This window comes from Dendrobates tinctorius, unplaced genomic scaffold (assembly GCF_039654945.1).
Source record: "Dendrobates tinctorius isolate UK_male_01 unplaced genomic scaffold, ASM3965494v1 ptg000025l, whole genome shotgun sequence".
In the NCBI taxonomy this organism is placed as follows: Eukaryota; Metazoa; Chordata; class Amphibia; order Anura; family Dendrobatidae; genus Dendrobates; species Dendrobates tinctorius.
In genome coordinates, this window is record NW_027361693.1 from 1,633,548 (window position 1) to 1,777,726 (window position 144,179).

Here is a 144,179-nt window from a genome sequence, read left to right on the forward strand (position 1 = left end):
CAAGCTCAATTCCAGCCAATTCTGCATTGAAAAAGTCAAACGGTGCTCCTTCCCTTCTGAGCTCTGCCGTGCGCCCAAACAATGGTTTACCCCCAGACAGTATATGGGGCATTGGCGCATTCAAGAAAAATTGCACAACAAATTTTGTGGTTCATTTTCTCTTTTTACCCTTGTGAAAATAAAAAAATTGGTTCTGAAGTAAAATGTTTGTAATTATATTTAAATGTTAATTTTTTCCTTCCACATTGCTTCAGTTCCTGTGAAGCACATAAAGGGTTAATAAACTTCTTGAATGTGGATTTGAGCACCTTGAGGGGTGCAGTTTTTCAAACGGTGTCACCTCTCAAAGTGACTTCAAATGTCATGTGGTCCCTAAAAAAATGGTTTTGTAAATTTTGTTGTAAAAATGAGAAATTGCTGGTCAACTTTTAACACTTACAACTTCCTAAGAAAAAAAAACGTGGTTCCAAAATTGTGCTGATGTAAAGCAGGCATGTGGAAAAAGTTATTTATTAAGTATTTATTGTGACATCTCTCTGATTTAAGGGCATAAAAATTAAAAGTTTGAAAATTGCAAAATTTTAAATATTTGCCATATTTCCGTTTTTTTCATAAATAAATGAAAGTCATATTGAAGAAATTTTACCACTAACATGAAGTAAAATATGTGACGAAAAAACAGTCTCAGAATCAGTGGGATCCGTTGAAGCGTTCCAAAGTTATAACCTCATAAAGTGACAGTGGTCAGAATTATAAAAATTGGCCTGGTAATTAGCTGAAAATTGGCTCCGTCACTAAGGGGTTAAGGGAGAAAGCTAGCAAGTATTCGTGTTGAAAGTGAGAATTTACCTTGTTATTAAACTCTTGAATACAGGGAGGGTTTGGGGACTTCAAATTCGCAGCAACACAAAATCTTGCAGATCTCTGAATATGTGAAAGAACCGACCCCATCCCGAACGGATAATTGTCCAGACCAAGATGCAGGACCGCCAGACTGGGTTCTGGGTGTATTCTCTGGCCTAAAATGTGCGCGCACAGATCAAGAACCCTAAGCCAGTCTCCTTAATAGAGCTGTGTGTGTGAAGCACTCCAGTCCTTAGTTACTCTGAAGTTCCTCCTGTCAAATGTTCCTAGAACTCTCCTTGCATGGCAGACAGCTGTAGCCTCTCTCTCTGGGACTCCTCTCGCTCTCTGAATCCCCGGCTCTCTATCCGTTTTGCTGTTGTGCCTCAAGTCTTCGATGGGAGCAGGGCATCTACAGCCTCCTACTCCTCGGGTATCTGTGGCAGGGCCGTTAGTACCCGTACCACCGTGGAGACCCGACTCCAGTTCTGTGTGCTCTCAAGCTGAGGGAGCTCGCCTGCTGCAGCTCAACCTCCAGCTTCCCATTCTCCGTCTGCACACTTCACCCTCCGCAGACTAACTGAACCTACTTCCTCCTGGCCCTCAGGGATCACTCCTCCCCTCAATCCTGGGTCAGAGCTCCCCCTGCTGGTCAGGAGGGGGAACTGTGTTGTATGCATGGATTGACTGTGAGAGAGTCCCATCATTGCCTCCAAGCCTGGCATTACCCTCCCCTGGAGGAAGGCAAAGCCAGTGTGGCGACAGTACTCCTGGGGGCACCACAGGAGCACCACCCAAGACTCTAACACTTGCACCCAACACACACCAGTTCAGTCAGGATATCTGGGTGTACCCTGCAGGAGGATAGCCTCATCCAAGGCTGAAAGGGTGTTGGTAGGTGAGTGGGGAAAGGTAGAGAAGGGGCGGAGCTTGGTGAATAGTGTGAGAGATGACAACCAATCAGTGACAGTTATTAGGAGGAGTTAGTGCTGAGGTGAGAAGATTGTTCTAGAAAGATTCAGTCAGTCGGTGGCGGAACAGCAGAGGGGCATGACTGATGTAGGAAGATCAGTGGTCCGAGAGTAGTGAGGAACATCTTAAAGAAGCTCCTAGACAGAGACAAGGGGTTCTTGGGGCACGGGAAGTGCAGAAGCCACCCATGGAGCCCGTATCCAGTGCTGGAGGAACCAGGTCACAGTGGGGGAGCCAGCCCCTAAGACTAGTGGAGAACTACAAGGATCATCGAGCAAGCTGGAGGCTGAGGTGACTTCAAGTACCTCAGCCACATCCACAACTATTCCTTTAAAAGATAGCCATAGAGGTTCCCAGTGTTGTGAATTCTCTTGCTCGGACTTCTGAGCCGAAGCTCCCTCTGGTGGTTGCTGAGAGTAGTGGAGATGGCCAGGTGGATGGAAGTTCCCCACCTGACGACGATAATTGGAAACCTGGGATTACTGGCTGGGAGCATATAATTGAGCTGGCTGCTCTTGGAGGTTGCTGGTGATTTCCTCAGTGTGCATTTGGAGCTCTTTTGTCCCCTGCCTGATCTGCATGGTTCAGCTAAGTGATTCTTTTGCTAATCCTTTGCATCTAATCTGGTTGTGTTTTTTTCTGCTTTCTGTTTTGCTGCTAGGGTTCAGTGTTCTCCCTGCTGGGGGCAGCACTGGGCCCTGCTTCATATGTTGCAGCTTGTTCAGTCCCCTATTATGTTAGTATCTTTTTGCTTGCTGCCAGTTTATATCAGTAGTGTTGGACTTTTTCAGGGTTTTGTGCGTGATTGCAGACAGTATCTTTTCTATCCTGTCCTGTCTAGACATCTTGGGCCCCACCGTTTGCTCAGTCTGTTCTCTGCCTGTGTTTGTGTCTCATCTTGTCTCACTGACAATATATGTTTGGGGGCTGTCTATTCCTTTGGGGATCTGCTCCGGGCTAGTTTAGATTTCATCTTTCTGTCTTTTGGCTTAGTTAGTCCTCCGGCTGTGACTAGGCGTCTAGGGCATCATAGCAACGCTCCATGGCTACTGCTAGTTGTGCGGATAGGATCAGGGGTCTGCAATCCGCTTAGTTACCAACCTCTCTGGTCTTCTGGTAGCTTAGCCTGTTCCTGCCATCCTCCTTGGTGACCCATTCATAACATCCCGGTGTCTGACCCACGTTGCCCGACAAGGTCCGCGACTGCTGGCTTAGGGACACTGGTTGTGAAGGGGCAAAGTAAAAGAAGTGACAATCAGCACAGTGAGATGGCAAGAGGAAAGGAAATACATAGAAGGGAGTCCTGAAAAGGTGTTTCCCAATCTGCCTGGGACTTGGCTGGACCTCTCACCCGAAGGACATGGCACCAAGCGGGCACGAGTGCGCACAAGTCAACTGTGAGTAAAACTCTGAAACTGCAACCAGCCATGTCCCTCATGTCATTTGCGTCTCGCCTGCCCTACACCGCACATACCATCGCAGTCACCGACTCGACCATTAATATATTGGCTGCCCCGGAACAAAATCTCTGCCTGTGGAGAGCTATAACAACTCAGCTGCATCATCATCAGTCCCGGAGGATCTGCTCTGCAGCGCTGGTCACCTCTGACCGGAAACCACAGGTGGCGTCACAACTTAATTTCTCTACAATTTCCCCATCATTTTCCCCATTATCATCATCCTTCATTTAACAAACATCTTTACTGTACGCCCAGGGCCACAGACCGGGTCACTGCCACCGTGACATCCCCTTTAAAGAACCTGACTGACCCAGTAACGAGTAACCTAAGACCCTGCGGGGTGCTCCAGATGTGAAGTCAGGATATCATTAAATGGAATTAAGCCAAAGTCATCTATAAAGTCTCCCAATGATTTAATACCCGCAGTCTCCCATCTTGACATACTTAGATAGGGTATATGTGGTTCTACTGACTTAATCGACAAATCAGACAGGGGGATATTCATCTGATTTATTACTTCTGGGTCTGCAGACTCCAACTATTGCCTCCATAGTTAAAAGGATTGGTTTATGTCCTTTGGTCTGATATATTCGATTTCAAGTGAACGTCTCATTGACCCACCCCTGGAAATAAATGACTCAATTTGCAGCCATTTATGGGGCGACTTAGACAGCCTCCAGTCCCTAATTGTTTCCAGAAGGGCAGCTTTATAATAGGCTTGTATGTTGGAGATACCCACACCACCCATCCTGTAGGGATATTGCAAAATTTTTGCTGCTACACGAGGGGGGTTGTTAGCCCATACAAATCTCCCCACCAAATTTTGAATTTTAGAAATATACTTGGGGGGTACATCACCAGCAGACACTTGAATAAGTAGATTATTTTTGGTAGAAAGACCATTTTAAAGGATTGAATCCTTGCAACCCATGAAAGGATCAATTTAGAGTATCTAATCAATTCTTTCTCGAGAGTGCTAAGTAAAGGGAGTATATTAGATTGAACCTGGAGATGGGAAACTGACAGATTTATCCCTAAATAAGAAATACTTTTCTTGGCCCAATGAAAAGGTAACGTAGCTGTTAATTTTTCCCTCAAGTCAATCGGGACTCCTATTGGAAGGATTAAAGACTTGGACAAGTTAAGTTTATAAGAGACTGAGAAATATTTTGTCAATGTGGACATTATAGCCAGAAGAGACTGCTCAATATTCGTGCAGGCGATAATAACATCGTCCACATATAGACCGAATACATGGATAGAGTCCCCCACCTTAATGCCTGTCACTTCCGGGTTACTCCTGATAGCCTCCGCCAGGGGTTCCAAAACCTGAGTAAAAATTACAGGTGAAAGAGGACACCACTGGCAGGTTCCTTCAGAAATATAGAACCCCTTCGATCTAAAGCTTGACGAAAAAATCTTAGCGTTTGGGTTTGAGTAGAGAGAAAGAATAGCTGAGGATAAAGGGCCCTTAATCCCAAACATACTCAACACCCCCTTCAGGTAGCCCCAATGCACCCTGTCAAACGCCTTCTCCGCATCTAGTGAAAGGAGGACACTGGGGGGACTTTGAAAGCTCTGCCATCCCCACAAGGTCCAACATTCGTGTAGCACCATCCCTAGCCTGGCGGCCGGGGACAAATCTCACCTGATCTGCAGAGATTAGCCCAGGTAAGACTGTGTGTAGTCTGATAGCTATCAATTTGTCATATAGTTTCAAATCGCAGTTCAGTAATGAAATGATCTGAAGTTGCCAGGGGTATCAGCCAGGCTTTGGGAGGTTCATTATTGTGGCCTCAAGATTGAAGGGAGAAATTGACTGAGCTCCCTGCCAGAAATTAAATGTCCTAAGCAACAAAGGGGCAAGCACCTGTGCCATGGTCCTATAATATTCGTTAGGTAGGCCATCAGGACCCGGTGCTAGTTAGATTTACTAAGACAAATTACCTGATGTATTTCTGCAATACTAAAGGGCAAATTAAGGTTATTAAGTTGTGAAGGGGAAACCCGGAGAAGGTTAACACTATCTAAGAATTCCTGAATATGTGAGGGGGAGGGTTGTGGTGTAGAGGGATCAACTTTTAAGTTATATAGCGTCTTTGTCACGGGGCAGTAGTGGGAAAACAGGGGATGAGGAACCTGGGCCCCTGAACTGCCCCTCAGGCTAAGGGGGTGCCCTGAGTTGCTCCTAGCAGCAGAGTAAGGCTCCAGAACTCAGCTTTCAGCAGAACCACCACTGCTCCTGATAAGCTGAACCACTACTGCACCAGGTAGCTCCAGTCTTCACCACAGTTGGTAATCAAAAGGAAGTGTGCTGCTGGGGTCTGGAGTTCTCGGGTGATCGGGCCGTATCGGGTATCGGCCGTACTCGACCCGGGGACTTACCAGCTGGAGTTACCCCCAGTTATACCCATACACAACTCGTTCCCCAGGTCGGCGCTCTGGAGACTTGTGGTGCCTCTGGAGCATATGTTGCCACTTCCATCTGCCCACGTTTGCCATAAACCTGAGAGTCAGGTGGTTGCTGAGGTGAACTCTGGTGGATCTAGGCATCCTCACTGTAGGTGGTTTTCCGGTGAGGTACAGTGTTGAGGATCCAGATGCCCCTTGCAAGGGGGGTACTGTCACGATCCATTTTTGGATATGTGTCAGTATGGGCTTCTCATATATAAACTTTATTCCTTTCTAGCCATCGGGGGTTAATGTCAGTTTTTGCCCCCGATGGTCGCTGGTGTTGCTACAGTACATGTTTTGTGAGTCTGTTATTGCTAGTGGTGACCACTCCCTCCTTCCTATATAAGGTCACCTGGTATACCAGCTGACTGTTGGTAATACATTTCCATTGGAAATGAACCGTTCTAAAGAGAGGAGTTATCTGGAGCAGTGATGTTAGCTGCTTATCTGGCGCAGTGGCCACACAGCTGAAAGCGGCGTTCGGGTGCCCTAGTGAGGGATAGGTGGAGGGCAAGTGAGTAGTGTTGAGGGATACCATCCGATATCGTGAAATATCGGATTGGATCGGACCAATACCCAAAAAGTATCGGATATCGCCGATTCCGACACCCGAAACCAATGCAAGTCAATGGGACAGAAATATCGGAACCCTTTCTTTCCTTGTAGGTTAATTCTACATGAAGAAAAACAACTAATAATAATGCAGAATGTATTGGGAGAGGTGGAGGAGACATTAAAGGCATAGAATTTTAGCCCAATCAAATGGAATAGCAGGAATAAATTTATTTTTTTAAAGACGTTCGGAGTTACAAAGATATTGACTATGTTAACCTTTTTATATTTTGTCAGATATGTATGTTTCATTACTTCCATGCTCTTCACCTTCTTTTTTGCTTCTCCCACACTTTCTCCTTCATGATCCTCAACTGCAGCATCTTTTTCATCAACTTCCTCTTCACCTTATTCATCTTCTTCTTCTTCACCTTTTTCGTATTATTCTTTTTTTTTACATTCTTCATATTCTTATTCAACTATTATTCTTCTTCATATTCTACTTCTTCATCTTCTTCCAATTCTTCTTCTTCATCATATTCTTATTTGTGACATTCATTCCTGTAGTTGTTATCTATAAAAGATTGATGATTACATCTTCCGTTCTGCCTGTCACAAAAGATTTACAACAGGATTTGTCCGCGTTCAGTTTGGCCTGCAGCAGCAGGCATTTTCCAGGGGCACCACGAGGAGGAACGGACTCATCCCCATACACTGCTTAGTCTTCTTCTGCTTATAATTTAGATAATATCTTTTGCTCTGATTTTTAGTCTTATGCTTAATGTTCTTCTGCTTTTTGTTCTTCTGCTTTTTGTTCTTCTGCTTCTTGGTCTTCTGCTTCTTGGTCTTCTGCATCTTGGTCTTCTGTCTCTTGTTGTTCTGTATCTTGGTGGTTGTCTTCATGTTCTTTGTCCTCTTGGTCATCTTCTTCAGGGTCATCTCTTTGGTCTTCTTCGGAGTGGTCTTCTGGGTCGTCGTCTTCAGGGTCATTGTTTTCGTGGTCGTCGTCTTCTTCAGGGTGGTCTTCAGGGTCGTCGTCTTCAGGGTCGTCGTCAGGGAGATCCAGAGTCATAACCAAAAGCGATTTCCAAAAGCTTGAACTTGGAAATGTAGCAGAAGGTACAAGAAGGCTGAGGAACTGCCGAGAACCAGCTGATGGTACTGGAACCCGAATGGATAGCAGAAGGAACAAGAGCCAATGGCATTACTGAGGACCAGCTGACGGTGCTGGAACCCGAGGGACAGCAGAAGGAACAAGAGCCAATGGCACTACCGAAGACCAGCTGACGGTGCTGGAACCTGGTTACTAAGCAGGAGGTACCTGTGCTAGAAAGCACTACCAAGGACCAGCAGATGTTGCTGGAACTCGGATATCGAGAAGAAGGCACCTAAGCCAAAGGCACTGCCGAGAACCAGCTGACGGTACTGGAACCTGGATGGGTAGCAGAAGGTACCCATGAAAAACAAAGTTGCAAGGCCGCGAGCCGGGCCGCAGTTACCGAAACCCACAGTCCTACAGGGGGTGCTTGTCCTATTGGCACTACGGAACCAGCCTTTGTTGCCAGATCCGCAGCCCACATAGGAAGCCCATAAACTGCAGGCACCATAGACTCGGCTAACCTGACCGCAACATGACAGGACAACATATTTGTGGCAAAGTGACGTTGGCACTACCCGGAAACAGCAGGCATGCTGGAACCAGGCTGGGCAGGAGGGAGTACCTGTGCCAAAGACAATGCCGGGAGACAGGTGGCGGTGCTGGAACCCAGGGAAAATACTACAAACAGAGTGGAGACAGAGGCCTAATTGGAGCAAGTTTAAAATCTGTAGTTGTGTGAGTGTGGAGAGAGCAGGAGAAATTGCTGGACACACAGCTGGGGATCAGACGACATTTCTGAACCCCAATAACACTGGAGCATATGTTAACTGTGCAGCAACTGGCGATGTTGGAGCCCAGGGTCAATCAGGGTGTAGGCTGAGGCCTAATTTCATCAAGTTTAATATCTGTTGTAGACTACTACTGATTTTAAATGTGCTCCAATTAGGCCTCTGGCTCCACTCTGTCTTTAGTATTTACCCTGGCCTCCAACACCGCCAGTTGCTGCTCAGAAGTGCCGTCTGCACAATCAACACTTGTTCCTGTGTTACTGGGGTTCAGTAATGTCTGCTGATCCCCTGACGTGTGTCCGGCAATGTCTCCTGCTCTGTCCACATTCCCACTACTAGAGACAGAGTGGAGCCAGAGGCCTAATTGGAGCAGTTTGAAATCAGTAGTAGTGTGAATGTGTAGGCAGCAGTAGACATTGCCGGACACACAGCAGGGGAGCAGCTGGCGTTACTGAACCCCACTAACACTGGAGCATGTGTTTTTCTCTGTGCAGACGGCACTTCTGAGCAGCAACTGGCAGTGTTGGAGCCCAGGTTCAATCAGGGTTTAGGCTGAGGCCTAATTGGAGCAAGTGTAAAATCTGATGTAGTTTGAATGTGGAAGGAGATGGAGATATTGCCGGACACACAGCATGGGAGCAGCGGGCGTTACTGAACCCCACTAACACTGGAGCATGTGTTTTTCTCTGTGCAGACGGCACTTCTGAGCAGCATCTGGCCGTGTTGGAGCTCATGGTCAATCATGGAGTAGGCTGAGGCCTACTTGGAGCAAGTGTAAAATCTGATTTAGTTTGAATGTGGAGGGAGCAGGAGATATTGCCGGACACACAGCAGGGGAGCAGCTGGCGTTACTGAACCCCACTAACACTGGAGCATGTGTTTTTCTCTGTGCAGACGGCACTTCTGAGCAGCAACTGACAGTGTTGGAGCCCAGGGTCAATCATGGAGTAGGCTGAGACCTACTTGGAGCAAGTTTTATATCTGATGTAGTTTGATTGTGGAGGCAGCAGGAGACTTTGCCGGACACACAGCAGGGGAGCAGCTGGCGTTACTGAACCCCACTAACACTGGAGCATGTGTTTTTCTCTGTGCAGACGGCACTTCAGAGCAGCAACTGGCGATGTTGGAGCCCAGGGTCAATCAGGGTTTAGGCTGAGGCCTACTTGGAGCAAGTGTAAAATCTGATGTAGTTTGAATGTGGAGGTAGCAGGAGACTTTGCCGGACACACAGCAGGGGAGCAGCTGGCGTTACTGAATCCCACTAACACAGGAGCTAGTGTTTTTCTCTGTGCAGATGGCACTTCTGAGCAACAACTGGTGGTGTTGGAGCCCAGGGATTACAGTTCAGGTGGTAGAAACATGAACACAACAGACCTGGATACTGTTGCCAACCAATTATTTATTCTGGAAGAGGACTGGCAAATTCCGAAGAGATCCAGGCCTTGTTCATTTTCAGAAAAGTAAGCTTGTCAACGTTATCAGAGGATAGTCGTGTGCGACGGTCTGTTAGTACACCACCTGTGGCACTAAAGACGCTTTCCGATAATACACTAGCAGCAGGGCAAGCCAGCACCTCCAATGCATACTGGCTAAGCTCTGGCCATGTATCCAGCTTAGAGGCCCAAAACTTGAAGGGGAAAGAGCCATCTGGGAGTACACTGACAGGGCAAGACATGTAGTCTGTCACCATCTGACGGAAGCGTTGCCTCCTGCTGACTGGAGCCGTCTGTGATGGTGTAGACATTTGTTGGGGGCATACAAAACTTTGCCACATTTGGGCCATACTGGTCTTGCCTTGTGCTGAGGCGCTGCCTCTGCTCGCTCTTTGTGCAGAGCTTCCTCCACTGCCTCGACGTACTAGCAGCACTGCTCTCAAGTGGAATGGAGAACATGATGGAATGCACCAGTGTGTCTTGGTACTCACGCATTTTACGCTCCCGGTTCAATGGTTTTATGAGGGTTTGTAAGTTGTCCCTGTAGCGAGGATCTAGGAGGGTGTACATCCAATAATCAGCCATGTTGAGAATGTGGACGATGCGGCGGTCGTTTCTCGGGCACTGCAGCATGAAATCAACCTTGTGCTGCAGACTCCCAACTGCCCAAGAAACGCTGTCCCCTGCTTGAGGCGTCATCTCTGCCTGCTCTGCATCACCCCACCCTCGCTCTACATACTGACTATGAGAGCATTGTGTACCTCCCTCTTCTGGAGAGATGTCTTCCTCCTCCATTGACTCCTCCTCATCCTCCTCACAAAGTGTCCCCTGCCTAGGCCTTTGTGAGGAACCATGTTGCGCAGACTGTCCAGAAGCAGAAGTGCGACTTGTTTGCGCCTGATGCAGCTGGTACTCCATTACTGCTGCCTGCTGCTCACACAACCGCTCCAACAAATGTACCGTTGAATTCCATCTGGTGGGTAGGTCACATATGATGCGATGTTCCGGAAGGCGGAATCGGCGCTGCAGAGCTGCAATGCGCGATCTTGCCATGCTGGAACGCCGCAATTGAGCGCACTCTATACGGACCTTCAGCAGCAGTGCATCAAGATCCGAATAGTCCCTCAGAAAGCTCTGCACGACCAAGTTGAGCACATGTGCCAGACATGGGATGTGAGTGAGGTTGCCTAGGCCCAGAGCTGCCACCAGATTTCGGCCATTGTCACACACTACCAAGCCTGGCTGGAGATTCGCTGGCAGAAACCACACGTCGCTCTCCTGCTTGATGGCATTCCAGAGCTCCTGCGCTGTGTGGCTTCGATTCCCTAAAGAAATTAATTTCAGTACCGCCTGTTGACGTTTGGCCACGGCTGTGCTCATATCGGTCATAACAGGCTCCTGCAGCGCTGATTCAGAGGAACTGGAGTATAAGGAGGAGTCAATGTGTACAGACTGGATTCCTGCAATCTTTGGAGTTGGCAGAATACGTACAGTGCCACTCTCAAGATCTATACCCGGCTCCACAACATTGACCCAATGGGCACTGAGGGAAAAGTATCATCCCTGTCCATGGTTACTGGTCCACGCATCAGTGGTCAGGTGGACCTTGCTACTGACGGCGTTTAGTAGCGCATGTTTAATTTTTCCCTCCACATGCTTTTGCAGGACAGGGACGGCTTGCCTGCCGAAATAAAAGCGGCTGGGCACGGTGTATTGTGGGACTACCAATGCCATGAAGTTACGGAAGGTGTCAGTCTCCACCAGCCTGAATGAGAGCATTTCAAGGGCCAGTAGTTTGGCAATGCCTGCATTCAGAGCCTGTGCTCGGGGATGGCTTGTCGAGTATGGCCGCCTTTACTCCCATGCCTGTGCTACCGATGGCTGTAGAGTGGCCTGGGAGTGTGAGGATGACAGGGAACGTGGTGCTGTGGGTGGAATGTCACTGGGTCTCTGGACAACAGTGCCAGAGGTTCTTCCATGGCGATTCTGTGAGGAAGTCGAACCAGCTGTGTGTGAGCTGGAGGAAGAGGCTACAACACGAGCTGAAGAGGTGGTAGGTGGTGCTGTAGGTTGGCCTACGTCTTCAGTGTGTCTTTGTAACTCCACCACATGCTTGGTCCGCACATGTTTCCACATATTTGTGGTTTTGAGGTTGCTGACACTTTTCCCTCTTTTGACTTTCTGATTACACAGCTTGCATTTGACAAAGCAAATGTCATCTGCAATTGTGTCAAAAAAGGACCACGCACTGCAAGTCCTGGGAGCGCCCATTTTGGGTTTTGGAAGAGGAATGCTCCTAACGGGTGCCGAAGTGGAGGCTACAGGCAACCAAGTCTGCCCCCTCCCTCTCCCTCCTGTTTTGGCCATTTGGGGAATCTCTTCCTCAGAGCTGCTCCCACCACCTTCCTGTTCCTTACGCCATGATGGGTCAAGGACCTCATCATCTACACTCCCCTCTTCAAACACCTGCTTCTCCTGGATAGTCTCGCCAGCACAGTACGCACCAGAAAGTGGCACCTGAGTCTCATCATCAGATGCGTACTGAGGTGTGCTGACCATAGGCACTGGCCCACCCGCCTCTTCAGATTCAGAGGGACAAAGCAGTTGCGCATCACTGCATAATCCCTCTTCTTCACATTCTAGAATGCTGCTTGGCTGGCCCCCTGTTTCCAAGCCAAGAGATTCAGAGAACAAAAGTAGAGATGGCTCCTGTCTAGGGCTCTCTGACTGCCTGGGAAATTTGGCAGGTGGTGAAGAGACAGATGGTTGCTCTTCAGTGCTCTGGCCCTGAGAGGATATGGAAGTCATTGATGTCGATGCGTTAGCTGCCATCCATCCGACAACGGCTTCAATTTGTTCGTCCCGCAGCAGTGGGGTACGGTGAGGTCCTACAAAGCTGCACATAAAGGACTGTTGCCTGGTAAAACTGGGGGATGCTGAGTCACTGGTGCCCGCAGCAGGCACAGAATTCCCACGTCCTCTCCCTGCTGAATCCCCACGTCCTCTCCCTGCTGCAACTACACGCCCACGACTACGTGCCTTACTCCCTGCCTTCTTCATCTTGGTAGACTGATAAAGATAGGCAGAAAAGTACAAAGGGGGGCTTAGTGTGCTTATTCCTGAACAGCTGCTAACAGGTATAACAAACACTAATTTTATAAAGTGTGTGGACTACACTTTAATATGATCTAATGTGGCCTACACAACTGTCAAGTGGAGTGTTTGGTGAACTTTATTTACGTGTTGTTTTTTTTTCAAAAAAACAAAAAGGATGTGACCAAAGATGTGAAAGCGATAGTATCACAAACTTTTTGGAGCTATTACAATGCAGGAAGGTAACCTACAATGCAATAGATGAGGCTCCAAAAAATAGGCTAATACTAATCTGGCTGCGGCTGCAGGGCACAAGCCAGAAAAAAGGCTCCTCTATCTACTCCTATATAGTGTTTGCAACCAACCAATGTAGATGGATACGGATGGAAGCACACTAATAGGAGAAAAAAAATCAGGAAAAATGAGCTGCAATAAAACAAAAAAAGGACTATGTATGAGGCAGTGACGCATGCTGAGCGGACTACAACCAGAGGTGGCTGCAGAACACACTACAACGTGAGCTGCACTCACACAGAGACCTCACAGACAGCCGTGAACAGTGCAGAGAACTGGTGGGCACTAGCACTGAAAGACTGCATAAAGGCTCCGCTGTCTACTCCTATAGTGTTTGCAAGCAATGTAGATGGATACGGCTGGATGCACACTAATAGGAGAATTAATGACAAATGAGCAGCAATTAAACAAAAATAAATATATATGAGGCAGTGACGCATGCTGAGCGGCCTACAACCAGAGGTGGCTGTAGGACACACTGCAGCATGAGCTGCTCTCACAGAGACCTTGCAGACAGCTGTGAACAGCGCTGCAAGGCAAAAGAAAGCTACAGTGATTAATAATGTAGCCTGGGTAAAGCACAATATTATATAGCAAATCCCTATCTCTAACTGTCCCTCAGAGTCTTGAACAGCAGCCTGTCCCTAACTGAATTCACAGCAGCGTGAACCCTAAATGGCGGTAGCGGCGGCTTTTATAGTGCATCATGACATCATTTCAGCAGCCAATTACAGCCATGCCATTAGTTAACATGCCTACATGCCTAACAGGATGTGCCCAAACTTCTGAGGATTCCTCATTGGCTGAATCAAATCAAACTGGCTCATAGCATTATGGGAACTTCCGATTCCGGTATTTGATATGCAAAAAGTATCGGAACTCAGTATTGGAATTCCGATACCGCGAATATCGGCCGATACCCGATATTTGCGGCATAGGAATGCTCAACACTACAAGTGAGTGCTGAGGTATCCTGGTCGGCGACGGTTTGAAAGAAGCCATATAGGGACGTCAGGATAGTCCAGGGCACAGCCTCAGGAGAGTGCAGGAGGTGTCCCTTTCCCCGTTCCCTATTGCAGGGCCCACAATTGTAATTGTGTCCCCGGTGTCCCCTTGTTTTATCTTGTTGTTTGGTGACCGACCGATACTAGGTTCATGTCACGCAGGGCCAGTCACATAGTGACAGTCTTATAAGAGTTAGCGAAGGAATTTGCAATTTCTATGGGGTTCCTGATGAGGGAATAATAATAATAATAATAAATTTTATTTTTATAGCGCCGACATATTCCGCAGCACTTTACATTTCAGAGGGGATTTGTACAGACAATAGACATTACAGCATAACAATAATCACATACAGTAGATTATAACAAATACCAAGAGGAGTGAGGGCCCTGCTCGCAAGCTTACAGTCTATGAGGAAAGAGGTAGACACGAAAGGTGGGTGGTAACAGTTGCCCTGATTGTATGGACCAGCCATAATGTTAAGTGTGTAACAGTACAGACACAGAGGGCTAATGGATGCATAAAGCATGTGGGAACATGATGCTGGGAACCTGGTTATGGTAAAACTTTTGGCTCTGCCACACAGGGATAGGTTAGGTTAATGTGTTGAGGCGATAGGCCAGTCTGAATAAATGTGTTTTCAGGACACGCTTAAAATTGTGGGGATTGGGGACTAATCGTATTGACCTGGGAAGTGCATTCCAAAGAATTGGCGCGGCACGTGTAAAGTCTTGGAGACGGGAGTGGGAGGTTCTGACTATTGAGGATACCAACCTCAGGTCATCAGCAGAACGGAGGGCGCGGGTAGGGTGGTATACTGAAACAAGGGAGGAGATGTAGGGTGGTGCTGAGCCATTGAGGGCTTTGTGGGTGAGGGTAATAAGTTTATACTGAATTCTGGAGTGGATGGGTAGCCAGTGTAATGACTGGCACAAGGTAGAGGCATCGGTGTAACGATTGGTGAGGAATATTATCCTGGCTGCAGCATTCAAGACAGATTGGAGAGGGGAGAGTTTGGTAAGAGGGAGACCGATTAGAAGAGAGTTACAATAGTCGAGACGAGAATGAATAAGAGAAACAGTAAGAGTTTTTGCAGAGTCAAAAGTAAGAAAAGGTCGAATTCTAGAAATGTTTTTGAGGTGCAGATGACAAGAGCGAGCCAGTGATCGAATGTGGGGGGCAAAGGAAAGCTCGGAATCAAGTATGACCCCAAGACAGCGGGCATGTTGCTGGGGAGTAATAGTGGAACCACACACGGAAATGGCAATGTCGGGTGTAGGTACATTAGTAGCGGGAGGAAACACAAGGAGTTCAGTCTTTGACAGGTTCAGTTTCAGATATAGTGAGGACATGATATTAGACACAGCGTTTAGACAATCGCCAGTGTTTTCTAGAAAGGCTGTCGTGATGTCAGGAGAAGAAGCGTATAATTGGGTGTCATCAGCATAGAGATGGTACTGGAAACCAAATCTACTGATTGTTTGACCAATAGGGGCAGTGTACAAGGAGAAGAGTAGGGGGCCTAGAACCGATCCTTGAGGAACCCCAACAGTAAGGGGAAGGTGAGAGGAGGAGGAACCGGCAAAAGAAACAGTAAAGGAGCGGTCGGAGAGATAGGAGGAGAACCAGGAGAGAACGGTGTCCTTGAGGCCAATGGAATGGAGCATAGTGAGGAGGAGCTGATGATCCACAGTGTCGAATGCTGCAGAGAGATCCAAGAGAATTAGCATGGAGTAATGACCATTTGATTTAGCTGTTAGCAGATCATTATTAGGGAATTATTGGGACCTTTCAGAAATTCTATTTTAGATTTAATTTGTTGCTTTTTTCACTTGTCTAGCTAAAAGTCTGTTAGCTCTGTCCCCCATCACATAGAAGGATAGTTTTGATTTTATAAGGTCATATTCATATTGGCCGATTAAATGGGATCAGAGTCTAAATCTAAGATAACAGATCTCGTTTGATATTTTGACTGTGGGGGACTTTTTATTTGCCTCCTCTAGTTTTTGACTTTGAGCGACAAGTTCAGACCACTGTTTATCTCTAATTTTTTTCTGATAGGAAGCTATTTTTATGAGTTGACCCCGAATCTCAGATTTGTGCACAGACCATAATATCTCCTTATTTACTTCACCATTGTCATTTTCCCATAAGTAATCTGATGGAGTTTTTGTAATCTCAGAGATGATCCCATAATTTAGTAAAAAGCCAGGGGTTTAGTCTCCAGCATCGGGAGCAATTCAGAAAGTACTGATCAGAAACCTCCAGGGAAATTGGGGCATGGTCAGACCAAGTAATTGGTCCTATGGATGCAGATATACAGTTAGCGACAGAGGGACTATTTATCAAAAACATGTCAATTCTGCTATACGAACCCAAGGCCATCCTACAGGCTGGCTTTTTAGAGGAGGTATCCATCTCTGATGAAGCCAGCATATTAGGGTACCGTTACACATAGCGATGCACCAGCGATCACGACAACGATATGGATCGCTGGTGCATCGCTAAGTGGTCGCTAGTGAGCTGCCACACAGGCAGATCTCACCAGCGAGATCGCAGGGGTCGGGGGTCGCTACTTACCTCTCAGACGCAGCGATCCTGACGTCCTCCCGCCCGGCTCCACGCGTCGCTCGTCGTCACAGCAGGAAGCGTCGCAGGAAGCTGACGACGAGAATTGATCCATGACCTTCCCGCGCGACCAGCGATAACCAGCGGGGGAGCCGGTCGGAGGTAAGTATCACATGTAGCAATATGGCTAGCAATATCACTGCTACGCCACAAAATCGGTGACTTTACAGCGATATTGCTAGCGATATCGCAGTGTGTAACGGGGGCTTTAAAGTCCCCGCAGATAATTTCAAAGCCCTGAGCTATCTCTTTGATTTTTAACAAAACACCACGAACGAAAGACAATTGACCATAATTTGGGCAGTATACAATGATTATTGTGTAGGGTGAACCTTTTAAGGTGCATACCACAAGGAAAAAACAACCGCCAGGGTCTTTATAAAGATTAAGGACCTTAAAAGTAACAGTGTTCTTTACTAGAGTTGAGCGAAACGGGTCAAAAAATTTCAAAAGTCGCCGACTTTTGGTAAATTCGGGTTTCATGAAACGAAACCCGACCCTAGGGTGAGGTCGGCCACGAGCTCAGCGACTTTAGCGCCAAAGTCGTGTTTCAAAAGTTTGTTTTCTGCCCTTTTTCAGCCAATCAGGATCCACGGACACTGTGGGCAACGTGATGACATAGGCAGGGGTCACCACCATCTTTGAGAAGGGCATGCAAGTGATTGGCTTGCTTTGGGGGGCATCACAGGGGGTATAAAAGGGCATGCACGCCGACCGCCATGTTACTCATGCTGATCTCAGAATAGGGAGAGCTGCTGCTGCTGATTCTGTAGGGAGAGCGTTAGGCAGGGAAGAAGACACCAAAAACTGCTTCCGCTGCTAGCGATTTTGCCTGTACAACACACCAGTCACTGTGTGTGCAGTGCAAGTGGAGGCTATATTTTGCTGGATCAGCTGTGTTGGTTGTTAGGCTGCCTTATAAGGCTTCCTGATAGCTGCATTGCTGTTTTCCCACTGCTCTGCAAACTGCTTTTTTAAAAGCAATCCAATTTTTTTTTTTTGTCCTGGTGAGGTACTGAGCGTGCATTTTTTCACACCATACAGCGGTGTACGCTCCTCACACAGTACCAAGTAACGGCTGTTATCACGGCCACAGTGAAGCTATCTGTGTGTGACTCTGTAAGGATAAGTCGAGGACATGTTCCGTTCTTACAGACCTCCACCTTCTAGTTTTGTTTGGTTTTCAAACAGTTAAGTATATTTGCTGTTTGATCACATTCAAAATTATAGAGAGACAGCGTGTGTCAGTCCGTATACTTAAAAAACACGGAGTTTGACAATTTTACGGACACCAGACAGCGGTGTACATGCACGCTCCTCTCTCAGTACCGTGTAATGGCTGTTATCACGGCCACAGTGAAGCTATCTGTGTGTGACTCTGTAAGGATAAGTCGAGGACCTGTTCCGTTCTTACAGACTTCCACCTTCTAGTTTTGTCTGGTTTTCAAACAGTTAAGTATATTTGCTGTTTGATCACATTCAAAACTATAGAGAGACAGAGTGTGTCAGTCCGTATACTTAAAAAACACGGAGCTTGACAATTTTACGGACACCGGACAGCGGTGTACGTGCACGCTCCTCTCTCAGTACTGTGTAACGGCTGTTATCACGGCCACAGTGAAGCTATCTGTGTGTGACTCTGTAAGGGTAAGTCGAGGACGTGTTCCGTTCTTACAGACCACCACCTTCTAGTTTTGTCTGGTTTTCATACAGTTAAGTATATTTGCTGTTTGATCACATTCAAAACTATAGAGAGACAGCGTGTGTCAGTCCATATACTTAAAAAACACGGAGCTTGACAATTTTACGGACACCGGACAGCGGTGTACGTGCATGCTCCTCTCTCAGTACCGTGTAACGGCTGTTATCACAGCCACAGTGAAGCTATCTGTGTGTGACTCTGTAAGGATAAGTCGAGGACTTGTTCTGTTCTTACAGATCTACACTCTAGGGAGATTCCTATTCTGCCCAATTCTTTATACACCTTGTGGTTTGTCATACACTAGCCAATTTCTGCCTGTGACATAGCGGTGTGATATTCACTGGGCCTCACACAATCCAACAGTGTCCACAAGTGTGTTCAGAAATTCTACATCTCCCCTGTCCTATAGTGACATTTTTCACACCTGCGACATTGAGCCTGTGACATAGCGGTGTGATATTCACTGGGCCTCACACAATCCAACAGTGTCCACAAGTGTGTTCAGAAATTCTACCTCTCCCCTGTCCTATAGTGACATTTTTCACACCTGCGACATGGAGCCTGTGACATAACGGTGTGATATTCACTGGGCCTCACACAATCCAACAGTGTCCACAAGTGTGTTCAGAAATTCTACATCTTCCCTGTTCTATAGTGACATTTTTCACACCTACGACATTGAGACTGTGACATAGCGGTGTGATATTCACTGGGCCTCACACAATCCAACAGTGTCCACAAGTGTGTTCAGAAATTCTACATCTCCCCTGTCCTATAGTGACATTTTTCACACCTGCGACATTGAGCCTGTGACATAGCGGTGTGATATTCACTGGGCCTCACACAATCCAACAGTGTCCACAAGTGTGTTCAGAAATTCTACCTCTCCCCTGTCCTATAGTGACATTTTTCACACCTGCGACATGGAGCCTGTGACATAACGGTGTGATATTCACTGGGCCTCACACAATCCAACAGTGTCCACAAGTGTGTTCAGAAATTCTACATCTTCCCTGTCCTATAGTGACATTTTTCACACCTACGACATTGAGACTGTGACATATCGGTGTGATATTCACTGGGCCTCACACAATCCAACAGTGTCCACAAGTGTTTTCAGAAATTCTACCTCTCCCCTGTCCTATAGTGACATTTTTCACATCTGCGACATTGAGCCTGTGACATAGCGATGTGATATTCACTAGGCCTCACACAATCCAACAGTGTCCACAAGTGTATTCAGAAATTCTACATCTCCACTGTCCTATAATGACATTTTTCACACCTGCGACATTGAGACTGTGACATAGCGGTGTGATATTCACTGGGCCTCACACAATCCAACAGTGTCCACAAGTGTGTTCAGAAATTCTACATCTCCCCTGTCCTATAGTGACATTTTTCACACCTACGACATTGAGCCTGTGACATAGCGGTGTGATATTCACTGTACCTCACACAATCCAACAGTGTCCACAAGTGTTTTCAGAAATTCTACATCTCCCCTGTCCTATAGTGACATTTTTCACACCTGCGACATTGAGCCTGTGACATAGCGGTGTGATATTCACTGGGCCTCACAATCCAACAGTGTCCACAAGTGTGTTCAGAAATTCTACATCTCCCCTGTCCTATAGTGACATTTTTCACACCTGCGACATTGAGACTGTGACATAGAGGTGTGATATTCACTGGGCCTCACACAATCCAACAGTGTCCACAAGTGTGTTCAGAAATTCTACATCTCCTCTGTCCTATATACACCTTGTACCTTGTTTTACATTACTATATAGTTTGTGGGATTTTGTGTACATTTTTACCAAAAATGAGGAAGGCTGGTGGAAGAGGCCGTGGAATTGGGCGGCGGTTGCCAGCTGGTAATGATGGTGTTGGTGGTGGATCTGATGGTAGTGGCAAAAGCAAAATAGGACCAAATGCTGGAGGTGTTGAGCCTACGTCATCGTCTGGCTTCACAAGGCCTCGAAGGCTTAGTTTTCTAGGAGTTGGCAAACCGCTTTTAAAGCCAGAGCTTCAGGAAAAAGTTTTCTCTTACATTGCTGACTCAGCCTCCAGCTCTATCACCTTCTCTTCTGAAGTTGTAAAAAATAAAAGCACTGAGTCGTCATTGGAGGCTCATGTTCATGAACCACACCTTTCCTTGTGTCCTTCACCCCAACCAAGATTGAAGGATGATGCAGGCCATACAACTGATTACTCCATGGAGCTGTTTTCACATACCATGCCTGGGTTATCAAGTGAAATGGTGAATTACCCAGTCCAAGATGAATCTGACATGGAGTGCACCGATGCACAGCCACTGATAGATGATTCTGCTGGTACATTCACTCAGAGCACTACATTGTCCTCGCAGTGTAGTGAGCCAGATTCTGACCCTGATGAGACTCAGGTGCCCCTTCCCGCATACTATACCACCATACACGGTGACACAGAGGAAGGTGCACATGACATTGAAGAGGAGGTGATGGATGACCCAGTTGTTGACCCAGATTGGCATCCTTTGGGGAAGAGGGTGCTGCTTCCAATAGCTCACATGAAGAGGAGGAGCATCCACAGCAGACATCGACATCGCAACAGCTGTTATCTGGCAGGCCCGGAGCACTCCAAAGACAGGTTCCAAAAATCAAAAGAGTTGCTGGACAGCTTGTCCAGACCGTCAAAATAGCACAGGGTGCTAGGCCGCAAAATGTCTTCCAAAGTAGGAAGAGTGCAGTGTGGCACTTTTTTGAACAAAATCCTCATGATCAGGCCAAGGTTATCTGTAAGAAGTGCGCAAAGACCTTTAGCCGAGGGAAAAATCTGAAAAATTTGAATACTAGTTGCATGTTTAGACATTTAACCAGCATGCACTTGCAAGCATGGACACAACACCAAACCTCAATTACCACATGTGCAACTGATCACAAAGAAGGTAATCAGCAGCGCTACATTGTTTCCCCCACTGTAAGCCCACCGGTTAGCACAGCAGCAAATGTTGTGGTTTTGTTGCAAGGCCAAAGCAGTCAGGGAATCCCACTGTTATATCAACGAAAGACTGAATCTAGGCCATCAGAAAGAACACCAACTCCATCACCATCATCAACCCTCTCTCATTCCGCCCTGTCCACCGCTACTTCCACCATATGCAGCTCTCAAGTCCAGCTCACCCTCCCAGACACTATGAGTAGGTCAAGAAAGTACTCAGTCTCTCATCCGCGTACACTGGGTTTGAACGCCCACATTGCCAAACTAATCTCATTAGAGATGATGCCCTATCGGTTGGTGGAAAGCGCAGCTTTCCGCGAACTCATGGCCTATGCAGTACCACGCTATTACCTACCCAGTCACCACTTCTTCTCTCGCAAATCCATCCCAGCCCTCCAACATCATGTGAAAGACCGCATTGTCCATGCACTCAAGCAGTCAGTGAGTGGAAAGGTGCACCTCACAACAGATGCATGGTCCAGTCGGCATGGCCAGGGCCGTTACGTGTCCATCACTGCGCACTGGGTTAATGTGGTGGATGCAGGGTCCACAGGACAGCGGTGGTGGGACAGTGCTGCCTAGCCCATGGTATAGGGAACAGTTGGCTGTAGGCGTTCGACCCTCCTCCTCCTCCAGAAGCGAAAGCTCGTCCACAGAGCGCAGTCGTACGAACACTCCATCTGCAGCTGCCACTGTTGCACACGAGGTGTCCCCCTATCGAGCAGCTAGTGGAAAGCGTCAGCAGGCTGTGTTGCAGATGATGTGTTTGGGCGACAGACACACCGCGGAGGTGCTGGCCGAGTACTTTCAGCGAAAAACTGAGTCATGGCTGGGCAGTATACATCTTGAGGCAGGCAAGGTAGTTAGTGATAACGGCCATAATTTTGAGGCAGCCATAGCCCTTTCAAAACTCAGCCAAATACCTTGCTTGGCTCACACCTTGAACCTGGTGGTGCAGTGCTTCCTCAACAATTATCCGGAGTTAACAGCCCTGCTCCAGAAGGTGCGAAGACTGTGCGCGCACATCCGCCGGTCGCCTGTACACTCCATTCGTATGCAGAAGCTGCAGCGATTGCTCCACCTTCTCAACCACCGCCTCATTATCGACATTGCAACAAGGTGGAACTCCACCCTGCACATGGTTGAGCGGCTGTGCGAACAGAGGCAGACCATAATGCATTTGTGGGAGGATACACGGCCAGGCACTTTGAGAGCAGACATGAAGTTGACAGGTGTGCAGTGGTCGAAGCTGAAAGACCTCTGTAAAGTCCTTCAGTGTTTTGAGGAATGCACACGGCTGGTAAGCGCAGACGACGCCATCCTAAGCATGAGCATCCCACTTATGCGTCTGCTCATGCAAACTTTGACGCACCTTAAGGAGCAGGCGTCTGCAGCCAATGTTGACGAGGAGGAAGAGGAGGAGGGAATCCTTGATGACATTCAGCTATTGTCTGCTCAGGGACCTCTCCTGGACGAGGTGGAGGAAGAAGAGGAGGAGGAGGAGGATGATGATGGGGATGATTACTTAGGGGAGGAGGATGCATCTCGTGGGGCAAGTGAAAATGTTGGCGTGGCAAGGTCTGGTACAGGGTTTGTGCGTGGCTGGAGGGATATGGATTTGCCAGAAAGTGCTCCTCCAACCAGCACTCGCAGTGCATCATTGACACCGGGAACATTGGCCCACATGTCAGATTATGCCTTGCAGATCCTAAAAAGGGACCCCCGCATTGCCAAAATGATGAACGATGACGACTACTGGTTGGCCAGCATCCTGGATCCACGCTATAAAGGCAAATTACAAAACATCATGCCACAGGAGAACCTTGACCTAATATTGGCTAATAAACAAGCAACTCGGTAAACCGGTTGGTTGAGGCATTCCCAGCTCACAGCAGCGGTGATGGTTCTCACACGAGCCGTACGGGCCGGGGGCAGCTTGGCAGAGGTGTTCGTGGTGCACACAGCAGAAGTGGCGTTGGAGACAGGGGTTTCATGACAATGTTGTGGACTGATTTTTCACGGACCGCTCACACAACTGGTAATACTGCATCGATGGAAAGTGACAGGAGACAGCAGTTGTCAACTATGGTTACAAACTACTTTTCCTCCCATATCGATGTTTTCCCTCACAGGTCATTCCCCTTTGACTATTGGGCCGCTAAACTGGACACCTGGCCTGAATTGGCACAATATGCCTTACAGGAGCTCGCTTGCCCAGCTGCAAGTGTGCTATCGGAAAGAGTCTTCAGTGCAGCTGGATCAATCCTGACAGAAAAAGGACCCATCTGTCAACCCAAAATGTGGATGATCTAACCTTCATTAAAATGAACCATGCATGGGTTTACAAGGATTTTGTCCCACCTTCCCTTGATGACACATAGGCTGCCAGAAAAATGGCTTGCTTTGGTCCTCCTCCGATTCCGCGAACTTGACCTATTTCGCCTTTTGCAGCAGCTGAATATCCCATATCAACATATGCCACTTTGTAAACCGCCCTAACTGGGCTGCGCCCCCCCATGGCCGGGGTCACCACCTAGCGCACGAAACCGTGCGAGTGCCGTTGCCCTGGACAGATGGGTAGGCCGACTCTTGGGCGCGGGCTCTGGCACAGGGCCCCTCATAGTGCAATCAAGTGTCTCTGACGGTGGTGGTGCACACCCACCGTCAGACACACCGCCGTACTATGAGGGGCCCAGGGCCAGTACCGACGCCCACGAGTGTGCCCCCCTTGCTTGGGCAGGGCCCCAACATTTGCAATGTTTACCTCTCCCTGCTCCTCCGCTGTGTAGTCTGGGCTGTCATATCCTTCACTGGGAGTGCCACTACAAATTGATTGAACTGAAAGATGATGGTTAAGATGTAGCTATGCCCTGTCCTGCTGGCCGGGCTCTAGCTCCAGATGATCAATGGCTTCCATTTCTTATGGACGTCGACTCACAATGACATACAGTGGTGGTTTATCATCAGCTTTCACAGTTTTCCTACTCACAAACATGTGACATTCCGGCGTACATTTTAAAATGTGCCCTCTCATGCCAATCAAATAGAATCGCCTACGGCCTGTGGCTTCTGTCTTTTGCACTCCAAAGTTACGTGACAGATCATGATAGCCAGTGAGCACCATGTTTACATCGCTCCCTGTGATAAAAATTTGATTGAGATGAGTAACAGTGATGGAATCAACGGAAGTGTGATACAGCAAGACTTTATTCACAAAAAAATGTTTTCACTGTCTCAACACACAAATTAATTGAGGGTCAGCATCGCCTATGAGAATTGTGACGGAAGTTTTTCCCGTGAATAGTAATTCCTAGATTTGTACAATCACTAGCCTTTATGTCAGTAATTGTATGCATCTCATTTCCTATTGCGGAGAGGCTGGACTGTATTACTGAGACAGAAATATATATGAAGATTTAAAAATAACACCAAAAGTATATAGTTGTGTACGCCTCAAATGCATTTCCTTTTTTCCACTTTTTAGATTGCTGTGTAATCCATACTGAGAACACGGAGATTTTGCATGTTTAAACTATGCTATATATACCTGCTATCCAGTGATAAAGTACCCTTTCTCAACTTTGTACAATCTGGTCAAATCCATACTGGGCCTGAGAACATCTGAGTCTGCCACCTGATCTATAGACATATATTTTTAATGTGTAAACTAGGCTACATATATACGTGTTATCCGGTGAAACTGTACCCTTTATCAACTTTCTACAATGTTGTTGAATCCATACTGGGCCTGAGAACGGCTGTCAAGCTGTTAAGCAAGCTACAGCACCTGTGGTTTGGACACGTAATTTTTTCAGGAATGATGGTTAGGCCTAACTCCGGAATTGCGGTTGACCTGAACTTACTGGGAAATCATCGTTCGCGGGGAATAATCTGAATCCCAGATCCCCATCACTAACGGAGTTCAGCAGGTTATCTGCACCTGTAAGCGACAAAAGCTGGTCCTTTCAGTGTAGCGTGCATGCAGCCCTGGACATGTACGGGAATGCTAGACCTGTTATTGCTCGATCTCACGTGCCAGAGCCTCGCTTATCCCTCTAGTAAGCTTGACGCGTACCGCGGGGGCATGCCGGAGTCTCAGTTGTTAACGGAATAAAGCTGAGAAATCGCTAGCACAACTACAAACACACATACCACACCACACACAGAATCGACAAAGCTTTCAAAGTGTGCATCTTTTTTTTAGGTGGCATGGTTGTGGTTTCCCGGGTGGAGTCCAATTAAGCCATAGGTTCCACTCCTGGTGGTGCCCTTTTGGACATTCCTTTAAGGTTCAGCTTTGCAATCATACTGCCCCCGGAAACCAAAAACTTTGCCTTCATGGACGCTGTTTGGAGGTTCATGGGAATAACGCCACCCGAACAGCAGTCGGCATATGGGTCGCCCTCCCAGGGCTGTGGGGTACTCGGTACCGGGCCGGGGTCAGTGGGATGTGTCACAGCAGCGGTGGCCTGGATGGTGGCCCTGGGCGCCCATGTAAATGGCGTGGTATAATGGTAAAGAGTTTATATAGATAGCTTGACGCCACCTGTGGTGTTCGGCAACATAGATGTTAGGCCGACGCTGCATGCAGATTCTCTGGGACTGATTGTGTTGTGCAGCAAAGATGGTGAAGCTCCCCACAGGTGGAGCTGGAGTCCCAGGGAAGTGTAGATGTAGTGATGGGGGAAAGGCACAGGCGGTGTAGGTGCTGGTACCCAGATGTAGCGGTGCTGGAATAACTGTAGGACACCAGAGCGTGCAGTTCCAAAGCTTTACTCACAGTCTGCAGGTTACACAGATGCCTGCCTCCGTGCTGTGTCCTCCGGGTCAGGACCTCAGCCAACCTCTGGGACCAAAATGGAAAGCTCCCTTCCAACACTCCACCAACATGTACCTTCCTGAACGTCTCCTTTCTAGCGCTTGTGGGAGAAGCACTCACAGGACCGTGGTTCACTGAAGCGCCTCCTGTCTAACAGATGTTCCTCAGACTTTACTTGTAAGGCAGACAGCTGTAGCCTTTTCCTTCTGGCTCCCACACGTTGATGCTGGGGCCTCCGAGCCTTAGTTGGGTACAGAGCATTTATAGCTGCTACTTCCCCCGGTTTCTGCTGCAGGAACGTCAGTGTCCCTACAAACTCGGAGACCGGAATCGGACCATGCGCTCCAGCTAGGAGTGAGCCTTAACTCTGCTCATCCTCCAGCTCCCCTTCTTACGTCCACACACTTCCCCTTCCCTGCACAGAGTGCCCTAACTTACCTCCTCCCGACCACAGAGAGCAGCTCCTCAGCAGTCAGGTTCAGAGGTCTCCCTGCTGGCCTGGAGTGGGAAATGTGTTGTGAGTTGGTTTCACTGCTAGAGAGATCCTTCGTTGCTCCCAAGCTTGACAACACACTCCCTAGGAGGAAGGTAATGCCACAGTGGCGACCATACTCTTGGGGATGCCACAAGTGCACTGAGGCCCAGCCACTGCTGGATGATGCTGGTGGTACATTGACCCAGACCACTACATTCCCCTCGCACTCTACACTGCCAGAATCTGACCCAGAGGAAACTCAGGTTCCCCTTCCCACATACTATACAACCTTACACGGTGACAAAGAGGAAGGTGCAGATGAAAGTGCAGGTTCCTTGAGCAGGTGGGGGGGCATACTCATGGGCGATGGCACTGGCACAGGGCACCGCATAGTACGCAAAAGTGTCTCTGCCAGTGGGAGGGCCTAAACAGCCAAGTGCAGTGAGATGGAAGATGGGGGCGACAAGGAGTTCAGAGTAGTGCAGGGATTCCCTAGCAAGGAGACTTATGTAATTGTTTTCAATGTTGGGACAGCAATTTTTGAGGAGCACTATGCTCTGGTGAATGATACATGGGGCCCACCATACACTGGAGCATTCCAAAGGTGGACATCAGACACTGGAGCAGCATTTACAGGGCCCATTATACACTAGAGCAGTAGAAATGGGGCCCATTATATATGGAGCATTATTTGGGCCCATAAGACAGTGGAGCTTCATCCATTGGGGCCAACATATACTATAGCATTATGTGGAGCTCATCATATACGGTTTGAAACATTATATGGGATCAATGATTCCATATGGAGAAATATATGGGCCTCATTACTCTGTATAGCGCACTAAGCGGTGGCCATAATACTGCATGGAGTTATATACTGTCCGTTTTTGGAGGTATTGGAGAATTTAAAATGGATATCAGTCATGAGATGTAAGAAGTGAAGTATTTTTCATTGTACTATACTGCTATTTCTCTGCCGTATCGGAGCATCATGAGTTGTGGTATGTGTTAAAGGGGCGCTCTTTGGCCCTGGGCCCACTTAAACCTGGAGCCAGCCCTACCCCCCCACAACTGTAGCCAAATAACCCCCATTTTTCAGTGCGTAACTAGTATTATGAAGTAAATTAAGGTTGACAAGCTTAAGTAATAAAAGGAGAGATACAGGGCGCATCCACTGTGTGAAATCCGTATAAAACAATTAATTGTTTTTTATGCTTGTAATAAAGTTTCATTGTTTGTTTGTTTTTTTTTGTTTTTTTCTTTGACCTTTGCTGATTCTGTTTGACCCTGTATTGGCGCCTTTTTTCTCTATAAGTATGTCTCACTGTCTTCCAATGTAATCTGCCCTGATGAAGTGAGCCAGCAGGCTCAGGAAACGCGTTGGCTGCATAAAGAACCCTTTACTCTACCAGAAGCAAGCGCAGTCCTTATTGCACTTCCACATCATTTCTGCAAGCTTAAGTAATAAGAATTGATGCTTTTGGCATTCAAATGGGCACTGTAGGTGTGCTTCCTGTCTTCCTCTCACTGCCGACTTTAATTCCCCATTGACTTACACTGGGTTTCATGTTTCGGTCGGACCCCCTACTTTTCCCTATAGTCTGCCGATTTTGCTCGACCCGACTTTTGGAAAAGTCGGGTTTCATGAAACGAAACTCGACCCTAAAAAACCAAAAGTCGCTCAACTCTATTCTTTACACATATGCAAACTCCACCTTTCTTTTTAATATCATTTGCAAATTGTAATTGAGAGAATTGCGGGTGTCTCACTCGTCAGTTGTCTGATTCCAGCAAGTGAGTCTCTTAAATGCAGGTGAGGTCAAAATTGAAGGTCAAAATTTCTTTCCACAATAAAGTTCTCTTCATGGGTGAATTAAATCCCTTTACATTCAACGAGAGGAATTTAATACTGACAGAAGAAATCCAAAGCACATTAGCTCAACTTCTGTTGCAATCTCACATCGTCCAACAGGAAGGGAACAAGGACGGAAAGGAAAGCGAACACAAAAACACAACAAGTTCAACAAGGACCACATAAGCCACTGTTGAACGACATGTTCTAGGTCCATGAGCATACAAGGGGGTTATACTATCTTAACCCAGAATTGGAAAGTACAGCACAGGACATATATGCTTAACTTCAAGCTTTATACCAGTCAGGAGAAAGCTTTTTCCTTGAATGACTTATTCCAGGCCTCACCATTGAAGGAGCTTGAGGAGCAATTAGGTTCTATTCTTTCTTTAGTTTCTCCAGCTGCAAAGGAGAGTGGCATATATGCAGTCTCCGATCGTGGTGACCACCATTTTAACTGGAAATACCCAACGGTACGAAATATTGTTTTCATGAAGGATCCTAGACAGCCCCGCAAATTCCCTCCTTTTGGCCAAGGTAGCAGCAGACAAATCAGGGAAGATTTTCAGGTTGTGGAAAGGGTCTGGAGGTGGATGATCCTGCTTGAATTTCTGCATGAATGCATCTTTAGTGGGAAAAAAATAAATTTTTGCCAATGTATCACATGGGAGAGATAGGTCTATATTTTTGGGCTTTGAGACCCTGTGGATCCTGTCCACAATAAGATCCCAAGTTCCCAGTCAGGCAGCGCCCACTTTAGCAACTTTTGAAAATATTCATTCAGATCTTTGTCAGCAGTGGCTTTAGGAATACCCCTGATTTAAGCATTATTACGCCTTTCTCTGTCCTCTTGATCACAGAGTTTGTAACTCAGGCGAGAGACCTCTTCCTCTAATGCCGCATTAGCATCTATGAGTGCATTATGTGATTCTGCAAACTGTGCCATTTTAGCTTCAATGTGTGAGGTCTGCTCCCCCAGCTCCTGAATGTCTCCTTTAATGTGTTTTACCATGTCCCTCAAGTCTTCCTGTAAGGATGCTCTTAGTGAAGATGGCAATCTTTGCATTGTTTGTTCTCATAACCCCTTCGCACCCGAGCCTGTTTTTGCTTTCGTGACCGGGCCAATTTTTTCAATTCTGACCAGTGTCACTTTATGAGGTCATAACTCTAGAACGCTTCAACGGATCCTGCTGATTCTGACAATGTTTTCTCATGGCATATTGTACTTCATGACGGTGGTAAAATTTCTTAGATATGAATTGCGCTTATTTGTTAAAAAAAAAATCGAAATTTGGCGAAAATTTAGAAAATTTTGCAATTTTCAAACTTTTAATTCTTATGCCCTTAAATCAGAGAGTGATATCGCACAAAATAGTTAATAAATAACATTTCCCACATGTCTACTTTAAATCTGCACAATTTTGGAAACATTTTTTTTTTTTTCAGGAAGTTATAAGGGTTAAAAGTTGACCAGCGATTTCTCATTTTTACAACAAAATTTACAACATCATTTTTTTTAGGGACCACCTCACATTTGAAGTGAGTTTGGGGGGTCAATATGACAGAAAATACCCAAAAGTGACACCATTCTAAAAACTGCACCTCTCAATGTACTCAAAACCACATTCAAGAAGTTTATTAACCCTTCAGGTGCTTCACATGAATGAATGGAATGTGGAAGGAAAAAATAAACATTTAATTTTTTTTCACAAACATTTTACTTCAGAACCATTTTTTTTATTTTCACAAGAGTAAAAAGAGAAAATCAACCACAAAATTTTTTGTGCAATTTCTCCCGAATATGCTGATACCCCGTATGTGGAGCTAAACCACTGACTGAGCACACGGCAGAGCTCAGAACGGAAGGAGTGCCGTTTGACTTTTTCAATGAAGAATTGGCTGGAATTGAGATTGGATGCCATGTCGCATTTGGAGAGCCCCTGATGTACCTAAACAGTGGAAACCCCCCACAAGTGACCCCATTTTGGAAACTAGACCCCCCAATGAACTTATCTAGATGTGTGGTGAACACTTTGAACCCCCAAGTGTTTCACTAAAGTTTATAATGTAGAGCCGTGAAAATAAAAAAATCATTTTTTTTCCACAAAAATGATCTTTTAGCCCCCAATTTCTATTTTCACAAGGGTAACAGGAGAAACTGGACCCTAAGAGTTGTTGTCCAATTTGTCCTGAGTATGCTGATACCCCATATGTGGGAGAAAACTACTGTTTGGGCACACAGTGGGGCTCGGAAGGGATGTAGTGACGTTCTGAAATGCAGACTTTGATGGAATGGTCTGTGGGCGTCATGTTGCGCTTACAGAGCCCCTGATGTACCTAAAGAGTGGAAACCCCCAATTCTAATTCCAACCCTAACCCCAACACACCCCTAACCCTAATCCCAACCCTAACTATAACCCTAACCACAAACCTAACACCAACACACCCATAACCCTAATCCCAGCCCTAGCCCTAACCCTAGCCCTAACCCTAGCCCTAACCCTAGCTCTAACCCTAGCCCTAAACTGCATACCTGTTTTTTTCTCTTTACTTTTTTTCTTTTTGTGACAAGATCGCTGCCCTGTGATCTGACTCATAGTAACGCCACTTCTCCTCTGATCTCACACTGACAGATGATCAGAGGAGAAGCAGCGTTACTATGTGACAAGATCGCTACCTGGCACAGCTGTGCCAGGCAGCGATCTACTCACACAGTAACGCTGCTTCACCTCTGATCATCTGTCAGTGTGAGATCAGAGGAGAAGTCGAGTTACAATGAGTGAAATCGCCGGGAAACAAGCAGCTTTCCCAGCAAGCACTCTCATTGGCTGCTGTGACGCTGACGTCATCAGGACCTGAACCAATCAGGTCTCAATGACGTTGGGGGTCCCAGCATGGTTTGTGCACCGGGATCCCCGCGTTATAAGGTATGTGGGGGTCTCGGGGGGCTCAAAACCGCTGACAGTAGATAAACGTCGGTGCTTCACAAAGCCCAGCAAGCCCCAATGTTTATCTACTGTGGGTGGTCGGGAAGCGGTTAAGGGGAAAGTCAGAGGAGCCACCCTTCTGTGCAGATTCACAGCCTGAGGAGCGAGATGTGTAAGGAGTACTTCACACATAGCGAGATTGCTGAAACGTCACAGGTTTTGTGATGCAACAGCGACCTCGCCAGCGATCTCGCTACATGTGACACATAGCAGCAACTGGCCCCCCGCTGGATATCGCTGATCGTGCTCGAATGTCCTAGGCCTTTTTTTGATTGTTGGTGTCCTGCTGGCCAGCATGCATCGCTGTGTTTGATGCTATAACAACGATGAGCGACCTCGTTGGCAACTCAGAACTCATGGAAGCAGGCGTGATTTTGCTTTGTCTTTTCAACTCCCCCTCATCTCCGATTGGTGGTCTCAAATTAGGATCTTTGTAGTGTTTCCTTTTATAGAACAGCTATCATTATTATATGCAATCATAACATTTACCATATACAGTTTTAATAATCGCGTGTCCCCATGTCAGTGACTGTGGATCCACGAATAAATAGCGTACTAGCGACTCAGACAGGGAAGCTGAAGCAAGCCGCATAGTGATAGCGCAGTAGTGGCCACCAATCGGAGCAGAGGGGTGTGGAAAAGGCAACTCTGAAGCACGCCTATCGAGGTCTGAGTCGTGAGAATAACTGCTGTGTGACAAGGTCCCAAGGTCATTATACGGATCGCTGTATCGTTGCTACATCGTTGAGTAGATCTGCCTGTTTGACAGCTTACTAGCAACCATGTAGCGACGTACCAGGGATCCTTACCAGGTCGTACCGTAGTCGGGATCGCTGGAGCATCGCTATGTGTAACAGGACCCTAAGAGGCAGCTGCAGAGGAGGGCAGGGCCATTTTACTGGAGGGAGAAGCTGGTTTGTCCCTCAGATAAAAGTCAGTAAGTTAAGCTGGCACAGCCGGTTTGCGGTGTTTCCCCTTGGGCATGACAGACAGAAGGTACTCACACAGGTCTGGATGGGTAAATAATTCGATATAAAGCTGTGTAGAGCCGGTTTAAGGTCCTGTGCTATAGAGCTTCTGGATCAATCTGCCATCTCCATAGGCTGGCAGGCCACACCCCAGTTGAAGCTTTTTTGTGGTACATTATATATATTGTTTTGGAGCAGCAAGGTTATCCTGTGCTGTATGCTGAGCATTTACGTCAGGGTTTACATCTAAATCTCTCACGTAATTCTGATTACATGCCCGACAGATCCAATCACTGTAATGAAGAAGCAGTGCTACTCTGGACTCCATCTGGCCTCTGTTTAGATTTGTTCTTCTTTACAGAAGTGCACAAATCGACCACACTTTCATGCAAGCTAAAAGGATGGACAACGTTGGATCATAGGCCTGATGGCGTTCACAGTACCTCCATCTGCCTCTGTGTAAGCACTCAGCGTAGAACGCAAGATGCATGTGAGTCAAGCCTCACTGCGATCTTTGGGAGGCAGAATGAACAAATCAATAGTATATCAAGAATTTAGAAGAAGCACAAAAAGAAAATTTGGGAAAAGCCTCATTGTGTGGTAAATGTAGTATTGCTCCTTCTTAAACAACATGGATCCAATACCGTTGACCACCAGAGAAAATTGACAAAAAAGGAAGAAAAGAAAAATATGTAACTTTATTTCACATGGTTAAAAGTTGTGGAGACAATTAAAAAATATTGCCCATTCTGACGTACGTTTCTAGCCAAAGCCCTTCTATGACTATAATAGTATGATCTTATGTTGTCTACATATACCTGATATGTCATTGATATAAAGATTATTTAGATGAATAATAAAACATAATTTCTAGAAAACAGGAAAGGTTTGTCTTTAGTGAAAAGAGTGAAAGATAGTAATAAATATTGTTATATACTGTAAATAGTGAAGAAGAATTTAAAAAATTCACCAAAAATTTATATTAAAAAATGTAGAATAAAAACATGAAAAATAATCTATCTCTGATTGGATTTCTTTTAGCTTGGTTCACTAAAGCAATCAATATTTTCTGTAAAATACTTAAGACAGTTTTATAAGTTTCACATTATTTGACTTTTTAGGTTCTTCACATTGTTAATTATTAATTAGTATTACATATATGACAATTGAGGCTGAACAATGAAATGTTAACATAATGGATTCATTATACAATTGCTCACCTGTAAAAATGTCTTGAGTTAAGTCAGAACATTCGACCAGAGCTGCCAATGCATTTGCACCATGGCACACAGCAATCCCTGTTGCTTGGGGCCTGAGGCTCTGGGGGAGCCACGCCCAGATTGCACTAATCATTAGAGGTATGTTGGGTAGAGAACGATTCTGCTGGCTACAGCACTAAATGGCAGTGGACCCACAGGAAACCGTCCTCAGCTTCCTGCCCTGTTTTCTCTATTATGCAGGTGTGCAGTGTGGTGACGCCAGCACATTACCTTTATCATTTAGAAAAAAGGAAGCAACGCCATAGGAGATCATTTGGAGATATGAATAATTCTTTTTTTTTTTTTGCACAGTGAAGAGAGAGTGCACATGATGTGTGGGGCGGGGAGAAGGAGGAGGGATAGAATGCTATTATGGACTTATAATACATTGTTTAATTGGTCATTGTGGGAGTACACTAGAGTAGTACTAAGAATGAATTGGCTGGTGGGGAGACGCTATAAAAGACGTATAAGGAATTGCGGGTGCATGATGATGCTATAGAAAAACGTATGATGAATTGAGAGTGAGGGAGGATGCTATAAGGGAATTCATTCCCACCTCCAATTCATTATACACTGACGAGTAAAAGGGTAGCAGTGTTTAGAACTTTTTACTTCAGGCTCCATATCTCACCATTAGTAATGAGCGGACCCATGGATGTTTGGGTCCAACAGATTCAGCCGAACTTTAAAAAACAGATTGGTACCTGAACAGAATTTCATTCAAATGAATGGGGGACCTGAACATCTGGCATTTCTAACTTTGTCATCTGTGTGACATTGTGGTAAACACCGGCTCCGATTGGCGGTATCCTTTCACGTTGCTGCCAGTCAGAGCGCTGCGGTTCTCACATTATCATACAAATCACAGCTTATGAGCCAACCAAAAGCAAAATACAAAACAAATATCCTGGAATAAAAAAGTAAAAAAATATATTGCAAAAATTGCATGAAGGTAGTAATAATAGTAATAATAAGGGTATTTAGTTAACATAATTTTGATCAAAATAATGTAGAAGCCATCCCGCCACGTCACGGCAACCCTTGTGGGACAGTCCTAACTCTTGTATTTAAAACCTTTCCACTTGTCAAGTGACGTAAATGTGAACAAGGACAGAGGGACTGAACCACCAGTAATAGTATAGGCCAGACAAGATGGATTTTCCAACTCAGAAACAGGACGGTCACACCCTTATATGCACAGAATGCACAATGAAACAAATGAGAAACTGGGTCTGAGCAGAAAAAGTAAATTAATGTGCATGCAAAATGTAATTGCATATGAGCCAGCAGCTCTGACTGGCCGTGAAAAGGTTGCTGCCAGTCAGGCGTCAGCTGATAAGAGCATTCACCAGCTGGCGCTTGTCCATAGTAATAAAATTGTCAGTTAGATAATTAGTTCAGTGCACGTGTAACTTATTATACATGTATTTATTGAATAAATAATTTTAAAAAGAAAAATAATGATGTGGGGCCTCTATTCTTGATAATTAGCACAAGTATAGCTGACAGCTGCAGGCTGCAGCACCTAGCTGTCAGCTTTATCTTGACTGGTTATTAAAAATAGAGACATCCCCAAGCCGTTTTTTTTAATTATTTAAATAAATAATAAAAAAGGCATGGGACCCCATTTTTGATAACCAATCAGGCTAAAGCATACAGGTGGGGGCTGGTAATTTCAGGCTAGTAAGGGGCCATGGATATATGCCTCCCAGCACAAAAATAGTAGTCCACAAATGCCCCAGATAATTTGCATCTATTAGATGCACCAAATCTGGCCCTTTGCCTGACTCTTCCCTGTTGCTCTGGTACAATAACAAGTGTGATAATAGTTTTGGGTTGATGACAGCTGTTTATGTCAGCTGACATAAAGCCCCCAGGTTAATAATGGAGAAGCATCTATCAAATGCCCCCATTACTACCCCCTTAATCAAAAGTAAGAAAGACACACACAGAAAAAAGTCTTTTAATTGAAAAAAACACTCCCAAACAATCACCCTCTTTTAACTATTTATTAATATAAAAATAAAAAATCATAGTATTCCTCACCTTTCGGCCATAAATCCATATGTCCCACAATGTACTCCAACTTTGCTACATCTGTATGCATTGCTGAGGGTAACCGCTCAGCCCTGCATCTAGAATACACTGAGCTGACTGTAAGAACGTGACTGCACGTGACCTGTGGAAAGCTTAATGATGTCACCACCGATAACATGCAGCCGCATTCTTGTGGTCAGCTCAGTGTATTCTGGATGCAAGGCTGAGAGGTCGCATCATGTCAGCACTCAGCAATGCATTTAGATGTAGCAGAGATGCAGTACATCGTGGGACATATGGATTATCGGTGGACAGTGAGGAATATTGTGATTTTTTTTGTTTTCATTTTATTGTTAATAAATGGTTAAAGAGGATTATTGTGGGGTAGTTTTTTTTGCAATTAATGAACTTTGCCTGTGTCTTTAATACTTTTGACTATGGGGTTAGTAATGGGGAGGTCTTATAAGTGCCTCTCTTGTCAGAATAATTGATTCAATGTGGAGTCAATAAAGTGCTACTTCTCAAGTTGTAATCTCTTTTATAACTCATCCGGTTTCCATACAGTCTACAAATAGCAGATGATGTGAAATGGCGTCCCTATCACTCAACTTTCCAGTCCATCCTTAATGCAGTTGCCAGGGTCATCCATCTGGCTAATCGGTACTCGAACGCGTCCGCTCTTCTCCAGTTGTTACACTGGCTGTCCATTCATTATATGTAGGATCCAATTCACAGTACTTGTTCTCATCCACAAAGCTCTCGACAGTGCGACACCCCCTTACATCTCCTCCCTCATTTCTGTCTATTAGCCTAACTGACTGCTGCGCTCTGCAAACGACTTTCGACTAACCTCTGCACTAATCTGTACCTCCCACTCCCAATTCCAAGACTTCTCCTGCGCTGCGCCAATCCTGTGGAATGCTCTACCCCAAGAAATTAGGACCAGCCACAATTTGCACAGTTTTAGGCGCTCCCTGAAAAAACATTTGTTCAGAGCAGCCTATCACGTTCCCTAATCTGTCATTTTATGTGTAAAGGTACTGTCACACTAAGCAAGATCGCTAGCGATATCGCTTAAGTGACAGCGATTTTATGACGCAGCAGCGACATCGCTGGCGATGTCGATGTGTGTGACATGTAGCGGCGATGTGGCCCCCACTGTGATGTCGCTGATCGTGCACGAACGTACAGGACCGTATTTTGGTCGTTGGCGTCCCGCTGTTGAGCCTGAATCGTTGTGTTTGACCCCTTTTATGAACGACGAGCGACCTTGTTGGCGACTCATATGTCAGCGGCGCAGGCGGGACTAAATTTTCTTTTGTAACGCCCATCAGCGCCGATTGGTGGCCACAACATCACCTCAGCAATACATGTGAACGTCAAACTGCGCCTCCATCCATTGTTCCAGCGCGCTTTGTGGATTTGGTTTATGGTGCTAGTCCTTTGTGCGTTGTTGCGGGGATAGTATAGTGTGTGGCAGGTTTAAGCTCCTGTCGGAGTCGCTACTGCGTTTGATCATTGGAATTGAACTTTCTGGAAATTTTGATTTCCTTTCCAAGGTAATATTTTTTTAAAACTGTTTTTTTTTCCATTTTGCATGTTAATACACTTTTTCTTATATCAACAGCCGATGTGGTGTTTTTTGTGTTCTTTCGACGCACCCACCCCAGTGTTTTTTTGTTCTTTGTTACTTTGTGAGGTAATGTATTTGTTATATTTGATAGCCTATAACCTTTGATAACCTAGCTATCTTTTCACAGCCGCGCCCGCCCCTGCCATTTTAGGTTTTTCTTATCTCGCTTGTTTTTTCTGTGTTGACAAATGCTTAACCAAAAACAATGACTCTTAACTTTTTTATTTAATATTTTAATTACTTTTCTCATTTTTTTAATGGGCAGGTTCAACATAATGTACATGTCCACCGCAGAGCGTGTCATTGTTGCGGCAGCTTTACTGATGGAGGGAGATCGCCAAGAAGAGGCGCGGGTGGAACAGAGGCGCTCCAAACGAAAGCATCGCATGTGGACCAGAGAATGGCTGGAGCAGAGGTCCAAATTCACCCACATGCATCTAGTGAGGGAGTTACAGGAGAAGAATCCACATGATTTCCGAAATTATCTACGCATGTCGGAGGATTCATTCAAGCTCCTACTGGAATGTGTAAGGCCACTCATTGAACGGCAGGATACACGGATGCGTGCAGCTGTTTCAGCAGAGGAATGTTTGGCAGTCACGCTGCGGTTTCTGGCAACCGGACGTTCTATGAAAGACTTACAATTTTCAGCTGCTGTTTCTAGATCACTACTCAGCGTGTTAATCCCTGAACCATGCAACGCCATCGTCCGTAGTTTGCGAAGCTACATGCCTTTTCCTAAATCCATGGCGGAATGGCAAAAAATCGCATCGGATTTCGAACGAATTTGGCAGTTTCCAAACTGTGGTGGTGCCTTGGATGGCAAGCATGTTCGTATCACGCAACCAGCCAACACCGGAAGTTATTTCTATAACTACAAGGGCTACTTCAGCATGATCCTCATGGCCCTTGTTAATGCCAATTATGAATTCATAAATGTTGATGTTGGCATGCATGGCAGGGTTTCGGACGGAGGCGTTTTGGAGCACACTATTTTTGGGGAACGGTTGAATAACTCAGAACTGCATTTGCCAACCAACATGGACACCACCGCCAACCTTAACTTTGTTTTTGTGGGTGATGAAGCCATCCCCTTTCATGTGCATCTTGTGAAGCCGTACCCACAAAAGACTTTGACTGAGGAAAGGCGTATTTTTAATTACAGACTGTCAAGGGCACGCCACGTTGTTGAGAATGCGTTCGGCATCATGGCCAACCGCTTCAGGGTATTCCACACTGCAATCAACATGAAGCTGGAATCCATAGACTCCGTGGTGTTGGCCTGTTGCGTGCTGCACAATTTTCTACGGCAGCGCGAAGCAGCAGCTTACTGTCCACCAGGCTTCATGGACTCAGACAGCAATGGTGACGTGGTGCTGGGAGAATGGCGCGAGAATGATCCCGCTATTGCAGGACTGCAACCTGTCAATCAAGGCAGGAGCAAGGACGATGCTAAGGCATGCCGAGACAAGTACTGCCAATACTTTAATGGGCCCGGTGCTGTGACTTGGCAGCATCCGATATAGTTTGCATTTAAAAAAATATCTTGTTTATCCAGTTTAAGATTTTTAATTGTAATAAAATATGTAACTTTTAAAATTTCTGTCATGTTTATTTCATAATGCCACCTAGTTGAGAGAAGTAATGGGGATAGTTTCAAAAGTGCGGTTTGTTCAATGTTTAGAAGCCAAAAAGAGGGGTTGAGATGGGGAGGGTGGAGTACCGGGTATCATTCAAAAAGAGGGGTGTGATGGGGAGGGGGGAGTAATGTGGAGAATGCTAATTCATAGGTGTGATGGAGAGGGGGCAATAATGTAGAGAAGCCAAAAAGAGGGGTTGAGATGGGGAGGGTGGCGTACCGGGTATCATTCAAAAAGAGGGGTGTGATGGGGAGGGGGGAGTAATGTGGAGAATGCTAATTCATAGGTGTGATGGAGAGGGGTCAATAATGTAGAGAAGCCAAAAAGAGGGGTTGAGATAGGGAGGGTGGAGTACCGGGTATCATTCAAAAAGAGGGGTGTGATGGGGAGGGGGGAGTAATGTGGAGAATGCTAATTCATAGGTGAGATGGAGAGGGGCCAATAATGTTGAGATGGCAGAAAGAGGGGTTGAGATAGGGGAACGAAAAATGCTGTTTAACCTATATATATCAGCATGTCTATTGCGTTCTCAAACAGGACGCAGGATTACAATGACGCATCAGCGTTCCCGTGCGCCGTGACGTCATGACGCTCGGGTGGGCGGCGTTAATGCGGACTAGAGAAAAATTTTTTAAAAAGAAGATGTCTTCCAGGCATTCTGTTCCCTGGGGGGAGCCTGAGGTACGATACCTCATCCAGCATGTTGATGCGCGGGATTACGATTGCGCTACACATGCCCGCCCAATGCTACACAAGAAGTGTGTGTTGAAAAAAATCAAAAGAGGGCTAATGCGCAACTTTGGTGTCCAGCGCTCAACAACTCAAATTAGGAAAAAATTAGCGGACCTGAGGTACCGTTCGAGCCAGCGCATTGCCACCATCCGGTCAGACAACCAAAGGGGACAGGGTGAGTGTTTTGGACAGGATCAGCAAATTTTTTTTTTTTTTTTTACAAACTTGTATGTTGTCTACTGACGTGTGCCTAACAGCTTCATATGTGACATTACACGTTCAGCATTTGCAAAGTGTATAATTGATAACACTTTGTATGATGTCATAAAGTTATGCAGGGACATTGCAATGTGGTAAAGTGAAACTTTATGGAAGTGTGAATATAACTGTTTTTTTTTTAAAAACTTGTCAATTTATATGAACTTGTCAAGATTCTAAAATAAATGGCAGTTTATTTTCCAAAAAAATATTTTTGGACGATTAAAATTTATTTCACAATTTAAATGGAATACAAGTTTTACAAGAAAAAAGGTTTATTGCTTAGGGTTACAAGTGGAACTCTAAAAGGTTACCACATAACATTTTCAATTGGGAAGAACACGAATACTTGTTATTATTCAACAGTTGTTAGCGTTATTCGAATACCGTTGACCTTGCTGGTTTTCATTACAAGAATGCATTGTACATGCAGATATCTATGGAATGTTTTCCCTATCTCTAGGACCGCCATCATCATCTAGCCCGCCATCGCAGGCTGCTCCACCAAGCGCCCCAGCATCTCCGGTGCCTTCGCCGGCTGCCAGCCCATTGCCAGCATCGCTCCGTGATATTGGTGTTGCCTCTCCATCAGGTACTCAAATAATGGAAAGGTTTTTTTCATTCCATTTTAAAAAATTAGATAATGTAATGCTTTACTTTGGAAAGGATGAAGGGTTGTCGTTTAATATTTTGTTTTTGTTCCCATAGCTGTTGGTGCCACTGGTTCGGGGTGGCCTATTAGCCCCTCACCAGAAGGAACAGAGCCACCACAGCCACCAGAGTACCGTAAGTTTTAAACCAATAACCATGAACCTTTGTTGCGTAGTTTACCAATAATTGACAGGTTTACGTTTATCATTTCTTCAACAGACATCCCCACTGCACAGGCCCTGCTGGCATCTCACCGGCAGATGAGGGCAGCTATGGCTGTGACTCTGGCAGCCATGGACGTGCATGGACAGATGCTGGAGCGGTTTTTGGATTTCCAACAACAGGGTGGCATTCCCTAATTTTTTTTTGTTTTTTTTGTTTAGGTTTATGTTAAAATGTTATTCGAGATGTACTGTCCGTACAGATAGTTATTGTTATTTAAAAAAATATATATATTATCTATAATATATGTCACAAATATATATTTATATATTTACAGTTCAGTTATGCTACTGTCTTTTTTTTGGTAAAATATTGTTAAATTGGACTGACGTGAGAGTTCAAATCAAGAAAAGCAGACCTTTATACATTTGAAATATAACATTTTTATTTAAAAAACTTTAACAATTTCAAAAGAATATATGTAGAGACAAAAAATTTTTTTTAAAAAAGTGATAAACTACAATTGATGGTAATATGGTTCGTTTTCTGATCCACGTTGCCTTGGTGGCGTATAATAAGAAGGTTGAGGAGCAAGGCTTGGGTTGGGTTGATGGTCCCTCCAAATTGTAGGCTCGAGAGGCTCTGGATTGGCCGACCAATTGTATTGCGGGCACAGACGTCTGTGCACGAAAGAAATTGTGTCAGTGAGTTTTCCGGTGGCTGCTTTACTCAAAACTTCAAGCATAAGCCTTTCAGCATGTACACGCTGAACTGGATCCAGTGTTGGCAGCTTCTCGTTTGCATAGAACGCAAAGCCTGTCAGGTTATTTGGTGTTGTGAGAACTTTTTTGGCCAATTCGATGAATTCAGGGGTATCCGTGTTGGGGGCCTTCCTTTTTCGACCCGCATATGCGAGTCGCCTCGGCACAACTGGAGATGGTGCAGATGTGGATGGTGTCTCAACGGTTTCCTTCACTTGCAGTGTTGCTATGCTGTGTTGTTCGGGAGTTGAGATGACTGCCTTTTCTGTGTCCTGTGTGAACAAAAAATACATGTTACATCACATAGCAGAACAAATTCATCATAACACTGTTACAGTCAAAACCAAGAGAAAAATTTAATAACGGGAATAGTATCAGTGGTTATTAAATGTCCTTCACCGGAATGTCAAACAGATAGGCCTGAAACGAGTTGCTTGCCAAATCAGTACGTTATGTCAAAAATAGTGATATTGTGTTTTAATTTGTCCTTTTCTTTCCCCAATTTCTATTCCAAATGGGCATGTACATTCCTATGTGTTGTACAAGAAAGGTACTTACATCAACGACAGGGGAGTCCTGCTGGATCACTGGGTCAGGTTCCAACAAACATGCAATTTTCTCGGTACTTCTTGGTCTCTAGTGAAAGAAAGAAGTTCGAAGTACCATAGTTTGGGGACATAAACATCTTCAGAACCCGCTCCAGACTTGGTAGAACTCTTGACTTTGTTTAGTTCTTTGCGGTATACAGTCCTGAGAGCCTGGATTCTTTTTTTGATTGTTGATTCATCTACTGGCTCATTGGGGTAATGGTTTTTTGTAAGATCCACAAGCTTTTGGTAAGCCTCCTTTTTTTTAAGCCGGTTGCTATAATCGGCTGATTTTATTCGCCATAAGCATGGCATGGAGCGGTACATCTCGATAAAGTCCCGCATGAACTCTTGCTTATCAGCCATCTGCAATAAAAAAAAGGATTATGTGAGAATGGCACAATACAAGTAACATTTGTTTTATTGAAAGGTATGAAAAATTAAAATGCGTACATAGCCTACAACTTATAACCTATAGCACAGGTAGGATCATAAAATGAGGGAGTTGGCCATGGCTGAAACTAAAATGGCTGCCCCACTAACAAAATGTTGATGGACAACAACAGTGTACACAGCTGGATAAAATGGTGGTGCTGGGCACGGCAGAAACCAAAATGCCTACCCAAAAAACAAATTAGTGATGGACATCGGTTAACACAGCTGCATAAAATGGCGGTACTGTACGCGGCAGAGACTAAAATGGCTGCCCCACCTTAAAAAAATAAATGGTGATGGACAAGTACAGTGTACACAGCTGGATAACATGGTGGTGCTGGGCGCTGCAGAAAAAAAAAATCGCTACCCCCAAAAGAAATTAGTGATGGACAACATCGGTTAAGCTGCATAAAATGTCGGTGCTGGGTGCGGCTGAAACAAAATAAAGCTGTCCAAAAAAAAAAAACCCAGAGATGGCCAACAACTGTCAACACAGCTGTGAAAAATGGCTATGGTGGACGTGCCAGAACAAAAACGGCTGAACCCAAAAATCCAGAGATGGCCCACAAGTTAGACTGATGGCAAAAAAAAAATTTCATGGTGGGCGCGGCAGAAACAGAGATGTCCGAAAGATGTGAGAGCAGAGGGCGGTGGGAGGGAAACTACCAAGGCTGCTGTATATCAAGACAGATAAAAATAGTAAATATAAAAGAAAGTTCAAAAAATGATACACAAAAGATATTGTTACATAGGATAAATAAGTGCCTACCTTACAATACTGTATATAGATCCTGATGAAATCTTTAAATCAGGGCCAAGCGAAACAGCGCCACAGAATGGATCGCCACCGGTCGCAGGAGCTGTAAAGCACAGAAGAGTAGCTGGACGCAATATGGTTCGCCACTTGAAATCTGTATGAACCACCGCGCTCTAGAAGAATTGAAGGGAGCGCTACCACGTCGTCCTTCTATTGCGCGGTCATCCAATTACCAAGCAGGAGAGCTGTGTCAATAAACTGTCATGCCATACGCTGACCACCAATCTGTGCAGAGGGGCGTGGAAAAGGTTGCGCTCTATCACGCCTATCTAGGTCGGGGTCTTTTACAATACATGCAGTGTGACAGGTCCCAACGACCGCCGAGGTCATTATACAGATCGCTTATCGCTGATGTGTCGTTAATGAGATTTCCGTGTTTGGAAGGTAACTAGCGACCATATAGCGATGTACTAACGATCTCTGCCAGGTCGTGTCGTTGTCGCGATCGCTGGTGCGATCGCTTAGTGTGACAGTACCTTTAGTGTGCGTGAGTAGCCCATTCACTATCTCTATCTAATCCCCACTCCCTCAAGATGGATGGACCATCATTGTAAATACATCACTGTAAATACACACCTGTACTTTGTATCTCCCCCACCTCATTGTAGATTGTAAGCTCTCACGAGCAGGGCCGTCTTGTTTTGCTTTAATCATTGTATTATTGTTAAAGTTGTTACTTTTGACTGTTGTGTTTGAAACTGTAAAATTGTAAAGCGCTGTGGAATATGTTGGCACTATATAAATAAAGATTATTATTATTATTATTATTATTATTATTATTAAATGGGCTATTAAATGGCAGAGTAGGATAGGCAGTTCTTGACACTCTATTCTGATTCATGCTGTTGATGAAAATATTAATGCTAAATATTAAACCTTAAGTCATTTTATTAGGTGCAAAATCCATTAAGCCTGTACGACTGTAAGCTCTTCCACTAATTTTGAGCTGTGTTGCATTCTATTGGTAAAAATGAATCTGAAAAAAAAGCAAAAATAACTGCAAACATCACAGATTCTGCACAATCATTTTAATATATTTTTTGAGTCATAGATCTATTGCTTTTAGGATTTCTGTCATCACCCCTCTTTTAACAGATTAGCTCTGACTTTTGGAAGTTGATGTTCCTCTCTTAAAACATTTTGCACATTGTTGTCTTTAACAGCCAAACCTGATATGCCAAAAGTGACTTGACTGACCTACTTTCGCTGGGAATCTTTGTAAGCCCAGTATGTTTGCTTTCTAGAACTCTGTGCACTAAACTAAAATAAGGTTAGACATCAGTGAGTCTAGATAATCTGAGTATAAATCTCCTTTTGAGTTCCAGTTGTGTAACTAAATTCTAAGGGCCTACATTTATTATAACTATTATAATTGCACTTTTTATTAAGTTGCATGCAAAATCGTATTAAAACATCTGTATACTTACCGTATTTTACGTATTATAAGACGCATCCCAAATTTTGAGGAAAAAATAGGAAAAAAAACTTTTTTTCAATAAAATGGTGGTGCTTCTTATAATCCATGCATCTTATTGCTTACCAGGAGTGGTGGATGCGGTGAAGCTGAGGTCCCAGGGTCACTGCTGGAGGAGGTAAGAGTGGAGCGTTGCAGCAAGCCACAGGCTAGGATGAGGGGATGTTCGGATGTGCAGTGTGCCGCTGCGGGTGTACGGTGCTGCGGGTGTCCAGAGCTGTGGGTGTCTCCAGTGGGAGTTTCCAGTGCTGCTGCGGGTGTCTCCTGTGCAGCTGCAGGTGTCTCCGGTGCAGCTGCAGGTGTCTCCGATGCTGCTGCGGGTGTCTCTGGTGCAGCTGCTGGTGTCTCTGGTGCTGCTGCAGGTGTCTGGTGCTGCTGCGGGTGTCTCCGGTGCTGCTGCGGGGGATCTGCCGACATTTTGTGAAAGGTCAGAGCACCCGCAGTTCCATGGTTTCCTATGCGGTGGACTCTGGGACAATGGCTGCCGGGGGTGGCGCATGCACAGATGAAGATCTCGGCACCAAGATCTCGGGAGATGAGATCTCAGCGCTGAACACCCCTTCATCCCAGCCTGAGGCCAGCAGCAATGCTCCACTCTTTCATCCTCCAGCTGCGATCCTGGGACCATGCTCCACCACGGCCAGTGAGGTATATGCGCATTATAAGATGCACCCCCATTTTCCCCCAAAATTTGGGGGGAAATTAGGCTCACACTGTTCACCTAGTTCACAGGATATGTTGGAAAGTTTTCCCAACATATACTATAATATTCCCATGGGGCATTCACTAGACTGAGGCTAAGGGTGCCATTTCACATAGCGACGCACCAACGATCCTGACAACGATACGACCTGGTATGGATTGCTGGTGCGTCGCTATATGGTCGCTAATAAACTACCAGGCAGATCTCTTCAACGACGCACCAGCGATCCCGACAATGATGCGACCTGGTAAGAATCGCTGGTGCGTTGTCACACAGCAGCTATTCTGAACGATTCAAGCCTGCGTCCCTGAGTTCTGCGTCGCCAACGAGGTCGCTCGTCGGCATCAAACACGGCGATGCATGCCGATGATGAAAAAATGGTCCAGGACATTCGAGCACGATCAGCGATATCTAGCGGGGGGGCGGTCGCCGATATGTGTCACATGTAGCGAGACCACAGGTGAGATCACTGTTGTGTCACAAAATCGGTCAGGCATCAGCGATCTCGCTATGTGAGACGGGCCTTAATTTTGTGACACATCAGCGATCTCGCCAGCGAGATCGTTGTGTGTGACGAGGATCAGCGACCGGCCCCCTTGCAGGTTATCGCTGTTCGTGCTCGAGCAGCCTGGGCCGCTTTTCTATCGCTGGTCTCCTGCTGCCCAGCACGCATCGCTGCGTGTGACAGCGAGAGACCAGCGATCAGTGACGCTGGACACTGGTTTCCAATGTAAACATCGGGTATCCAGGAGCCGCGGCTCCTGGATACCCGCTGTTACCTTGGAAACCAGCGTGTACGCCGGTTTCCAAGGTAAACAGCGGGTATCCAGGAGCCGCGGCTCCTGGATGCCTGACGTTTACATTAGAAACCAGCGTCCAGCGCCGCTGGTCCTGATCACTGGGGCTGTCTATGTGACAGCTCACCAGCGATCAGCCTAATGCTGTCCCAGTGATCCCATCCATGCTGGATCGTTGGTGGGATCGCTGGGACATCGTTGTGTGTGATGGGGGCTTAAAAGAATGCTCTTCTGGCCACTGTCTTTCCAGTATGCGCTGGCATACCATTTGTTTTACTGTATAGGAAAGTGAAGCAGATTGCATTTTCTGATACGTACGGCTACTGCGAAGAAACATATACCATGTGGTTAATGATTCTGCATCCATCCTGGCAGAGTCCACTGTTGGGCGCATACTTCCTAAGCTTATTCCCCTTGCTGCTGGTCACAAATGTACAATGGACTCAACACAAATAGCTATATTTCGAATCTCCCCCCTTAGCAGGGTTTCACAACCTTCTACCTGTGGTCCATTCCATTTTGTGCAGCCCTTATCTATCTGGTCACATATTTGCCTGTTTCTGGATCAGCGACCGGCCCCCTTGCAGGTTATCGCTGTTCGTGCTCGAGCAGCCTGGGCCGCTTTTCCATCGCTGGTCTCCTGCTGCCCAGCACGCATCGCTGCGTGTGGCAGCGAGAGACCAGCGATCAGTGACGCTGGACGCTGGTTTCCAATGTAAAGGTCGGGTATCCAGGAGCCGCGGCTCCTGGGTACCCACTGTTTACCTTGGAAACCAGCGTGTACGCCGGTTTCCAAGGTATCCAGGACCCGCGGCTCCTGGATGCCTGACGTTTACATTAGAAACCAGCGTTCAGCATCGCTGGTCCTGATCACTGGGGCTGTCTATGTGACAGCTCACCAGCGATCAGCCTAACGCTGTCCCAGTGATCCCATCCATGTCGGATCGTTGGTGGGATCGCTGGGACATCGTTGTGTGTGATGGGGGCTTAAAAGAATGCTCTTCTGGCCACTGTCTTTCCAGTATGCGCCGGCATACCATTTGTTTTACTGTATAGGAAAGTGAAGCAGATTGCATTTTCTGATACATACGGCTACTGCGAAGAAACATATACCATGTGGTTAATGATTCTGCATCCATCCTGGCAGAGTCCACTGTTGGGCGCATACTTCCTAAGCTTATTCCCCTTGCTGCTGGTCACAAATGTACAATGGACTCAACACAAATAGCTATATTTCGAATCTCCCCCCTTAGCAGGGTTTCACAACCTTCTACCTGTGGTCCATTCCATTTTGTGCAGCCCTTATCTATCTGGTCACATATTTGCCTGTTTCTGGATCAGCGACCGGCCCCCTTGCAGGTTATCGCTGTTCGTGCTCGAGCAGCCTGGGCCGCTTTTCCATCGCTGGTCTCCTGCTGCCCAGCACACATCGCTGCGTGTGGCAGCGAGAGACCAGCGATCAGTGACGCTGGACGCTGGTTTCCAATGTAAAGGTCGGGTATCCAGGAGCCGCGGCTCCTGGGTACCCGCTGTTTACCTTGGAAACCAGCGTGTACGCCGGTTTCCAAGGTTAACAGCGGGTATCCAGGAGCCGCGGCTCCTGGATGCCTGACGTTTACATTAGAAACCAGCGTCCAGCGTCGCTGGTCCTGATCACTGGGGCTGTCTATGTGACAGCTCACCAGCGATCAGCCTAACGCTGTCCCAGTGATCCCATCCATGTCGGATCGTTGGTGGGATCGCTGGGACATCGTTGTGTGTGATGGGGGCTTAAAAGAATGCTCTTCTGGCCACTGTCTTTCCAGTATGCGCCGGCATACCATTTGTTTTACTGTATAGGAAAGTGAAGCAGATTGCATTTTCTGATACGTACGGCTACTGCGAAGAAACATATACCATGTGGTTAATGATTCTGCATCCATCCTGGCAGAGTCCACTGTTGGGCGCATACTTCCTGAGCTTATTCCCCTTGCTGCTGGTCACAAATGTACAATGGACTCAACACAAATAGCTATATTTCGAATCTCCCCCCTTAGCAGGGTTTCACAACCTTCTACCTGTGGTCCATTCCATTTTGTGCAGCCCCTATCTATCTGGTCACATATTTGCCTGTTTCTGGTGGCTGCTCACATGCATTTTTCAAACCAGCAAATGTTGCTGCATAGCACAGAAGCAAGCACAAGTATGGGCCAATTTCTGGTGTCTTTTGAATCCAATATGGCACTTCAGAGAGGAGTAGATCATGTGTACAGGTGGCAATACATGATTCTACCTATCATTTTTCTATTTTATAAAGTATTCAGTTATTTCACAACTATATCACATTTACAAAAATTATGACATGTGATTTGCATACTTGTCATCATGTGCTGACTGTTTTCTCTTCTGCTTCTCTGAATGGTCTTAGGCTACTTTCACACTTGCATTTTTTTGCAGCGCGTTTTTCGCGCAAAAAAACGCATTGAAAAAATGCATACAAACGCATACAAATGCTGCGTTTTTTTCAAGCTTTTTTATGCGCATGCATGAAAAAAACGCAGCGTTTTTATGCATTTGTATGCGTTTTAAGTGCGTTTTTACCAAGTTTGCGTTTTTTTCCATCATTAGTTGGCCTCACCAAAAAAATCAAGATAGGGTTAGGATTAACACTAAACCAAACCATGACTTTACTAACCCTAACTCCTAACCCTAACCCTAAACCCTAACCTTAATCCTAACCCTAACGCTAACCAAACCTTACTAACCCTAACCCTAAACCCTAACTAACCCCTAAACCTTAACCAAACCCTTCTAACCCAAACCCTTTAATATTGTTTTATTTTTCTGCTATCAATTGCCAATATTTGTATTTTTGGTGTGTGCATTTATTTATGAATGTGAGCCAGTTTACATGTAAAAACCTTTTATACTGTGGTATGCTATCTACATACATATTTGGTCTGTTATTGAGATTTTTTTTGTGGAGGTGAAGTTATGAGGGTTTGGTTCTATTGTGAACCTAGATGTTCAAGTCACATGTGTGACTAACTTTTAATGTTTTTAACAATTGGGTGTTTAGTTGTTTGTGTCTAAATAAAGATTGTTACAGATTTTTGCTAAATCTTATGTTGGGTGATCCCCATTGTGTGGCCTATTCCTTTTCTCTCTCTCTTTAATCAGCATCAATTTTGCATAGGTCTGATTGGATCCCCATTAATGTCAGTGGTCCCCCGTGTGTTTAATTCTGAGCTCTCAAAATGTGGTGATGCAAAAACTATTTTTACAATAAAAAGCATCTTTTAGCATGCGACAGCTGCCAAATATAAAAACCCACCATAAATAGTAAATCAAACCACCCTTTATCACCCCCTTAGTTAGGGAAAAATAATACAATTAAAAAAGAAGTATTTATTTCCATTTTCCCATTAGGGTTAGGGCTAGGGTTAGGGCTAGGATAGGGCTAGGGTTAGGGCTAGAGTTAGGGCTAGGGTTAGGGCTGAGATTAGGGTTAGGGGTGTGTTGGAGTTAGGGTTGGAGTTAGAATTGGGGGGCTTCCACTGTTTGGGCACATCAGGTGCTCTCCAAATGCAACATGGCATCTAATCTCAATTCCAGCCAATTCTGCGTTGAAAAAGTCAAATGGTGCTCCTTCCCTTCCAAGCTCTACCATGCGCCCAAACAGTGTTTTACCCCCACATATGGGGTGTCAGCCTACTCAGGAAAAATTGCAAAACAACTTTTTGGGTCCAATCTCTCCTGTTACCCTTAGGAAAATAAAAAATTGGGCGCAAAAATATTATTTTTTGGAAAAAAAATATGATTTTTTTATTTTCACGCCCAGGCGTTATAAACTTCTGTGAAGCCCTTGGGGGTTCAAAGTGCTCACCACACATCTAGATAAGTTCCGTGGGGGGTCTAGTTTCCAAAATGGGGTCACTTGTGGGGAGTTTCAACAGTTTAGGCACATCAGAGGCTCTCCAAATGCGACATGACACCCGCAGACCATTCCATCAAAGTCTGCATTCCAAAACGTCACTACTTCCCTTCCGAGCCTCGACATGTCCCCATATAGTAGTTTTCTCCCACATATGGGGTATCAGCGTACTCAGGACAAATTGGACAACAACTTTTGGTGTCTAATTTCTCCTGTTACCCTTGGGAAAATAAAAAAAATGGTGACTAAAAGATCATGTTTGTGGGAAAAATATGATTTTCTTATTTTCACGCCCGGGTGATATAAACGAAGCACTGGGGGGTTGAAAGTGCTCACCACACATCTAGATAAGTTCCTTCTCTTCTGAGCTCTGCCATGCGCCAAAACAGTGGTTCCCCCCACATATCAGGTATCAGTGTACTCAGGAGAAATTGCACAATAACTTTTGCAGCCCAATTTCTCCTGTTACCCTTGGTAAAATAAAAAAAATTGGATCTGAAGTAATTTTTTTGTGAAAAAAAGTTAAATGTTCATTTTTTTTAAACATTAAAAAAATTCCTGTGACGCTCCTGAAGGGTTAATAAACTTCTTGAATCTGGTTTTCAGCACCTTGAGGGGTGCAGTTTTTAGAATGGTGTCACTTTGGGGTATTTTCTATCATGTAGACCCCTCAAAGTGGCTTCAAATGTGATGTGGTCCGTAAAAATAAAATGGTTTTGCAAAAATGAGAAATCGCTGGTCAACTTTTAACCCTTATAACTTCCTAACAAGAAAAATTTTGGTTCCAAAATTGTCCTGATGTAAAGTAAACATATGTGAAATGTTATTTATTAAGTTTTTTGTATGCCATATCTCTGTGATTTAAGGGCATAAAAATTCAAAGTTGGAAAATTGCGAAATTTTCAAAATTTTCGCCAAATTTCCATTTTTTTCACAAATAAACGCAAGTTATTTGAATGAAATTTTACCACTAACATGAAGTACAATATGTCACGAGAAAAACAATGTCAGAATCACTGGGATCCATGGAAGCATTTCAGTGTTATTACCTCATAAAAGGGACAGTGGTCAGAATTGTGAAAATTGGCCCGGTCATGAACATGCAAACCACCCTTGGGGGGTAAAGGGGTTAAAGTTTCTTCGTTTTTGTGTGTATGATATCTCTAATTATTTTTATTGCCATCCAGGGAGTGCATCAAGAGCAAAGAGAACCCTATTAAATATAGTTTTCTAAATAAATCCATTTAGACAAGTTGAAAGCGTGTTTGTTTGCTTCAAATAGAAGCTTTAAACATTAACTGATTGATTGACTGATTAGCATGAACCCTGCCAGTGCTCTGTGTATTTGCTGAGTGGCAACTTGGATCCTGCTTCTGCTGACTGTTATGGGCTCCCATTCAAACTTCTATAATCCTATGGTGAACTATCAGTTCTTCTAAATGTGTAGAATCACTGATGATAAAGCAGAAATAAAATGTAAAATAGAGCAAAGCCCTTGAACTAATTCCTTAAATATGTATGACAATGTATGTTAATGTGAAATTGTAATTCAAGAATCCTGGAATTATTTTACTATTTTTCTGACTTTGCCTTGTGATTAAGCTTCAGGCCAGACTGCAACATCAGAGTAAAAATTGTGACAAAATTAGTACAAACTGTTTTGCCAAATTATTGTGGAATGGAAAATAAAGGTCATGGTTTTAGGGACAGCAAATAGGACTGCACTTCCTGTTTTTACAGAAAATAATGCCAATATATCTAAAAGAAAACAAAAACTAGGCTATTGCTGCAACTTCTAACTTAATTTAAAGTATCTAATCGTGTACTGTAGATTTTTTACTTGGAAATTATCTTCATTAGTCAGTATATTATAAAATAATTTGCAACAATTTTATATATTTAAAAATTTTGTATCCTCAATCTTTACAAAAAAAAATGCTACTGTCGTTGCATAGAAATCTTCATTGCCTATATCCAGAATTTTCATGTTCTGTTCATGCAGGTGTGAGAGTGAGACAGTTTGGAGAGATATTAAAACATAAAGTAAAATAGGTTCCCTGATTAAACCAATTTTGCCCTGATTCAAGATCTTGATATTTCTATTGTGGGAATGTCCCTCCCTGTAATACAAACCTAATGTTAGCTCTTTGTGTATCCAGAATGTCGCTATGTTAACCCATTAACGACCGTTGAAAAGCATTAAACTGGTGATCGTTAAGGGGCCTTATTACCTCTTTGCCATTTTAAAACAGAGATCAGGAATAAGGGAGTAGCACCTCCCCCAGAGTTGGAAATGCTCTGGGGTTTCAGCTACTGGGGGCAGCTGAGACTCTGGAGAACGTGATCAGGGTAATTTTTTAGGTCCCTGATCATGTGATCGGTGCTACTCAATGAATAACAATGGTCACAAAAAAAATGTGATCCGGTTAAAAAATTATATAACATTTCAGAGGAGAGGAAAATAGGGTCCCCGAGCTCTACACGGTACCTTTGTACTGCATTTGCCATTTCCCAGCCCCCTGCTTCTTCTGCTGTGAGAAAATGGTGGGCGCATATGCAGCGTGACAGCCAAGAGCTGCCTCCCTGCACCCAACAATCGCTGAGATTTTTTTCATTGGCTGCTGGCTTTTGATTACAGTGATCAAGAGCTCCAATATTTCATAAACATGGCAGCACTTGGACTGTGCCTCTCTCTTCTCTCATGGTTAGAGTTGAGCGACTTTTGTTTTTTTATGGTCGAGTTTCGTTTCGTGAAACCCGACTTTTCCAAAAGTCGGGTCGAGCAAGATCGGCCGATTATAGGGAAAAGTCGGGGTCGTCCCGAAACACGAAACCCAATGTAAGTCAATGGGGAATAAAAGTCGGCAGTGAGAGGAGGACAGGAAACACACCTACAGTGCTCATTTGAATGCCAAAAGCATCAATTCTTCTTACTTAAGCTGGTCAACCTTAATTAACTTCATAATACAAGTTACGCACTGAAAAATGGGGGTTATTTGGCTAAAGTTGTGGGGGGGTAGGGCTGGCTCCAGGTTTTCATGTGCCCTGGGCGAAAGAGCACCCCTTTAACACATACCACAACTCATCATGCTCCGATACGGCAGAGAAATAGCGGTATAGTACAATGAAAAATACTTCACTTTTTACATCTCATGACGAGGCCCATCTATTTCTCCATACAGAATCATTGGTCCCATATAATGTTTGAAACAGTATATGATGAGCTCAACATAATGCTACAGTATATGTTGGTCCCCATGGATGAAGCTCCACTGTCTTATGGGCCCAAATAATGCTCCAAACATAATGGGCCCCATTTCTAATGCTCTAGTTTATAATGGGCCCTGTAAATGCTGCCCCAGTGTCTGATGTCCACCTTTGGAATGTTCCAGTGTATGGTGGGCCCCATTTATCATTCTCCAGAGTATAGTGCTCCCCAAAAATTGCTGTCCCAACATTGAAAACAATCAAATAAGTCTCCTCGCTAGGGAATCCCTGTACTAGTCTGGACTCCTCGTCGTCCCCATCTTCCATCTCACTGCACAGTATTTCAACCTTGCAAGTGCTGTGATCCTGAGCAAGCAGGGGGGGCCCACTCGTTGGCGACGGCACTGGCACAGGGCCCCTGATAGTACGGTGGTGTGTCTGATGGCGGGTGGGCCGAACCTGCACTTTCATCTGCAGCTTCCTCTTTGTCACCGTGTAAAATGGAACTGTATATGGGAAGGGTAACCTGAGTTTCATCAGGGTCATATTCAGGCCGTGTAGCGTGCGAGGGGAATGTAGTGGTCTGGGTCAATGTACCAGCAGATTCATCGAGCAGTGGCTGGGTATCAGTGCACTTGTGTCCCCCCAGGAGTACGGTCGCCACAGTGGCATAACCTTCCTCCTAGGGAGTGTGATGTCATGCTTGGGAGCAACGAAGGATCTCTCTAGCAGGTTAACTGATTGGGCGGCGTTATTCCCACGAGTCATGACCCTCCAAACAGCGTTCATGAAGGCAAAGTGTTTGTTTTACGTGGGCAGTATGGTTGCAAAGCTGAACCTTAAAGGAATGTCCAGAAGGGCACCACCAGGAGTGGAACCTACGGCGTAATTTGACTCAACACGGGCAACCTCAACCATGCCAGCTACAGAACAGATGCACACATTGCAAGCTTAATTCCGTTAACGAACGAGACTCCGTCATGCCCCGCGGTCCGAGTCTGGCTTACTAGAGGGACACGTGAGGCTCTGGCACATGAGATTGGCCAATAACTGGTGTGTCATGCCCTTACATGTCCGTGGCTGCATGTGCGCTACACTGAAAAGGCCAGCGTTTGTCGCTTACAGGTGCAGATAACCCGCTGAACAACGTTAGTGATGGGGATCATTGATTACAATTATTACTCGTGAACGATGATTTCCCAGTAAGTGCAGGTCAACCGCAGTTCCGGAATTAGGCCTAACCGTCATTCCTGAAAAAAACGAAAAACTTACGTGTGCAAACCACAGGTGCTGTAGCTTGCTTAACACCTCGCCAGCCGTTCTCACGCCCAGTATGGGTTACACGTGATTGCACAAAGGTGAGAAAGGGTACCGTATCCCCGGATAACATGTATGGATAGCGTACACATTCAAAATATATGTCTATACATCAGGAGGCAGGCTCAGACGGTGTTAGGCCCAGTATGGCTTGCACGTGATTGCACAAAGGTGAGAAAGGGTACCGTATCCCCGGATAACATGTATGGATAGCGTACACATTCAAAAGATATGTCTATACATCAGGAGGCAGGCTCAGACGGTGTCAGGCACAGTATGGCTTGCAAGTGATTGCACAAAGGTGAGAAAGGGTACCGTATCCCCGGATAACATGTATGGATAGCGTACACATTCAAAATATATGTCTATATATCAGGAGGCATGCTCAGACAGTGTAAGGCCCAGTATGGCTTGCAAGTGATTGCACAAAGGTGAGAAAGGGTACCGTATCCCCGGATAACATGTATGGATAGCGTACACATTCAAAAGATATGTCTATACATCAGGAGGCAGGCTCAGACGGTGTAAGGCCCAGTATGGCTTGCAAGTGATTGCACAAAGGTGAGAAAGGGTACCGTATCCCCGGATAACATGTATGGATAGCGTACACATTCAAAAGATATGTCTATACATCAGGAGGCAGGCTCAGATGGTGTTAGGCCCAGTATGGCTTGCACGTGATTGCACAAAGGTGAGAAAGGGTACTGTATCCCCGGATAACATGTATGGATAGCGTACACATTCAAAATATATGTCTATACATCAGGAGGCAGGCTCAGACGGTGTTAGGCCCAGTATGGCTTGCACGTGATTGCACAAAGGTGAGAAAGGGTACCGTATCCCCGGATAACATGTATGGATAGCGTACACATTCAAAAGATATGTCTATACATCAGGAGGCAGGCTCAGACGGTGTAAGGCCCAGTATGGCTTGCATTGCACGTGATTGCACAAAGGTGAGAAAGGGTACCGTATCCCCGGATAACATGTATGGATAGCGTACACATTCAAAAGATATGTCTATACATCAGGAGGCAGGCTCAGACGGTGTTAGGCCCAGTATGGCTTGCACGTGATTGCACAAAGGTGAGAAAGGGTACCGTATCCCCTGATAACATGTATGGATAGCGTACACATTCAAAATATATGTCTATACATCAGGAGGCAGGCTCAGACGGAGTAAGGCCCAGTATGGCTTGCAAGTGATTGCACAAAGGTGAGAAAGGGTACCGTATCCCCGGATAACATGTATGGATAGCGTACACATTCAAAAGATATGTCTATACATCAGGAGGCAGGCTCAGACGGTGTTAGGCCCAGTATGGCTTGCACGTGATTGCACAAAGGTGAGAAAGGGTACCGTATCCCCGGATAACATGTATGGATAGCGTACACATTCAAAATATATGTCAATACACCAGGAGGCAGGCTCAGACGGTGTCAGGCACAGTATGGATTTGACGGCCCAGACTACACAGCGGAGGAGCAGGGAGAGGTAAAGATTGCAAATGCTGGGGCCCTGCCCAAGCAAGGGGGGCCCACTCGTGGGCGTCGGTACTGGCACTGGGCCCCTCATAGTACGGCGGTGTGTCTGACGGCGGGTGTGCACCACCACCGTCAGAGACACTTGATTGCACTATGAGGGGCCCTGTGCCAGTGCCCGCGCCCAAGAGTCGGCCTACCCACCTGTCCAGGGCAACGGCACTCGCACGGTGTCGTGCGCTAGGTGGTGACCCCAGCCATGGGGGGGGGAGGCAGCACAGTTAGGGAGTTTTAGAAAGTGGCATATGCTGATGTTGGACATTCAGCTGATGCAAAAGGCGAAATAGGTCAAGTCCCAGGAAGAGGTGGACCAAAACAAGCCATTTTTCTGTCACCCTATGTGTCATCAGGGGAAGGTGGGACAAAATCCTTGGAAACCCATGCATGGTTCATTTTAATGAAGGTTAGATCATCCACATTTTGGGTTGACAGACGGGTCCTTTTTTCTGTCAGGATTGATCCAGCTGCACTGAAGACTCTTTTCGATAGCACACTTGCAGCTCGGCAAGCGAGCTCCTGTAAGGCATATTGTGCCAATTCAGGCCAGGTGTCCAGTTTAGCAGCCCAATAGTCAAAGGGGAATGACCTGTGTGGGAGAACATCGATATGGGAGGAAAAGTAGTTTGTAACCATAGTTGACAACTGCTGTCTCCTGTCACTTTCCATCGATGCTGTATTACCAGTTGTGTGAGCGGTACTTGAAAAATCAGTCCACAACATTGTCATGAAACCCCTGTCTCCAACGCCATTTCTGCTCTGTGCACCATGAACACCTCTGCCAAGCTGCCCCCGGCCCGTACGGCTCGTGTGAGAACCATCACCGCTGCTGTGTGCTGGGAATGCCTCAAGCAACCGATTTACAAGAGTTGCTTGTTTATTAGCCAATATTAGGTCAAGGTTCTCCTGTGGCATGATGTTTTGTAATTTGCCTTTATAGCGTGGATCCAGGATGCTGGCCAACCAGTAGTCGTCATCGTTCATCGTTTGGCAATGCGGGGGTCCCTTTTTAGGATCCGCAAGGCATAATCTGACATGTGGGCCAATGTTCCCGGTGTCAATGATGCACTGCGAGTGCTGGTTGGAGGAGCACTTTCTGGCAAATCCACATCCCTCCAGTCACGCACAAACCCTGTACCAGACCTTGCCACACCAACATTTTCACTTGCCCCACGAGATGCATCCTCCTCCCCTAAGTAATCATCCCCATCATCATCCTCCTCCTCCACTTCTTCCTCCAACTCGTCCAGGAGAGGTCCCTGAGCAGACAATGGCTGAATGTCATCAAGGATTCCCTCCACCTCTTCCTCCTCGTCAACATTGGCTGCAGACGCCTGCTCCTTAAGGTGCGTCAAAGTTTGCATGAGCAGACGCATAAGTGGGATGCTCATGCTTAGGATGGCGTCGTCTGCGCTTACCAGCCGTGTGCATTCCTCAAAACACTGAAGGACTTTACAAAGGTCTTTCAGCTTCGACCACTGCACGCCTGTCAACTCCATGTCTGCTCTCAAAGTGCCTGGCCGTGTATCCTCCCACAAATGCATTATGGCCTGCCTCTGCTCGCACAGCCGCTCCATCATGTGCAGGGTGGAGTTCCACCTTGTTGCAATGTCGATAATGAGGCGGTGGTTGGGAAGGTGGAGCAATCGCTGCAGCTTCTGCATACGAACGGAGTGTACAGGCGACCGGCGGATGTGCGCGCACAGTCTTCGCACCTTATGGAGCAGGGCTGTTAACTCCGGATAATTTTTGAGGAAGCACTGCACCACCAGGTTCAAGGTGTGAGCCAAGCAAGGTATGTGGCTGAGTTTTGAAAGGGCTATGGCTGCCACAAAATTATGGCCGTTATCACTAACTACCTTGCCTGCCTCAAGATGTACACTGCCCAGCCATGACTCAGTTTGTCGCTTCAAGTACTCGGCCAGCACCTCGGCGGTGTGTCTGTCGCCCAAACACATCATCTGCAACACAGCCTGCTGACGCTTTCCACTAGCTGCTCGATAGGGGGACACATCGTGTGCAACAGTGGCAGCTGCAGATGGAGTGCTCGTACGACTGCGCTCTGTGGACGAGCTTTCGCTTCTGGAGCAGGAGGAGGAGGAGGGTGGAACGCCTACAGCCAACTGTTTCCTATACCGTGGGCTAGGCAGCACTGTCCCACCACCGCTGTCCCCTGTGGACCCTGCATCCACCACATTAACCCAGTGCGCAGTGATGGACACGTAACGGCCCTGGCCATGCCGACTGGACCATGCATCAGTTGTGAGGTGCACCTTTCCACTCACTGACTGCTTGAGTGCATGGACAATGCGGTCTTTCACATGATGGTGGAGGGCTGGGATGGCTTTGCGAGAGAAGAAGTGGCGACTGGGTAGGTCATAGCGTGGTACTGCATAGGCCATGAGTTCGCGGAAAGCTGCGCTTTCCACCAACCGATAGGGCATCATCTCAAACGAGATTAGTTTGGCAATGTGGGCGTTCAAACCCAGTGTACGCGGATGAGAGACTGAGTACTTTCTTGACCTACTCATAGTGTCTGGGAGGGTGAGCTGGACTTGAGAGCTGCATATGGTAGAAGTAGCGGTGGACAGGGCGGACTGAGAGAGGCTTGATGATGGTGATGGAGTTGGTGTTCTTTCTGCTGGCCTAGATTCAGTATTTCGTTGATATAACAATGGGATTCCCTGACTGCTGTGGCCTTGCAACGACACCTCAACATTTGCTGCTGTGCTAACCAGTGGGCTTACAGTGGGAGAAACGATGAAGCGTTGCTGACTACCTTCGTTGTCATCAGTTGCACACGTGGCACTTGAGGTTTGGTGTTGTGTCCACGCTTGCAAGTGCATGCTGGTTAAATGTCTAAGCATGCAACTGGCATTCAAATTTTTCAGATTTTTCCCTCGGCTAAAGGTCTTTGCGCACTTCTTACAGATAACCTTGGCCTGATCATGAGGATTTTGTTCAAAAAAGTGCCACACTGCACTCTTCCTACTTTGGCAGACATTTTGCGGCCTAGCACGCTGTGATGTTTTGACCCTCTGGACAAGCTGTCCAGCAACTCTTTTGATTTTTGGAACCTGTCTTTGGAGTGCTCCGGGCCTGCCAGATAACAGCTGTTACGATGTTGATGTCTGCTGTGGATGCTCCTCATCTGAGCTAATGGAAGCAGCACCCTCTTCCCCCAATGGATGCCAATCTGGGTCAACAACTGGGTCATCCATCACCTCCTCTTCAATGTCATGTGCACCTTACTCTGTGTCACCGTGTATGGTGGTATAGTGTGCGGGAAGGGGCACCTGAGTCTCATCAGGGTCAGAATCAGGCTCTGTACACTGCGAGGACAATGTAGTGCTCTGAGTGAATGTACCAGCAGAATCATCTATCAGCAGCTGTGCATCAGTGCACTCCATGTCAGATTCATCTTGGCCTGGGTAATTCACCATTTCACTTGATAATCCAGGCATGGTATGTGAAAACAGCTCCATGGAGTAATCAGTAGTATGGCCTGCATCATCCTTCAATCTTGGTTGTGGTGAAGGACACAAGGAAAGGTGTGGTTCATGAACATGAGCCTCCAATGACGACTCAGTGCTTTTACTTTTTACAACTTCAGAAGAGGAGGCGATAGAGCTGGAGGCTGAGTCAGCAATGTAAGACAAAACTTTTTCCTGATGCTCTGGCGTTAAAAGCGGTTTGCCAACTCCTAGAAATCTAAGCCTTCGAAGCCTTATGGAGCCAGACGATGACGCAGGCTCAACACCTCCTGCATTCGGTCCTATTTTGCTTTTGCCACTACCATCAGATCCACCACCAACACCATCATTACCAGCTGCCAACCCCCGCCCAATTCCACGGCCTCTTCCACCAGCCTTCCTCATTTTTGGTAGAAATGTAGACAAAATCCAACAAACTATATAGTAATGTAAAACAAAGTACAAGGTGTCTATAGGACAGGGGAGATTTAGATTTTCTGCACACACTAGTGGACACTGGACACTTTTGGATTGTGTGAGGCCCACTGAATATCAGAGCGCTATGTCACAGGCTCGATGGCACAGGTGTGAAAAAAGTGACTACAGGATAAGGGAGATTTTGAATTTCTGGGATATTTTGAATTTCTGCAGACACTTGTGGACACTGGACACTTGGATTGTGTGAGACCCACTGAATATCACAGCGCTATGTCACAGGTTCGATGGCACAGGTGTGAAAAAAGTGACTACAGGATAAGGGAGATTTTGAATTTCTGGGAGATTTTGAATTTCTGCAGACACTTGTGGACACTGGACACTTGGATTCTGTGAGGCCCACTGAATATCACAGCGCTATGTCACAGGCTCGATGGCACAGGTGTGAAAAAAGTGACTACAGGATAAGGGAGATTTTGAATTTCTGCAGACACTTGTGGACACTGGACACTTGGATTGTGTAAGGCCCACTGAATATCACAGCGCTATGTCACAGGCTCGATGCAGCAGGTGTGAAAAAAGTGACTACAGGATAAGGGAGATTTTGAATTTCTGCAGACACTTGTGGACACTGGACACTTGGATTGTGTGAGGCCCACTGAATATCACAGAGCTATGTCACAGGCTCGATGGCACAGGTGTGAAAAAAGTGACTACAGGATAAGGGAGATTTAGATTTTCTGCAGACACTTGTGGACACTGGACACTTGGATTGTGTGAGGCCCACTGAATATCACAGCGCTATGTCACAGGCTCGATGGCACAGGTGTGAAAAAAGTGACTACAGGATAAGGGAGATTTTGAATTTCTGGGAGATTTTGAATTTCTGCAGACACTTTTGGACACTGGACACTTGGATTGTGTGAGGCCCACTGAATATCACAGCGCTATGTCACAGGCTCGATAGCACAGGTGTGAAAAAAGTGACTACAGGATAAGGGAGATTTAGATTTTCTGCAGACACTTGTGGACACTGGACACTTGGATTGTGTGAGGCCCACTGAATATCACAGCGCTATGTCACAGGCTCGATGGCACAGGTGTGAAAAAAGTGACTACAGCATAAGGGAGATTTTGAATTTCTGTGAGATTTTGAATTTCTGCAGACACTTGTGGACACTGGACACTTGGATTGTGTGAGGCCCACTGAATATCACAGCGCTATGTCACAGGCTCGATGCAGCAGGTGTGAAAAAAGTGACTACAGGATAAGGGAGATTTTGAATTTCTGCAGACACTTGTGGACACTGGACACTTGGATTGTGTGAGGCCCACTGAATATCACAGCGCTATGTCACAGGCTCGATGGCACAGGTGTGAAAAAAGTGACTACAGGATAAGGGAGATTTTGAACTTCTGTGAGATTTTGAATTTCTGCAGACACTTGTGGACACTGGACATTTGGATTGTGTGAGGCCCACTGAATATCACAGTGCTATGTCACAGGCTCGATGGCACAGGTGTGAAAAAAGTGACTCTCCGCAAGGAGAAACCTTACTTCTTAGACCCTAGTACAGGATAAGGGAGATTTTGAATTTCTGCAGACACTTTTGGACACTGGACACTTGGATTGTGTGAGGCCCACTGAATATCACAGCGCTATGTCACAGGCTTGATGCAGCAGGTGTGAAAAAAGTGACTACAGGATAAGGGAGATTTTGAATTTCTGCAGACACTTGTGGACACTGGACACTTGGATTGTGTGAGGCCCACTGAATATCACAGCTCTATGTCACAGGCTCGATGGCACAGGTGTGAAAAAAGTGACTACAGGATAAGGGAGATTTTGAATTTCTGGGAGATTTTGAATTTCTGCAGACACTTGTGGACACTGGACACTTGGATTGTGTGAGGCCCACTGAATATCACAGCGCTATGTCACAGGCTCGATAGCACAGGTGTGAAAAAAGTGACTACAGGATAAGGGAGATTTAGATTTTCTGCAGACACTTGTGGACACTGGACACTTGGATTGTGTGAGGCCCACTGAATATCACAGCGCTATGTCACAGGCTCGATGGCACAGGTGTGAAAAAAGTGACTACAGGATAAGGGAGATTTTGAATTTCTGGGAGATTTTGAATTTCTGCAGACACTTGTGGACACTGGACACTTGGATTGTGTGAGGCCCACTGAATATCACAGCGCTATGTCACAGGCTCGATGCAGCAGGTGTGAAAAAAGTGACTACAGGATAAGGGAGATTTTGAATTTCTGCAGACACTTGTGGACACTGGACACTTGGATTGTGTGAGGCCCACTGAATATCACAGCGCTATGTCACAGGCTTGATGCAGCAGGTGTGAAAAAAGTGACTACAGGATAAGGGAGATTTTGAATTTCTGCAGACACTTGTGGACACTGGACACTTGGATTGTGTGAGGCCCACTGAATATCACAGTGCTATGTCACAGGCTCGATGGCACAGGTGTGAAAAAAGTGACTACAGGATAAGGGAGATTTTGAATTTCTGTGAGATTTTGAATTTCTGCAGACACTTGTGGACACTGGACACTTGGATTGTGTGAGGCCCACTGAATATCACAGCGCTATGTCACAGGCTCGATGCAGCAGGTGTGAAAAAAGTGACTACAGGAAAAGGGAGATTTTGAATTTCTGCAGACACTTGTGGACACTGGACACTTGGATTGTGTGAGGCCCACTGAATATCACAGCGCTATGTCACAGGCTCGATGCAGCAGGTGTGAAAAAAGTGACTACAGGATAAGGAAGATTTTGAATTTCTGCAGACACTTGTGGACACTGGACACTTGGATTGTGTGAGGCCCACTGAATATCACAGTGCTATGTCACAGGCTCGATGGCACAGGTGTGAAAAAAGTGACTACAGGATAAGGGAGATTTTGAATTTCTGGGAGATTTTGAATTTCTGCAGACACTTGTGGACACTGGACACTTGGATTGTGTGAGGCCCACTGAATATCACAGCGCTATGTCACAGGCTCGATGGCACAGGTGTGAAAAAAGTGACTACAGGATAAGGGAGATTTTGAATTTCTGCAGACACTTGTGGACACTGGACACTTTTGGATTGTGTGAGTCCCAATGAATATCAGAGCGCTATGTCACAGGCTCGATGCAGCAGGTGTGAAAAAAGTGACTACAAGATAAGGGAGATTTTGAATTTCTGCAGACACTGGACACTTTTGGATTGTGTGAGGCCCAATGAATATCAGAGCGCTATGTCACAGGCTCGATGCAGCAGGTGTGAAAAAAGTGACTACAGGATAAGGGAGATTTTGAATTTCTGCAGACACTGGACACTTGGATTGTGTGAGGCCCAATGAATATCACAGCGCTATGTCACAGGCTCGATGCAGCAGGTGTGAAAAAAGTAACTACAGGATAAGGGAGATTTTGAATTTCTGCAGACACTTGTGGACACTGGACACTTTTGGATTGTGTGAGGCCCACTGAATATCAGAGCGCTATGTCACAGGCTCGATGGCACAGGTGTGAAAAAAGTGAATTGTAGAATTGGGCAGAATAGGAATCTCCCTAGAGTGTAGGTCTGTAAGAACGGAACAAGTCCTCCACAGTGACACACAGATAGCTTCACTGTGGCTGTGTTAACAGCCGTTACACGGTACTGTGTGAGGAGCGTACACCGCTGTATGGTGTGGATAAATGCACACTCAGTACCTTAGCAGGACAAAAAAAAATTGGAATTGCTTTTAAAAAAGCAGTTTGCAGAGCAGTGGGGAAACAGCAATGCAGCTGTCAGGAAGCCTTAGAAGGCAGCCTAACAACCAACACCGCTGATCCACCACAATATAGCCTCCCCTTGCACTGCACACACAGTGACTGGTGTGTTGCACAGGCAAAATCGCTAGCAGCAGAAGCAGTTTTTTTGTCTTCTTCCCTGCCTAACGCTCTCCCTACAGAATCAGCAACCTCTCCCTATGCTAAGATCGGCAGAAGTAAGATGGCGGTTGGCGTGCACGCCCTTTTATAACCCCTGTGACGCCCACCAAAGCAAGCCAATCACTTGCATGCCCTTCTGACAGATGGTGGCGACCCCTGCCTATGTCATCACGTTGCCCACAGTGTCCGTGGATCCTGATTGGCTGAAAAAGAGCACTAAACAAACTTTTGAAACGCGACTTTGGCGCGTAAGTCGCCGACCTCGTGGCCGACCTCATCCTAGGGTCGGGTTTCGTTTCATGAAACCCGACTTTGCCAAAAGTCGGCGACTTTTGAAATTGTTCGACCCGTTTCGCTCAACTCTACTCATGGTAGTTTTTCTGGGACAGAAGAGAGATACACTATGTCCATGTGCTGTCTTGTCAGTGAAGAAAAGAAAAAAAAAATAGAATTTCTAGCTCCGTTTCTGTAAATTCTTCCTTAATCTCCTAATGATCAGTCCCCAGTCAGTCCCCAGTGTCATCCCCCTTGTCAGATTGCATTTTTTTTTATATATAATTTGTATTTTTTTCATTCTTTGCAGTTAGGGTTAGGCTTATTAGGGTAAGAGATAGACTTGTTAGGGTTAGGTTTACAGTTTTTTCCAAAGTCAAAACAAAATAAAAAACAAAAAATACTAGTGTTACATTAGGTTTAGGTCTAGTAGTGTTGTATTAGGTTTAGTTTTTTTTTCTTAAGCCGACATATACAATATAAAAATGGCCCAAAGAATGTTCACTTTTCTTTTCTCCGGCAGCTCCATCAGTGACTCAGAATCTGTCTCTGAAGCAGAAGAGTTTTCAGACAGTGAAAACTCCTCTTCATCAATGGAAGCCCACAGCCCGATGGTAGTGGAGTCTGTCGTTATTTCTGAAGCTTCAGAGACAGGGCCAAGTTTCACAGTCCCCCCTTCGCTGTGGTATCATGACAGTTCCTTTTCCTCGCAGTTCTCTCTTTTGTAGCAGCCCGTGGTACAAAAGTTGATGTAACTAATTTTACCCCAGAAATTAGTTTTTTCCAAATTTTCATTAAGCCAGGAGTCTTACAATTTATTGCCACCAAACAAATGTATATGCCAGTCAATATATTTCCCAAAAAGCGACATCTTTTAATTTCCTTTCCTGGATCCCCACAAATGTCCCCAAAATTAAAACATTTTTAGGCATTACCCTGTGTTTGGGTTGCGGATCACACTAAATATAAAATATAAGAAAGTGCGATTGCAACCCGGGGTCAACCGTGCAGAGATGGTAAACTGCTGCTCGGTAATGGCAGAGTATTAACTGAACACCGACGGGTTAACCACTGACCCGGTGTGTACAGCGGCAGATTCTGTTACGGCACAGAGTCGCTAGACATAAACGCTGGAGCCTGTTACGCTCACAGAGCCCGGCAAGGAGAGCGCTAGTGTAGAGACACAGGACTCTGCCCCAAGGACACAGGGTTAGAGTCCCTCTAGCCCCACTAGTGTTCAGCACCGCAACTGCGATGCCTGAACAAAGTGACTAGGGATAACCGCTCCAACAGCATGCTGCGCCGCCCTGGCGGACGCCATTAACCAGCCACTATCTGCACACGGCGCCTCACTGACGGACGCTGCTGTATAAGCGGTACAGTGGTGCCTTGTGCAGATTGGCACACACTGGCACTAACATGTGAGAGGAGCTGGGAGCACTGCTGCACTAGGCAGTGCCACTACTCGGCACTGACTCTACACCCTAACCCTATAAACAAGCACAACCAGAGGGAGGGAGTCTTAATGAGTCAGTCAGCGGTTCTCAAGCATCCCTCATCACACACAACTAGCCATATGAGTCTATATTAGCGCATGGCCAAGCGGCCATGCGAGTCTTTTATAGCAGCGACCTTCCGGGACCTTCCCCGTGTCCAATTGGAACAGGCACGGGACCTGAGCATGTGACCCCTGAACTCCAATGGGAAGTTGAGCCACGGACATGCTCAGTGTAGTGAAAAAGAGACTTACTCCTAGGAGCTGCTCGCCACTGGCTAGAGTAAGCTGCTATAGCTGAACCAGGGATGGCATCAGCAACCAACCCGATAGCACTAGTTTGAGCAAGGCGCCGGGAACAATGTCTTTGCTGAGCAGGCTGCTCTGCGGCCGGGACTGAATGGGAGACCTCAGAAGGCAAGGCTCAGGATTCCTCCTGTGTGGAGGGAGAAATCCGACGCCTAACATTACCCCCCCCTAGGGCCCCCTCCCGCGCCTTGCTACGCTCAAAGGCTGCAATGAGCAGGGGAGCATGAATATTCTCCACAGGTTCCCAGGTCCTATCCTCTGGGCAATAACCCTTCCAGTCCACTAGGTAATACCTTTTGCCATGTACCACCTTACCCCCCATGATAGTGTTCACCTCGTACTCGTCCGAGGACAAGCCTGGTGTCCAGGTAGATGACTCAGAAAACCGGGGACTGGTGAACAGGCTTAAGGAGGGACACGTGGAAGGTGTCAGTGATACCCTGGTGTGGAGGAAGGGCCAGACGGTACACTACAGGGTTAACCTGCTCAAGGACCTTGAAGGGACCTATGAAGCGAGGTGTGAACTTAGTGGACTCAACCCACAGCCTGATGTTACGAGCAGAGAGCCACACCAAGTCGTCGGGAGCAAAGGTTGGAGTGAGGTGCTTGTGTGCATCAGTGGAGGACCTCATTCTCTCCTTGGAGGCCCGGATGGCACCCTGAGTGCAGTTCCAAATGTCACGTGCCTCCACTGCCCAGTCTGCTACCCTAGAGTCGGTGGACAACACTGGCATGGGTGTGGATGCTGGTCGTAATTAAGGAGGAATAGGGCCTGACCGGTGGAATCGGCCACAGCGTTCTTCAAAGCGAACTTCGCCCACGGCAGCAAGGATGCCCAGTCATCCTGCCTGGCCGAGACAAAATGTCGTAGATATGTGTCCAGGGTCTGGTTGGTCCTCTCTACCAACTTGTTCGTCTCGGGGTGATAGGCCGAGGAGAGATTCAGTTCAATACTGAGCAGGTGACATAGCTCTCTCCAAAACCGAGACGTGAACTGGGGCCACCAGTTGCTGACAATCTTGTCCGGCATGCCGTGTAGGCGAAAGACATGCTTAATGAACAATGCTGCCAGGTCCAGTGAAGAAGGCAGCCAGGAAAGAGGCACCAGGTGCACCATCTTAGAGAAATGGTCGGTGACAACCCAAATGACCATGCTGCCACTGAACTAGGGAAGTCCCACCACAAAGTCCATACCGACCATCTCCCAGGGCCTGTCCGCTACCAGCAGGGGGTAAAGTAGCCCAGCAGGCCGCTGCCGAGGATATCTATTCTGGGCGCAAGAGACACACGCCCAAATATAGTCCCTGAGTTACGAGCTATATGCGGCCACCAGTACGTCCTCGCCAGAAGCTCAGAGATCCGTTTTGTCCCAAAATGTCCACCCACCCTGGACGAGTGAGCCCAAGAGATGGCCTCCGGTCGCAGATGGGCGGGGACAAAAGGTATTGACTCAAGGGCGACCGGAGCCACGGTCGTCAGGCTGTCGGAAGGGACAATCAGCCGAGGCTCCTCCTCCTTCAATGACACCACGGAGTGAGAAAGAGCATCTGCACGGACGTTCTCCCAGGAGAGAAAATGTAGGGTAAAGTGGAACCGGGAGAAGAACAGGGACCATCTGGCCTGGCGAGAGTTGAGCCACTGGGCTGTCTGCAAATACACCAGGTTATTGTGGTCGGTGAACACCTGGAAAGAGTGGCGAGCCCAATCCAGGAGGTGTCTCCACTCTGAAAAGGCCAACTTCATCGCTAGCAACTACCTGTCCCCGATGGAATAATTCCTCTCTGCCGGTGTGAAGGTCTTGGAGAAAAAGTAGCATGGCTGCTTCTGACCTTGCGTGTCCTTCTGGAAAAGGACCACTCCAGCACCGACGGAAGAGGCATCCACCTCTAGAATGAAGGGTTTATCTACATCGGGGCATTGTAGAATGGGAGCGCTAGCGAAATGAGACCTAATGGAGGAGAAGGCCTTGGAGACAGGTGCCGACCACAACTTGGGCTTTGCTCCCTTCTTGGTGAGGGCTACAAAGGGGGCTACCAAAGTCGAGAAGTGGGGGATGAATTGGCGATAGTAATTTATGAACCCCATAAAGCACTGCAATGCTTTGAGAGAATGGGGCTCCTGCCAATCCATCACTGCCTGTAGCTTGGCAGGATCCATGGCCCATCCCTGGGCGGAGATGATATAGCCAAGGAAAGGCAAGGACTCCTGCTCAAACACACACTTCTCCAACTTGGCATAGAGGGAGTTTGCCCGCAGGAGTTTGAAAACTTTGCAAACATCTCTCCGGTGGGAGTCAATATCTGGAGAGTAGATGAGAATATCATCCAGATAGACTACTACCGAGGTGGTAAGCATATCCCAGAAGATATCGTTCACAAAGTCTTGGAAGATGGCAGGAGCATTACAGAGCCAAAAGGGCATCACCAGGTATTCATAGTGCCCATCCTTGGTGTTAAATGCCGTCTTCCATTCGCCCCCCTCGTGGATGTGTATCAGGTTGTAAGCCCCCGTTATGATTGGGTCACCGAGGAGGAAAGCAAGACCAAGCTAAGCACCAGAAAACCAGAGAGGTTGGTAACTAAGTGGATTGCAGACCCCTGATCCTATCCACACAACTAGCAGCAGCCGTGGAGCTTACCTATGATGATCCTAGACGCCTCGACACAGCCGGAGAACTAAATAAGCCTAAAGCAAGAAAGGGGAAATCTAAACTGCCCCAGAGCAGACCCCAAAGGAATAGATAGCCCCCAAGCATATATTGTCGGTGAGACAAGATGAAAACACAAACGCAGGTAGGAAAATAGACTGAGCAAACGATGGGGCCCACACTAACTAGACAGAACAGGAAAGGAAAGACTCTCTCTGCAATCATGCAAAAAACCCTGCAAAAAATGCCCAACATGTCTGATAGAAAAATACTGAAGTCACTAGACTTCGCCCACTATATCAGCACTCTGGTATGTTCTGAAAGCAGAGCAAAAAAGAGGCCAATCTAATAAGGGACAAAAACAAACTGGCACAAGCAGTAACATAAGGATGGAAATTCAGCACAGCTGAAGCCGGAGCTGGCTGACCACACAAAACTGAAATAGACAAAACCAGATCAAATGTGAACAATAGCAAAAGAACACTTAACTGAGCATGCAGGGACTGAGCTGAAAACTAAGACCTCAAGAGGCAGGAAAAAAATCACCAGCAGGGATAGAGGGAGTCGGCTGTCTTAAATCCAGTCAGAAACTCCAGATCTCCTCATTATCAGGTGGCAGGCCTCTGTTAATTAGATCAGCTCCATTACCTCCAGTAACCACAAGAGGGAGCCAGGAAAGAGAACTCGCAACCCCTCTGTCAAGTTAACCAGCTCCACTACCTTCACTAGTAACCAGAGGTAGGCCAGAAAGCAAATTCACAACACCCCCCGCAGATTGAGTTTGGTAAACACTCTCGCTCCCCGTAGTCTATCAAACAGCTCCGATATCAGGGGCAGAGGGTACTTATTCTTAATGGTGATGGCGTTAAGACCCCTTATATAAAAAGAGCAAGCGGGCACTATCACAACAGTAATAATTAGAGTCTATAGTCACTGGGGGATCTCTTGCATGACGAGTATGGAAAACAAAAAAAGAGAAAAAGAAGCATGCCTTGTGCAGATTGGCACACACTGGCACTAAGATGTGTGAGGAGATGGGAGCACTGCAGCGCTAGGCAGTGCCACTACTCGGCGATGACTCTACTCCCTAACCCTATAAACAAGCGCAACCAGAGGGAGGGAGTCTTAATGAGCCAGTCAACATCCTTCATCACACACACACAACTAGCCATATGAGTCTATATAAGCGCAGGGCCAAGCGGCCATGCGAGTCTTTTATAGCGGCGACCTTCCGGGACCTTCCCCGTGGTCCAATCAGAACAGGCACGGGATCTAAGCATATGACCCCCGAACTCCAGGCATGCTCATTGGAGTGAAAAAGTGAAAAAGGGACTTAGTCCCAGGAGATGCTTGACGCTGGCTAGTGCAGGCCGCTATAGCTGAACCAGGGATGGCAGCAGCAACCAATCCAACAGCACTAGCTTGAGCAAGGCGCCAGGAACGACGCCTTTGCTGAGCAGGCTCCTCTGTGGCCGGAACAGCCAGAGATGCTTACTTGTATAGATAGGCCTCAATACAAATGCACTAACAGGGTGCAGCGGACCCAAGTAAAATGACAACTGCACAGGTGCAATAATACCTAATGAAACAGCCAGCCTACAATCAGGGATTGGCCGTGTGGCACACCAGTGCAAAAGAATAATCCGTATGTGGCAATGTTCACACAGGGAATGCAGAGCATAAGGTTCACAGCCTCTTAGTAACACCATACAGGGGGGCTGCCCAGTGCTAACTATAATGCATCCCGTATGAACAAAGGCCACAGTTTACAAAACCATTTGGGCCCAACTGCACCCTGAAAAGATAAAAAGTGCACAAAAACATATCAATATATGTAAGGTATTGGTTAATATTATGGCCATAATACGTAAGCTGAAAAACTAACGTCAAAGTTCCTTACACTTGCCAGTAGAGATGAGCGACTTTGCCTTTTTTCGGGTTGAGTCGGGTTTCATGAAACCCTACTTTCGCAAAAGTCAGTGTAACGGGGTCTACTAAGCTGGGGTACCTCTTTCAGTACCATCCCGTGTTTTCGGAGGTTCACTCTGCGTTAGCTGGAGTCTGAATGAATGACGCTGGTTGTAATTCCCTGTTTACATGGGCGCATATAAAAGATCACTGCTTCTCCATGTATTTCCAGTCTGACAACACTTTACTCACAGGACACAGAATATATCACACAGATACAGAGGGCTGGCCAATAGAAAAGCGGCAGGCCAGACATACATTACAAAAGCCGCAGGTGGCCGGAGCCTTCCGATGTTTACTGTGGAAATTACAAAGGTGGGGGGAGGTTGGACAAAAGGGGAATGCTGATGCATTAGGGACATGCATCTCACATAGAACCTATTATACATCCATATAACTGCACAAAATATTCTGGGTGCTAAGTGGTTCTGTAACACGGCTCCCCTTTTCAGCGACGCGATCGGCATACACAGTCTGATCCTCAACGGATCGGTTTGGGGATGACCAAAGTTTATGGGGTTGGTACAAGTTCCGTTTGTCGACTTAGTCCATCGGCGTTACCGTTTTGTTTGCCGGGTCTGTGGTGGATGGTGAAGTCCAGAGGTTGTAGGGCTAAACTCCACCGCAGCAATCTGGCGTTGTCTCCGGAGATCCGATTAAGCCAGACTAGGGGATTATGGTCCGTTAGGAGGGAAAACTGTCGTCCATACAAATATGGTTGCAACTTCTTGAGTGCCCATACTACTGCCAGGCACTCCTTCTCGATGGCCGCATAGCTTACTTCACGGGGCAGTAGTTTCCGACTCAGGTAAGCTACCGGGTGTTCTTGGCCGTCCGGCCTGACTTGGCTCAGTACTGCCCCCAATCCAAACATAAGAAGCGTCTGTGTGAACCAGGAAACGTTTAGTTGGATCGGGTGCGGCCAATACAGGGGTATTGGTGAGGGCGTCCTTTAGTTGGCGGAAGGCTTCCTCACACTCTGAGGTCCAGGTTACCTGGCGGGGTTGGTTCTTACGGGTCAAATCAGTGAGGGGCTTGGCTACGCTGCTGTAATTGGGAACAAATTTCCTGTAATACCCCGCTGTCCCTAGAAATGCCATGACCTGGGTTTTAGTGCATGGGATGGGCCATTTGGCTATGGCCTCAATCTTGGCTGGTTCTGGTCGCTGTTTCCCACTTCCCACCCAATGCCCTAAATACTGAACCTCTGCTTTGCCCACGTGACACTTGTTTGGGTTCAGGGTGATTCCGGCCTGGTGGATCCTGTCCAATACTGTCTCTAGGTGATTTAGATGCTCTTCCCATGTCGCACTGTAGTTGGCGATGTCGTCCAGGTAGGCACAAGCCTAGTCCTGGAGACCATCCAGAAGCCGGTCAGCCAGCCTTTGGAAGGTTGCTGGGGCATTCTTCATCCAGAATGGCATAACTCGAAACTGGAATAAGCCGAACGGGGTGACAAATGCCGACTTGGGAATAGCGTCAGGACTAAGGGGAATCTGCCAGTAGCCTTTGCATAGATCGATGGTGGTCAAATACTTTGCCCCCGCCAGCCGGTCTAACAACTCATCCACACGCGGAATGAGGTATTCATCCGTCACTGTTTTTTCATTGAGCTTACGATAGTCTACACAAAACCGTGTAGTCCCATCCTTCTTGGGCACTAACACTACGGGGGGGATGCCCAGGGACTATCTGACTCTTCAATGACCCCTAAACGCAACATCTCTTGTATCTCTTGTCGCATCCCCTCTTGTACAGACTCAGGGACGCGGAAGGGGTTTTGTCGCAGGGGGGTCTGATCCTGGGTCTCAACCTTGTGTTGTGCCAGGCAAGTGTACCCCGGTCTCTCTGAAAACATACTCTGTCGCAGCCTCAACAACGCCTCCGCCTGCTGTCTCTCCCAGGGGCCTAGGTCTTCACCCAAGTGTACCTGGTCCCATGTTTTAGACTGAGTTCTTTGCCCTAAGACATCCAGCAAGGGAAGTCCGGCTAAATCCCCTGCTTCAGGTGCACAGATGGCCACTACCTCTTCAGGGCGCTCCCGGTAGGGCTTCAGCATATTCACGTGGAACATGCGGATAAACCTGGGGTCGTCACAATCGGCGACATTATAGGTTGTGTCGGCTATTTTCCCCACTACCTGGTAGGGCCCCTGCCATGCAGCTTGAAATTTATTCTGCTTAGTGGGCTCTAACACCAGGATCTTCTGTCCTATTTCCAAAGTGCGCTCTCTGGCCCTCCGATCGTACCATATGCGCTGGCGCCGCTGGGTCACCTGCATGTTCTCACGTTCAGCCTGAGTCAGCTCCTGTAGGCGTCCCGGAATTCCAGCACATAGGGTACAATAGGTACCCCTTCTATGAGGCCCTCCCCTTCCCAGTGTTCCAGCACTAAGTCTAGGGGTCCCCTTACCCATCTCCCGTATACCAGCTCGAACGGGGAGAACACCATGGATTCTTGGGGCACCTCCCGATAGGCAAACAGGAGGTGTGGCAAGAATTTCTCCCAGTCCCTGTAGGTCCTGGTAAAAGTCCCAATGAGCTGTTTTAATGTCCCGTTAAAGCGTTCACACAACCCATTGGTTTGCGGGTGGTACGGGGCGCTTCTAATGGACTTTACGCCACACAGCTTCCACAGTTGGTTAGTCACCTCTGCTGTAAACTGGGTACCCTGGTCCGAGATAATCTCCCGGGGAAATCCAACCCATGAGAACACCTGGAGCAGGGCGGCCGCCACCATCTCTGCCAGTATGTTAGGTAACGCAACCGCCTCTGGATACCGTGTGGCATAATCTACCACTGTCAATATATACTTTTTCCCGGACGGACTGGGTTTGGCTAACGGCCCTATCAGATTGACAGCTACTCGGCTAAATGGTTCCTCCACAATGGGGAGGGGGCGTAATTTGGCCTTGCATCGATCCCCCCTCTTTCCAATGCGCTGACAACGGTCACAGGTCTGGCAGTACTGACGAACATCATAGGTTACCCCCGGCCAAAAGAAGTTTTGTGTCAGACGATGCCTGGTGCGACTGACGCCGAAGTGCCCGGCCAAGGGTATATCATGAGAGGTTCACAGTAGCTCCTGCCTATACTTCTTGGGAACTACCAGCTGTTATTTTATAGTGGGGCTCGTCCCTGTGTTGCGCTGCTCTGTGATCCGGTAGAGGAGTCCCTGCTTCCATACAAACTGTTCCCCTTCCAGTACTCCTCTCCCCTCCTGTGCCTTCCCACGATATCCCTCTAATGAAGGATCCTCAAGTAACTCCCTCTTAAATTCATCTGGGGTGGCCCAAGAAATGTGTCTGGCTATGGGAATACGTGCAGGGCTGGGATGTCTTACCTGGGCCTCGTCTGAGTGTGATTCCGCCTCCGCAGCTCGAGTTTGTCTCTGGGTGGTCACAGGATAGGTCTCAGCCAGAGGGGCCACCGAGAATGCAGACAACAAGGGCCCCAAGTCATTTCCCAGCAAGACGTCTGCAGGCAAATCCTCCATCAAGCCGACCTCAACAAGGCCATCCCCGACTCCCCAGTTCAGGTGAATCCTGGCAGTGGGTAGTCGATGTATAGCTCCCCCTGCTACACGGACTGCCACTGTCCGGTCCATCTTCTCTTGGTCCCTGACGAGATGAGGCTTCACAAGGGTCAAAATTGCCCCGGAATCTCTTAGTCCCTGCATACGTTTCCCATTAACCCACACGACCTGTCGATGCTGTTGTCGATTATCTGCCCGGGCTGCCTGCACGGGGTCTACTTAATGCAGCACTTCCTCCATCTCTTCCACCCCTTGGTTAGTTGTAGCCCCCAATGCCGGGTCAGCTTCGCCTTGGTAGCAGTGTACAGCAACCCGGCTGAAGGTAGCTGTTTCCGCCTTTGGCCACTGGGTATGCTGAGTCCGGTTGGGGCATTGTCTTTGCAGGTGGCCCAGCTGACGGCAGGTGTGGCATCACGCCCCAGGGGGACTGTGATAGGCTGGGTTTCTAGCTGGTCCCCCTACAATCTTCGGTGGTTTGGGGCCCTCCAGGTCCATGGACGGGCCCCTAGTGAACACCTTTGATCCGGAGAACTGCGGCCACCTGGCATCATGATGTTCATCGGCCAGATGAGCGGCTTCCTCAAGAGTTGTTGGCTGACTGGCCCCAAGCCATTCCTGTGTCTCGGGGTTTAGTCCATTAAAGAATCGTTCTAACAGGAAGAGCTGGAGGACGTCCTCCTTAGTGGTTGCTTGGCTCACTTGCACCCACTGTAGCAGTGACTGCCATAATTTACAGGCCCATTCAGCGTGGGTATCGGTTACGCGTTTTATAAGTCCGCGGAATTTTTGGCCTCTGGTGTCAGCGCATGCCGGGCCAAGATCACTTCTTTGATCCGCTCATAGTCCATACAGTCCTCATCAGGTACCGTGCGATAGGCGTCGGCTGCCCGGCCTGTCAGCTTGCTGGCCAGAATCTGAACCCGTTCCTCCGGCTTCACTTGATCAAGGACACACTGCCGCTCAAAGTCCTGCAGAAAGCCATCAATGTCTTCCTCTGCCTCCCCCAACTGTTGAAAGGCATTATACTGGATCTTTTGTGGATTACTGTTGAAGGTACCTAGTCGAAGGCCAGAGCTCCCCCTGCTCGCTGGCTCTCCTCTCTCTGCTCTGCCAACTCCATCTTGGCCAGCTCCACTTTGGTCCGCTCTGTCATCTCCATCTTGGCTAGCTCTAACCTGGTCCGCTCGGCCATCTTTTCCTTCAGATCAGTGCGCACATCAGCCATCACCTCTCGTATGATCTCTACTGCAGGGTTTAGGCCATAGAACGCCAGTCTGTTCTTTACCTCCCACTGGAATTCGGTCTCCTCCACGTTCACATTGGGGGGAGCTGCACTGTCGTGTTCCATGATGGCTGCTATCAAGTCCGCTTTTGTTTTGTTGCTGGCGATCAACCCTCGGGCTTCCACCAGATCTTTTAATGTAGTCCTCATTAACTTCTGGTAGTTATTTTCCATTCATTCCTTTCCTCCTGTAGAAGGGGTATCAAATCCCGCTGTCTGCCACCAGTGTAACGGGGTCTACCCAAGCTGGGGTACCTCTTTCAGTACCACCCCGTGTTTTCGGAGGTCCACTCTGCGTTTGCTGGAGTCTGAATGAATGACACTGGCTGTAATTCCCCGTTTACATGGGCGCATATAAAAGATCACTGCTTCTCCATGTATTTCCAGTCTGACAACACTTTACTCACAGGACACAGAATATATCACACAGATACAGAGGGCCGGCCAATAGAAAAGCGGCAGGCAAGACATACATTACAAAAGCCGCAGGTGGCCGGAGCCTGCCGATGTTTACAGTGGAAATTACAAAGGTGGGGGGGAGGGCAGACAAAATGGGAATGCTGATGCATTAGGGACATGCATCTCACATAGAACCTATTATACATCCATATAACTGCACAACATATTCTGGGTGCTAAGTCGTTCTGTAACACGTAACAGTCGGGTCGAACGAAATTGGCCGATTTTTGAGAAAAGTCGAAGGCCGACTGAAACACGAAACCCAATGCAAGTCAATGGGGAAGCAAAGTCGGCAGGGAGTGGAGGACAGGAAACACACCTACAGTGCCCTTTTGAATGCCAAAAACATCAATTCTTATTACTGAAGCATTTCAACCTTAATTTACTTCATAATACTAGTTACGCACTGAAAAATGGGGGTTATTTGACTAAATTTGTGGGGGATAAACACAGAAAAAACAAGCGATCAAAAAAAGTCCAAAAGACTGAATAAATTCAAAAGGTAAAATATTGAATCTTTATTATGGTATGACCAAGGTATAGGGAAGGTGAAAGCAAGTCAAACATGACCATGGTAGCACAAGGGCGACAAAGTGGAGCATACATAGGGCTTGTGGACAGTGTAGGGGAAAACAAGTTGCTTATACATAGTTATGTTGGTAACATTGAAAATATAGCACCCATCCCCAAAATACACATATAACATGTATAGCCCAACAGGATATACTGATAGAGAGAAACTAAGTCAAAATATACACATCTTTACCTGTTGGAATAGTAGATGAAGGTCCACCCAAGTATGACCCCCCCAATGCACGTTTCGGCAACTGGCCTTTCTCAAGGGGTGATGGGAAAAGGGGAAGTGAGGGATATTTAAGATAGAGTCCTCCAATGAGGTGGTAAATCACACACATGTGACAAATCAGGCCAATCATACAATTAGTAAGAATCACTCACAAAGATGGCGCTTGTAACCATAGTTACATCACAAAGGCCACACAGCTCCATAAGAAAACATCTCATGTAACAATATTCAGCAGGGAAAAAGCGGACGAAAACAACATCCAATATATAGTTATAATAGAGGAACCATCACTATTCCATAAAGAATATCACAAAAGATCTCTAGTGTTGGAGCATAGAAAAACTGAGCCCCGTCCTATATTCATGACATCAGCAGGCATAGTAGCAATGGGCAGTGGTAGCGTCAAAAACGGCCGCTCCCCTTACTGGATCACCAAAGGAAACACATCCTATCGTAGTGACGCGGTCACGAAACCGAGACCCACGTCATAAACTCCTCCCCTTCAAGACTCATATGTGACGACGCGTCCGACCTTAATGACGCGCTCCGTCACCCTGGCAACCATGACGGCGGCCAGCGTCGACATCACCCAGTCATGACCCATGTCACAGACTCCTCCCCTTGGTGAGTCATATGTGACGACGCGTCCACCCTTGATGACGCGCTCCGTCACCCTGACAACCCTGACGGTGGCCAGCGTCGGCATCGTCCAGTCATGACGCCACATCACGTGGCAAGTCACATGACCCAATGCCGAGAGTCGACCGACGTGTGGGAGGCAGCGGCGCGTGCGCGTACGGCGGGAGCGCCTGACACATATCAGGGGGACATATTGATACGAAATGTAAGCACGTACGAGTGTCGATACTGTAATCACAGAAGGAAGAAGAGTCAAAGGCAGATGTAATAATAACAGTTAAATAAACATGGATGGCATTAATTTCTAATGCCTGGAGCATAAGTGGCCTTTGGATCGTCCATACAGCCATGTAAGGAATTTTGTATACAGCGCCAACAGGGTGAACAGGGCACATACAGACAGAGGGAAAAAGACATTGCATATATATATATTGTAAAAACATCATATAATAACATAAATGGAACTAATATATTAGACATCAAAAGGTACACCAAGGACCATAAATATACGATGTGCATTGCCACGAAGATACCCATAGCATTCCTCATCTGTAAGGTTCAATATGCCCAAATATATCCAGTGTAGAAGGGCCATATAGATTTCCAATGGTTAAAACACAAACGTGTGAGATTGGAGAGCTCTAGGAATAAAAACATACAAAATTAGAAACTGAAAATATAAAAACACAAGTCCGAGGCCACAACACGGCCATGTAAACAGATGGAAGCCGTTTAGAGGAATGAAGCAAAACTGATAGCCTCATTTAATCCCTTAGGATGAACCGTATATAATAACCAAATCCAGCGTGTCTCACGCTGTAGGAGTCGCTGGGTTAGATTACCGCCACGAATCCCTGGATTGATGGCATCAATGCCGCGGACGCGGAGTAGCGACGCATCACAATCATGTTTCAATTTAAAATGGCGCGGTAAAGTCCTAAGTGTGGCCGGATCATCATGGCCGACTGCCGCCTGTATCCCCAATACGTGCTCACGGACCCGAATCTTCAATGGCCGGGTAGTCATGCCTATATATATCAGGTTACAGGGGCATAATGCAAAGTAAATGACATACCGAGTGGTACACAATATACGATGCCGAATAGTAAATGTCCTATTCCTTGATGAATTGAAGAACGAGTCCGCTGAGTCAATATTGGGGCAGGCGACACATCGGCCACAGGGAGCACAGCCACACCTAGGACGACTCACGTTCAAAAAAGTATGTTTGGGTTCGGACTGGTAATGGCTATGAACCAAATAATCTTTAAGATTCATAGAACGCCGAATAGTAATACTTGGTTTATGCGGAATTAGCTGGTTCAAAATGGGGTCCGTTTGGAGAATGGGCCAAGCCCTTTGTAAACAACTTTTCATTTTGGAGAATTGAGCGTGATAATTAGTAATAAAGCGAATTTTGTTACTGGGTCTATTATCTCTCTGCTTATATAGCAGAGATTGACGCGTAGACCATCTAGCACGGTTGTAAGCTCTCTTAATGGCTCTCCTGCTATAACCCCTCTCCAAGAACCTATCCGAAAGATCCTGGGCTTGGGATACAAAATCTTTATCACTGGAACAGATCCTGCGTAGACGCAGGAACTGTCCTATTGGAATAGAATTTATCAGTGATTTAGGATGAGCTGAGGAGGCATGAAGCAGCATATTGGAAGATGTTTCCTTCCTAAATATGCTAGTCTGGAGTGTGTTATCATTGTCTCTCCACACATTGACATCAAGAAAGCTTACCTTGGTCATATTGTAATGATATGTTAAGTGAATATTTCTATCATTTGAGTTTATCCCCTCCATAAAATTAGATAACTGTACCTCATTTCCCTGCCAGACCAGGCCTAAATCTCTTTATGAGACGGAGGCTTTTCGACAACTAAACAATAACATCTGTTATAAGCGCCTAACGTTTAACCCCCTTTCGTCATTTGTAACACAACTAAATAAAATCCTTAACTCCGCTGTTTCTAACGGGGTTATTACTAAGGAATTGGCTGGCTCTCTCCAGGTACAAGAACCAACTATTGCAACATTCTATCTGTTGCCCAAGGTACACAAGAGTCTTGAGGCCCCCCCAGGACTTCCGATCATTTCTGGTTCTGGTAACTATCTAGAAAGAGTCAATCGCTGGATTGACTCTAAGCTACAACCTCTAGTGGAGAGCCTGCCGTCCTTTTTATTGGATACGGGCGATTTTCTAAAGAGAATTGATGGGCTGCATATTGGCATCGGTACTATGCTGGTGACAGGTGATGTAGAATCCCTGTACACCAGCATCCGGCACAAAGATGGACTCTTAGCTACAAGATTTTTTCTTAATATGTCCAACTTGCCTTCTGAGATTGTTTCCTTGGTTCTTGAATTGCTTGAGTCTTCCCTAACACATAATTTTTTTACCTTCATGGGGTCCTTCTACCTGCAGCTCCAGGGGACAGCGATGGGGGCATCTTTCGCACCATCATATGCCAACCTGTTCCTGGGGCTGTGGGAGAGGGACCTCCCCCTGTCTGACCAATGTCAGTCGATGGACCGCATCCCCTTTTGGGTGCGGTACATCGACGATATTTTTCTGGTCTGGCAGGGAAATGAGGTACAGTCATCTAATTTTATGGAGGGGATAAGCTCAAATGATAGAAATATTCACTTAACATATCATTACAATATGACCAAGGTAAGCTTTCTTGATGTCAATGTGTGGAGAGACAATGATAACACACTCCAGACTAGCATATTTAGGAAGGAAACATCTTCCAATATGCTGCTTCATGCCTCCTCAGCTCATCCTAAATCACTGATCAATTCTATTCCAATAGGACAGTTCCTGCGTCTACGCAGGATCTGTTCCAGTGATAAAGATTTTGTATCCCAAGCCCAGGATCTTTCGGATAGGTTCTTGGAGAGGGGTTATAGCAGGAGAGCCATTAAGAGAGCTTACAACCGTGCTAGATGGTCTACGCGTCAATCTCTGCTATATAAGCAGAGAGATAATAGACCCAGTAACAAAATTCGCTTTATTACTAATTATCACGCTCAATTCTCCAAAATGAAAAGTTGTTTACAAAGGGCTTGGCCCATTCTCCAAACGGACCCCATTTTGAACCAGCTAATTCCGCATAAACCAAGTATTACTATTCGGCGTTCTATGAATCTTAAAGATTATTTGGTTCATAGCCATTACCAGTCCGAACCCAAACATACTTTTTTGAACGTGAGTCGTCCTAGGTGTGGCTGTGCTCCCTGTGGCCGATGTGTCGCCTGCCCCAATATTGACTCAGCGGACTCGTTCTTCAATTCATCAAGGAATAGGACATTTACTATTCGGCATCGTATATTGTGTACCACTCGGTATGTCATTTACTTTGCATTATGCCCCTGTAACCTGATATATATAGGCATGACTACCCGGCCATTGAAGATTCGGGTCCGTGAGCACGTATTGGGGATACAGGTGGCAGTCGGCCATGATGATCCGGCCACACTTAGGACTTTACCGCGCCATTTTAAATTGAAACATGATTGTGATGCGTCGCTGCTCCGCATCCGCGGTATTGATGCCATCAATCCAGGGATTCGTGGCGGTAATCTAACCCAGCGACTCCTACAGCGTGAGACACGCTGGATTTGGTTAATAGATACGGTTCATCCTAAGGGATTAAATGAGGCTATCAGTTTTGCTTCATTCCTCTAAACTGCTTCCATCTGTTTACATGGCCGTGTTGTGGCCTCGGACTTGTGTTTTTATATTTTCAGTTTCTAATTTTGTATGTTTTTATTCCTAGAGCTCTCCAATCTCACACGTTTGTGTTTTAACCATTGGAAATCTATATGGCCCTTCTACACTGGATATATTTGGGCATATTGAACCTTACAGATGAGGAATGCTATGGGTATCTTCGTGGCAATGCACATCGTATATTTATGGTCCTTGGTGTACCTTTTGATGTCTAATATATTAGTTCCATTTATGTTATTATATGATGTTTTTACAATATATATATATGCAATGTCTTTTTCCCTCTGTCTGTATGTGCCCTGTTCACCCTGTTGGCGCTGTATACAAAATTCCTTACATGGCTGTATGGACGATCCAAAGGCCACTTATGCTCCAGGCATTAGAAATTAATGCCATCCATGTTTATTTAACTGTTATTATTACATCTGCCTTTGACTCCTCTTCCCTCTGTGATTACAGTATCGACACTTGTACGTGCTTACATTTCGTATCAATATGTCCCCCTGATATGTGTCAGGCGCTCCCGCCATACGCGCACGCGTCGCTGCCTCCCACACGTCGGTCGACTCTCGGCATCGGGTCATGTGACTTGCCACGTGATGTGGCGTCATGACTGGACGATGCCGACGCTGGCCACCGTCAGGGTTGTCAGGGTGACAGAGCGCGTCATCAAGGGTGGACGCATCGTCACATATGACTCACCAAGGGGAGGAGTCTGTGACATGGGTCATGACTGGGTGATGTCGACGCTGGCCGCCGTCATGGTTGCCAGGGTGACGGAGCGCGTCATTAAGGTCGGACGCGTCGTCACATATGAGTCTTGAAGGGGAGGAGTTTATGACGTGGGTCTCGGTTTCGTGACCGCGTCACTACGATAGGATGTGTTTCCTTTGGTGATCCAGTAAGGGGAGCGGCCGTTTTTGACGCTACCACTGCCCATTGCTACTATGCCTGCTGATGTCATGAATATAGGACGGGGCTCAGTTTTTCTATGCTCCAACACTAGAGATCTTTTGTGATATTCTTTATGGAATAGTGATGGTTCCTCTATTATAACTATATATTGGATGTTGTTTTCGTCCGCTTTTTCCCTGCTGAATATTGTTACATGAGATGTTTTCTTATGGAGCTGTGTGGCCTTTGTGATGTAACTATGGTTACAAGCGCCATCTTTGTGAGTGATTCTTACTAATTGTATGATTGGCCTGATTTGTCACATGTGTGTGATTTACCACCTCATTGGAGGACTCTATCTTAAATATCCCTCACTTCCCCTTTTCCCATCACCCCTTGAGAAAGGCCAGTTGCCGAAACGTGCATTGGGGGGGTCATACTTGGGTGGACCTTCATCTACTATTCCAACAGGTAAAGATGTGTATATTTTGACTTAGTTTCTCTCTATCAGTATATCCTGTTGGGCTATACATGTTATATGTGTATTTTGGGGATGGGTGCTATATTTTCAATGTTACCAACATAACTATGTATAAGCAACTTGTTTTCCCCTACACTGTCCACAAGCCCTATGTATGCTCCACTTTGTCACCCTTGTGCTACCATGGTCATGTTTGACTTGCTTTCACCTTCCCTATACCTTGGCCATACCACAATAAAGATTCAATATTTTACCTTTTGAATTTATTCAGTCTTTTGGACTTTTTTTGATCGCTTGTTTTTTCTGTGTTTATGCCTAAGTTGTTTGCGATTGTCCATATTTTCCTTAACCCTTTACTTTACAGTATATATCAGTGTTTATGGGTTTTTTATCCTTAATGTGACTATGTTCTAAATTTGTGGGGGGGTAGAGCTGGCTCCAGGTTTTCAGGTGCCCTGGGCCAAAGAGCACCCCTTTAACACATACCACAACTCATGATGCTCCGATACAACAGAGAAATAGCGGTATAGTACAATGAAAAATACTTCACTTTTTACATCTCATGACTGATATCCATTTTAAATTCTCCAATAGCTCCAAAAACGGACAGTATATTACTCCATACAGTATTATGGCCACCGCATAGTGCGCTATACAGAGTAGTGAGGCCCATATATTTCTCCATACAGAATCATTGGTCCCATATAATGTTTGAAACAGTATATGATGAGCTCCACATAATGCTACAGTATATGTTGGTCCCCATGGATGAAGCTTCACTGTCTTATGGGCCCAAATAATGCTCCATATATAATGGGCCCCATTTCTAATGCTCTAGTGTATAATGGGCCCTGTAAATGCTACTCCAGTGTCTGATATCCACCTTTGGAATGCTCAAGTGTATGGTGGGCCCCATATATCATTCTCCAGAGAATAGTGCTCCCCAAAAATTGCTGTCCCAACATTGAAAACAATTAAACAAGTCTCCTCAAATAAGTCTCCTCACTAGGGAATCCCTGTACTAGTCTGGTCGTACAGACGTGATGTCATTGCGCTCTCTGATCAGAATATCACTGTCAGGAAACGCGGAAGACGTCATGGCGGTGGAGCAGGGAGAGGTAAGTATTATAACTTTGCAAGTGCTGTGATCCTGAGCAAGCGGGGGGGCCCACTCGTTGGCGAAGGCACTGGCACAGGGCCCCTCATAGTACGGCGGTGTGTCTGACGGCGGGTGGGCCGAACCTGCACTTTCATCTGCACCTTCCTCTTTGTCACCGTGTAAGGTGGTACAGTATATGGGAAGGGTAACCTGAGTTCCATCAGGGTCAGATTCTGGCTGTGTAGAGTGCGAGGGGAATGTAGTGGTCTGGGTCAATGTACCAGCAGAATCATCTAGCAGTGGCTGGGCATCAGTGCACTTGTGGCGCCCCCAGGAGTACGGTCGCCACAGTGGCACTACCTTCCTCATAGGGAGTGTGATGTCATGCTTGGGAGCAACGAAGGATCTCTCTAGCAGTTAAACCAACACACAACACATTTCCCACTCCAGGCCAGCAGGGAGACCTCTGAACCTGACTGCTGATGAGCTGCTCTCTCTGGTCGGGAGGAGGTAAGTTTGGGCAGTCTGTGAAGGGAAGGGGAAGTGTGTGGATGTGAGAAGGGGAGCTGGAGGATGAGCAGAGTTAAGGCTCACTCCTAGCTGGAGCGCATGGTCCGGATTCCGGTCTCCGAGTTTGTAAGGACACTGACGTTCCTGCAGCTGAAACCAGAGGAAGTAGTATTTGTACACTGTGTTCCAAATTATTATGCAAATGATATTTTTCTCTGATTTTCCTAAATAGTAGGTACAAATGACAGTCAGTCTAATAAAAGTCATCACCGGTTAGAGTATACATCAAATTTTATTGAAGAAACCTCCGAATAATAACAGTATAATCTCCAAAATGAATAAAAACTCAAATTGCACTGTTCCAAATTATTAGGCACAGTAGAATTTCTAAACATTTGATATGTTTTAAAGAGCTGAAAATGCTCATTAGTGGAATTTGCAGCATTAGGAGGTCACATTCACTGAACAAAAAGGATATTTTGGAGTTAAATAGCTTAACAGGCCAAGTTACATGTTAACATAGGAACCCTTCTTTGATATCACCTTCACAATTCTTGCATCCATTGAAATTGTGAGTTTTTGGAGAGTTTCTGCTTTTATTTCTTTGCATGAAGTCAGAATAGCCTCCCAGAGTTGCTGTTTTGATGTGAACTGCCTCCCACCCTCATAGATCTTTTGCTTGATGATACTCCAAAGGTTCTCTATAGGGTTGAGGTCAGGGGAAGATGGTGGCCACACCATGAGTTTATCTCCTTTTATGCCTATAGCAGTCAATGACTCAGAGGTATTCTTTGCAGCATGAGATGGTGCATTGTCATGCATGAAGATGATTTTGCTCCTGAAGGCACATTTCTGCTTTTTATACCATGGAAGACAGCTGTCAGTCAGAAACTCTATATACTTTGCAGAGGTCATTTTCACACCTTCAGGAACCTTAAAGGGCCCTACCAGCTGTTTCCCCATGATTCCGGCCCAAAACATGACTCCTCCACCTCCTTGCTGACGTCGCAGCCTTGTTGGGACATAGTGGCCATCCACCAACCATCCACTACTCCATCCATCTGGACCATCCAGGGTTGCTCGACATTCATCAGTAAACAAGACTGTTTGAAAATTAGTCTTCATGTATGTCTGGGCCCACTGCAACCATTTCTGCTTGTGAACACTGTTTAGGGGTGGCTGAATAGTAGATTTATGCACCACAGCAAGCCTTTGAAGGATCCTACACCTTGAGGTTCGAGGGACTCCAGAGGCACCAGCAGCTTTAAATATCTGTTTGCTGGTTTGTAATGGCTTTTTAGCAGTCACTCTCTTAATCCAATGAACTTGCCTGGCAGAAACCTTCCTCATTCTGCCTTTATCAGCACAAACATGTCTGTGCTCAGAATCAACCACAAATCTCTTAACGTGATCAATGATCACGATTAAGTTTTTGGGAAATATCTAATGTTTTCATCTCTTGACCAAGGCATTGCACTATTTGATGCTTTTCAGCCGCAGAGAGATCCTATTTATTTCCTAAATTCCTTGAAACCTGTGCCCTGCTTAATAATGTGGAACATCATTCTTAAGTAGCTTTCCTTTAATTGAGCTCACCTGGTAAACTAATTATCACAGGCATTTGAGATTGATTTCAGTGATCCAAAGAGCCCTGATACACAATACTATCTATGAGTTTATTTGATAATCAAAAAATTACATCTTTATGACACTTAAATCCAATTTGCATAATAATTTGGAACACAGTGTAAATGCTCTGTACCCAACTAAGTCTCGGAGGCCCCAGCAGCGACGTGTGGGAGCCAGAAGGAAAAGGCTACGGCTGCCTGCCATACGAGAAAGTTCCAAAAGAGAGTCAACAGGGGGGAACTTCATTGAACTCAGCACTGCGAGTACCTCAGATAAGCGCTAGAACGGAGGCCACACTACCTATCTGCAGAAAGAGAATTCATAATTGGCTTCCAGGCTTCCAGGCTGACCAACTCCTTCTCCATCTGTACTCTGGGTCCTGGATGGCACTTACCAAGTACAGGTAAAGGAACTGCACGACTGTGTCTGTCATCGTTCTCCTGCGCCTGGCACACAGCTCTGCTACATCCTGCACTGCACACCATCTATCAACACTTTCGTCTGCCCTGCGACTACGGCCCTACCTGTGCAGGGCTTCTACATCTAAGCTGCACCACAACATCTGTCCCAGAGAAGCGACACTGCAGCGCTGGTCAATCTAATCAGAAACCACAGGTGGCGTCACGTATCATTCACCTATAAACGTAATTCACCCCTTTGCATGGACGCCCAGGGCCACGGAAAGGGTCACCACCACCGTGACACATCCCTGTGAGACACCGACCCAGTTCCGATTAACCCCACTGCCCTGGCTGGCCACCCACACTCCATGTCAGATTCATCTTGGACTGGGGAATTCATGATTTGACTTGATAAGCCAGGCATGGTATGATAGAAAGAGCTACATGGACTAATGTGAAGTGTGGCCTGCTGCATCATTCACTTTGGGTGGGGGTGCAGGACACAAGGAAAGGGGTTCTTCCTGACCAGGAGCCAGCACTTGATGACTCAGTGCTTGCATTTTTTGAAACTTCAGAAGAGGAGTGCATATTTGCTGGAGTCTGTTTCGGCAATGTAAGGCAAAACCAGTTCCTCATGCTCCGGCTTTAAAAGCGGTTAACCTACTCCCAGAAAAAGTAGCCTTCCAGGCATTCCGGAGCCAGACCATGACGCAGGCTCAACACCTCCTGCCTTAGCTGCTCTTGTGCTTTTGCCACTACCAGTAGATGCACCACCACCATCAGCACCAGCTGGCCCCCCCACGCCCACGTCCGCGGCCTCTTCCACCAAACTTCAAAATTTAGCACAAAATAGACACAAAATAACATCAGATATATGGCACTGTATCAGAAGCGTACAGCTCTATTCAGTCAAAGGATAATTGTCAATCTCCATATATATTCCATCAGTCACACAGAGACACTCACAGGTTCAGTATGGATTAGACAAGAATATAAAAAGTAGACAAAGTGCACAGTATCATCAGAGAGCAGATATATATAGCATAGTTTAAACATTAACAATGTACGTCTATATATCAGGAGTAGTGTTGAGCCACCGCGCTACTGTTTTGGTTTGTCGCACAGGAGGCAAGTTCGCCGAATGTTCGTCAAACCACATTGAAAACAATGGCAGGCAAACACGAACACATACAAACACATAGAAAACAATTACAAAACACCTTATAAGGTGGCCCAAAGCCGAAAAAATGCTCAGAAGACAAAAATTAACATATGGAAAAGGGCAACTACATTTAGAAAAGAGGTGGAGGAGTAAAGGGAGGAGGTGGAGGAGACACAGATATAGGCTTGTCATGCCCTTATGAAGTCAAGAAAGGCTGGAATAAAAATGTAAAATACAAACCAAAATAAAAAAATTCTGAAATCGAACACGATCATATACCATCGGACTTCTCACCAACAAATTATGCAAACTGGTGATCGGGCGGCGTTATTCCCACGAACCTCCAAACAGCGTCCATGAAGGCAAAGTTTTTGCTTTCCGGGGGCAGTATGATTGCAAAGCTGAACCTTAAAGGAATGTCCAAAAGGGCACCACCAGGAGTGGAGCCTGCGGCTTAATTGGACCCCACCCGGGAAACCACAACCATGCCACCTCAAGAAAAGACGCACACATTGAAAGTTTTGTCGATTCTGTGTGTGGTGTGGTGTGTCCGTTTGTAGTTGTGCTAGCGATTTGTTAGCTTTATTCCGTTAACGAACGAAACTCCGGCATGCCCCCGTGGTACGCGTCAAGCTTACTAGAGGGATACGCGAGGCTGTGGCACGCGAGATCGAGCAATAACAGGTCTATCATGGCCTTACATGTCCGGGGCTGCATGCGTGCTACACTGAAAGGACCAGCTTTTGTCGCTTACAGGTGCAGATAACCCACTGAACACCGTTAGTGATGGGGATCTGTGATTCCAATTATTCCCCACGAACGATGATTTCCCAGTAAGTGCAGGTCAACCGCAATTCCTGAATTAGGCCTAACCGGCATTCCTGAAAAAATGCAAAAAATTACGTGTCCAAACCACAGGTGCTGTAGCTTGCTTAACAGCTCGGCAGCCGTTCTCAGGCCCAGTATGAATTCTACAAGATTCCAGAAAGTTGATAAAGGGTACAGTTTCACCGGATAACACGTATATATGTAGTATAGTTTACACATTAAAAACCTATGTCTATAGATCAGGAGGCAGGCTCAGACGGTCTCAGGCCCAGTATGGATTAGACGTGATTGGACAAAGGTGACAAAGGTTACGTATCACTGGACAACAGGTATGTATAGCATAGTTTACACATTTAAAATATATGTCTAAAGATCAGGAGGCAGACTCAGACGTTCTCTGGTCCAGTATGGATTTGACCATATTGTACAAAGTTGAGAAAGGGTACATTATCACTGGATAGCAGGTATATACAGCATAGTTTAAACATTTAAAATCTCAGTGTTCTCAATATGGATTTGACAACAATCTAAAAAGTAGAGAAAAGGAAATGTATTTGAAGCGTACACCAGTATACACTTTTGGTGATATTTTTAAATCTTCATATATATTTCTGTCTCAGTAAGACAGTCCAGACTCTCCGCAATAGGAAATGAGATGCATACAATTACTGACATAAAGTCTAATGATTGCAGAAATCTAGGAATTACTATTCACGGGAAAAACTTCCGTCACAATTCTGAGAGGCGATGCTGACCCTCAATTAATTAGTGTGTGGAGACAGCAAAAACCTTTCTTTGTAAAGAAAGTGTTGCTGTATCGCAGTACCGTTGATCCCATCGACGTTACTCATATCCATCCAATTTTGATCACAGGGAGAGATGTAAACATGGTGCCCACTGCCTATCATGATCTGTCACGTAACTTTGGAGTGCAAAACACAGAAGCCACTGGCCGTAGGCGATTCAATTGGATTGTTATGAGAGGGAACATTTAAAAATGTGTGCTGGAAAGTCACACGTCTGTGGGTAGGAAAACTGTGAAAGCTGATGAGAAACCACAACTGCATCTCATTGTGAGTCGACGTCCATAAGAAATGGAAGTCATTGATCATCTGAAGCTAGAGCCCGGCCAGCAGGACAGGGCATAGCTATGTCTTAACCATCATCTTCTATCAGTTCATCAAATTTGTAGTGGCAGTCCCAGTGAAGGATTTGACAGCCCAGACTACACAGCGGAGGAGCAGGGAGAGGTAAACATTGCAAATGCTGGGGCCCTACCCAAGAAAGGGGGGCCCACTCGTGGGCGTCGGTACTGGCACCGGGCCCCTCATAGTACGGCGGTGTGTCTGACGGCGTGTGTGCACCCCCACCGTCAGAGACACTTGATTGCACTATGAGGGACCCTGTGCCAGTGCCCGCACCCAAGAGTCAGCCCACCCACCTGTCCAGGGCAATGGCACTCGCGCGGTTGCGTGTGCTAGGTGGTGACCCTGGCCATAGGGTGAGGAGGCAGCCCAGTTAGGGAGGTTTACAAAATGGCATATGTTGATGTGGGACATTCACCTGCTGCTAAAGGCGAAATTGGTCAAGTCCCAGGAAGAGGAGGACCAAAGAAAGCCATTTTTCTGGCAACCTATGTGTCATCAGGGTAAGGTGTGACAAAATCCTTGGAAACCCATGCATGGTTCATTTTAATGAAGGTTAGGTCATCCACATTTTGGGTCGAGAGACGGGTCTTTTTTTCTGTGAGGATTGATCCAGCAGCACTGAAGACTCTTTCCGATAGCACACTTGCAGCTGGGCAAGCGAGCTCCTGTAAGGCATATTGTGCCAATTCAGGCCAGGTGTCCAGTTTAGCGGCCCAATAGTCAAATGGGAATGACCTGTGAGGGAGAATATCGATATGGGACGAGAAGTAGTTTGTAACCATAGTTGACAAGTGCTGTCTCCTGTCACTTTCAATCGATGCAGTATTACCAGTCGTGTGAGCGGGACTTGAAAAATCAGTCCACAACATGGTCATGAAACCCCTGTCATCAACGCCACTTCTGATGTGTGCACCACGAACACCTCTTCCAAGCTGCCCCCGGCCCCTACGGCTCGTGTGAGAACCATCACCGCTGCTGTGTGCTGGGAATGCCTCAACCAACCGGTTTACCAGAGTTGCTTGTTTGTTAGCCAATATTAGGTCAAGGTTCTCCTGTGGCATGATGTTTCGGAATTTGCCTTTATAGCGTGGATCCAGGATGCTGGCCAACCAGTAGTCATCATCATTCATCATTTTGGCAATGCGGGGGTCCCTTTTTAGGATCTGCAAGGCATAATCTGACATGTGGGACAATGTTCCCGGTGTCAATGATGCACTGCGAGTGCTGGGTGGAGGAGCACTTTCTGGCAAATTCACATCCCTCCAGTCACGCACAAACCCTGTACCAGACCTTGCCACGCCAACATTTTCTCTTGCCCCATGAGAAACATCCTACTCCCCTAAATAATCATCCCCATCATCATCCTCCTCCTCCTCTTCCTCTTCTTCCTCCACCTCGCCCAGGAGAGTTCCCGGAGCAGACAATGGCTGACTGTCATCAAGGTTTCCCTCCTCCTCTTCCTCATCATCCTCGGCTGCAGACACCTGCTCCTTAATGTGCATTAAAGTTTGCATGAGCAGACGCATAAGTGGGATGCTCATGCTTATGATGCCGTCGTCTGCGCTTACCAGCCGTGTGCATTCCTCAAAACACTGAAGGACTTTACAGAGGTCTTTCAGCTTCGACTACTGCACACCTGTCAACTCCATGTCTGCCCTCAAAGTGCCTGCCCGTGTATCCTCCCACAAATGCATTATGGCCTGCCTCTGTTCGCACAGCCGCTCAACCATGTGTAGGGTGGAGTTCCACCTTGTTGCAACGTCAACAATTAGGCGGTGCTTGGGAAGGTGCAGCAATCGCTGCAGCTTCTGCATACGACTGGAGTGTACCGGCGATCGGCGGATGTGCGAGCACAGTCTTCGAACCTTAAGGAGCAGGCCTGTTAAATCCGGATAATTAGTGAGGAAGCACTGCACCACCAGGTTCAAGGTGTGAGCCAAGCAAGGTATGTGTCTGAGTTTTGAAAGGGCTATGGCTGCCACAAAATTCCGGCCGTTATCACTAACTACCTTGCCTGCCTCAAGATGTAGACTGCCCAGCCATGACTCAGTTTGTCTCTGAAAGTAGTCGGCCAGTACCTCTGCGGTGTGTCTGTCGCCCAAACAAATCATCTGCAACACAGCCTGCTGACGCTTTCCACTAGCTGATCGATAGGGGGACACCTCATTTGCAACACTGTCAACTGCGGATGCAGTGCTCGTGCGACTGCGCTCTGTGGACCAGCTTTCGCTTCTGGAGGAGGAGGAGAGTCGAATGCCTACAGCCAACTGTTTCCTATACCCTGGGCTAGGCAGCAATGTGCCACCACCGCTGTCCCCTGTGGACCCTGCATACACCACATTAACCCAGTGTGCAGTGATGGACACGTAACGGCCCTGGCCATGCCTACTGGACCATGCATCAGTTGTGAGGTGCACCTTTCCACTCACTAATTGCTTGAGTGCATGTACAATGCGGTCTTTCACATGAAGGTGGAGGGCTGGGATGGCTTTGCGAAAAAAGAAGTGGCGACTGGGTAGGTCATAGCGTGGTACTGCGTAGGCCATGAGTTCGCGGAAAGCTGCGCTTTCAACCAACCGATAGGGCATCATCTCTAATGAGATTAGTTTGACAATGTGAGCGTTCAAACCCAGTGTACACGGATGAGAGGATGAGTACTTTCTTGTCCTACTCATAGTCTCTGGTAGGGTGAGCTGCACTTGAGGCTGCATATGGTCGAACTAGCGGTGGTCATGGCGGACTGAGAGAGGGTTGATGATGGTGATGGAGTTGGTGTTCTTTCTGATGGCCTAGATTCAGTCTTTCATTGCAATAACAGTGTGATTCCCTGACTGATTTGCCCTTGCGACGACAACTCAACATTTGCTGCTGGTGGTGTGCTAACCGGTGGGCTTACAGTGGGGAAAACAATGTAGTGTTGCTGACTACCTTCTTTGGGAGCAGTTGCACATGTGGTACGTGAGTTTTGGTAGTCCGTCCACGCTTGCAAGTGCATGGTGGTTAAATGTCTTAGCATGCAACTGGTATTCAAATTTCTCAGATTTTTCCCTCGGCTAAAGGTCTTTGCGCACTTCTTACAGATAACCTTTGCCTGATCATTAGGATTTTGTTCAAAAAAGTGCCACACTGCACTCTTCCTACTATGGAAGACATTTTGAGGCCTTGCACGCTCTGCTATTTTGACCGTCTGGCCAAGCTGTTCTGCAACTCTTTTGTTTTTGTAACTTGTTTTTGTCCTGCTCCGGGCCTGCCAGATAACAGCTGTTGTGATGTCGATGCCTGTTGCGGATGCTCCTCCTCCTCTTCTGAGCTATTGGCAGCGGCACCCTCTTCCCCCAATGGATGCCAATCTGGGTCAACAACTGGGTCATCCATCACCTCCTCTTCAATGTCATGTGCACCTTCCTCTGTGTCACCGTGTATGGTGGTATAGTATGTGGGAAGGGGCACCTGAGTTTCATCAGGGTCAGATCCTGCCTCAGTACACTGCGAGGACAATGTAGTGCTCTGAGTGAATGTACCAGCAGAATCATCTATCAGTGGCTGTGCATCTGTGCACTCCATGTCAGATTCATCTTGGCCTGGGTAATTCACGATTTGACTTGATAACCCAGGCATGGTATGTGAAAACAGCTCCATGGAGTAATCTGTAGTGTGGCCTGCTGCATCCTTCAATATTGGTTGGGGTGAAGGACATAAGGAAAGGTGTGGTTCATGACCATGAGCCTCCAATGACGACTCAGTGCTTTTATTTTTTAAAACTTCAGAAGAGGAGGCGATAGAGCTGGAGGCTGAGTCAGCAATGTAAGCCAAAACTTGTTCTTGAAGCTCTGGCTTTAAAAGCGGTTTACCTACTCCCAGAAAAGGGAGCCTTCGAGGTCTTGTGGAGCCAGAAGATGACGCAGGCTCAACACCTCCAGCATTAGGTGCTATTTTGCTTTTGCCACTACCAGCAGATCCAACACCAACACCATCATTACCAGCTGCCAACCCCCGCCAACTTCCACGGACTCTTCCACCACACGTCCTCATTTTTGGGGAAAATGTACCCAAAAAACCACCAACTATATGGTACTGTAAAACAAGGTACAATGTGTATATAGTAGTGGGGAGAATTTGAATCTCTCTAGACTTCAGGACACAGTTGGATTTTGTCAGGCCCTGTTTATATTACACCGCAATGTGACAGGCAGATTCTGGATGGTGTAAGAAAGGTGTATATAGTAGTGGAGAGAATTTGAATCTCTCAAGACTTCAGGACACAGTTGGATTCTGTCAGCCCCTGTTTATATTACACTGCAATGTGACAGGCAGATTCTGGATGGTGTAAGAAAGGTGTATAGAGGACTGGGGAGAATTGGAATCTCTCTAGACTTCAGGACACAGTTGGATTCTGTCAGGCCCTGTTTATATTACACCGCAATGTGACAGGCAGATTCTGGATGGTGTAAGAAAGGTGTACAGAGGACTGGGGAGAATTGGAATCTCTCTAGACTTCAGGACACAGTTTGATTCTGTCAGGCCCTGTTTATATTACACCGCAATGTGACAGGCAGATTCTGGATGGTGTAAGAAAGGTGTATGGAGGACTGGGGAGAATTGGAATCTCTCTAGACTTCAGGACACAGCTGGATTCTGTCAGGCCCTGTTTATATTACACCGCAATGTGACAGGCAGATTCTGGATGGTGTAAGAAAGGTGTATAGAGGACTGGGGAGAATTGGAATCTCTCTAGACTTCAGGACACAGTTGGATTCTGTCAGGCCCTGTTTATATTACACCGCAATGTGACAGGCAGATTCTGGATGGTGTAAGAAAGGTGTATAGAGGACTGGGGAGAATTGGAATCTCTCTAGACTTCTGGACACAGTTGGATTCTGTCAGGCCCTGTTTATATTACACCGCAATGTGACAGGCAGAAATTGCCTAGTGTATGACAAACTACAAGGTGTATATAGAATTGGGCAGAATTGGAATCTCCCTAGAGTGTAGGTCTGTAAGAACGCTGTACGGTGTATGTAAAATTGTCAAGCTCCATGTTTTTGTATACGGACTGACACACGCTGTCTCTCTCTCGTTTTGAATGTAATCAAATAGCAGATTTACTAACCTGTTTGAAAAACGGACAAAACTATAAGGTGTAGGTCTGTAAGAATGGACAAACTCCTCGGCTTTTCCTTACAGAGTCACACACTTAGATAGCTTCAATTTAGCCGTGATAACAGCCATTACACGGTACTGTGAGAGGAGCGTACACGTACACCGCTGTACGGTGTATGTAAAATTGTCAAGCTCCGTGTTTTTGGATACGGACTGACACACGCTGTCTCTCTCTAGTTTTGAATGTAATCAAACAGCAGATATACTAATCTGTTTGAAAAATGGACAAAACTATAAGGTGTAGGTCTGTAAGAATGGACAAACTCCTCGGCTTTTCCTTACAGAGTCACACACTTAGATAGCTTCAATTTGGCCATGATAACAGCCGTTACACGGTACTGTGTGAGGAGCGTACACTGCTGTGCGGTGTGTGAACAAATGAACGCTCAGTACCTCACCAGGACAAAACAATAAAATTTGGATTGCTTTTAAAAAAGCAGTTTGAACACCAGTGTGCACACAGCAATGCAGCTAGCCTTAAAAGGCAGGCTAATCACCACCAGCGCTGCTGCACAAAAGCAAAAATATTCACCTTTCACTGCGCAGTAACTACAGTGAAAAGCGCTATCAGCAGAAGCAGTTTTTTTTCTTTTTGCCTTCCTAACGCTCTCCCTACAGAATCATCATCAGCAGCAGCTCTCCCTATTCTGAGATCAGCATGAGTAACATGGCGGTCGGCATGCACGCCCTTTTATACCCCCTGTGACGCCTCACAAAGCAAGCCAATCACTTGCATGCCCTTCTCCAAAGTGGTGGTGACCGCTGCCTATGTCATCCCGTTGCCCACAGTGTCCGTTCTTCCTGACTGGCTGAAAAAGGGCGCTAAAGCATCTTTTGAAACGCGACTTTGGTGCTAAAGTCGCCGACCTCGTGGCTGACCTCACTCTAAGGTCGGGTTTCGTTTCATAAAACCCGACTTTGGCGAAAGTCGGCGACTTTTGAATTTTTTCAAACCATTTCGCTCAACTCTACTTGTCAGTCCTACTCTAACATGAAAACCACAGAAAGAGGAAAGAATCCTCCAATGTTTGAGAAAAAACTAAAACAGGCAGAGATGCTTACTAGTGTGGGAGAGAGAGTCCCCGTCAAGTGTCTGGGTCGAAACCAAGGGGACCGTCACCTGGGTTCCGGGGGAAACTGTTTCCGGGGGGACAGAGTTCGGGGACGGACCGTTGTGACAGATAGATGGGCTGGGGGAGGGACCAATATAAAGGAGGTGGGGAATTCCCGGGACGATGAGTCAGCAGAACGAGACAGAAGGAGCAGGAGATCGTGGGAGCGACTGAGAGCCAGAGCAACTCACCAAAGCCAGGAAGGAGGCCAGAGACAGGAGAGATACTTCCCCTGGACATCAGTGGGGCGGCGCCGAGACGACCGTCCGAGAACCGCTGCCCCGCGTCGACCAGCGGCCGCTGCCGCCTTCCTCCAACCCGTGGCTGCGGCCTGCCCGCGGCCACCAGCGGCCGTTGCCACCTCGCTACTGCCCACGGCTGCGGCCTGCCTGCGACCACCAGCGGCCGTTGCCGCCACACTCCAACCCGTGGCTGCGGCCTGTCTCCCGCTGCCCGCAGCCACTCTGCCCTCACCCGTGGTCGCGGCAAGCTCAGTGCCATCAGCGGCCACCACTGTCCCGCTCCGGTCCGCAGCAGGGGCCGGGCCTCTGCTGACCGCGGACTCCCCGTCACAGCCGTTAGCTGCGCAGGTGGCCTGTCATTGGCCACTGCACATCGTTGCTGCTTGCCCCAGTTTGGAGGCTGCGGCCCATCCATCCAAGGACTCCGCCAGGGCCTGTGGGGGCTCCAGTGTCATCAGCGCGCTGGAGCCTGCAAAGACTTCGTCAACGCCTCAGCAACTGGGCCCAGCAACTACACTGTGTTCCAAATTATTATGCAAATTATATTTTTCTCTGATTTTCCTAAATAGTCGGTACAAATGACAGTCAGTCTAATAAAAGTCATCACCGGTTAGAGTATACATCAAATTTTATTGAAGAAACCTCCCAATAATAACAGTATAATCTCCAAAATGAATAAAAACTCAAAATGCACTGTTCCAAATTATTAGGCACAGTAGAATTTCTAAACATTTGACATGTTTTAAGAAACTGAAAATGCTCATTTGTGGAATTTGCAGCATTAGGAGGTCACATTCACTGAACAAAAAGGATATTTTGGAGTTAAATAGCTTAACAGGCCAAGTTACATGTTAACATAGGAGCCCTTCTCTGATATCACCTTCACAATTCTTGCATCCATTGAACTTGGGAGTTTTTGGAGAGTTACTGCTTGGATTTCTTTGCATGAAGTCAGAATAGCCCCCCAGAGTTGCTGTTTTGATGTGAACTGCCTCCCACCCTCATAGATCTTTTGCTTGATGATACTCCAAAGGTTCTCTATAGGGTTGAGGTCAGGGGAAGATGGTGGCCACACCATGAGTTTATCTCCTTTTATGCCAATAGCAGTCAATGACTCAGAGGTATTCTTTGCAGCATGAGATGGTGCACTGTCATGCATGAAGATGATTTTGCTCCTGAAGGCACGTTTCTGCTTTTTATACCATGGAAGACAGCTGTCAGTCAGAAACTCTATATACTTTGCAGAGGTCATTTTCACACCTTCAGGAACCTTAAAGAGCCCTACCAGCTGTTTCCCCATGATTCCGGCCCAAAACATGACTCCTCCACCTCCTTGCTGCCGTCACAGCCTTGTTGGGACATAGTGGCCATCTCCCAACCATCCACTACTCCATCCATCTGGACCATCCAGGGTTGCTCGACACTCATCAGTAAACAAGACTGTTTGAAAATTAGTCTTCATGTATGTCTGGGCCCACTGCAACCATTTCTGCTTGTAAACACTGTTTAGGGGTGGCTGAATAGTAGATTTATGCACCACAGCAAGCCTTTGAAGGATCCTACACCTTGGGGTTTGAGTGACTCCAGAGGCACCAGCAGCTTTAAATATCTGTTTGCTGGTTTGTAATGGCTTTTTAGCAGCCACTCTCTTAATCCAATGAACTTGCCTGGCAGAAACCTTCCTCATTCTGCCTTTATCAGCACAAACATGTCTGTGCTCAGAATCAACCACAAGTCTCTTAACAGTACAATGATCACGTTTAAATTTTTGGGAAATATCTAATGTTGTCATCTCTTGACCAAGGCATTGCACTATTTGATGCTTTTCAGCAGCAGAGAGATCCTTTTTATTTCCTAAATTCCTTGAAACCTGTGCCCTGCTTAATAATGTGGAACATCATTCTTAAGTAGTTTTCCTTTAATTGAGCTCACATGGTAAACTAATTATCACAGGCATTTGAGATTGATTTCAGTGATCCAAAGAGCCCTTATACACAATACCATCTTTGAGTTTATTCGAAAAACAAAAAATAACATCTTTATGACACTTAAATCCAATTTGCATAATAATTTGGAACACAGTGTAGTACGCCAAAAGACCACCATCCCGAACGGCGAGGAATGTCTGGACGGCTAAGTTGACTATATATTTAAGGACCCGTAGTCGGCCATACCGCGGCCCTATAGTGACCGGCTATTGCCAGAAGTAGTCGTGCTCTACCCGTTTGTGTTTGCTTGTATAGAGCCCCTGCGAGGGCAACCCGTGTTACCCCTTTTGATGATCAGGCCGTGACTGAGGAAAGTTCCCTCTAGTCTTATAAACGTTACTATAGAAAGCACCAAATTGTCTCGCAACTCATCACTGCATCCTGCGTGCCTGCAAACACCACATTGGGTGTAGTCGGCAGGATGCAGTCTCGGAGCGAGGACAATGAGGGCCCCCGCCCCAGCATTTCTTTGGGGGCTATGCTAAGCAATCTACCCAGGTTCTCCGGCAGCAATACTATGCTGTGGAATTGGATGGAGCGAATGCGTGGGTTATTCAGGATGCATCCGCTTACCCCTGACCTAGAGGCAGAAGTGGCCCTGATGGCATTGGACGGGGAAGCCCGGGATACCGTAATGTTGAGGCCCCGGGTGCAGCGAAACACCTTTGTCAGGGTGTTACAGATCTTAGAAGAGGCCTATGGGGACCCAACCGATGTGGGGGAACTGAGAACCCAGATGTTTAGACGCATACAGAAAGAGGGGGAAACAGTGACCCAGTATATGAATGTTTTGCAGGAACTGTTTTTAGCCATTGAAAGGAAGGAAGGAGTCGGCGTGGGGACCGTGGACGTAACATTACGTGACCTGTTAGTGACCGGGCTACGAGACACCGTGACAAGACAGGCTTTGCGAGAGCAGGTGCGAGTGGACCCACATCTGACCTTTTCAGAGATAGGTAAGGAGGCACCGGTTCGGGAACAGGAGCAAGAGGTGACGGTCCCCATGGGGATGGCTCAGAGTATCGAAGCATCCATAAGCGCCCTGAGCGAACCCCACTGGGTACAAGAGGTGAAGCAAGAGATACAGAGTATTAAAGGTGAACTAACCGAAGCCAAGAAAGTGGCCACAAGGAGTCGGCCAGGCCGGGTAAAGGAGGCATGAACCATCGCGACCCCTGTTATGAATGGGAAACCGAGGAGGAAAAAAAGACAAAAAGCTAAGTCTCAGAAAACCAGAGAAGTTGGTAACTATGCAGATTGCAGATCCCTGATCTTAACGGCACAACTAGCAGCAGTCGTGGAGCGTTCCTACGTTGGTCCTAGACGCCTCGTCACAACCGGAGAACTACGCGCGGTGCCCACTGGTATGGGCAGAGATTGAAGGCCGTGCCATGCGATGCCTAGTGGATACGGGTATCGCTGATTGCGACCATGCCAGAGACTTATTTTCGGCAGCATTTTCCCGAAGCAGTGAGACCTCAGTGGGGGGCAGTGATAAAGTTGGTAACCACCAACCAGTTACCTGTTCCTGTCGTCGGAGTAGCCTGGATGCAGATTTCGATAAGCGGCAAATCACTCGGCCGCCGGGGAGTGGTCCTGACCCAGGGAGACACAGACAGCCAACATCCGGTCATTCTGGGTATAAACATACTACGAGAGTTCGGTAACCTCCTCCTCAATGAACCCACACAAGAGACTCTGAGCCACTGGGGTTCTCGCACGGCCCAAGGGCAGGTCTTCCAGCGGTTGGTGCGGGAGGCGCGAGTGCTCCAGGAGTGCATGGAGGGTGAGGCGCTGGGCAAGGTCATCACACCGGCAGCCCCCTCGCTCATGCTTCCTCCAAGGCAGATGGTGGTAGCTCTGCCGATCTGCACCCCGATGCCACTGGAGGGTGTGGAGCTGCAGGTGGAACCATGTTACTCGGAGCGCCTGCACCCTGGCATACTGGTAGCCTACTCCCTGGCCACGGTGCGGGAGGGGACCGTCCTGGTGTTTTGTGTCAACCTGGAAGACCAAGATATCGCCCTGAAGCCCCGGGCTGAAATGGCCAAACTAGTGAGGCCTTTGGAGGAGATGCTGCCGGACCCCGCGGTCCAGTTGAAGGTGCAGCCCGGAGATCCTTGGGCAGTAATGGTATGAACCCAACAGACTGCCGTATCCTCGACCCAGGAGAAAGGTCGAGTCATCCTGGAGAGAATGCGGGCTGAACTTTCCGGCCTAGCGCCAGCCCAGCTTCTCCAGGTAGAGACACTTCTTGGACAATTTTACAGTGTCTTTGCCAGCCACGAGGACGACTTCGGATGTACCACAGCCATCACGCATGGGATCCCCATGGCAGGAACGGCCCCCATCCGGGAGCGATATCGGCAAATACCACCGCAGCTATACCAGGAAGTGAAAACCCTATTAGCCCAAATGCTCCGGAAGGGGGTCATATGAGAAAGCCCCTATTGTCCTGGTTCAGAAAAATAGTGGCACTCTGTGTTTTTGCGTGGATTATCGGAAGTTGAACGCCTGCACCATCAAGGATTCATATCCATTGCCCCGCATAGAAGAGTCTCTGTCCGCCCTGGGGAATGCGACGTACTTTTCAACCCTAGACCTGGCCAGTGGGTACTGGTAGGTGCCGATGTCGGAGGAAGACAGAGCCAAGACGGCATTCATCCTTCCCATGGGACTGTTCGATTTCAATCGGATGCCGTTTGGGCTCGCCAACGCCCCAGGAACTTTTCAGCGGTTGATGGAGCGGTGTCTAGGAGACCTCAACTTTGATATACCTAGACGATATTATCATCTATTCCGCCACGTTCGAGGACCACCTGAGGCGGCTGGGGCAGGTGCTCGGCCGGCTGCAGAAGTACGGGTTAAAGGTAAAGCCCCAGAAATGCCACCTGTTCCGCACCCAGATCGAATACCTGGGGCATACCGTCTCGGCAGAGGGCGTCTGACCATCCCTGGAAAAGATCGCTGCCATCCGGGGGTGGTCTACCCCCGAGACGGTGAAGGACATGCGGGCCTTCTTGGGTTTGGTTGGCTACTACCGTCGGTTTGTGAAGAATTTTGCACGCCGAGCTTGAGCCCTGAAAGACCTGCTGAAGGGGGCTCCCACCGGGGCGAATGGACGGAAGATCCAGTGGCAGCAACCACAAGAGGATGCGTTTCAAGATCTCAAAGCTGCTCTCTCGGACGCCCCTCTTTTGGCATATGCGGATTTCTCGCAACCGTTCATCCTGCATACCGACGGGAGCCTCCAGGGATTGGGAGCTGTGTTGTCACAGGTGCAGGACGGCCAGGAGAAAGTGATCGCCTACGGTAGCCGGTCGCTGCACGACTCAGAACGCAACCCGGACAATTACAGCTCCTTTAAGCTTGAGCTCCTCGCGGTAGTGTGGGCAATGACAGAGCGATTCGCAGAGTACCTGGCGGGCTCCGAAGTAGTAGTGCAGACCGATAACAACCCATTAGCCCATTTGGAGAATGCCAAACTGGGGGCCCTAGAGCAGCGGTGGGTGGCTCGGATGGCCAAATTCAATTATAAGATCATCTACAAACGGGGAGCTGAAAACGTGCACGCCGACGCACTCTCCAGGATCCGACACACCACCCCAGGAAGAAGTCGAGACGACGAATTAGAAACAGACGAGACGCCGTTCACCCTCACCACGACCGCGCTTACAGTCAACACGCAAGAAGCGCCTCATCTGGGACTCCTAGGAGGGATGCTGGAACAGCCCCGCAACAAAAGGATTCAGCAGCAACAGGACTCCTACGCCGATGGGTGGCCACCGGTAAATTTCCCACGGGCTCACAGAGACAGACTTTGACCTAAGATATGTTGCTGATGTTGCGCCAGTGGGAAATACTAGTCATCAAAAAGGGACTTTTGTATCGAAAAGCCATGTCACGAACCACGTCAGCTACGATATGGCAGGTGATCGTGCCTGGAGCCCATCTCAACCAACTGGCCCGGGAAGCCCATGAGAAGGGGGCTCATTTTGGTGCTCAAAAGACTTTACAAAGATTGCAGCAGATAGCGTACCACCCACGCTTGCGCGCTGCTATAGAAGTTTGTCGAGCCTGCCGCCCATGCGAGCTCGCTAAACCCCCCACGCAACGAGCCCCGATGCAAACTATTGTAACATAAGCTCCTCTGGAGTTTCTTATGGTGGACTATCTGACCATAGGTCCTGCCTATCAGGAGTATGAACATTGTCTCGTTATGGTGGACCATTTCGCCAAGTTCGCCGTGGTCACCCCCACTTGAGACCAGAGAGCGGAGTCGGCCGTCTATGCAATTTGTAAAAACTTTATACAAGTGTACGGCTGCCCGCAACGAATACATTCGGACCAAGGAGCGTGCTTCCTAGGAAGAGTCATGGAAGAACTACATCATCTCTACGGTATCGATAAGTCTCGGACTACACCATACCACCCGCAGGGAAATGGAGCCTGCGAACGATTCAATCGGACACTGATCCAAATGCTGCGTACCCTGGAGAGCGACCGAAAGGCCCACTGGCCTGAATACGTCCCTGAGCTGGTGTTGGTATATAATAACCGGGTGCACCAGGTGACTGGTTACACCCCCTACTCATTGCTGTTTGGACGGGAAGGCAAAGGAATAACGTAAGTGGAATTAAACCCGGAGGAACCTCTACCCTGGACCGGAGTATCCTCGTGGGTTCAAAACCACCGGCACCGGCTGCAGACCCTCCACCGAATCGTCCATACAAAGCTCCAGGATCTAGAACACCTGGGGGAAGCGCTGCCCCCACCAATTGACTTCCAGGATGGGGATCGGGTAATGGTACTAGATCATTGCCCCAAAAACAAGTTAGAACCACGGTGGGAGGACAACCCGTACCGAGTGTTGTGCCGGATAAGCCCCGATGGGCCTGTGTATGAAATACAATTGGAAAGAGATGGTGCACCTCTCACCCGTACTGTGCACAGAAATATGTTGCGCCCCTGTGCGTCCACTAATCCTATGCGACCCGAGCCGATCACTCAGGTCCACGACCCCCAGTCAACGGTCTGGTACCTGGATGATGAAGAGGACTTCCCAGCCACATCCGCGGGCCCTCCAAGTAATGACATTGCAGCGGACCCAGTTAGCCTGCCAGAATCGACCAACCCACCACCATCCACCACCCCAGAAAGCTCCACCCCGGTCGAACTGAGCTGTCAACAGCTGGAAAACCCCCTGAACGTTACGAACAGGACCAGTTTGTATGGCGACATGAACTGTCGTCTCCAAAGACTAACTCGAGTCTACTAAAGCCCTCGCCCGAGGACTGGCGAGCATACAGGATGGGGGAGTGTGGGAGAGAGGATCCCCGTCCAGTGTCCGGGTCGGAACCAAGGGGACCGTCACCTGGATTCCAGGGGAAACTGTTTCCGGGGGACAGAGTTCGGGGATGGACCATTGTGACAGACAGATGGGCTGGGGGGAGGGACCAGTATAAAGGAGGCGGGGAATTCCTGGGATGATAAGTCAGCAGAGCGAGACAGAGGGAGCAGGAGATCGTGGGAGTGACTGACAGCTAGGGCGACTCAACAGAGGCAGGAAGGAGGCCAGAGACAGGAGAGGTACTTCCCCTGGACATAAGTGGGACGGCGCCGAGACGACTATCTGAGAACCGCTGCCCCGCTTCGACCAGCGGCCGCCGCCGCCTTCCTCCAACCCGTGGCTGCGGCCTGCCCGCGGCCACCAGCGGCCGTTGCCGCCTCACTCCAACCCACGCCTGCAGCCTGTCTCCCGCTGCCCGCAGCCGCTCTGCCCTCACCCGTGGTCACGGCAAGCCCAGTGCCTTCGGCGGCCACCACTGTCCCGCTCCGGTCCGCAGCAGGGGCTGGGACTCTGCTGACCGCGGACTCCCTGTCGCAGCCGTTAGATGCACAGGTGGCCTGTCAATTGCCACCACACATCGCTGCCGCTTGCCCCAGTCCAGGGGCTGCGGCCCATCTGTCCAAGGACTCCGCCGGGGCGTGTGGCGCTCTTGTGTCATCAGCGCGCCGGAGCGCGCGAAGACTTCGTCAACGCCTCAGCAATTGGGCCCAGCAACTACTATGCTGAAAGACTACCATCCTGAATGACAAGGGCAGTCTGGATGGCTAAATTGACTATATATTTAAGGACCCGTAGTCGGCCATACCGTGGCCCTATAGTGACCGGCTATTGCCGGAAGTAGTCGTGTTCTACCCGTTTGTGTTTGCTTGTATAGAGCCCCTGCGAGGGCAACCCGTGTTACCCCTTTTGGTGATCAGGCCGTGACTGAGGAAAGTTCCCTCTAGTCTTATAAACGTTAATACAGAAAGCACCAAATTGTCTCGCGACTCGTTACTGCATCCTGCGTACCTGCAAACACCACACTTGTATAGACAGGCCTCAATACAAATGCACTAACAGGGTGAAGCGGACCCAAGTAACATGGCAACTGCACAGGTGCAATAATACCTAATGAAACAGCCAGCCTACAATCAGGGATTGGCCGTGTGGCACACCAGTGCAAAAAAATAATCCGTATGTGCCAATGTTCACACAGGGAATGCAGAGCATATTATTCACAGCCTCTTAGTAACACCATATAGGGGGGCTGCCCAGTGCTAACTATAATGCATCCCGTGTGAACAGAGGCCACAGTTTACAGAACCATTTGGGCCCAACTGCACCCTGAAAAGATAAAAAGTGCACAAAAACATATCAATATATGTAAGGTATTGGTTAATATTATGGCCATAATACGTAAGCTGGCAAACTAGCGTCAAAGTTCCTTACACTTGCCAGTCCTACTCTAACATGAAAACTATAGAAAGAGGAAAGAATCCTCCAATATTTGAGAAAAAAACAAAACAGACAGAGATGCTTACTTGTATAGAAAGGCCTCAATACAAATGCACTAACAGGGTGCAGTGGACCCAAGTAAAATGGCAACTGCACAGGTGCAATAATACCTAATGAAACAGCCAGCCTACAATCAGGGATAGGCCGTGTGGCACACCAGTGGTTTTCTTGTTAGAGTAGGACTGGCAAATGTAAGGAACTTTGACGTTAGTTTGCCAGCTTACGTATTATGGCCATAATATTAACCAATACCTTACATATATTGATTAGTGTTGAGCGATACCATCAGATATTCAGAAATATCGGATCGGATTGGATCGGCCCGATACCCCAAAAAGTATCGGTATCGCCGATTCCGATACCGGAAGTCCCATTCAAGTCAATGGGACAGAAATATCGGAATTAAAAAAACCCTTTCTTGCCTTGTACATCCTGTTCGGGAGGGGGGAAGAGTGTTGGCGGTGCGTGGGCGGACACTGTGCGTGTCTGTGTGTGCGGGCGGGGTCTGTGCGGGTCTCTCGGGGGCCTGTGCCGGCTGTCGGTGGTCTGTGCTGGCTGCCGGGGGCTTGTGCCGGCTGCCGGTGGTCTGTACGGGCCTCTCGGGGGCCTGTGCCGGCTGTCGGTGCTCTGTGCCAGCTGCCGGGGGCCTGTGCCGGCTGCCGGTGGTCTTTGCAGGCCTGCTGGGGGTCTTGTGTATGTGCAGGCATTGTCCGATGGGACTACAAGTCCCTTCGGGCGATGCCTGCTACAATAACAGTGATTGACACATTAGCCAATGATGGGACAGTAGTAGTCCCATCATCCGGCTAATGTGTTGAATGTAAAAAAAAAAAACATACTACATACATACTACATACATACTACATACATACTACATATATACTACATTCATACAACATACATACATGCTACATACATACTACATATACAGTCATATGTCAAAGTTTGGGCACCCCTATTAATGTTAACCTTTTTTCTTTATAACAATTTTGGTTTTTGCAACAGCTATTTCAGTTTCATATATCTAATAGCTGATGGACTGAGTTATATTTCTGGATTCAAATGAGGTTTATTGTACTAACAGAAAATGTGCAATCTGCATTTAAACAACATTTGACCGGTGCAAAAGTATGGGCACCTCTACATAAAAGTGACATTAATATTTCGTAGATCCTCCTTTTGCAAAAATAACAGCCTCTAGTCGCTTCCTGTAGCTATTAATGAGTTCCTGGATCCTGGATGAAGGTATTTGTGACCATTCCTGTTTACAAAACAATTCCAGTTCAGTTAAGTTTGATGGTCGCCGAGCATGGACAGCCCGCTTCAAATCATCCCACAGATGTTCAATGATATTCAGGTCTGGGGACTGGGATGGCCATTCCAGAACATTGTAATTGTTCCTCTGCATGAATGCCTGAGTAGATTTGGAGTGGTGTTTTGGATCATTGTCTTGCTGAAAGATCCATCCCCTGCGTAACTTCAACTTCGTCACTGCACTGATTCTTGCACATTATTGTCAAGAATCTGCTGATACTGAGTTGAATCCATGCGACCCTCAACTTTAACAAGATTCCCGGTGCCGGTATTGGCCACACAGCCCCAAAGCATGATGGAACCTCCACCAAATTTTACTGTGGATAGCAAGTGTTTTTCTTGGAATGCTGTGTTTTTTAGCCTCCATGCATAACGCCTTTTTGTATGACCAAACAACTCAATCTTTGTTTCATCAGTCCACAGGACCTTCTTCCAAAATGTAACTGGCTTGTCCAAATGTGCTTTTGCATACCTCAGGCGACTCTGTTTGTGGCGTGCTTGCAGAAACGGCTTCTTTCGCATCACTCTCCCATACAGCTTCTCCTTGTGCAAAGTGCGCTGTATTGTTGACCGATGCACAGTGACACCATCTGCAGCAAGATGATGCTGCAGGTCTTTGGAGGTGGTCTGTGGATTGTCCTTGACTGTTCTCACCATTCTTCCTCTCTGCCTTTCTGATATTTTTCTTGGCCTGCCACTTCTGGACTTAACAAGTACTGTACCTGTGTTCTTCCATTTCCTTACTATGTTCCTCACAGTGGAAACTGACAGGTTAAATCTCTGAGACAACTTTTTGTATCCTTCCCCTGAAAAGCTATATTGAATAATCTTTGTTTTCAGATCATTTGAGAGTTGTTTTGAGGAGCCCATGATGCCACTCTTCATAGGAGAATCAAATAGGAGAACTACTTGCAAGTGGCCACCTTAAATACCTTTTCTCATGATTTGATACACCTGGCTATGAAGTTCAAAGCTCAATGAGGTTACAAAACCAATTTAGTGCTTCAGGAAGTCAGTAAAAAGTAGTTAGGAGTGTTCAAAGAAAGAAAATGATAAGGGTGCCCATACTTTTGCACCGGTCAAATTTTGTTTAAATGTAGATTGCACATTTTCTGTTAGTACAATAAACCTCATTTGAATCCAGAAATATAACTGAGTCCATCAGTTATTAGATATATGAAACTGAAATAGCTGTTGCAAAAACCAAAATTGTTATAAAGAAAAAAGGTTAACATTAATAGGGGTGCCCAAACTTTAACATATGACTGTACATACATAGTACATACTACATACATACAACATGCTACAGACATACAACATACATACATATTACATACTGCAAACATACTACATACATACTGCATACAATACATTCATACAATACATACATATAGACATACAGTACATATAACATAGAGTACATACTCACCATCACTTGGCACTTTGATCACCGAAGCCAGTGTCATCTATAAAAAATTAGAAAATAACAAACAACCGATATACTTCCTGATCCGCAGAAATCCACGAGGGTCCCACACCGATTTCCTGTGGAGAACAGCAGCATCATCTGATGCGACCACTTTCTAGGGGCTTCAATAATCCAATGACGGGAGGTAGGTATCCTTCCGCACTGTATTCCTCCGCCACTGTAAAAAAATAGTCCCTAGTCTCACTTTTGACATTGCTGTGTGAGAAAGTTCCCACGCAGCTTTTGCCATAAAGTGAGACTAGGGACTATTTTTTTACAGTGGCAGAGGAAAACAGTGCGGAAGGATACCTACCTCCCGTCATTGGATTATTAAAGCCCCGTAGAGAGCGGTCGCATCAGCTGATGCTGCTGTTCTCCAGGGGAAATAGGCGTGGGACCCTCGTGGATTTCTGCGGATCAGGGAGTATATGGCTTGTTTGTTATTTTCATATTTTTTCATAGATGACACTGGCTTCGGGGATCAAAGTGACAAGTGATGGTGAGTATGTACTCTATGTTATATGTACTGTATGTCTATGTATGTATTGTATGAATGTATTGTGTGCAGTATGTATGCAGTATGTAGTATGTATGTTGTATATCTGTAGCATGTTGTATGTAGTATGTATGTACTATGTATGTATGTTGTATGAATGTAGTATATATGAAGCATGTATGTAGTATGTATGTATGTTGTATGAATGTAGTATATATGTAGTATGTATGTAGTATATACAGCGGGGCAAAAAAGTATTTAGTCAGTCAGCAATAGTGCAAGTTCCACCACTTAAAAAGATGAGAGGCGTCTGTAATTTACATCATAGGTAGACCTCAACTATGGGAGACAAACTGAGAAAAAAAAATCCAGAAAATCACATTGTCTGTTTTTTTTTCATTTTATTTGCATATTATGGTGGAAAATAAGTATTTGGTCAGAAACAAAATTTCATCTCAATACTTTGTGATATATCCTTTGTTGGCAATGACAGAGGTCAAACGTTTTCTGTAAGTCTTCACAAGGTTGCCACACACTGTTGTTGGTATGTTGGCCCATTCCTCCATGCAGATCTCCTCTAGAGCAGTGATGTTTTTGGCTTTTCGCTTGGCAACACGGACTTTCAACTCCCTCCAAAGGTTATCTATAGGGTTGAGATCTGGAGACTGGCTAGGCCACTCCAGGACCTTGAAATGCTTCTTACGAAGCCACTCCTTCGTTGCCCTGGTGGTGTGCTTTGGATCATTGTCATGTTGAAAGACCCAGCCACGTTTCATCATCAATGCCCTTGCTGATGGAAGGAGGTTTGCACTCAAAATCTCACGATACATGGCCCCATTCATTCTTTCATGAACCGGATCAGTCGTCCTGGCCCCTTTGCAGATAAACAGCCCCAAAGCATGATGTTTCCACCACCATGCTTTACAGTAGGTATGGTGTTTGATGGATGCAACTCAGTATTCTTTTTCCTCCAAACATGACAAGTTGTGTTTCTACCAAACAGTTCCAGTTTGGTTTCATCAGACCATAGGACATTCTCCCAAAACTCCTCTGGATCATACAAATGCTCTCTAGCAAACTTCAGATGGGCCCGGACATGTACAGGCTTAAGCAGTGGGACACGTCTGGCACTGCAGGATCTGAGTCCATGGTGGCGTAGTGTGTTACTTATGATAGGCCTTGTTACATTGGTCCCAGCTCTCTGCAGTTCATTCACTAGGTCCCCCCCACGTGGTTCTGGGATTTTTGCTCACCGTTCTTGTGATCATTCTGACCCCACGGGGTGGGATTTTGCGTGGAGCACCAGATCGAGGGAGATTATCAGTGGTCTTGTATGTCTTCCATTTTCTAATTATTGCTCCCACAGTTGATTTCTTCACTCCAAGCTGGTTGGCTATTGCAGATTCAGTCTTCCCAGCCTGGTGCAGGGCTACAATTTTGTTTCTGGTGTCCTTTGACAGCTCTTTGGTCTTCACCATAGTGGAGTTTGGAGTCAGACTGTTTGAGGGTGTGCACAGGTGTCTTTTTATACTGATAACAAGTTTAAACAGGTGCCACTACTACAGGTAATGAGTGGAGGAAAGAGGAGACTCTTAAAGAAGAAGTTACAGGTCTGTGAGAGCCAGAAATCTTGATTGCTTGTTTCTGACCAAATACTTATTTTCCACCATAATATGCAAATAAAATGAAAAAAAAACAGACAATGTGATTTTCTGGATTTTTTTTTCTCAGTTTGTCTCCCATAGTTGAGGTCTACCTATGATGTAAATTACAGACGCCTCTCATCTTTTTAAGTGGTGGAACTTGCACTATTGCTGACTGACTAAATACTTTTTTGCCCCACTGTATGTATGTTGTATGAATGTAGTATATATGTAGCATGTATGTAGTTTGTATGTATGTTGTATGAATGTAGTATATATGCAGTATGTATTATGTATTATGTATGTATGTTGTATGAATGTAGTATATATGTAGCATGTATGTAGTATGAAGTATGTATGTATGTTGTATGAATGTAGTATACATGTAGTATATATGTATGTTGCATGAATGTAGTATATATGTAGCGTGTATGTAGTATGTATGTATGTTGTATGAATGTAGTATATATGTAGTATGCATATATTATGTGGTATGTATGTTGTATGAATGCAGTATATATGTAGAATGTATGTAGCATGTAGTATGTATGTATGTTGTATGAATGTAGTATACATGTAGTATGTATGTAGTATGTATGTTTGTTGTATGAATGTAGTATATATGTAGCATGTATGTACTATGTAGTATGTATGTATGTATGTTGTATGAATGTAGTATATATAAAGTATGTATGTAGTATATATGTATGTTGTATGAATGTAGTATATATGTAGTATGTATGTAGTATATATGTATGTTGTATGAATGTAGTATATATGTAGCATGTGTGTAGTGTGTAGTATGTATGTATGTTGTATGAATGTAATATATACAGTATGTAGTATGTATGTAGTATGTATGTATGTTGTATGAATGTAGTATATATGTAGTAAGTATGTAGTATATATGTATGTTGTATGAACGTAGTATATATGTAGCATGTATGTAGTATGTATGTATGTTGTATGAATGTAGTCTATATGTAGCATGTGTGTAGTGTGTAGTATGTATGTATGTTGTATGAATGTAATATATATGTAGTATGTATGTAGTATGTATGTATGTTGTATGAATGTAGTATATATGTAGTAAGTATGTAGTATATATGTATGTTGTATGAACGTAGTATATATTTAGCATGTATGTAGTATGTATGTATGTTGTATGAATGTAGTACTGTATATATGTAGCATGTATGTAGTATGCAGTATATATGTATGTTGTATGAATGTAGTATATATGTAGCATGTATGTAGTAGGTATGTATGTTGTATGAATGTAGTATATATGTAGTATGTATGTAGTATACAGTATATGTATGTTGTATGAATGTAGTATATATGTAGCATGTATGCAGTATTTATGTATGTTGTATGAAAGTAGCATATATGTAGTATGTATGTAGTATATATGTATGTTGTATGAATGTAGTATATATGTAGCATGTGTGTAGTGTGTAGTATGTATGTATGTTGTATGAATGTAATATATATATGTAGTATGTATGTAGTATGTATGTATGTATGTTGTATGAATGTAGTATATATGTAGTATGTATGTAGTATATATGTATGTTGTATGAATGTAGTATATATGTAGCATGTATGTAGTATGTAGTATATATGTATGTTGTATGAATGTAGTATACATGAAGTATGTATGTAGTATGTATGTTGTATGAATGTAGTATATATGTAGTATGTATGTAGTATGTTTTTTTTTGTTTTTTTTTTACATTCAACACATTAGCCGGATGATGGGACTACTACTGTCCCATCATTGGCTAATGTGTCAATCACTGTCAGTGTAGCAGGCGTCGCCCGATGGGACTTGTAGTCCCATCGGACGATGCCTGAACACACACAAGACCCCCGGCAGGCCTGCACAGACCACCGGCGGCCGGCACAGGCCCCCGGCAGCTGGCACAGACCACCGACAGCCGGCACAGGCCCCCGAGAGGCCCGTACAGACCACCGGCAGCCGGCACCAGCCCCCGGCAGCCGGCACAGACCACCGACAGCCGGCACAGGCCCCCGAGAGACCCGTACAGACCACCGGCAGCCGGCACAGGCCCCCGGCAGGCCTGTACATCCCCCCGAGAGGCCCGTACAGACCACCGGCAGCCGACACAGGCCCCCGGCAGCCGGCACAGACCACTGACAGCCGGCACAGGCCTCCGAGAGGCCCGTGCAGACAACCGGCAGCCGGCACAGGCCCCCGAGAGGCCCGTACAGACCACCGGCAGCCGGCACAGGCCACCGACAGGCCTGTACAGACCCCCAAGAGACCCATACAGACCACCGGCAGCCGGCACAGACCACCGGCAGCCGTCACCGACCCCCCCGCATTCGGCACAGACCGCGCATCATAATGCGCACAGACCGCGCATCATGATGATATCATTTCAGCAGCCAATCACAGCCACAACAGTGGCTCATTGCATTATGGGGATTTCCGATTCCAGTATCCGATATTGAAAAAATATCGGTACTCTGTATCGGAATTCCGATACAGCGAATATCGGCCGATACCCGATATTTGCAGTATCGGAATGCTCAACACTGATATTGATATGTTTTTGTGCACTTTTTATCTTTTCAGGGTGCAGTTGGGCCCAAATGGTTCTGTAAACTGTGGCCTCTGTTCACACGGGATGCATTATAATTAGCACTGGGCAGCCCCGCTATATGGTGTTACTGAGAGGCTGTGAACCATATGTTCTGCATTCCCTGTGTGAACATTGCCACATACAGATTATTTTTTTGCACTGGTGTGCCACACGGCCAATCCCTGATTGTAGGCTGGCTGTTTCATTAGGTATTATTGCACCTGTGCAGTTGCCATTTTACTTGGGTCCGCTGCACCCTGTTAGTGCATTTGTACTGAGGCCTGTCTATACAAGTAAGCATCTCTGCCTGTTTTGTTTTTTTCTCAAATATTGGAGGATTCTTTCCTCTTTCTGTGGTTTTCATGTTAGAGTAGGACTGGCAAGTGTAAGGAACTTTGACGATAGTTTGCCAGCTTACGTATTATGCCATAATATTAACCAATACCTTACATATTGTGGTGTAGTAACCACTGTGTCCGCTAGGGGGCGCTGTGTGGATGTCCCAGGAGAAAGGATGAATGGCAGAATACTGAATGGCCGTTATGTATCTCAAAGTGGATGGCTTTGAGATGAAGACTTATGTGTTGATCAGCAGTGATACTGCTGAGGTGCTGCTTTAATGTGTCAGGGGAGAAGTCTCCAAGTAACTAGGGAGATGGGTGGACCAGTTACCTACAAACCCACCGAGGGGGTGGGTTTAAAGAACACCATTGTAAAGAGTTTGAGTGGTTGAAGGACCTGTGATGAGGTCATTGTCATGTGACCCGGTGGGCGTGGCTATGGACCATATAATGTGGCCAGGGTAGGTCACATGAGTTGAATGCTGGGACCTGGTTGGTCCAGTGTGGAAGGTCCCGCTGAGATGGAGCTTCCTGGCTAACAGCCTTTAAAGTGGCTGTGGTAAATGGCTGCACGTGTCTGAGAGTTCCCAAGGGAGGGGATGAACGTCTGCAGTAAGCTGAAGCAGCCATGGGGAAACCCAGATGTGGGTGAGATAACCGAGGCTAGAAAGCCTGTGTAGGCATAACCTGTATGACTACAGAATAACAGAGCTGAACTCTGTCATGGACGCTATGCCGTTTATATGAAGTTTTGTTGCTTCTATGGGTTTATGATGCCTAATAAACCGCATGGACTGATATGATTTGATGGAAAAACCTGTGCCGGATCTGATTTATTAGCTGCCAAGCGAGTGATCTCCTACTTAAATGACAGCGCAACCTCACAATATATTGATATGCTTTTGTGCAATTTTTATCTTTTCAGGGTGCAGTTGGGCCCAAATGGTTCTGTAAACTGTGGACTTTGTTCACACGGGATGCATTATAGTTAGCACTGGGCAGCCCCCCTATATGGTGTTACTAAGAGGCTGTGAACCATATGCTCTGCATTCCCTGTGTGAACATTGCCACATACGGATTATTTTTTTGCACTGGTGTGCCACACGGCCAATCCCTGATTGTAGGCTGGCTGTTTCATTAGGTATTATTGCACCTGTGCAGTTGCCATTTTACTTGGGTCTGCTGCACCTTGTTAGTGCATTTGTATTGAGGCCTGTCTATACAAGTAAGCGTCTATGCCTGTTTTGTTTTTTTCTCAAATATTGGAGGATTCTTTCCTCTTTCTGTGGTTTTCACGTTAGAGTAGGACTGGCAAGTGTAAGGAACTCCTCTGTTGCCAGGACTGAATGGGAGACGGCAGAAGACAAGGCTCGGGATTCCTCCTGTGCAGAGGGAGAAACCCGACGCCTAACACCCTGAACATGGGATTAGTAGTAAAAACACATTTTGCTCTTTCTGTGTAACAAAATCTGCCCACAGCACCCCTTCTTACTTCTCCCTTATGCGTCCAAACTACTAGAACAACACATCCATTTTGAACTGTCCTTCCACTTCTCCTGTTGCTCCCTCTTTGACCGCTTACAATATGGCTTCAAATCGCACCATTCCACTGAAACTGCCCTAACTAAAGTCAACAAAGACCTACTAACTGCCAAATGAAAGTAATGCTAGTTTTGTCCTTCTCCTGGACCTGGCATCTGCCTTTGACACAGTGGACCATTCCCTCTTACTGCAGACTTTCTGATCTCTTGCCTTTGCAGACTTGTCACTTTGTTGGATCTCCTCGTGTCTAACAGACATGACATTCAGTGTCTCACATTCACACAATCATACCTCACAGACATGGCATTCAGTCTGTTTCACACTCACACACCACCTCCTCATCTTGCCTCCTATGTGTCGGTATCCACCAAGGTTCAGTTGTAGGCTCAGGCACTATGCTTATTTCATGCTCCCTAAGGTGTTCCCAGCCAATAGCTGGGCGAAACCATGTATTTAAGGCTCCTCTTCCAATATGGAGGTGCCTGAGCAATGCTATCAGCTTGCCTTGCATGTTTGCTAGTTGTCAGGTTCCCCAGGTTTGCCCATCTGCTTGTCTACCCTGTGCCCATCTGCTCGTACCTATCTGTGCTCTTCTGTCCATCAGCTGGTCCAGCCCGCACCTGCCAGTGCTTTTATGTTCCTCAGCTGGTCCTATCTGCACTAGTGGTTCCAGTGTCCATACCGTGCCTGCCTGCATTCTTCATCCCTCCTTTAGGCTGTACCAGCCTACCCTCTCTAGGGGGTCAGCTGCCACCCTGTGTAGGTCTTCCCTGGAGTGGCACCTGGTGCCACTTCCTTGTCCCTCCTTGGTCGTGGTTTTCACCTGCTGCCGCTTATCCGAGGTTGGATTTGCTAGGCTACCTAGTTACACCCCTCTAGGCTTTCCAAGAGCTATGGCACAGTGGTTCCACAACCTTGCTCATTACAGTCTCCATCTGCTGGGTTGGCTGTAGTGGCAGAAATGTGGTGAAATTGATGCCACTTTGTTGGTGTCTGTCACTAATTTTTGTTAAATGTGTAGACTCCTGGTTGGGTCTCCTTCATGCATGTTGCCTGTAGCAATAGACCTCCGAGACTGACAGGCCTCCACTTCCTTTGAGTCAACTACCCGTGTTACTATCCTTAGACATTTCTGACAATAGTAGTCTACAAAACTGATATTTGTGCCACCTGAGTATGGCTGAGCATGAAAGCAGATTGAGCTGATGCATATGGTATAAGGTCTCCCAGCACAGCAGGCTTACACCGATCCATCATCCACCTCATCTTAATTTGAAGTTTAATTCAAAGCTGTAATTGCTCGCCAGACCCTGATACCTCATGCATGGCTTATTGCTGCCGCGCCATTCTAAAATTTGTACTGTGGGTGTTTTAATGCCACTTTCCCAGTGTCTGCCCCTAATTTGATGTTTTTTGGCAGCTTTTGGGCCCATTTTAAGGTGTTGTATATGCGTTTGCTTTTGCGTCCCATTGACTCCAATGGTGTCCGGCTATGTTTGGCAAATATTCAATGAATAAATAGTCGAATATTGCAAATTTGGTGATCGTAATCTGAACCAAATATTAGAATATTTGCTCATCTCTAGTCCCTGCTGGTCCTCCTGGATCTCTCTGCAGCATTTGACACTGTGGATCACCAGCTCCTCTTCACTTTGCTCTGCTCTACTCTATCAGGCTCAAGGTACACTTTTCTCTTCCGGGTTCTTCTACCTCTCTGACTGATCCTTCACTGTATATTTTGCTAGATTCCTCTCCCCTTTCCCTTACTGTTTGGGTTCCTCAAGGTTCAGTCCTAGGCCCCCTCCTTTTCTCCTTGTCAACCGCCTCTATTGGACATACAGTACAATCAGTAGATTCGGTTTTCAGTACCATCTCAATGCTGATGACACCCAATTATATATCTTATCTCCTGACATTAACCCTGCGTGAATACAAAATTGTCATACCGCTGTCTCTAACATTGTGTCCTCTTTCTATCTACAACTGATGAATCTGTCAAAAACTGAACTTGTGTTTCCTTCCTCTACTTGCCTACCTATGCCTGATATTACTATTTTCGTGTGTGGCTCCACCATTATTCCCCAGCAATATGCCCGCTGCCTTGGAATCATCTTTGATTCAGATCTTTCCTTTAATCCCCACATCTGATCACTTGCCTGCTCTCCTACAGTTCAAAAGTATCTCTAGACCTTTTCTTATTAGACTCCTCAAAAACTCTTATGTAGCTCTTAGGCAATGTGCACACGTAGCGGAACTCTCACGGAAGTTACCGCGAGAATTCCGGAATTCCCTTTCCGCGGGAAAAATCGCATTTTAAATTCCCGCGATTTCCCGCGGAAAAACTACCTACAGTATTTGCAAGCGGAATCAGCTTGCAGAATGCTAGCGTTTTGCAAGCGATCTGGAGCATCGCTTGGAGAACTGATTGACAGGTTGGTCACACTCATCAAACATAGTGTTTGACGAGTGTGACCAACTTTTTACTACTGAGGCTGCCTATGCAGCATCAGTAATAAAAGATAGGATGTAAAAAATAATTAAAAAAAATAAAAGATAATGTTATTCTCACCTTCCGGCGTCCAGCGCAGCCTCCCCGCCTCTCTCCATGCTCCCGGTCCCAGTAATCCTTTGCACGAATGACCGCGAGACGTCGCGCTCCAGCGAAGTTATCGCGAACGACCGCGAGACGTCACGCTCCCGCGAGATCTCGACATCATCGCGGTCATTCTCGCAAAGGATTACTGGGATCGGGAGCGTGGAGAGAGGTGAGAAGGCTGCGCGGGGACGCCGGAAGGTGAGAATAACAATATTTTTTATTTTAATTCTATTTTTTACAGGGATATGGTACCCACAGCCCGGAGGACAGTCTCCTCTCCTCCGGACCGTGGGTACCATCCGCAAATGTTTTGCTTATTTTTCGCATGGTGGGCACAGCCACATGCGGGAAGTAAAAGGAACAATGCAATCCTATGGGTGCCGGATCGCCGCGATTCCGCTAACGTAATGAGCATGCTGCTTTTTTACCACAAAGCGATTCTGCCACGGAAAAAAACCCAGCATTAGCACAGCATTGTGGAATCCCATAGGATGGCATGGGATGCTTATTTTTTGCGTTTTCGCGGCAAAATCGTGTGTTTAAAACCGCCGCGAAAAAAACACGACGTGTCAACTCAGCCTTATTCTTTCTTGTCTGGACTATTGCAACTCTTTACTAATTGGTCTCCCTCTTACTAAACTCTCACCTCTCCAATCCGTCCCGAATGCAGCAGACAGGATCATATTCCTTTCCAACCACTATACTGATGTATCTTCCATGTGAAAGTCGTTGCACTGTTTGCCCATCCAATACAGATTTCAATATATACTTATCACTCTCACCCCCAAATTGCTCCATGGTTCAGCATCACCCCCAAAGTGCTCCATGGTTCAGCATCACCCTACGTGTCCTCCCTCAGCTCAGTCTACCACCCTTCCCTTCTTTTTAATGCACTACCCAGGACAATTCAATTAATTCCCAATACCTAAAGTTTTAAATCGCATTTCTTAAAACTGGCCTATCGCCCACCTCACTTATCCAACTATCCCTGTTTGGCTCATGCTAAATTTTCTCCATAGTCATGACCCCCATAGCATCTGTTCACACCCTACTTACACTTAATAGTCCTCTGTATCTGTACTGTACAAATACTGGCTGGCGACTGGTTCATTCAGCTTATGTACATATACCCTACTTAGTATATTATGGCTATATTGCACAAGAAATGAAGACTGTTTAGAAATTTGCTTAACCTTTCAGTTAGGAAGTAAATGAGCAATAAATAAAAATTGTGCAAAGTTTGACGTAATCTTTTATTTTACAAGAATAATCTTTCTAACTGAAAAACAGAAAGCTTCATTCACCAAAAATGTCTGGAGGAAAATAGATTCACTCTTCGTAGGAGGCAAGTTTTCTTTACCATATGATTACTATACAGTATATCTGTAGAACAGCCTATCTCTGGAGTTTGACATAGCCTGCACCATCAATGAGTTTCAGAAGAAAATAATACAAGCTTATATAAATATGTAACATTCTTGTTCTGAATGTCAATCATACTTGGGATTGGGTGGGAAAAATTTTCTCTCTTAGTTCAGATCACTTCAAGCATACAGCTTTAAGATACTAAAGCCTGTGAACTCTTTGCAATTTCCGTGCACAGAATTCTGCCTTGTCTCTATACCCTCATTTTCAGTTTCTGGCTGGGTAGTCCTACCACTTTGAAACTTTTTATACCCTCTATTCTAGAACTCTAGTCAGCTCATTTCTTTTCTATTGCTAAAATGACTAGATAGCGTGGCACCTCTGCCTCTGTATAGAAACCACGGTGGAATGGCTCACAGTGACGTGCAGATACTGACATGTCTACATCCAGCAGCCTTTGGGAACATGGAGAAAATTGATGACATACTCAAGATTAGTGTAAAATAAGTGAAATATTTGCTTCATCTTAGGAGAGCATCAGTGACAACTAGTGTTGAGCGATACCGTTCGATATCCAAAAATATCGTATTGGATGGTATCGCCCGATACGAAAAAAATATCGGGTATCGCCGATTCCGATACCGGAAGTCCCATTCAAATCAATGGGACTTCCGGTATCGGAATTAAAAAAAGCCCTTTATTTCCTTGTTGGCTAATTCTACATAATTGAAAACAAATAAGAATCATGTAGAATGTATTGTGGGAGGTGGAGGAGACATTAAAGGCATAGTGGTTTATTCAAATCACATGACATAGCATTAATTCCAATTTTTTTTTTCAAGACGTTCGGAGTTAAAAAGATATTGACTATGTTAACTTTTTTATATTTTGTCAGATATGTATGTTTCACAACTTCCATGCTCTTCACCTTCTTTTGTACTTCTCCCACACTTTCTCCTTCATGATCCGCAGCAGTAGCATTTTTTTTATCAACTTTTTCTTCACCTTATTCATCTTCTTCTTCTTCACCTTCTTCCCATTATTTTTTTTTTCCATTCTTCATATTCTTCTTATTCAGCTAATATTAATTTTCATATGCTATTTCTTCATCTTCTTCCTATTCTTCTTTTTCTTCATTATCTTATGGTGACAGGCATTCCTGTAGTACTTATCTATAAAAGTTATAAGATTACACCTTACGTTCTGCCTGTCACAAAAGATTTACAACAGGATTTGTCCGCGTTCATTTTGGCCTGCAGCAGCAGGCATTTTCCAGGGGCACCACGAGGAGGAACGGACTCACCCCCATTTACTGCTTAGTCTTCTTCTGCTTATAATTTTGATTTCTTCTATGCTGATTTTTAGTCTTATGCTTAATGTTCTTCTGCTTTCTGTTCTTCTGCTTTTGCTTCTTCTGCTTCTTGTTCTTCTGTCTTTTGTTCTGTATCTTGGTGGTTGTCTTCATGTTCTTTGTCCTCTTGGTCATATTATTTAGGGTCATATTTCTGGTCTTCTTTGGTGTGGTCTTCAGGGTCGTCGTCATCAGGGTCGTCGTCATGGAGATCAATAAGGATTACCAAAGACAATTTCAAAAAGCTTGATCTTGGAAATGTAGCAGAAGGTACAAGAAGGCTGAGAAACTGGCGAGAACCAGCTGACAGTACTGGAACCCGTAGTGGCAGCAGAAGGAACAAGAGCCAATGGCACTACCGAGGACCAACTGACGGTGCTGGACCACGTTTACTAAGCAGAAGGTACCTGTGCTAAAAAGCACTACCAAGGACCAGCTGACGGTGCTGGACCTCGGATACTGAGATGGAGGCACCTAGGCCAAAGGCTGTGGCGAGAACCAGCAGACAGTGCTGGCACCCGGATGGGTAGCAGAAGGAACAAGAGCCAATGGCACTACCGAGGACCAACTGACGGTGCTGGACCACGTTTACTAAGCAGAAGGTACCTGTGCTAAAAAGCACTACCAAGGACCAGCTGACGGTGCTGGACCTCGGATACCGAGATGGAGGCACCTAGGCCAAAAGCTGTGGCGAGAACCAGCAGACAGTGCTGGCACCCGGATGGGTAGCAGAAGGAACAAGAGCCAATGGCACTACCGAGGACCAACTGACGGTGCTGGACCACGTTTACTAAGCAGAAGGTACCTGTGCTAAAAAGCACTACCAAGGACCAGCTGACGGTGCTGGACCTCGGAAACCGAGATGGAGGCACCTAGGCCAAAGGCTCTGGCGAGAACCAGCAGTCAGTGCTGGAACCCGGGTGGGTAGCAGAAGGTACCCATTCAAAGCAAAGTAGCCAGGCCGCAAGCCGGCCGCAGTTACCGAAACCCACAGTCAGACAGGGGGTCCATGTCCCATTGGCACTACGGATCCAGCCTTCAGTGCCAGTTCCCGCAGCCCACATAGGAGTCACCTAAACTGCAGGCACCGTAGAGTCGGCTAACCTGGCCGCAAGATGACAGGACAACAGATTGGTGGCATAGAGACCTTGACACTACCCGGAAACAGCAGGCGTGCTGAAAACAGGCTGGGCAACAGGGAGTACCCATGCCAAAGACACTGCCGAGAACCAGCTGACTGTTCTGGAACCCAGATGGGTAGCAAAAGCTACAAGAGCCAATGGCACTACCGAGGAACAGCTGACGGTGCTGGACCACGGTTACTAGGTACCTGTGCTAGAAAGCACTACCAAGGAACAACTGATGGTGCTGGACTTCGGATACCGAGGTGGAGGCACCTAGGCCAAAGGCTCTGGCGAGAACCAGCAGACAGTGCTGGAACCCGGGTGGGTAGCAGAAGGTACCCATTCAAAGCAAAGTAGCCAGGCCGCAAGCCGGCCGCAGTTACCGAAACCCACAGTCCTACAGGGGGTCCATGTCCCATTGGCACTACGGATCCAGCCTTCAGTGCCAGTTCCCGCAGCCCACATAGGAGTCACCTAAACTGCAGGCACCGTAGAGTCGGCTAACCCGGCCGCAAGACGACAGGACAACAGATTGGTGGCATAGTGACCTTGACACTACCCGGAAACAGCAGGCGTGCTGAAAACAGGCTGGGCAACAGGGAGTATCCATGCCAAAGACACTGCCGAGAACCAGCTGATGGTGCTGGAACCCAGATGGGTAGCAAAAGCTACAAGAGCCAATGGCACTACCGAGGAACAGCTGACGGTGCTGGACCACGGTTACTAGGTACCTGTGCTAGAAAGCACTACCAAGGAACAGCTGACGGTGCTGGACTTCGGATACCGAGGTGGAGGCACCTAGGCCAAAGGCTCTGGCGAGAACCAGCAGACAGTGCTGGAACCTGGGTGGGTAGCAGAAGGTACCCATTCAAAGCAAAGTAGCCAGGCCGCAAGCCGGCCGCAGTTACCGAAACCCACAGTCCTACAGGGGGTCCATGTCCCATTGGCACTACGGATCCAGCCTTCAGTGCCAGTTCCCGCAGCCCACATAGGAGTCACCTAAACTGCAGGCACCGTAGAGTCGGCTAACCCGGCCGCAAGATGACAGGACAACAGATTGGTGGTATAGAGACCTTGACACTACCCGGAAACAGCAGGCGTGCTGAAAACAGGCTGGGCAACAGGGAGTACCCATGCCAAAGACACTGCTGAGAACCAGCTGACGGTGCTGGAACCCAGATGGGTAGCAAAAGCTACAAGAGCCAATGGCACTACCGAGGAACAGCTGACGGTGCTGGACCACGGTTACTAGGTACCTGTGCTAGAAAGCACTACCAAGGAACAACTGATGGTGCTGGACTTCGGATACCGAGGTGGAGGCACCTAGGCCAAAGGCTCTGGCGAGAACCAGCAGACAGTGCTGGAACCCGGGTGGGTAGCAGAAGGTACCCATTCAAAGCAAAGTAGCCAGGCCGCAAGCCGGCCGCAGTTCTGTAATGTCAGCAGAGCCCCTGATGTGTGTCTGCCACTGTCTCCTGCTCTGTCCACATTCCCACCGCTTGCAGAGACCTACTAGGAGCCAGGTGTAAAGCTGAGGTATTTTGACTTTGGAGGGAGCAGGATACTTTGCCCTCCACACAGCAGGGGATCAGCTGACGTTACTGACCCCCACTTTCACATGAACAAGTGTGTTTTTCTGTGTGGACAGCACTTCTGAGCACCAACTAGCGTTGTTGGAACCCAGGGACAATCAGAGTGCAGGCCGAGGCCTACTAGGAGCCAGGTGTAAAGCTGATGTATTTTGACTTTGGAGGGAGCAGGACACTTTGCCCTCCACACAGCAGGGGATCAGCTGATGTTACTGACCCCCACTTTCACATGAACAAGTGTGTTTTTCTGTGTGGACAGCACTTCCGAGCACCAACTAGCGTTGTTGGAACCCAGGGACAATCAGGGTGCAGGCCGAGGCCTACTAGGAGCCAGGTGTAAAGCTGAGGTATTTTGACTTTGGAGGGAGCAGGACACTTTGCCCTCCACACAGCAGGGGATCAGCTGACGTTACTGACCCCCACTTTCACATGAACAAGTGTGTTTTTCTGTGTGGACAGCACTTCCGAGTAGAGTTGAGCGACTTTTGGTTTTTTAGGGTCGCGTTTCGTTTCGTGAAACCCGACTTTTCCAAAAGTCGGGTCGAGCAAGATCGTCCGATTATAGGGAAAAGTCGGGGTCGTCCCGAAACACGAAACCCAATGTAAGTCAATGGGGAATAAAAGTCGGCAGTGAGAGGAGGACAGGAAACACACCTACAGTGCCCATTTGAATGCCAAAAGCATCAATTCTTCTTACTTAAGCTTGTCAACCTTAATTAACTTCATAATATAAGTTACGCACTGAAAAATGGGGGTTATTTGGCTAAAGTTGTGGGGGGGGGAGGGCTGGCTGCAGGTTTTCATGTGCCCTGGGCGAAAGAGCGCCCCTTTAACACATACCACAACTCATCATGCTCCGATACGGCAGATAAATAGCGGTATAGTACAATGAAAAATACCTCACTTTTTACATCTCATGACGAGGCCCATCTATTTCTCCATACAGAATCATTGGTCCCATATAATGTTTGAAACAGTATATGATGAGCTCCACATAATGCTACAGTATATGTTGGTCCCCATGGATGAAGCTCCACTGTCTTATGGGCCCAAATAATGCTCCAAACATAATGGGCCCCATTTCTAATGCTCTAGTGTATAATGGGCCCTGTAAATGCTGCTCCAGTGTCTGATGTCCACCTTTGGAATGTTCCAGTGTATGGTGGGCCCCATCTATCATTCTCCAGAGTATAGTGCTCCCCAAAAATTGCTGTCCCAACATTGAAAACAATCAAATAAGTCTCCTCGCTAGGGAATCCCTGTACTTGTCTGGACAGGTGCTGTAGCTTGCTTAACAGCTCGCCAGCCGTTCTCATGCCCAGTATGGATTGCACGTGATTGCACAAAGGTTAGAAAGGGTACCGTATCCCTGGATAACATGTATGGATAGCGTACACATTCAAAATATATGTCTCAGGAGGCAGGCTCAGACGGTGTCAGGCCCAGTATGGATTGCACGTGATTGCACAAAGGTTAGAAAGGGTACCGTATCCCTGGATAACATGTATGGATAGCGTACACATTCAAAATATATGTCTCAGGAGGCAGGCTCAGACGGTGTCAGGCACAGTATGGATTGCACGTGATTGCACAAAGGTTAGAAAGGGTACCGTATCCCCGGATAACATGTATGGATAGCGTACACATTCAAAATATATGTCTCAGGAGGCAGGCTCAGACGGTGTTAGGCCCAGTATGGATTGCACGTGATTGCACAAAGGTTAGAAAGGGTACCGTATCCCCGGATAACATGTATGGATAGCGTACACATTCAAAATATATGTCTCAGGAGGCAGGCTCAGACGGTGTTAGGCCCAGTATGGATTGCACGTGATTGCACAAAGGTTAGAAAGGGTACCGTATCCCCGGATAACATGTATGGATAGCGTACACATTCAAAATATATGTCTCAGGAGGCAGGCTCAGACGGTGTTAGGCCCAGTATGGATTGCACGTGATTGCACAAAGGTTAGAAAGGGTACCGTATCCCCGGATAACATGTATGGATAGCGTACACATTCAAAATATATGTCTCAGGAGGCAGGCTCAGACGGTGTTAGGCCCAGTATGGATTGCACGTGATTGCACAAAGGTTAGAAAGGGTACCGTATCCCCGGATAACATGTATGGATAGCGTACACATTCAAAATATATGTCTCAGTAGGCAGGCTCAGACGGTGTCAGGCACAGTATGGATTTGACGGCCCAGATTACACAGCGGAGGAGCAGGGAGAGGTAAAGATTGCAAATGCTGGGGCCCTGCCCAAGCAAGGGGGGCCCACTCGTCGGTACTGACACTGGGCCCCTCATAGTACAGCGGTGTGTCTGACGGCGGGTGTGCACCACCACCGTCAGAGACACTTGATTGCACTATGAGGGACCCTGTGCCAGTGCCCGCGCCCAAGAGTCGGCCTACCCACCTGTCCAGGGCAACGGCACTCGCACGGTGTCGTGCGCTAGGTGGTGACCCCGGCCATGGGGGGGGAGGCAGCACAGTTAGGGAGTTTTAGAAAGTGGCATATGTTGATGTTGGACATTCAGCTGATGCAAAAGGCGAAATAGGTGAAGTACCAGGAAGAGGTGGACCAAAGCAAGCCATTTTTCTGTCACCCTATGTGTCATCAGGGGAAGGTGGGACAAAATCCTTGGAAACCCATGCATGGTTCATTTTAATGAAGGTTAGATCATCCACATTTTGGGTTGACAGACGGGTCCTTTTTTCTGTCAGGATTGATCCAGCTGCACTGAAGACTCTTTCCGATAGCACACTTGCAGCTGGGCAAGCGAGCTCCTGTAAGGCATATTGGGCCAATTCAGGCCAGGTGTCCAGTTTAGCGGCCCAATAGTCAAAGGGGAATGACCTGTGTGGGAGAACATCGATATGGGAGGAAAAGTAGTTTGAAACCATAGTTGACAACTGCTGTCTCCTGTCACTTTCCATCGATGCAGTATTACCAGTTGTGTGAGCGGTATTTGAAAAATCAGTCCACAACATTGTCATGAAACCCCTGTCTCCAACGCCACTTCTGCTGTGTGCACCACGAACACCTCTGCCAAGCTGCCCCCGGCCCGTACGGCTCGTGTGAGAACCATCACCGCTGCTGTGTGCTGGGAATGCCTCAAGCAACCGATTTACCAGAGTTGCTTGTTTATTAGCCAATATTAGGTCAAGGTTCTCCTGTGGCATGATGTTTTGTAATTTGCCTTTATAGCGTGGATCCAGGATGCTGGCCAACCAGTAGTCGTCATCGTTCATCATTTTGGCAATGCGGGGGTCCCTTTTTAGGATCCGCAAGGCATAATCTGACATGTGGGCCAATGTTCCCGGTGTCAATAATGCACTGCGAGTGCTGGGTGGAGGAGCACTTTCTGGCAAATCCACATCCCTCCAGTCACGCACAAACCCTGTACCAGACCTTGCCACGCCAACATTTTCACTTGCCCCACGAGATGCATCCTCCTCCCCTAAGTAATCATCCCCATCATCCTCCTCCTCCTCCTCTTCTTCCTCCACCTCGTCCAGGAGAGGTCCCTGAGCAGACAATGGCTGAATGTCATCAAGGATTCCCTCCTCCTCTTCCTCCTCATCAACATTGGCTGCAGACGCCTGCTCCTTAAGGTGCGTCAAAGTTTGCATGAGCAGACGCATAAGTGGGATGCTCATGCTTAGGATGGCGTCGTCTGCGCTTACCAGCCGTGTGCATTCCTCAAAACACTGAAGGACTTTACAAAGGTCTTTCAGCTTCGACCACTGCACGCCTGTCAACTCCATGTCTGCTCTCAAAGTGCCTGGCCGTGTATCCTCCCACAAATGCATTATGGCCTGCCTCTGCTCGCACAGCCGCTCCACCATGTGCAGGGTGGAGTTCCACCTTGTTGCAATGTCGATAATGAGGCGGTGGTTGGGAAGGTGGAGCAATCGCTGCAGCTTCTGCATACGAACGGAGTGTACAGGCGACCGGCGGATGTGCGCGCACAGTCTTCGCACCTTCTGGAGCAGGGCTGTTAACTCCGGATAATTTTTGAGGAAGCACTGCACCACCAGGTTCAAGGTGTGAGCCAAGCAAGTTATGTGGCTGAGTTTTGAAAGGGCTATGGCTGCCACAAAATTACGCCCGTTATCACTAACTACCTTGCCTGCCTCAAGATGTACACTGCCCAGCCATGACTCAGTTTGTCGCTTCAAGTACTCGGCCAGCACCTCGGCGGTGTGTCTGTCGCCCAAACACATCATCTGCAACACAGCCTGCTGACGCTTTCCACTAGCTGCTCGATAGGGGGACACATCGTGTGCAACAGTGGCAGCTGCAGATGGAGTGCTCGTACGACTGCGCTCTGTGGACGAGCTTTCGCTTCTGGAGGAGGAGGAGGAGGGTCGAACGCCTACAGCCAACTGTTTCCTATACCGTGGGCTAGGCAGCACTGTCCCACCACCGCTGTCCCCTGTGGACCCTGCATCCACCACATTAACCCAGTGCGCAGTGATGGACACGTAACAGCCCTGGCCATGCCGACTGGACCATGCATCAGTTGTGAGGTGCACCTTTCCGCTCACTGACTGCTTGAGTGCATGGACAATGCGGTCTTTCACATGATGGTGGAGGGCTGGGATGGCTTTGCGAGAGAAGAAGTGGCGACTGGGTAGGTCATAGCGTGGTACTGCATAGGCCATGAGTTCGCGGAAAGCTGTGCTTTCCACCAACCGAAAGGGCATCATCTCAAACGAGATTAGTTTGGCAATGTGGGCATTCAAACCCAGTGTACGCGGATGAGAGACTGAGTACTTTCTTGACCTACTCATAGTGTCTGGGAGGGTGAGCTGGACTTGAGAGCTGCATATGGTGGAAGTAGCGGTGGACAGGGCGGACTGAGAGAGGGTTGATGATGGTGATGGAGTTGGTGTTCTTTCTGATGGCCTAGAATCAGTCTTTCGTTGATATAACAGTGGGTTTCCCTGACTGCTGTGGCCTTGCAACGACACCTCAACATTTGCTGCTGTGCTAACCGGTGGGCTTACAGTGGGGGAAACAATGTAGCGTTGCTGACTACCTTCGTTGTGATCAGTTGCACATGTGGCACTTGAGGTTTGGTGTTGTGTCCACGCTTGCAAGTGCATGCTGGTTAAATGTCTAAGCATGCAACTGGTATTCATATTTTTCAGATTTTTCCCTCGGCTAAAGGTCTTTGCGCACTTCTTACAGATAACCTTGGCCTGATCATGAGGATTTTGTTCAAAAAAGTGCCACACTGCACTCTTCCTACTTTGGCAGACATTTTGCGGCCTAGCACGCTGTGATGTTTTGACCCTCTGGACAAGCTGTCCAGCAACTCTTTTGATGTTTGGAACCTGTCTTTGGAGTGCTCCGGGCCTGCCAGATAACAGCTGTTGCGATGTCGATGTCTGCTGTGGATGCTCCTCATCTGAGCTATTGGAAGCAGCACCCTCTTCCCCCAATGGATGCCAATCTGGGTCAACAACTGGGTCATCCATCACCTCCTCTTCTATGTCATGTGCACCTTTCTCTGTGTCACCGTGTATGGTGGTATAGTGTGCGGGAAGGGGCACCTGAGTCTCATCAGGGTCAAAATCTGGCTCTGTACACTGCGAGGACAATGTAGTGCTCTGAGTGAATGTACCAGCAGAATCATCCATCAGCGGCTGTGCATCAGTGCACTCCATGTCAGATTCATCTTGGCCTGGGTAATTCACCATTTGACTTGATAATCCAGGCATGGTATGTGAAAACAGCTCCATGGAGTAATCAGTAGTATGGCCTGCATCATCCTTCAATCTTGGTTGGGGTGAAGGACACAAGGAAAGGTGTGGTTCATGAACATGAGCCTCCAATGACGACTCAGTGCTTTTACTTTTTACAACTGAAGAAGAGGAGGCAATAGAGCTGGAGGCTGAGTCAGCAATGTAAGACAAAACTTTTTCCTGATGCTCTGCCTTTAAAAGCGGTTTGCCAACTCCTAGAAAACTAAGCGTTCGAGGCCTTATGTAGACAGACGATGACGCAGGGTCAGCACCTCCTGCATTCGGTCCTATTTTGCTCTTGCCACTACCATCAGATCCACCACCAACACCATCATTACCAGCTGCCAACCCCCGCACAATTCCACGGCCTCTTCCACCAGCCTTCCTCATTTTTGGTAGAAATGTAGACAAAATCCAACAAACTATATAGTAATGTAAAACAAGGTACAAGGTGTCTATAGGACAGGGGAGATTTAGAATTTCTGCACACACTTGTGGACAGTGGACACTTTTGGATTGTGTGAGGCCCACTGATATCTGAGCGCTATGTGACACGCTCGATGGCACAGCTGCCTGTGACCAAAGTGACGAGAGGATAATGGAGATTTTGAATCTCTGTGCACACTTTTGGACACTGGACACTTGTGGATTGTGTGAGGCCCACTGATATCTGAGCGCTATGTGACACGCTCGATGGCACAGCTGCCTGTGACCAAAGTGACGAGAGGATAATGGAGATTTTGAATCTCTGCGCACACTTTTGGACACTAGACACTTGTGGATTGTGTGAGGCCCACTGATATCTGAGCGCTATGTGACATGCTCGATGGCACAGCTGCCTGTGACCAAAGTGACGAGAGGATAATGGAGATTTTGAATGTCTGCGCACACTTTTGGACACTGGACACTTGTGGATTGTGTGAGGCCCACTGATATCTGAGCGCTATGTGACACGCTCGATGGCACAGCTGCCTGTGACCAAAGTGACGAGAGGATAATGGAGATTTTGAATCTCTGCGCACACTTTTGGACACTGGACACTTGTCGATTGTGTGAGGCCCACTGATATCTGAGCGCTATGTGACAGGCTTGATGGCACAGCTGCCTGTGACCAAAGTGACGAGAGGATAATGGAGATTTTGAATCTCTGCGCACACTTTTAGACACTGGACACTTGTGGATTGTGTGAGGCCCACTGATTTCTGAGCGCTATGTGACACGCTCGATGGCACAGCTGCCTGTGACCAAAGTGACGAGAGGATAATGGAGATTTTGAATCTCTGCGCACACTTTTGGACACTGGACACTTGTGGATTGTGTGAGGCCCACTGATATCTGAGCGCTATGTGACACGCTCGATGGCACAGCTGCCTGTGACCAAAGTGACGAGAGGATAATGGAGATTTTGAATCTCTGCGCACACTTTTGGACACTGGACACTTGTGGATTGTGTGAGGCCCACTGATATCTGAGCGCTATGTGACACGCTCGATGGCACAGCTGCCTGTGACCAAAGTGACGAGAGGATAATGGAGATTTTGAATCTCTACGCACACTTTTGGACACTAGACACTTGTGGATTGTGTGAGGCCCACTGATATCTGAGCGCTATGTGACACGCTCGATGGCACAGCTGCCTGTGACCAAAGTGACGAGAGGATAATGGAGATTTTGAATCTCTGCGCACACTTTTGGACACTGGACACTTGTGGATTGTGTGAGGCCCACTGATATCAGAGCGCTATGTGACAGGCTCGATGGCACAGCTGCCTGTGACCAAAGTGACGAGAGGATAATGGAGATTTTGAATCTCTGCGCACACTTTTGGACACTGGACACTTGTGGATTGTGTGAGGCCCACTGATATCTGTGCGCTATGTGACACGCTCGATGGCACAGCTGCCTGTGACCAAAGTGACGAGAGGATAATGGAGATTTTGAATCTCTGCGCACACTTTTGGACACTGGACACTTGTGGATTGTGTGAGGCCCACTGATATCTGAGCGCTATGTGACACGCTCGATGGCACAGCTGCCTGTGACCAAAGTGACGAGAGGATAATGGAGATTTTGAATCTCTGCGCACACTTTTGGACACTGGACACTTGTGGATTGTGTGAGGCCCACTGATATCTGAGCGCTATGTGACATGCTCGATGGCACAGCTGCCTGTGACCAAAGTGACGAGAGGATAATGGAGATTTTGAATCTCTGCGCACACTTTTGGACACTGGACACTTGTGGATTGTGTGAGGCCCACTGATATCTGAGCGCTATGTGACACGCTCGATGGCACAGCTGCCTGTGACCAAAGTGACGAGAGGATAATGGAGATTTTGAATCTCTGCGCACAATTTTGGACACTGGACACTTGTGGATTGTGTGAGGCCCACTGATATCTGAGCGCTATGTGACACGCTCGATGGCACAGCTGCCTGTGACCAAAGTGACGAGAGGATAATGGAGATTTTGAATCTCTGCGCACACTTTTGGACACTGGACACTTGTGGATTGTGTGAGGCCCACTGATATCTGAGTGCTATGTGACACGCTCGATGGCACAGCTGCCTGTGACCAAAGTGACGAGAGGATAATGGAGATTTTGAATGTCTGCGCACACTTTTGGACACTGGACACTTGTGGATTGTGTGAGGCCCACTGATATCTGAGCGCTATGTGACACGCTCGATGGCACAGCTGTGACAAAAGTGACTAGAGGATAAGAGAGATTGGATTGCTTTTAAAAAAGCAGTTTGCGGAGCAGTGGGTAAACAGCAATGCCAGCGTGTCAGGAAGCCTTAAAAGGCAGCCCAACAACCAACACCACTGATACACCACTATATAGCCTCCCCTTGCACTGCACACACAGTGACTTGTGTGTTGTGCAGGCCAAATCGCTAGCAGCAGAAGCAGTTTTTTTGTCTTCTTCCCTGCCTAACGCTCTCCCTACAGAATCAGCAGCAACCTCTCCCTATACTAAGATCGGCAGAAGTAAGATGGCGGTCGGCGTGCACGCCCTTTTATACCCCCTGTGACGCCCACCAAAGCAAGCCAATCACTTGCATGCCCTTCTGAAAGATGGTGGTGACCCGTGCCTAGGTCATCACGTTGCCCACAGTGTCCGTGGATCCTGATTGGCTGAAAAAAAGAGCGCAAAACAAACTTTTGAAACGCGACTTTGGCGCGTAAGTCGCCGACCTCGTGGCCGACCTAATCCTAGGGTCGGGATTCGTTTCATGAAACCCGACTTTGCCAAAAGTCGGCGACTTTTGAATTTTTTCGACCCGTTTCGCTCAACTCTACTCCCGAGCACCAACTAGCGTTGTTGGAACCCAGGGACAATCAGGGTGCAGGCCGAGGCCTACTAGGAGCCAGGTGTAAAGCTGATGTATTTTCATAGAATCATAGAATCATAGAATGGTAGAGTTGGAAGGGACCTCCTGGGCCATCTGGTCCAACCCCCTGCTCAAAGCAGGATTCGCTAAATCATCCCAGTTAGATGTCTGTCCAGCCTCTGTTTGAAGACTTCCATTGAAGGAGAACTCACCACTTCTCGTGGCAGCCTGTTCCACTCATTGATCACTCTAACTGTCAAAAAGTTTTTTCTAATATCTAATCTGTGTCTCCTCCCATTCAGCTTCATCCCATTGCTTCTAGTCTTTCCTTGTGCAAATGAGAATAAAGTTGATCCTTCTACAATGTGACAGCCCTTTAGATATTTGTAGACAGCTATTAAGTCTCCTCTCAGTCTTCTCTTTTGCAAACTAAACATTCCCAAATCCTGCAACCTTTCCTCATAAGACAGGGTTTGCAGACCGGTCACCATTCTGGTCGCTCTTTTCTGAACTTGCTCCAGTTTGTTGATGTCTTTTTTAAAATGTGGTGCCCAAAATTGGACACAATATTCCAGATGAGGTCTGACCAAAGAGGAGTAGAGGGAAATAATTACTTCACGTGATCTAGACTGTATGCTTCTGTTAATACATCCTAGAATTGCATTTGCCTTTTTTGCTGCTGCATCACACTGTTGACTCATATTCAGTCTGTGATCTATTAGTATACCCAAGTCTTTTTCACATGTGCTGTCACTTAGCCCTATTCCTCCCATTCTATATATGCTTTTTTCATTTTTATTGCCCAGATGTAGTACCTTGCATTTCTCCCTGTTAAAAACCATTCTGTTAGTTGCTGCCCACTTCTCCAGTTTATTTAAATCTTTATGAATCCTCTCTCTCTCTTCTCTAGTATTAGCTATCCCTCCTAGCTTTGTGTCATCAGCAAATTTAATCAGTTTACCCTCAATTTCTTCATCTAAATCGTTGATAAAGATGTTGAACAATACAGGGCCCAGGACAGAGACCTGTGGTACCCCACTTGAGACATTCTTCCAACTGGATGTGCAGCCATTTACGACCACTCTTTGGGTCCGATCACTAAGCCAGTTATGAATCCACCTAACAGTTGCCTTGTCCATTCCATACTTAGTCATTTTTTCAATAAGGATTGTATGAGAGACTTTGTCAAATGCTTTGCTGAAGTCAAGATATACTATATCTACAGCATTTCCTTGATCCACCCAATCAGTAATACCGTCATAGAAGGAAATTAAATTAGTCTGACATGACTTATTAGTTACAAACCCATGCTGACTCTGTTTAATCACTTCATTCTTATCCAGGTATTGACATACATGTTGTTTAATAATTTGTTCAAAGATCTTTCCTGGTATAGAAGTCAGACTCACCGGCCTATAGTTGCCTGGGTCCACCTTCTTCCCCTTTTTGAAGATAGGAACAACATTTGCTCTTCTCCAGTCTTCTGGCACTTCTCCTGTTCTCCAAGAATTTTCAAAGATTATGGAGAGGGGTTCAAAAATTTCTTCTGCTATCTCCTTCAGTACTCTGGGGTGTAATTCATCTGGACCTGGAGACTTGAATTCATTTAGGTTAGCTAAGTGTTTCCTCACTATCTTTCTGTTTATAGATATCCTGGATTCTTCTATTCCCTTAATAGGACAGTGAATAACAGTTGATGTTACATTTCCTTTCTGAGAGAAAACAGATGCAAAATAGGAATTTAAAAGTTCAGCCTTCTCAACATCCTGTCTTACCATTTCATCATTTTCATCCTGTAAAAATCCTATAGCATCTTTGACTTTTCTTTTACTTTTGACATATCCCCAAAATCCTTTATTATTGCTTTTGACATCTCTTGCAAGCCTCAATTCATTTTCAGCTTTAGCTAATCTGATTTGTGCCCTGCAGGTTCTGCAGACAGCATTATATTCTTCTTTAGATATGCCTCCCTCTTTCCATTTTATAAACATTTTTTTCTTCCTTTTTAGCATGTGCTTAAGTTCTGTGTTCATCCATCCTGGTTTCCTTAAATGCTTCCTATTCTTCCCTCTTTTCGGAATTGTTAACAACTGTGCTTTGAGAATTTCATTTTTCAAGATTTCCCATCCTTCCTGGACATTTTTGTCTTTAAGGATATCCAGCCATTGGATCCCTCCAATTCTCTTTCTGAATCCCTTAAAATCTGCCTTTCTGAAATCTAACCTTGACGTCTGAGTCTTCACAGGTCTTCCGCCTCTAGTTATCCAAAATTCTAAAATAGCATGGTCGCTACCTCCTAGGGTCCCAGCCACTTTTACCTCCTCAACCATTTCCTCCCTGTTTATAAGGATTAGATCCAAGGTAGCAGTTCCCCTTGTTTTCTCCTTTACCTTTTGGAAGATAAAGTTGTCAGCAAGAGAGGATAAGAATTTCCTTGACCTGTTAGTTTTGCCTGAGAGAGATTCCCAACAAATGTCTGGATAGTTGAAATCTCCCATGACAACTATGTCATATTTTTTGGAGAACTTGGCCATTTGATGCATAAAGAGTTCATCCATATCTTCAGCTTGCACAGGCGGCCTGTAGTAAATGCCTACAATGGTGTCCTTTCCATTGTTCTGTCCTTGTATTCTTACCCAAACAGTTTCCACAGAACTCCCAGTCTCTGAAGCTTCAATCTCTGTGCAGATATACGCATTTCTAACATACAATGCGACACCCCCTCCTCGTTTATCAAGTCTGTTTCTTGCAAATAAGTTGTATCCTTCTAGTCTTGTATTCCAATCATGTGTATTGTCCCACCAAGTTTCAGTGATTCCAATGACATCATATTTCTTTTCCTGTGTTAGTAGTTCCAATTCTCCTTGTTTGTTGCCCATGCTTTGTGCATTAGTATAGAAACATTTTAGTTTGTGATTGGTTTCTCTTTCTCCAATATTTTTATTAATTAGATTCTTTCGTCTTTGTTCTTCCTTTCCACTTCTAATAGCAGAGTTCTCAATAGCATTTGTCAGGTGTATGGCTTTTTCTGGTCTTTTGCTTCCCTTCCCATGTTGTTCTAGTTTAAAGCTCTCCTTACAAGTGTAGCAAGGCGACTTCCAAATACCTGCTTTCCAGTCTTCGTAAGGTGCACCCCATCTCTAGCAAGTAGTCCATCGTATAAGTAGTTCACTCCGTGATCCAGAAATCCAAATCGTTGCTGACGGCACCATCGACGTAGCCAGTTGTTCACCTGCAGAATCTTATTCCACCTTCTTGTTCCATGGCCATCCACTGGGAGGATGGAAGAGAAGACCACCTGCGCTCCCAGTTCTTTCACTTTCTTGCCTAAGTCTTCAAAGTCTCTGCAGATGGTTTCCAGGTCGTTTCTTGCGGTGTCATTTGTCCCCACATGTAGTAGCAGGAATGGGTAGTCATCTGTAGGTCTGAAGAGTCCTGATATCCTGTCAGACACATCTTTAATTTTTGCACCTGGAAGACAGCACATTTCTCTTGAAGTTATATCCGGTCTGCAGATAGCGGCCTCTGTTCCTCTCAACAGGGAATCCCCCATGACCACCACTCTCCGTTTCTTCTTCACAACATTTTTCTTTCTCCATCCAGGAGGACTCTGAAGGCGTACAAGGTTGCTGTTTGTTGGCAAAGTCTTATCCTGATGTATTTCTTCATCGTTTTCCTGCGTGAGAGCCTGGTACTGGTTTCTGAGCAGTATGGGTGCTGACTGCCTCCTGATCCTCCTGCTTCTCTGGGTCACATGTCTCCATTCCTCTGTTTCTTCAGGTGCACTTCGAATTTCTTCTCTTTCTGTATCATGAAGAGATAATTCTGCTCTGTCCAAGAACTCTTCACCTTCCTTAATGATCTTCAACGTAGCTAACCTCTCTTCGAGATTTTGCAACTTTTCCTCCAACAGGGTCACAAGCTTGCATTTGTGGCATGTGAAGTTTGGCTTTTCCACTGGTAAATCTGTGAACATGTAGCAAGAAATGCAGCTCACCAAATGGCTCCTGGCCTCTTCCATCTTGAGATTTCTTAAAAACGATGAAAGATGAGCCAAAATTCGTGCGCCGATAGGCGCGCGGTTTTTCCGATTTCCTCTTTTCAGCTGCAACGGCCAAAACCCAGTGATCGTTGAGCTCGCGGAGACTCTTCACTTATCCCAGAAGGCACTGGGAATATGCAAATGATCTCCTCAAGACTCTTCCCCTGGTTTTCCGATTTCCTCTTTTCAGCTGCAACGGCCAAAACCCAGTGATCGTTGAGCTCGCGGAGACTCTTCACTTATCCCAGAAGGCACTGGGAATATGCAAATGATCTCCTCAAGACTCTTCCCCTGGTTTTCCGATTTCCTCTTTTCAGCTGCAACGGCCAAAACCCAGTGATCGTTGAGCTCGCGGAGACTCTTCACTTATCCCAGAAGGCACTGGGAATATGCAAATGATCTCCTCAAGACTCTTCCCCTGGTTTTCCGATTTCCTCTTTTCAGCTGCAACGGCCAAAACCCAGTGATCGTTGAGCTCGCGGAGACTCTTCACTTATCCCAGAAGGCACTGGGAATATGCAAATGATCTCCTCAAGACTCTTCCCCTGGTTTTTTTTTTGACTTTGGAGGGAGCAGGACACTTTGCCCTCCACACAGCAGGGGATCAGCTGACGTTACTGACCCCCACTTTCACATGAACAAGTGTGTTTTTCTGTGTGGACAGCACTTCCGAGCACCAACTAGCGTTGTTGGAACCCAGGGACAATCAGGGTGCAGGCCGAGGCCTACTAGGAGCCAGGTGTAAAGCTGATGTATTTTGACTTTGGAGGGAGCAGGACACTTTGCCCTCCACACAGCACGGGATCAGCTGACGTTACTGACCCCCACTTTCACATGAACAAGTGTGTTTTTCTGTGTGGACAGCACTTCCGAGCACCAACTAGCGTTGTTGGAACCGAGGGACAATCAGGGTGCAGGCCGAGGCCTACTAGGAGCCAGGTGTAAAGCTGAGGTATTTTGACTTTGGGAGGAGCAGGACACTTTGCCCTCCACACAGCAGGGGATCAGCTGACGTTACTGACCCCCACTTTCACATGAACAAGTGTGTTTTTCTGTGTGGACAGCACTTCCGAGCACCAACTAGCATTGTTGGAACCCAGGGACAATCAGGGTGCAGGCCGAGGCCTACTAGGAGCCAGGTGTAAAGCTGATGTATTTTGACTTTGGAGGGAGCAGGACACTTTGCCCTCCACACAGCAGGGGATCAGCTGACGTTACTGACCCCCACTTTCACATGAACAAGTGTGTTTTTCTGTGTGGACAGCACTTCCGAGCACCAACTAGAGTTGTTGGAACCGAGGGACAATCAGGGTGCAGGCCGAGGCCTACTAGGAGCAAGGTGTAAAGCTGAGGTATTTTGACTTTGGAGGGAGCAGGACACTTAGCCCTCCACACAGCAGGGGATCAGCTGACGTTACTGACCCCCACTTTCACATGAACAAGTGTGTTTTTCTGTGTGGACAGCACTTCCGAGCACCAACTAGCATTGTTGGAACCCAGGGACATTCAGGGTGCAGGCCGAGGCCTACTAGGAGCCAGGTGTAAAGCTGAGGTATTTTGACTTTGGAGGGAGCAGGACACTTTGCCCTCCACACAGCAGGGGATCAGCTGACGTTACTGACCCCCACTTTCACATGAACAAGTGTGTTTTTCTGTGTGGACAGCACTTCCGAGCACCAACTAGCGTTGTTGGAACCCAGGGACAATCAGGGTGCAGGCCGAGGCCTACTAGGAGCCAGGTGTAAAGCTGAGGTATTTTGACTTTGGAGGGAGGAGGACACTTTGCCCTCCACACAGCAGGAGATCAGCCGACGTTACCGACCCCCACTTTCACATGAACAATTGTTTTTTTCTGTGTGGACAGCACTTCCGAGCAACAACTGACGATGTTGGAGCCCAGGGATAGTCATTTTGTAGGCTGAGGCCTACTTGGAGGCAGTTTAAGATAAGACGTTGTTTGAATTTGGAGGCAGCAGCAGTTTGCCTTCCACACAGCAGGGGATCAGCTGACGTTACCGAACCCCACTTTCACATGAACGAGTGTGTTTTTCTGTGTGGACAGCACTTCCGAGCACCAACTAGCGTTGTTGGAGCCCAGAGAGAACCAGGGGGCAGGCCGAGGCCTACTTGGTGGCAGTTTTAGATTGTTTGTAGGCTACAACAAACTGTCAACGTGCTCCAATTAGGCATCTGTCTCCACTCTGTTTCCAGGATTTCACGTGACCACCAACACCGCCAGTTTATGCGTACAGCAGCCGTCAACCCAATCCACACGTGTTCCTGTGTTACTGGGGTTCTGTAATGTCAGCAGAGCCCCTGATGTGTGTCTGCCACTGTCTTCTGCTCTGTCCACATTCCCACCACTTGCAGTGGGAAGGTGGACAGCGCAGGAGACAGTGACGGACACACATTGGGGGATCTGCTGACGTTACAGAACCCCAGTAACACAGGAACACGTGTGGAATGCGCGGACGGCAACTGTGAGCAGGAACTGGCGGTGCTGGAGGTCAGGGGAAATACTAGAGACAGAGTGGAGACAGAGGCCAAATCAGAGAATGTTTAAATCTGAAGTAGTTACAATTTGGAGGCAGCAGCACTTTGCCCTCCACACAGCAGGGGATCAGCTGACGTTACTGACCCCCACTTTCACATGAACAAGTGTGTTTTTCTGTGTGGACAGCACTTCCGAGCACCAACTAGCGTTGTTGGAACCCAGGGACAATCAGGGTGCAGGCCGAGGCCTACTAGGAGCCAGGTGTAAAGCTGAGGTATTTTGACTTTGGAGGGAGCAGGACACTTTGCCCTCCACACAGCAGGGGATCAGCTGATGTTACTGACCCCCACTTTCACATGAACAAGTGTGTTTTTCTGTGTGGACAGCACTTCCGAGCACCAACTCGCGTTGTTGGAACCGAGGGACAATCAGGGTGCAGGCCGAGGCCTACTAGGAGCCAGGTGTAAAGCTGAGGTATTTTGACTTTGGAGGGAGCAGGACAGTTTGCCCTCCACACAGCAGGGGATCAGCCGACGTTACCGACCCCCACTTTCACATGAACAATTGTTTTTTTCTGTGTGGACAGCACTTCCGAGCAACAACTGACGATGTTGGAGCCCAGGGATAGTCATTTTGTAGGCTGAGGCCTACTTGGAGGCAGTTTAAGATAAGACGTTGTTTGAATTTGGAGGCAGCAGCAGTTTGCCCTCCACACAGCAGGGGATCAGCTGACGTTACCGAACCCCACTTTCACATGAACGAGTGTGTTTTTCTGTGTGGACAGCACTTAAGAGCACCAACTAGCGTTGTTGGAGCCCAGATAGAACCAGGGGGCAGGCCGAGGCCTACTTGGTGGCAGTTTTAGATTGTTTGTAGGCTACAACAAACTGTCAATGTTCTCCAATTAGGCATCTGTCTCCAGTCTGTTTCCAGGATTTCACGTGACCCCCAACACCGCCAATTTATGCGTACAGCAGCCGTCAACCCAATCCACACGTGTTCCTGTGTTACTGGGGTTCTGTAATGTCAGCAGAGCCCCTGATGTGTGTCTGCCACTGTCTTCTGCTCTGTCCACATTCCCACCACTTGCAGTGGGAAGGTGGACAGCGCAGGAGACAGTGATGGACACACATTGGGGGATCTGCTGACGTTACAGAACCCCAGTAACACAGGAACACATGTGGAATGCGCGGACGGCAACTGTGAGCAGGAACTGGCGGTGCTGGAGGTCAGGGGAAATACTAGAGACAGAGTGGAGACAGAGGCCAAATCAGAGAATGTTTAAATCTGAAGTAGTTACAATTTGGAGGCAGCAGCACTTTGCCCTCCAAACAGCAGGGTATCAGCTGACATTACTGACCCCCACTTTCACATGAACAAGTGTGTTTTTCTGTGTGGACAGCACTTCCGAGCACCAACTAGTGTTGTTGGAAGCCAGGGAAAATCAGGTAGTAGGCCGAGGCCTACTTGGAGCCAGGTGTCAATCTGAGGTTGTTTGACTGGGGAGGGAGCAGGACACTTTGCCATACACACAGCAGGGGATCAGCTGACGTTACCGAACCCCACTTACACATGAGCGAGTGTTTTGTCTGTGCGGACAGCACTTCTGAGCACCAACTGGCGGTGTCGGAGCCCAGGGAAAATCAGGTAGTAGGCCGAGGCCTACTTGGAGCCAGGTGTAAATCTGAGGTTGTTTGACTGTGGAGGGAGCAGGACACTTTGCCATACACACAGCAGGGGATCAGCTGACGTTACCGAACCCCACTTACACATGAGCGAGTGTTTTGTCTGTGCGGTCAGCACTTCTGAGCCCAACTGGCGGGGTCGGAGCCCAGGGAAAATCAGGTAGTAGGCTGAGGCCTACTTGGTGGCAGTTTGCGATTGTTTCTAGACTACTACTAACTGTCAACGTACTCCAATTAGGCCTCTGTCTTCACTCTGTTTCGAGTAGTTCCTCTGGCTTCTAACCACGCCAGTTGCTGCTCTGAAATGCCGTCTGCACAACCCACACTTGTTCCTGTGTTACTGGGGTTCTGTAACAGCAGCTTCTCCCTAGAGGTGAGTCAGGCAATGTCTCCTGCTCTGTCCACATTTCCACTACAAGTAGTGGGAATGTAGACAAAGCAGGAGACATTGCCGTGCTCACCTCTGGAGATGAGCAGATGTTACAGGACCCAGGTAACACAGGAACAAGTGTGGATTGTGCAGACGGCACTTGAGAGCAGAAACAGGCGGTGTTTTAGGCCGGAGGAAATACTCAAAACAGAGTGGAGACAGAGGGCAAATCAGAGGTAGTCAGAAGTTGTAGGCAGCAGGAGAGTTTGCCGTACACACAGCAGGGGATCAGCTGACGTTACCGAACCCCACTTATACATGAGCGAGTGTTTTGTCTGTGCGGACAGCACTTCTGAGCACCAACTGGCGTTGTCGGAGCCCAGGGAAAATCAGGTAGTAGGCCGAGGCCTACTTGGAGCCAGGTGTCAATCTGAGGTTGTTTGACTGTGGAGGGAGCAGGACACTTTGCCATACACACAGCAGGGGATCAGCTGACGTTACTGAACCCCACTTACACATGAGCGAGTGTTTTGTCTGTGTGGACAGCACTTCTGAGCAACAACGGGCGTTTCTGTAGCCCAGGAAATAAAGTTCAGGTCATAGAAACATGAACACAACAGGAGACCTGGATCCTGTTGCCAGCCAATTATTTATTCTGGAAGAGGACTGGCAAATTCAGGTGAGATCCAGGCCTTGTTCATTTTCAGAAAAGTAAGCCAGTCAACATTATTGGCGGATAGTCGCGTGCGACGGTCTGTTACCACACCACCTGCAGCACTAAAGACACGTTCCGATAATACACTGGCAGCAGGGCAAGCCAGCACCTCCAATGCACACTGGCTAAGCTCTGGCCATGTATCCAGCTTAGAGACCCAATACTTGAACGGGGAAGAGCCGTCTGGGAGAACACTAACAGGGCACGACAAGTAGTCTGTCACCATCTGACGGAAACGTTGCCTCCTGCTGACTGGAGCCGTCTGTGATGGTGGAGCCGTTTGTGGCGGTCCCACAAAACTTTTCCACATTTGGGCCATACTGGCCTTGCCTTGTCCTGCGGCACTGCCTCTGCTACCTCTTTGTGCAGAGCTTCCTCCACTGCCTCTACCCACATGGCTGCTTTGAAAAGCCCTACCAGCAACACTTGCGGGGGGAATGGAGAACATGATGGCCTGCACAAGTGTTTCTTGGCACTCCCGCATTTTTCGCTCCCGGTTCAACTGTGGTATGAGGCTTTGTAAGTTGTCCCGGTAGCGAGGATCTAGGAGGGTGTACACCCAATAATCAGCCGTGTGGAGAATGTTGGCGATGCGGCGGTCATTTAACAAGCACTGCAGCATGAAATCAACCATGTGCTGCAGACTGCCAACTGGACCGGAAACGCTGTCCCCAGCTTGAGGCAGCATCTCTGCCTGCTCAGCATCACCCCACCCTCGCTGTACACACTGACTACTAGAGCCTTGTGTACCTCCCTCCTCTGGAGAGATGTGTTCCTCCTCCTCCATTGACTCCTCGTCATTCTCCTCACTAAGTGTCCCCTGCCCGGGCCTTTGTGTGGAAGCACGTTGCGCAGACTTGCCAGAAGCAGATGGCATTTCTGACTGCTCATCCTCGACCTCTTCAAAAACCTCCTCACTTAGTGCTTGTAAGGTTTTTTGAAGCAGACAGATGAGGGGGACAGTCATGCTGATTAGTGCATCATCTGCACTGGCCATCCGCGTGGAGTCATCGAAGGCACGCAAAACTTGGCAGATGTCCCTCATACTGGCCCACTCAGTGGTGGTGAAGTGTGTCCGGCGCACAGTGCGACTTGTTTGCGCCTGATGCAGCTGGTACTCCATTACTGCTGCCTACTGCTCACACAACCGCTCCAACATATGTAACGTTGAATTCCACCTGGTGGGGAGGTCACATATGATGCGATGTTCTGGCAGGCGGAATCGGCGTTGCAGAGATGCAATGCGCGATCTTGCCATGCTGGAACGCCGCAAGTGAGCACACTCTAGGCGAACCTTGTGCAGCAGTGCATCAAGATCCGGATAGTCCCTCAGAAAGCTCTGCACGACCAAATTGAGCACGTGTGCCAGACATGGTATGTGAGTGAGGTTGCCTAGGCCCAGAGCTGCCACTAGATTTCGGCCATTGTCACTCACTACCAAACCTGGCTGGAGATTCGCTGGCACAAACCACACATCGCTCTCCTGCTTGATGGCATTCCAGAGCTCCTGTGCTGTGTGGCTCCGATTCCCCAAAGAAATTAATTTAAGGACGGCCTGTTGACGTTTGGCCACACCTGTGCTCATATCTGGCCTAACAGGCTCACGCAGTGCTGATTCCAAGGAACTAGAGTAGGAGGAGGACTCAATATGTACAGACTGCATTCCTGCAATCCTTGGAGTTGGCAGAATACGTACAGAGCCACTCTCCAGATCTGTACCCGGCTCCACAACATTGACCCAATGGGCAGTGAGGGAAAGGTATCGTCCCTGTCCATGGCTACTGGTCCACGCATCGGTGGTCAGGTGGACCTTGCTACTGACGGCATTTAGTAGCGCATTTTTAATTTTTCCCTCCACATGCTTTTGCAGGGCAGGGACGGCTTGCCTGCTGAAATAAAAGCGGCTGGGCACATTGTATTGTGGAACTGCGAATGACATAAAGTTCCGGAAGGTGTCAGTCTCCACCAGCCTGAATGACAGCATCTCAAGGGCCAGTAGTTTGGCAATGCCGGCATTCAGAACCAGTGCTCGGGGATGGTTTGCCGAGTATGGCCGCTTTTTCTCCCATGCCTGTGCTACCGATTGCTGGTGAGTGGCCTGGGAGTGTGTTGATGACTGTAAACGTGGTTCAGTGGGTGGAATTTCACTGGGTCTCTGGACAACAGTGGCAGTGGTTCTTCCATGGTTTTCCAGTGAGGAAGCCGAACCAGCTGTGTGTGAGCTGGAGGAAGAGGCCCCAACACGAGCTGAAGAGGTGGTAGGTGCTGCTGAAGGTTGGCCTACATCTTCAGTGTGTCTGTGTAACTCCACCTCGTGCTTGGTACGCACATGTTTCCACATATTTGTGGTATTGAGGTTGCTCACATTTTTCCCTCGTTTCACTTTCTGATGACACAGCTTGCATTTGACAAAGCAAATGTCATCTGCAACTGTGTCAAAAAAAGACCACGCACTGCAAGTCCTGGGAGCGCCCGTTTTGTGTTTTGGAAGAGGATTGCTCCTCACGGATGCCAAAGTGGAGGCTACAGGCAACCAAGTCTGCCCCCGCCCTCTCCCTCCTCTTTTGGCCGTTCGGGGAATCTCTTCCTCAGAGCTGCTCCCACCACCTTCCTGTGGCTGACGCCATGATGGGTCAAGGACCTCATCATCTCCACTCCCCTCTTCAAGCACCGGCTGGTCCTGGGTTGTCTCGCCAGCACCGTACGCACCAGAAATTGGCAACTGAGTCTCATCATCATCAGATGAGCACTGAGGTGTGCTGACAATAGGCACTGGCCCACCCGCCTCTTCAGATTCAGAGGGACAAAGCAGTTGCGCATCACTGCATACTCCCTCTTCTTCACGCTCTAGAATGCTGCTTGGCTGGCCACCTCTTTCCAAGCCAACAGATTCTGAGAACAGAAGTAAAGATTAAGATGGCTCCTGTCCTGGGCTCTCAGACTGCCAGGGCAATTTGGCAGGTGGTGAAGAGACAGATGGTTGCTCTTCAGTGCTCTGGCCTTGGGAGGATGCGGAAGTCATTGAAGTGGATGCGTTAGCTGCCATCCATCCGACAACGGCTTCAATTTTTCGTCACGCAGCAGTGGGGTACGGCGAGGTCCTACAAAGCTGCGCATGAAGGACTGTTGCCTGGTAAAAGTGGGGGATCCAGGGTCACTGGTGGCCGCAGCAGACACCGAATCCCCACGTCCTCTCCCTGCTGAATCCCCCCGTCCTCTCCCTGCTGAAACTCCACGGCCACGACCACGTGCCTTACTCCCTGCCTTCTTCATCTTGGTAGACTGATAGATAGGCAGAAAAGTAAAAAAGGGGTGGCTTAGTGTTCTTATTCCTGAACACCTGCTAACCAGTATAAGAAACACTAATTTGGCTAAGAGTGTGTGTACTACACTTTAATATGATCTAGTGTGGCCTAGACAACTGTAAAGTGGAGTGTTTGGTGAACTTTATTTCCTTTTTTTTGGGGGGGGGGAAGAAAAGGATGTGACCAAAGTTTGAAAGCT